Source organism: Sitophilus oryzae, unplaced genomic scaffold (assembly GCF_002938485.1).
Source record: "Sitophilus oryzae breed Bouriz unplaced genomic scaffold, Soryzae_2.0 scaffold_1436_pilon_pilon, whole genome shotgun sequence".
NCBI classification, from domain to species: domain Eukaryota; kingdom Metazoa; phylum Arthropoda; class Insecta; order Coleoptera; family Curculionidae; genus Sitophilus; species Sitophilus oryzae.
In genome coordinates this window covers 2,099,342-2,236,681 of record NW_022146100.1, presented here as the reverse complement: position 1 = coordinate 2,236,681, position 137,340 = coordinate 2,099,342, and the positions used below count along the sequence as shown (strand labels likewise).

Sequence of the window (137,340 nt, the reverse complement as noted above, 5' to 3'; positions counted from 1 at the left end):
CGATTTTAAGGTTCGCGTTTGCGCAGAATGGTGTTGTGATCGGTTATCGATTATTTTGAAGACGCTGACAAAGTACAAAGTAACTGAAAGGATTTCTCCAGGTAAAATGGGTTGTTTATGATATGTTTTTGATATATATTGTGACAATTTTTCAACCAAGTTATCAAACTCCTGTACAGACAATCTGTGAAAATTCCTAAATTTTTTCTCATCTTTTGTCCTCATTTCTTGAATTAAATTGCGATAAGCACCCTTGTTGCTTACGAAATTTAAATATTTCACATGTCCCAAATGACCGTTCTCTTCTACGTTTTAACAATAAGTAAATGGCAATTTTACGCCTTCTGTTCCAATCCCACAATCGTAATCAATATTCATAATCATTAAACAAATTTGAACTCATATTAGATTTGTTCGGGTTCTTGTTATTACCGATTCTGAACCGTCCTAGAACTCTGCAGTGCATGCGCAAATGAAATAATGTCTTCATATTTCCTTCTGCGCATACGCCTTACAATTCTAGGACGGTTCAGAATCGGTAATAAGAGAAACTCGAAGTAAGCTATTGTATGCTGTCAACTATAAAATAAAGGTCGTAAACACGAATAAAAACAAATTAAGTTATCTCAGGTTATGATTTTTTTTGGTAACTTTCAGTGGAGCAAAATTGAAATGTCCTTAAAAATTCGCGACTGTATGAAATAGCTCCAAATTTTGCGAATATTTTTTGGCGAATCGTTTTCCGCAATTCGCAATTCGCGTCTACATGAAACAAGCTTTAGGTTTACAGCAGATGGCGACTTAGCCCTTCTAAGAGAATTATTTGTTGTTTGTTGCTCTAAACCCACTGGCAGACGTTGAACAATAAAGCACTGGAAAGAAGCACTTTAGCCCTTTAGTTTTAAAATACCTAGTAAACAAAACAATTTCAAAGTTTTAAATTCAAAGTTAGGTTAAATTTAAATAGCGGGCGGGACGCGAACAGAATTCTTTCCGATCCGATAACTCTGCCGATAACTATAAATGAAGAGAGTTAATACCACCGCACGTAAAGGAAATACCATCTGGCCTTATTAACGTCCATGCACGCTATTCGGTTTAGCGATATCTCTCTATTATGCTGTTTATTGTTATTTTACGGGAGTTTATTTTTGCGCACAGGAAATTTGACTCGTTTGCACATCGTCATAAAAAACAATTTTTGTACCACGAATTAGGGATAAGATTTTTATCTGTATACATATAGTGTAACGTTTTTAGTTCGTTACATGTCTTTTTTATATATAATATATGATGTCTGGTCTATCATCACCGGATTCCCTCTCGTTCAGGCCGGATAGTTTATTTGACGCGTAATTTTTACGTTCCCTAGTCGCCAACCCTGTTATCGTTCGACACAACCCTGTTATCGCTCTGAGGAGGCGCTGTCAACATCGCTTCTGTCAACTCTCTCCGTGCTTAACCTCACTTTGTTTTGACGCTCTGTTGTATCCCGGCTTTTAGAAATGGTGATTATTTAAATCTTGCTGTATAATTTGAATCAGCTGCTATTTCGAGGCTACAGGTAAAGATGAGTTATTACCTTTTATAGATTCGATATTATTATTGAATATTTTTAGGGTAGAGTTACGGATGTCCCAACTTGTATTTGTATTTTGCTGGCACGTTGGCGTCCCTTTTCTTTTGTCCTCCAGAATGTCACATGGAAGAAAGGACATGTTGTTTATTATTTATTGAGCCCTCGGAAGTATTTCGAGGTAGGTTTATTTTGTTTATTAGACCTTGTTTGGTTTTAAACAAGAGTTTCGTATTTTTAGTGTCCAAGGTACGGACTGTGTCCAAGGTACGGGTAGTGTCTTATGTACAGACATTATCTTATGTACGGATGTCCTGTGGACGAGTGTCCCCAGTAAGAACGATTTTTTCTTACATATAAGTGACACAGCGTGGATGTAGCTTGAGTCCCATGCTGCTTCGTTCCCAGCTGTAAGCTAGTTAGTTACGGCTGTACCAATTCATGGTGCCCTCATTCTGGCCCCTTTGGTTGTGTTGGATGGCTGAGTACAGAGATGCGAGACCACATCACGCTGTTACTGTTTAAAGCAGGATTGCATAAAGAACAGCTAAGTGTAGATTTAAGTTATAGTTTTGCATTTAACATTCAAAACATTTACAGTCTTAAACAATAACGTACATCTTAAATAATATCGTATAGACTATGTTGAGTGGTTAGATTGTTAAGAACATTCCTGTCGATTTAGTAGTTAAAATATAATTTAGATCTTAGGTTTCATTGCATTATGTCTTGTAATAGTATTACTTTTTTATAGATATTATTATTGCACTAACATCATATAAAATATATCAAATTAATTAAAGTAATGCTACATTTCATATATTCTCTTAAACTTTACATGTCTTATATTTTATCATAGTTGTTTTCATAGATATTTAGTACAACTCTTACCACCACTTTCTTTGACATATAACCACTACATATTCGCTAGAACTCTACAATGTCATGTATCAGCAACGAACATCATGAATAAATATAGTCATTAGTTTTAGGTAACATACAACTGTGTTTTCTTTCTCTGTACATGCCTGGCGCCCAATATCTATTTTTTTTGTTTATTGTTCTTAATTAGTTTTCTTTCCAGTGAAATATCTTATCCACGACTGCTCTCCGATGAAAAGTTGCCGTTCGCAGTGGTAGTTGTTTAAAAAACGCTACAATAGTATACTTAATATGTGGTTGTATTCGCCATGAATCATTTTGTAGGTAAGTTTTTATTCGATTTTGTTTTGATATGTAAGTTTAATATTTTAGGTAAGTTTTAATCGTTCGTTTTTGTTTTGATATTGAAAAACATGTGCTTCTCCTATAGTGCCTGAAAAAGTTAAAATAAAATCGCGAAACATCGCAAAACACATAAATAAATGTTTCCTTTTGAAACTTCTCAAATACCCACGATTTTTTTCTACATAATATTTTTTCAATTAGAATATGTTGTACATTTACTCTATGAAAGACCCCATACTTTAATTAACGTCATAGAAAATATATACAGTGCCAACAAAATCCAGGCTAAGATCGATGGGGAACTCACTGAACCAATACCTGTGAAAAAGGGCATACTTCTTTTTAATAATGAAATGAAATTTAAATAACTCGGTATAGAGCTATCAGGTTATGGCGATATCATCACATATGTGTCGAGGTCAAGCCAAGAATATAAAAGACTGTTGTCAGACCCGTAAAGAACAAAATGCATGTATTAATTACTAGGTATGGTGCTTTAATTTTCATTATAATATCATTGAATTAAAGAATTTTATGAAGGTATTTCGTGTTTTTTTAAAACAATTTTCCTTTAATTAGTTCCATCTTTCGACTAGACGTCCCTTCTTTAGGTAATATAACAAAAAAATTATACGGAATATTAAATTATAAAAGAAATGTTCTTTTCTTATTATATCCGAAACGTTTAAAACGAAAATTTTTTATCGCCAGATATAAAAATCAATCGTAGAAAAGAGAGCGCGGGACGTGAATGATATTAAGAGGTATAAATTTTATGAAGTCACTAACACGAAAATAATCACAATCTGGAGCAAAATTTATATTGGAGAGGTACCAGAAAACCGTAAATTTAGTTCGGTGCACCCCTGTTCGTTCCAGCTCAAAAGAAAATTAAGTCAATTTGTTGCAAGCCGTCGTCGCAAAGGCATTTGTCGGCTCTAACCTTAGACCATGGACGTCGCAGATACGGATATAATCTTCCAACTCTGTTCTCAACAATGACTAAAGAATACAAGGGCACGTATTGCCCATACACAGGCTGGAGCAAGATTTGTGCTGTTAGATGCCATTTTTTTGGAGACAAAGAATCAGGCAAACATTTTAACAATTTCTAATAGTCTGTTTTGTGTAGTTAACTTTGATTAAACTTTATTACAATGGTGATTTGTTCGGCTTTTAGAATAATTAGAATAAGTGGGAGGGGGGTTAATCTCTGCGACCTTAGAGATCTATTGTGTCCCCCTTTCTTGAGTTATAACTCATCATACAGTCCCAGGACTTTCTACGGAGACCCTGTGTCCTTCACAGTCGAAGAGCTACGACCCAGGGCGGGTAGACGAAACGGTAGCTTGTGTCGCCTGTTGGGTTTAGAGGTAGGAGGTAGGCTCCCGACCCTTGGAGGAGGTGGTAACTTGTATGCCACTTGCGGAGGATGGTCTCACGCAAGTGTCAGCCACCTCTCCTGTAGTTCTCTTTGGGTTTGGCCCCTTGGTACTTTCATTGTTACTGTTCCCAGTGTTGCTAGGGGGTTTCCCCACAGCTTCACCGGTGATGTTTTTATTACTATTATTACCAGATCTCATAGTGTTTCCATGAGTCGCTAGGGACAGTCGGTCCACTTCTACAGAGCCCCGCATGTAGAAGTAAGGGGTAAAATACAATGGGGTGCCCCACGATGCCCCAAGGTTGAGGCTGTCCGTAGCCCCGCCCGGTATCGTTATATGTCTTGGTGAATTCCCTGGCCACGACACTACAGTCAGGGACAAGACGATGAGTGAGATGCTTCTTAGACCAAGCCAAGTGCTAGGGGGGATTCCCCCAGCACCTGACCAGGAGCTTCCCCACCAACGACAAGGTCTTGCATCTCCTAGGGGAAGGCTTTGTAGAATGTAGAATTTAGAACATTTAGGAGGGAACCACCGCGACCATACAGATCCATTGTGTTCCCCTTTCTTGAGTTATAATGAGTAACTTAACTTATAGCTTTAACAAAAGCCAGTATCTGAGACGACTCCACAGACGCCAGCTCTCCATCCTTGATATCAGTCGTATCAAAGCTCATGGCACGAACGGTCGTCGTCTCGGCGCACTCAGTGATAAGGTGTTCTGGTGTTTCCCCCATTTTCCCCACAGAATCTGAATTCGCCGTTGTTTCTCAGCTTCAGGCCTAATGAGGTGTTCGTTGAGGAGACAGTGTCCTGTGAGAAACTCCGTGAAAATCTGGAGATTGTTTTTACTTAAATCAAGAAAAGCCTTTGATCTTTCTCGGTTGTAAGTACTGAGGAACTTTTTCGAGTCTTCCAGATTCTTCAGTTTAGCTTTCAGTTAGTTCCCGCTTGGAAAATTGAATGGTTCTGGTCCAGTTAGTGGAGTGTTCGCTCCTTTTCTAGCTAGATAATTTGCTTTTTCATGGCCTTCTATTCCTTGGTGAGCAGGCACCCAGAGACCCAGAGTAATAGGACTTTATTTTCTTTGTTTAATTTGTTGAGCTTCTCTATGCATTCTTTGGCCAACTTCCAATTGATGATTACTGAGTTGACCACGTTTAGTGCTGCTTAACTTTTTTAGTGCTACGTGATCAACTCAGTTTGAGCCATCTGGCTATTTCCTATCTAAGATAAATTGTGCGGATCTTTCGATAGCGTAAATTTCTGCCTGAAGGATTCTGGTAGGTGCCCATTGGTTGGGAGTATTTAGTTTTCGGCCCAAACATGATGATATATAATGATTCCCTATCCCTGTCCCTACTTTGGTTTTGGAAGCATCAGTATACCACGTTATGGTATGGTCTTTTACATGCTGAGCAAACGTTTCTTCCTTCCAATCCTTTTTATTACTCAATACTACAGTGAGGTGTTTTTCAAAGTTTTAAATTCTTGGTTATCCACTGGGAGTTGGAGAAGTGGAATTTTCTTTTTGAGGGTGTTCCAAGCCCCTGACCTGAAAATTCTTCCAGTACTGTTTCCGTCATGACCATTCTAATCGTTGTCGCATTGGCATAACTACCGACGACAATGTGCAGTGGTGTTAGGTCTAGAATGACCTCCACTGCTGCTGCTGCTGGACATGTTCTAATGGTACCTGTGATGCAGATACATGCTAATCTTTGTACGGCGCAGAGGTTTTGCCTTGCTGTACGTTGCTCTAGTTTTGTGTGCCAAGCAACTGCTCCATAGGTAATCATAGCTTTTTATTACCATATACGTAATCCTGGCTCTATACTTGTTCGGCTTTTAAATGTAAAAGCCGCAAGGATAAGGAAAAGCTAGAAGTTAAGTTTCACAGGTAAATAAACAGTCCACCGTGCATACGTCCTGCCATGGTCCTGCTAATTGGTTTCAAAATTGTTATTCTGAGTTGCGCTACGGGAACGCGGTCCCACTCTTTACCATGAGATTTGTCAGTCTCTTTTTATTTGTTTGTCTACTTTGAATAAGAAGACTAAGGAAGGAGCATAATGCTATCCATGTATTCATGCATGGTGGGCAGAAAAGGCACCATAAAAGCTCTCTAGGGTGGGGATCCTTGACAGTTCTGTTTGACGATTCATTTGACACATTTGAATTTGATTTGAAATTTTGTGGATTTGTCAGTCTTTATGGAGCTTATTTTATGTTATTTATTATTTATTCTACTACTGATAGTTGTATAAAGGTAGTAAATCTAGATGGAAATTGTGGCAGAACTTAAATTAACAGTGACACTATCGCGATTTATCGAAGAAGACTCTAAAATAGTTGGTTGTGTAGGGTGCGGTAGATCTCGGCAAAAATTGAGTGAAATAATGGAACAACTTTTCGCTAGTAAGTGACTATATAATATGCATACGTGTAGTAAACCGATCATTTATGAAATTTACTTAAATTAACTAAATTATATATTTTTCTTGCATTTTACCTTTTATTTATTACTTGTCAAAGATTAGATGTCAAAGAATTTAGATACGTTAATTTGACTTACCTGCTTCAGTAGCGTATCGGATGTTTGTGTTAATAAATACTTATTATAACTTATCTATTTTTATTAGAATTATATATTTTATAACAATTTTAATAACTACCAACATTTATTCACAACGTAAAATAAAACAACAAATTATTGAGTCTACCCCACGTCTACCCTACATCATAGTTTTACATTTTTTAAATAAAATTAGAACGACACTGATAAACCGGAATTTAAGTCGGCCATATTTGAGGCCCATCGCGGTGTACCTAAGATTTTTGATATGCTCCTTCCTTAGTCTTCTTATTCAAAGTTTGTCTATGAGTTTTATACAGTTTTTTTCACAATATTTTGAAGTAATTACTTGTCACTCAAAATTTAAATATATTAATTATGCGTTCCAATTGTACCAACTTATTTCTTTGTAAAATAAAATAAACTACTTTGAAATTAAAATGACACATCTATCACTGTCAAGGATTTTGTCGTTGGACAGACTTTATAACTATAATTTAATTTAGATAACAGGATTATTACACTGTCAGTATCCACTAAATATAGACGATCTAGGGTTCTCCCATCTTTTCCACCGATGAGGAATTTGTCCTAGAAATTCGTTATAAATTGTTCTTTGAGTTCGCGCGTCTGAACTTATCCAATATCCAAATGTTTTCTGGTATGGAGGCGCGACCGATGCCAGAAGTTTCCCTACTTTACGTATGTTATTTGGCCAGCTTTAGCTTTGACGTTTCATTTCCATTAAGGAAAAAGAGGATTAAAATAAGAAAAAAAATATTTGGGCCTGAAATTATCTGTTAATAATGAATTAGGTTAATTGTTTTTACATCTAATGTTTTTTGTCAAATTTTCTCATATGATACAGGTGAAAAAAAAAACAACGTGGATGGTACGTGAAAACTAGAATAGATATAATAGATAATCCTTTAATTTAAGAGGGATTTTTTTGAGGAACGCTAGAATGTTACTTTCGCGTTTATCGGCAAAATTGGTAAATATCACCATTCTTCATCTTTCGATTTCTGCCATACTACTGGACCGAATTGGCACTCATTATTCGCAGAATTTCTTCTTCTTAAGGTGCCGTGCAGATTTCTGCATAGGCGTTCATCTTTTTCTTCCTCATCAGATGGTTCTGTTAACTGCCGCGACTTGGAGTGCTTGGAAGTCCTGTATGCCTGTCCAATGACGACTATTTCTCAGCCAGGATAGCTTCCTTCGTCCTATCCCCCTTTTGCCCCCCTCTATTTTACCCTGGAGAATCAGACGCTGAAAGTGATAGCGTTCTCCACGTAGTATGTGTCCCAAATAGGCTATTTACCTCTTCTTTATGATTTCGAAGAGTTCACGTTGTTCCAGACCAGCTCTTCTGAGAATGTCTTCATTCCTAACACGGTCGACCCAGGGCACTCTTAGCATTCGTCGTAGGGTCCACATTTCGAAGGCTTCAATTCGGTTTATTGTTGCTACCTTCAGCGTCCATGCTTCCACACCATATAACAAAACGGACCAGACATAGCACTTCACCATTCTGTATCTAAGGCCGAAGTTCAAATTCCTATCTGTGAGAAATCTTCGCAGTCTCAGAAAAGTAGATCTTGCTTGTTCGATCCTGCATTTGATCTCCTGATCCGGATCCCACGTTTCGTTAACCATGCATCCCAAATATTTAAATTGTGTGACCTGCTTGATGACCTCTCCATTTAAGTAAATTCTGGTGTTCGGAATATTTAGTTTTTGTCGTATTTATGTTTAAACCCAGTCTTTGACTTTCACTGTTAATCTTATTTAGAAGGATTTGGAGATCATTTGCATTGTCTGCCAATATCACTGTGTCATCCGCATATCGGATATTATTAATTGGAATACCATTTATTTTCAAACCAATTGGACTATCGGAGATTGACTCAGTGAATGCTCTTTCCACATATACATTGAACAACATTGGAGATAGAATACACCCTTGCCTTACCCCCTTTTTTATTTCAAAATCTTCTGTTACTCCCACGCTATGTATACGAATTTCAGCTTTTTGGTTCCAATACAAATTACTGATGAGCCTTATATCTTTTCCATCAAGTCCCAAGTCTCTGAGGTATGATATAAGGAGGTTATGTTTAACGTTATCGAACGCCTTTTTCATAGTCTATAAAGCACATGAAGACATCTTTTCTCTGATCTTGGCAATTCTGTACTAAAGTTTGAAGACTGAATATGGCTTCTCTAGTACCAAAGCCGTTCTTAAATCCAAATTGACTTTCTCCACTTACTTCCTCACATTTTTTGTGGAGTCTTGTATGCAGTACCCGTAAAAAGAGCTTAAGAAAGTGGCTCATTAGACTAATAAGACGATACTCTTTACCCGAAGTTGCGTTACTTAACGTGGGCAGCGTGATGAACGTAGAACGAAGCCAGTCTTCAGGGATGTGACCGGTGTCATAGATGTTATTCGCAGAATTTAATGGTCTTTAATTTTTGTAATAGTGAAATATTGGCTAGAACGCAACATTTCGGAATTATAGGTAAAAATCTGAAAAAAGTCCAAGAATTTTATCATCTTTTTGTCCTCCTGAGTCGAGCGGCGGTCGAGCAACCGTGCACAACCAGGATACTTATATTTCATGTCAACTGAACAAATCAAGACCATAATTAGCTTTCCAACACTTTTTTCCAAGTGACCCCTATAATAGATCTTATTTGACTGGCCTATAAATAGACATTTAATAAACAAAATATCGAAACCATTTTGAAAATAACTTATTCCATGATGAAAATTAAACTTGGTTATTTTTTGCTATCGAAAAGCTTTTTCAAGCCATATTCCCCCTTTGTGGAAATCAAAACACCATTCCGTATCTTGTTATTTACGTCTAAATAAATCGTCCTGACTTGTATTCTAAAATCGTAAATAATTGCCTACCCGAGGATCGATTGTATCAGCTTCTTTTGTGCTGACTGGCTCTTTTAGTTGATAAAGTCGGAATTAAAAAGTTACGCGTATATTTTCGTAAAGTTTACTTAAAAATATCGCTGGCTGGAAGCAGCTGAAACATTAATCTTTGTTATTTCATAATCATGATTTGACCAAACATTGTTTTATATCCCTGATTTTAAAAGCTCCATTTTTTTATCTTAGTATATCATTCACGGGCTTTAGTATATAATAATTAAAAAAAAATATCGAACAAATAAAAAGATGAGACACAAAAAAACAACTGGAAAGTTTTAGGTCAAGTTTAAAATGTGTTATGTTTTTTTATTTTTAGTCCTATTTTTAGTCCTTGATTTTTACAGCAAACGCTATACTAAGGGCTGGCAAAGGTTAGTCTTGGGTCGAGATTTCCGTATGTAAGAAGAGTACAATGCGTTTATAATGTACTGAACAAAGAGAGGACAGTAAACACGTTGCCAAACGTATGAAATAAACCGAGAAACTGTGCACATCGCTAAGAGACGTGGAAGGGGATATAGCAGATTTGTCGCAGTTGACCGGTCAACCCAATCAATACCTCTGTCAGTACTTAAAGTTCTAGGGAAAGGTGTACGTCATGCGTTCAGCTTCACGATTTATTACGTCTCGTGATACTTGATTTGTTTATTTATTAACGAGTCGTTGTAATTTTCCCTATAGCTTGAATTTTTTAAGTGCAAGCTAGAAACACTTGCATTTTTGGTAAAAATAAGTGGAATTGAGTGGGTGTTTGATAGTGGTCGCGCTATTAGAACTCTGAATTCAAAAATCGATATCTCGAAATCTATTAGAAATAATAGATTGTAGTTTTTTCAAGAACTTTGTTAATACTTCTGCTGTATTTTCTTTGTAGACAGTATGTAAAAATCTTTATCAATAAAAAATTACACGATTGCTGAAAATTGCTATGCTCTAAAAGTAAATGGATGGATAGTTTACAATTTTTGAATGGAAAAAACAACCTTATCGATTTTTTCTTATGTAAACATATTGTAAAATATCCGATCTTGAAAATAAAAAAAGTTTCAATATCTAAAGTGGTTTTTGAGTTATGGCCTGTTATGTGCTAAAAAGTTGAGTTTTCAAATTATCGCGATTACTGACGTTTTCTCGTTATAAAAAAATGACACCCTAACGATATCTTTTTTATCTAGTTATCTCTTGAAAAAAGTCTTTTGAAAATAAGCGGTTTACGATCGTGATTTTACTTTACTTGATAGGGAAAGGCGTATCGGCAACGCCGCAACAACACCCGTCGCGCGTCGCGTCGAGAAATCGCATTTCTCTCACTCCGACTTAATAAGATCCCTAAACAAAAGATTAGTCAAACAGTCGCATGACACAATAGACAAAAATCAACCTTTAAATAGCCTTGTCTTTCCTGTTATACTTTATGCTTCTGAGATTATTCCAATTACCACAAAGACTTTCCAGCACTCTCTATATTTTGCAGTGGTAGTGGCATCCTTTCCGTCTTCTGTCACGTCAACAGGAGCGTGCATATGGAGAGACTTGTAGTGCAGAGATGACCTGCAGGATCCCGTCGCCGAGGCAGATCACCAACCAGGTGGCTGGACATGGTTGAAAAACTTATGAATACCAACCTGGAGGGTGCCGTCCGAAGAACAGGGAACAAGGCAAATTAGAGCAGGGCGGTGCGTGTGGTCGTCAGGCCCTTAGAGGCAGAATCAGGGCCACTACACGTCGTACGCGACGCACAGTGGGCGGGAGACTGGGCGCTAGTAAGACGAAACTTCTAGGACAATCTGATTCAACGCAACTTAATAATTTCTATATAAAACTATCTAGTTATGTTTATTATTTTCAAAATATGCCAAAACTATTGATTTTGTGGAAAACAAAAGCTGACTAAATACATAAAATACTAGTGAAATGAACTCATGTTGTATTAACACGTTTAAAAAATTTGCAAAATAAACTAAAGCTGCTAATTAAGTACAAAGCTACAATCTACAGTCTAAGTAAGTATAAGGCTACAAAGTTAAATACAAATCTACAATCTACAATCAAGTACAGGGTGTTCATTTATAATGTGCCCCCCTTTAACTTCTTTGTTTTTCGCATTAGAAAATAATGTTATAGACAAAAATTGTAGGGTTAAATGTAAACTATTTGCAGCGTATATTTTTCATATACAGAGTCTTGCGTAAACGTGTGACAGGTCAAAATTATATATTTTTAAATAGAATATCCTGTATATTATTACATTTCTAAAACATCCACAAAATTTTAAGTACTTTTTATATAATATGACATATGCTTAAATTTAATAATTTCGGATATATCCGCCTGAGAATAATTATATAAAAAATAATTAAAATTTTGTGAAGGTTTTAAAATTGTAATAACATACAGGGTGTTCCATTTAAAAATATACAATTTTGACCTGTCACGCGTTTATACAAGACCCTGTATATGAAAAAATATATTGTGCAAATAGTTCACATTTAACCCTACAACTTTTGTCTAGAACATTTTTTCTAATTAGAAAAACAAAAAAGTTAAAGGGAGGCACATTATAAATGAACACCCTGTACTTGATTGTACTTAAGTTGTACTTTTTAGTGGAATTCTTTAACAAACTCGTTAACTTAAAAAAGTGTTTTTATTTATTTTATTTTTATGCTGTTAGTTGTAAGCCTCTTTTAATAAAGTAATATTTCATACCCCAAATTTGAAACAAATCGATTGATAAATAAAAAGTCTGCCATTTGGATCCGCCATTAATTTTTACCAACAAAAAAAGCATATTAAAAAGTAGAACATATTTTACTAATCATAAATCTGAAAACCGTATGTTCATATCTGCTTTGGTTCGAAAGTTATGAATTTATTCCTTTTACAAATGCACTAAAAGATTTGACTAGCTTCACTGCAGCAACAGTGCAATATCGTTAAAAAATGGCTAAACGGGCAAGAACGGGCAAGTGATCTTGACATTATGTCGAAGAGCGATTTATAAAGTTTTATTTAAAATGAGAATTAAATAGTACTTTGGATTACTTTGTATTTCCACCTCTGTCAATTGGCAAAATTATTAAAAAAATAAGTAATTATATATCAGTCCAAAAAGGCAAGAGTGTAAACGAAGCAACCACTATAATAATTAAAATCTATAAAGATCTGAAGCTAACTTACCTCTATTATATTCAACCATCACAATATGTTTTATTTTAAAAATAACTTCACTCAAAAATTAGTGTCAAGTGTGTTTCGCCTGTACATGCAAAATAAACGCTCGCTTGGGTACAAAATGTTGCTGACACTTTCAATTGTTTATGGTATGCTCAAAGCCTACTACGAAGATATTTCGAGATGTATCGAGCAGGATAAAGTTTTTTAACTTTAATTCAGTAATAAAGTCTTGAAAAGGGGCTAAAAGAATAGGAGGTTTTGTCTCGCCGTATCATCCGCCTTCGCCTACTGTGCGACGTAGGGACTTAGGGCTCGAACACACTGACGACCAGGTCGCATCGACCAGGCCGCAACTACCTCTAAAACCATTAAATCAAATGATATAGCGCACACTAACGTCCTGGCCGTCCGTTGGTCGTTGCGACCAGAAGACTGCACGGAAATATTATTATTTTCTGCCGCTTGTTGCCGGTTTTCTTCCAAATTAATAATTTTTCAGATGAAATCCCTCAAAATCAACTCACAATATTTTATTTTCTATAAGATATAGTGTTTTAGTGTAGTTTTTGCACACGTGTAGAAAATCCAAAGAAATAGTATACAGACTGGATCAAAGGGAATCTTAAATCTAGTCCCTTTTTTTATCAAGGGTCGATTCTAGTAAAAATTCAAAATATTTTTATATGACATACCTACTCATTTATGGTTGATATGATACCTGTTATTATACCTTCGAGTTTCGATGTTAAAAAATAAAAAAAATAATATTTAAAGTTTTTCTCCAACCACTTGTCGACACAAGTCGATAAGAGCCATCAGTAGAAGTCCATATCAGTAGAAAAAAGAAACAGAATATCTCCCTTTTTGTCGGTCGCGCGTACACAATGCTTTTTGTTTGGCCTATTTGTTCTGCTTGTTCGTGCGCGCTCGGTTCGTTCGGGCTAAAATGCTCGAGCCTGGACGCACCTTTAGGAACAATACTGTTTTTGTCCTTTATTGATATAATATAAGAATATTCTGTTATGAAACGACTGATGGAATAGCAGGCATCGCGGATTTGAAAAACATGGAAAAAACGGGGTTGGAGATTTTACTTTCTCCATTTACCACACCAGTATTTATTAACGAAAAATTTAAGAATATTTTAAATGCATTATTTAATATTAGAATATTTAATAAGCTCATGAATAGCAACTTCGATTTTTAGTTAACCCGGATATTTTAACATTTCTGAAACAATATTTTCTAATTGGTAAAACGTAAAAAATCGTTAGATCTCACAACTCTGTTGAAACTGGTCGTTCATCTGGCCGCAGCTATAAACGCAATGCATCCGGCCAGCCGACGGCCAGGTCGTTGCGACTGGCCGTCAGGTCGTCAGTGAGTTCGAGCCCTTAGACGACGACGAATGAGAAAATATGATTCTTTTATCGAGATCTACCAGTCATGAAAATATTGGCACTTACTTAAGACTCGCCCTGTATAATATTCCATGGACGCTATACCATCCCAGTTAAAAAGCTTCTTTAATAAACAAGTGGCAGCCTAGCATGTTGTCTTTGCAAACATGTGGTTTATATATCTCGGCAAAGAACTTTAGTTTTGTCGAATAAGGTAATTTCAACCAGTAAATTTCACTTGAAGTAAAAAAAAAATATCAAACTGTCTATTATACTCTAACCACAAAATATTTTAAAATATTTCTATTTTGACAAAACAACGATGATTGAGTAATCGGAGGCTTTGTAATTAGCTTTCATAAACATTCTCCGTCAGGCATACTCAAAGTGTGTAGTTTAATTAAAGGACAAGTCGGGCGATGGAAACGAACAAAAACATAACGTTGAAAATTCGAATGAAATTTCGTTTCTTTACTTTAATGTCGTAAAACAAAATAATTAAAGGAACGATATCGTATGTGTACGTGGTTGAGTGGCGTTATCTCATTATACGGCATATAGGACTGAATAACTGAGACTCTCATAAGAACTAAACACAAAAGGACTTGACGATTTGGTAATTAGTTTGTATTGATGTAGTTAATATAAGTCTGATTTTAATATACCTATAGGCTTAATGCATTTCAGTTCATCTAAAATATTTCGACCGCAGCGCTCGATACGGCAAAAGTTACAAGTTTTCCCTTTGTATTTCACGCCGTTTCGATGTTGGTCGCATTGAAATAGTATTAAAATCGGGGTTTTGTCATTGTACTAATTTATTTTAGTTTTAGATACGCGGTTTGAGTGATTTTTTTGAACAGTTTGACACTGTTTCTCGGTTAAGCCCCATACTCACACTTCGCTCCTTCGTCCCTTCCTCGCGTTACTTCCTCGCGTTACTTCGTCACTTCACTTCGTTCCTTCGTCCCTTCGCTTCCTTTCTTCCACCATTCGATGCTTGGAAATTAGTCGATTATGCAAAAACACACCACAAAATATTTTTAATATAGCAGCTACATGTTAATTACGAAATATCTAGTAACCTCTAAAATTTTTAAAAAATCCGAAAGGCGCATAATTTTTATTTTATAAAACTGCAATTCTTTGTCGTATCAAAAATAAAAATTGAATTTTAATAATAAATATTTTTTTAATGAATCCGAATATTTCAGTATCATGTACAAGGTATATCAGTATGAATGTACAAGGCGAGTCAAAAATAAAATAAAGTTTATTATGTAATTTATATCAAAACTATGAAATATGACATACTAATTAAACGTTGATGTCAATCCCCATTTCTTCAGATATTTTTGTAAAGGCATCATCCACACTATTTCTATTTTTTTTATTTTTGTCGCTACGATTACAGTGGGCACCGAGTGGGCGTGGCAAAATCTAGCCAACCGAGTCAGAACCCACCGAGCGTAACAGTTAGATTTCCGCCACTAGAGTAGTAGGAACAAAGAGCTTGAAATGAAAAAACTGTGATTGAATATATTGATCTTACATCGTTATGTATGAAACAAAATTGTTTTCAATTTAATAACAACTTTTTTGAACAGCGGGAAGTACAGCAATGGGTAATCCATTGTCTCCATTTTTGGCTAATTTATTCATGAGCAGGTTTGAAGTGGAGGCTAAGAATCAGTTTGAGTATTTTCCAAGAGTATGGTTTAGGTATGTGGATGATATTTTTGCTGTTTTTGACACACATTCAGACACCATAGATAATTTTATTTCTAAATTAAATAATCGTTTTCCTTCTATTAAATTTACACATGAAATTGAGAACAACGACAGATTACCATTTCTAGATGTATTAGTTATTAGAAATACTAATAATTGCCTGGAATTTGATATCTATAGAAAAAATACCACTACACGCAGATATATTCCTAATGAATCATATCATAGTATTGAACATAAAATGGCTATTTTAAATTATATCATAGTATTGAACATAAAATGGCTAGTTAAATTAATCTTAGTTCATAGTAATCTATGAACTAAGAAATTTAAACTAGCCATAGAATGATAGTTGATATGAAATATGAAAGATACGTCAACATATTTTTCAATACCATTTGATAGACAGTTATCCCGTGGTCTAAAAGGAATTTTTAAGAAGGTCAATTATAAACTTGTGTATAGTGCTAATAATAAATTACAACAATTATTAGGTAATCCAAAGGATAAAACACCTCTACTGGAAAGGTCGGGTATTTATGAAATTTCTTGTAAAGATTGTAATCAGAAATATGTTGGGCAAACTAGAAGATCAATATTAACTAGATTTAAAGAACATTTAGCGCAGATAAGATATGGTAGACCGGATAATTCTTGCGTTGCCGAACATATTGTTGATAAAGAACATTGTATAGATCTTAATAACTTGAAATTAATTAAACAAGTCTCAAATTACAGGCAATTAGATGCATATGAAAGCATCAGAATTAATAAATGTAAAGATAGTATGAACAGGGACAACGGTCCAATTCCTTCAAGCTCTTTGTTCCTACTACTCTAGTGGCGGAAGTCTAACTGTTACGCTCGGTGGGTTCGGACTCGGTTGGCTAGATATTGCCACGCCCACTCTGTGCCCACTGAGCGAGTATATAAACGCTCCAACTGTAGATTGTATTTTAGTTTATAATCATCTGCTGATGATGCTAACATGATTAGCGAAACGCGCGTCCAGTGTAAAAGTAAAGGTGTTTTGGTGTATTGTGGTGATTTAATGATTATTTTGATCTGTATATCTATCCTTTATCTCATTATTTATTTATTTGTTTATGTTGCTATGCCACATTAATCAAAGCATAATATACATTGAAGTCAAGTTCTTTAACTTTTAAGTAGCTGCAAATAGCTACTTCTGTTCTCATTAATTAAAGGGACTTCTCTGATCTGCCTTTGGTAAAATATTTATGAAAGCTAATAATTAATTACAAAGTCTCCGATTTTCTCGTTATTTGTTTTCCGATTCTTTGACGTGGAAAACAGCGTTTTCTGGTTAGACAAACTGGTATCTTTAGAAGATTCAGTTAGAGTTAACTATTATGTCTACACATTTAGGACTGTTCCTAAAGTTATTTGACTCATTCTAAATTTCCATACCTAGGTAGAAATGATATATGAATGTCTAAAGTACAAAATTGCCAATGCCCGTTTTCCAGAAAACCAATTAAATTTACGATTTCAGCCGTAAAATACACATCAATTTCTCGTTCGATATTCGAATACGTTTAACGTTGGCCAGAGACGCAACTGTATGGACGAATAATGAGTGCAAAATTCAAACTACTCGGAAACCGGAGTTTTCTATTTTGAATTAATCGATAGCTTCTGTTGTTTTTTGGTCTTTTTTGTCCACGCCATTTTATTGTCTTTCGTTATAAATTTTCCTTTTTTAGATATTAACAATAGTTCGTTCAAACACCTATAAAATCGTGGATTTCTATTCCGAATGAAACGGTAGCTTTTTATTTATTTCTATTTTCTTTATGCGGTTTTATTTTTTTACATAAAAGATATTATTTTTTGTTTATTAATTATTGTTATATTATTCTATTATTAGGAATTTCTTTTTAGAAATACCCGGGGAATGATAATCGATGACAATTTTGGCGAGATCAACGCCAGTCAACACCAACGTACTCTTCTTAATTTTTTATTGGCGCTTCCTGCCAATTTATTTTCATACTAAATGAAAATTATTTTTAAATAGTATAGAATTCGAGATTCGAGAAAATTCCACACCTGTAATTTTTAACCAATCAAAAGGTGTTTTTTTTTGACAAATTACCATGGCAACGGATAAATTTTAGTGAAAATTTTTTGCAAAAAAATTCTATCTGTGAGCATCAATTAAAACGAAAATAATATTTGCTATGAGAGATGCAGAATTTTATAACAATTTAAAATATATTTAACCAACATCAACACATTTAAACTATATCTAATAACAATAAAAATAAATAGCAAACCAAGACATGAGATTTTGCTACAGGTGTCCAACATATCGACCGTCTTCTGTTATGGACAGAAGGGGCAGTTTTTGAACATTTCTCGCGGAATTCATTAACTCAGTGGGGGTGAAAGATACCCTCTCATAACTGCTAATTCTTGTTATTATTCTGCTATTTCTAATTATTGTCTAGATTATACGGTAGAATAAGGGATCTTTATTCTTCCGCAAATATATCCATAGGATTAGATCCATGGGCACTAAGTCAGGCGGCCTCGACGGCCAACGGCTGGGATCTTGGTTAGCTATTCAATTATTCTTGAAATTGGCTGCAAAAATGTGCTGATAACTTCAGCATTCAGAGGCGGTGCGTCGTCTTGCTGTAAAAATATGTTTTCGAGTTCCTTTAAGGGCATATCATCAATAAGGGGTCCAAAGCCTACTAGTTAAAAGTGGCGAACTTTTAAAAATTCTGTATTTCGAAGGGGATTGTAACAAAATATCAAGTGTGCTATATTTTTGGAAAGGTAATTTTAAATTCTTTTCAGTTAATTAAAAATATAGAGGGTGTCCCGAATAAAAATCAATTTTTCTGTTGATAACTCTTAAATTATTAATTTTAAAAAAATTATACTTAAACCATTAAATTCTACGTAAAAAGATGCTTTGGGAATGTTTTCATAGAAATACAAAATTTTCCATAACAAAACAGTTACAGCGATTTGCATGTTTTTGAAAAACACCCTGGAACTCCGAAACGGTTAGAGATATTGATGTGCGGTTCAGCATCATGTTTTTGATGAAAATTGAGCTCCAGACACCGATATTATTTATATTAGTTTTCGTCTATCTCCTAAAGAAAAGGCTATTTCCATTTAAAAGCGTCGAATTTGACCCACCCTGTACGGTGGAGACACCAATCGTTCTGCGGTCAACGCATAAAACACTTATTTTCTCTAATTCGGTGGACGAAGGTATTTCGAAGACGGTGTTGATCTGAAAGTAACAGTATTGTCATATTAAAATACGTAATATCTTTAATAAAATCCCCGTTTACGTATTGAAAATTTATTCGTGTTAAACATAGAATAAACAACCAAAATAAAAATTCTTTTATAAGTACTGAATATGTCGTATGATCGAAAAAAGTTGTTTAGTTGGCTTGGAAAGACGATTATTGACATTTACCATAATATTTTAGATATAAAATAACAGCGATCTTCATTTCCAAGCCAACTCTGACGCTGTTCTTTGTTTAATCATATAATATTATATTAAATTTTGTTTAATTAAAAATTCGCATTATTAACGTACTGTACCCAAGATCCGTAGATCTACGGATTAATCAGCTGTAATTTCTTTATTAATAATCTGGTAAATGATGGAGATAAACAATTGTGATTGATTCAAATTTTATTTTCAGATGAAACTTGCGTTAACAACATTCTGAGAATTCGAATAATAAATTGAATAATGACAAGACAAGTGACATCTGTCAAAAAAAGACAACGATTAGAGTGACAATTTGGTTGTGTAAAGTTTAGACTGACAATTTTGATTATGCAAAAGAAATGAGTTTACAGGTTGCCTAGCGATTAACATTAATTTAAAAATAAATCCCCAACATGAATAATGAACGTCTGTCAAAATTTAACAAACATTGTTAAATTATTATAAAGCAAGAATAGTATACGATTTTATATTAACTGTAATTTTTTTGAAGTGTATGAAAAGCATTCATAAAAAATATATATCCTTCAATTTAATAGCTGTTACTAAGTAAGAAGTTTCACTTGGCTTCACTCTTAGTTTTTTTTGTATAATAAATGTAGCTTATTTTATAAAATATGACTGTTTATTAATGCTAAAAGAAGGGAAGAAAATAAAACTAAATAACATACAATTAATATAACAATTTTATATTACTAATAAATATCACAGATATACATTTACCCTAATATTTAGAGTATTCTTCCTGTACAATCTACGACAACCATGTTACTATTTTCTACAAAACTTGCAGCAATCATAATATATGCGTTTTATCCACTTGGAAAAACTGGTTTCAATAAATGACGTTTTTTAAATAAAAGTTACATTTACATATATACACACATCGAAAAACCGACTTTAACAAAAAATATTTTTAAAGCATTTTGCTCTTAAAATCTTGTTTGTTTTCCTACGGAATACTAATGCAACATTTACATGTTTCCCACGATTTAAATTTACGAATATGAATTTATAAATATAAGTAAATGTAACAAATATAACACAGAAAAATATTTCAGACAATATAAAAATAATTTAATTTAAGTCGTAAGTAATTAAGTTTCTAATAATTTGACGTAAGTTTAAGACATTGATTAGAATATATATTTTTTTATAGCAAATTGAGTATTACATTAATATTTTAATATTAAAATTATTTTTATCAATGTAAAACATACTTATCTTAGTATAACGTTTTTCTTCCTGTTTAATTTTATATTTTTTAATTATTAATAGCAGTTTATTAATTTTTGCTCCACAGTAAATTAGCGCTATAATTATTAGTTACGTAAAATCACAAGTAGTAATAATTATTAGGTATACAAGATGTGTCATAAAATATATAATGCATTCACCGGAAAAACGGGCATTTTATAATTTTGATGTATGTTAAAGTTTAATATATGTTGTTCTAGTGGGCCGATTTTAATGATTTTTAAGTAATTTGTAGCTAAATTGTTTGATTTTTATTGCCTCTTTCTAAATTAAAAATGAAAGTTCACGTCTGTCAATTATACGAGGGTTGTAAAACAAAACGTTGATATTTTACAATCAATATTATTTCAAAGATACATGTATGGATTTTTTAATGTTTGTGATAAGTATCTACATTATAAAATATACAATTACATAATGTCTAAAATATATTAAACCGGAATAATTTTAAGGCCAGTTTTATTTTATAAAACAACTAAATCTTTTAAATAAAACATAAGTTGCTATTCTTACACAAGAATATACATTTAATAGCGTATTTAGTTTTACAAGATCGAATCTAAAATCAAATTACTTATCAACAAACGAATGACAAAATATATATCATAAAAACTGTATTATATATAAGAACGTATACAAAAATAATAGCCCTTGCTCACGTCAACATTACAAGGTTTGTGTAATATAATCCGATTCTTTTTATACTTATTTCTTTTGTAATGGTGTTCTATTTTCGATTTTCTGTCTATTTATCTTTAATACATTTTTAAGCGTAGACATAAAGTGCGTGTAGGTGTATCAGTACTTTGAAAGGACAGCCGTATGATTCTGATTTCTATAGTGTATTAGAATTTCAATAAATATTTTTGCGAAATAAGAATATTCTTTGCCGGAAAATTTAAACCTCTTCAAAGAATTTGATCTAAAAAATAATACTACAATTAAACTAGCTAAAATTTAAGTATGTTGCTACAATAACTTTCTTAAACGTTATTAAAGTACACAAAAAGCTATTATTTCAAGGTTACTATTAAATGAATATTACTTACTTAATTTAATTAAAACGATGATGATTAAGTTTTGGATATACGAGGCTGAGTTGAAAAATAATCGGCCTAGGTAAGAAAACACAACTTTTTTCGCCAAAACTTAATTTATTTCTCAACGTAGTCGCCGTTAAGCTCTATACACTTTGTCCAACGATTCTCCAATTTTTCGATGCCCTTCGAATAATAAAATTTGTCGAAGTCCTTAAAATAGACCTCTGTCGCAGCGATGACCTCCCCATTCGACTCAAATCTCTTACCACCGAGCAATTTTGTCAAGCAAGTCTGGAAACGGATAATAGTCGCTGGGCGCCAAATCTGGGGAGTATGGCGGATGAGGAACCAATTCGTAACGCAATTCAGATAGTTTTGCCATTGCGACTGCACATTTATGCCCCGGTGCGTGGTCCTGGTGGAAGAGCACTTTCTTCTTCGCTAAATGCGGTCGTTTTTGCTTCAAATCGGCGTCGAATCGGTCCAACAGCTTTGAGTAATATTCGCCGGTGATCGTTTTGCCCTTTTCAAGGTAATCGATATGAATAATACCATGCGCATCCCAAAAAACTGTGGACATGACATTGTTGGCAGACAGACCCACCTTGGCTTTCTTTGGCTTTGACTCGCCCTGAGAAACCCACTGCTTTGACTGTTCCTTCGTCTCTGGCGTATTGTGATGGGTCCAAGTTTCATCCACGGTTACAAAACGGCGCAAAAAGTCCTTCATATTGTGGTTAAATATTGCCAAACATTCCTTTGAAGTTGTCACACGGTTTCACTTGTTGTCGGGATTGAGCAAATGGCAGCGAGCTTCCTCATTCCCAAATATTCATGCAATATATTCTCCACTCGTTCACGTGAGATGCCCACAGCCTCAGCAATCTCGCACACTCTTACCCGTCGATCGTCAATTACCATACCATGGATTTTATCGGCCACTTCTGGTGTGGTGACCTCTCTTGGACGACCTGGACGCTCATCATCAAAAATTATCGTACGACCGCGTTTAAATTCGGTCCCCATACACATCATCCAGTTCGATTTTGATCTCATCGTTCGTTTTCTTTTTTAAAAACAAGAATCTAATCACGGCGCGATATTCGATTTTATTCATTTTTGTAAAAATGCAAAATCGGTTCGCCTTCAATCACTGTCAAGTACAAACTAAGTGACGCAGCTCGCTGAAAATTTGACAGAAGTCACTTGAAAGATAGTTTTTACGAAAAACAATTGCATTCGTTCGTAGCGCCGCCAACTCTTGCCGAGGCCGATTATTTCTCAGCCCAGCCTCGTATGATTCGTATTATCCTTGTATATGGGTATTATTAAACAAAGTTTTTCCAAAAATATGTACTATTTCTCGCGGAGAGATAAAAATAAAAATAACATAAAAATAATATTAATGTTTTATATCAACATAGGTCCAATTCTGCTTTGTTTCATAGCTACAGGGGGTTAAAGTCATAATTTTTTTCGATTTATTATAATTTTCTTGTGTGATCTCGTTATGAAACAATGATGTGCAAAAAATCTCCAACCTAGATATTGTAGTTCATTGAAACTTCTAATGCACGCTCAGCTTGCTACACCCTGTATACTTTGATGTTTTAATAAAATAGAATAATAAATTTAAAATAAAAAAATTACGGAATTATTGCGTTTATCGACTGTGGAGCAAAATAAAACTGAAAATATTCTTAACAACTAAAACTTACAAATTAGCCAATGAAACTAACACAGGAATGACATCCTTAACAAAATATAACAAAGCAGGATGTACGGTAGCATTGTTGGAGTGGTAGGTTTCCTAACTCCGCTTAGTCCCCTAACTGAAAAAAAAAGAACAAGTTTAATGAATACAACAGCATACAACCTTTGGTCATACAACAGCAAAATGAAACACTAATTCACCACAATACAACTAACAATTGTGGTAATTTAAGTGTATAGTGCTAATAATAAATTACAACAGTTATTAAGTAATCCATATCATTATGTCTCACCCCTATAACATTTTTATTTTTTCAGACCCTTTACTTTTTTTCAGACACATCAACTTTATTCAAAATATAGGTCAACTAAGTTTTAAAACAGTGGAAAAGCAGGTGTAGAGGCATGGGCATACTAATTAGTGAAATACAATACAATACACTTTGCAATTCGCTGACGACCAGGTTATTGGTGCAGGAGACAAAGATGACTTGGAATATATGACACGCAAACTTAAAGAGGAATACCAAGTTTGATTAGTTCCTCAATATAAATTGGAAATAAAATATCAAAACCATTTAAAATATCAAAAGGGTTAAGACAAGGGTGTTGCCTGTCCTGTCATCAACTTTATTCAAAATATAAGTCAACTAAGTTTTAAAACAGTGGAAAAGCAGGTATAGAGGCATGGGCAGTGCCGTATCTGGGGGGATGTTTTGGGGGTTCACACCCCCCCCCCCCGAAATTATGGTCGAAAATTTTTAAAAAGTAATGATCATTGAGTCAGTAAGAACGAAACAAAAAAGAAGAAGAAGTTGGATGAATATCTATGACTAAAGAATACAGGGACATGTAACGCCCATATACGGGCTGCAGCAGAATTTGTGACCTTAGACGCCAACTTTTTAGACATAACGAATGAATCATCAGCTGGTCATCAGCGACAATTTTAGCGATTTTTAATAGTTGGTTGTGTGTAGTGAACTTTGTATAAACTTTATTACAATGGTAATTTGTTCAGCTGTCAAGTGTAAAAGGCGCAATGATAAGAAAGAGCCAGAAGTTACGTTTTATAGGGAAATAAACAGCCCCTACACCTTTTTAGCGTTTTTTTTTTATTGAATTCGATAATTATTTTTCTGATATTATATGTACTTGATATGTACTATACGTCGATACTAGTTATGTACCTTTTGTTAACATTTTAATACGTTTCTTTCGTAATTAATTAGTATGATACTACCCGATACACCATAGGCGTAGTGAAAACATATAATATAAAAAATATAAATATCCCTTCAAGCGGCAATGTTAAGTAAAATATGTGCCACGACACTGTTTGGAAGAATGGTCACAGTTTGGTTTCGGGTGCTATTTGTCCTTGTATTCTTTAGTCATTGATGAATATACATTATACATCCTAACCTCACTTTTCCACTTTGAAAGCAAATGTCATTTTCAATTTTCGACTTTCAACATTCAAGTGTTTAAAACAGCAAAAGTTTGACAAGGACAAGATTTTGAATGTTGTGTGTTTTGCTGGTCATTCCCGTAGACCAAGAATTCTTGGACTATGACACTTTAGGGGCAGAACTAGACTTGTGGCGGCAAAAATGGAAGCAGTTACCTGCAGTCGACCTAAAAACGCCATCGAAACGATAATCGGAGTGTAACCAGTGTATATTTCCAAATATATACATTTTATTAATGATCCTAGCAACTCTACCAGCGTCAACAGCTACACCAGAAAGGTCTTTTTCAACCCTAATGCCGCAACCGCACATGCGATATTGCGATAAGTCCGGTCACGAGCGTTCGGTAGTTGACGAGCGCTCGGAGTTCGCTAAATGCCGCATGTGCGGTTGCGGCATAAGACGATTGAACTCTACAGGTCAGGAGCGATTGACAGGACTTCCTCTATTAAGCGTACATAGAGAAATAAATATCGATATCAAAGAGGTAGTCAATCGTTTTTCCAGGGAAAAGACCAGTTTATCCTTTAAGATTAATAATTTTTACCTGTTACTTTTTTAAAATTTTATTTCCAATTAAGATTTGAGTGTAGCCCAAATCGATTTTTTTATTATGCTTTTTTCCTAGCAGCTTTTGTAATAGCAACCCGATAAGGAGATCAGCATGAACATTAAGGTTGGATAGAGATATTTTGACAACCTTCGCTAGGTTTGACACGCCTACTCTATACCAACTGAACGCCTATATAAACGTTCAATTGGTAGATATTAGTTTAGTTTTAATTATCTACTGATAATGCTAACATGGTTAGCGAAGCGTGCGTCCAGTACAAAAGGAAAGTATTTTGGTATATTATGGTAAATTAGTATAATAAGTAGGTAAATTAGTGTATACTTGTATTCATTTAAAACTTCCCAATATGGCGGACTTCAGTATGGGAGGCTTAAAAAACGAAAATCTCTAAACTGGAATCGACTGTACTACAAATCGTTCAAATTGATAATCTGTGGTAAATCCAATTGAACTCTGACAATTGGCTGACATTGACGTTTACGGTTCCTTTTTCTAAATATCTTCATTATTTTTTGAGTTTTTATTCACAAATTCTACTTGATTTTGTTCTTTTATTTAACCTGCAACCTGCAGTACTAATTATATAGTTATAAATAATCTTTTCACCGATCAAGAATTGACGAATAGGCTGGAAGATATTCAAAATGTGTAAAACGCTTAAAAACGTATTAGAAAACATTGACTCGTTCACAAATTCGTGAAAATAAATTAGTCCAGATGTTTCTAAAAAGGTCTCTAATTATTTTGAGAAGTTTCCTCGTATATTCAGGTTTGTAATATGTACTATATGATAATAAATAGATTAAAACTTATATTTCAGGAAACAGCGCGGGCATTACAGATTGTTGTAAATCAGTTTTAAAATATAAAGAAGGTTTAAAACAGGTTTAAAAGTTGAGAAAACCTAAATAAGGTAATGTTGGTAATGGCGGACCAAACATCAAATAACACTTGAAATATATAATTATATGTACAATAATTGTAAGTAGTTTTTATGAATCTGTTTGATATTTATTGCATTGTTTTTATATTTCTTGAAATATGTATATATTTTTTTACTTTACAGGATACACAAAGAATAATAAAAAATACAGTTACTCACTAAAAGCACTTAAGGTTTGTAATATATGTAGTTAGAATATCAAACACCAAACCAAACCAAAAATTATGTTTTATTTTACTGGTATTCCTCACATTTGAAGGGAAAGTCATTTCATAAATAAGCAGGACATTGTATAGTACACTATTAATAATTGTTTTTTATCCTATACTTGTTAGTTAACGCATCACTTACTAGGTATAAAATTTAGTACTGATTAACCTATAGTTGTGGTTGTGATATATTCTGATGTGTTTCTGGCAATTTAAAATAAGTTAATATTTAAACAAACATTTCTAGCTTTCCTGACAGGAGTGTGGACACAAATTTAATAAAGATATAATGTGGATAATGTTCTGATTATTACAGTTTGCATGGATGTTTTTGTATGTTGTTATTTTTAATAAAGTATATTTAATGAGTTTTTGAGTATTTCTTTTTCCTTCAGAGGATTGTGTTCTAATCTTTATATATTATAAATTTTCATAAATTATATCTACAAAATTTATTACCTTATAATTTTTTGCTAAATACTTTGTAGTGGATACAGTTTAACAGTATATAAAAGAACTATTTAAATAAGGTGTTTGAAAATATATAGCTGTTTTTGCACACATCAATTCAATTTGTGATTAACTGTACTGAAATAAAGACAAATTAAGAGAAATGGGGTGATCTATTAACTATAACATAAAAAGCATCATCCATTTCCAAGTCTTCTATTAATTTCACTTATTAAACAACTATAATTATTCAATAATCCTGATAATTCTAGGAACTCTCAGATATCGTCAATAACATGTAAACAAAAATTTACTTCCTATAGTTCTTAAGTCCCTTTAACTGAAATATAAGAAACAGGGGAGTTAATATTCTCACTGAGAAAGTTTATAAAATACCTTTAAGTAAAATCTCTTCTGATCTGCGCTAAAATACCTTTATTCTTATTAAATAATTTCAATAATCTAAGTTTTTATTTATGACAACCACCTAATAACCTAACTTTAACGTCAACTTGACAATCCTGAAAAATATTATTGTTAACCAAAGAGTAAATCAATTTCTGAATTCGCTAACGCCAACTTATTTTTCATTAAAAAAAAATTACCAATTTTCGCAACTAGGTCGGCCATATTGAGGAACTTTTAAAAGAATAGTACTATAATAACATTGAAAATGTTCATGAAATATTATACACACTACAAGTGTTTGAAGTCAATGACTCATCTAAGGATGAATTAAAATATAGTATCTATATCATGTTCTTTATTTGTCAAGTATATTCAAAGAAAGACTACAATTAAGGGTGTAACAAAGCAAGATATACGATAGTTTCGTTGGGTTCGTAGCATTCGTGACCCCATTTAGTCCTCCAACTAAAAAATGAGAGCAAGATAAAGATATAGGGATTAATTATATTCGGAAACGAGAGATGGATAGAGAAAAGGAAACGGCGAAAAGAAAATAACAAACCAGAACCGACCGAGTCTAATTAGTTTTTCCGCCTTTTTGTCTGCGCGTTTTCATTTGTTTCGTACAATTTTTTCGAAGAAATTCGAGATATAATTTCACTTTAATTAATATTTATGTTGAAATTTTAATGGTATAACAACATAACGTGCTTAACGTAAGAGGCAATTTATATGGGAAAGTTGAGTAATAATTGTTTTTTCTCTATCTAGGTATATCTGCTTATTCTTTTTATATTTTCGGGTATCTGTAGCTCCAATAAAAAACTTTGGAATTTTGTATAAGTGCAGACCTAAAGTATGTACGAGGATGTATTTCAAGAAAATATTTTATATACAGGGTGAGTTTCCTACGATGTTCGCTATGGGTATCTCGGAAACTACTGGAGATAGAGAGTCGGTTAAATGGGGAAAGAATTGCAATTTTGTGGGGTCATAAATATGCGCCTTTCAGATTTTTGATAAAAATCATGGCTTACTAAATATTTCGAAAAAACAAATTTCGGCTAGTTTAAAAACTGTCCCTAATTCCATTATAAGCTATTTTAGACAAAAAGTTTTCAGATAAAAGTTGTAGATAATCACATCCTTAATGAGTCTGTGTTCTCCGTTTTTTTCTAAAGCCTGCAATTTTTGACATATGACACAAACATATGTTTTTTTTTAAATGGAAACCATAGTTGACCATGACGTCATAAAAAGCGCCATTTTTTAAGCTTTTTAGTGATAACGAAAAGACTTTCTCGAAAAAACGAAAGATTTTCTCAACGTAGATGTTATACAGAATGGGTGATAGTTGAAAAAAACTCTCTCCAAACTCCCTTCAATACGCTGAAGGTTTCCGGTGTTCGATCATCATCAATTCGGATCTCCGCCGACTGTTGCCAATACAGTCCTTTAATTATTCTTATGTCCTTTCCATCTATGCCTATATTCTGTAGTCTCTCCATCAACGGTTCGTGTTTTACGTTATCAAAAGCTCTCTGATAGTCAATAAAGCAGATGAAAACATCTTGCCTCTGATAATAACATTTTTGCACAAGTAATTTCACAGAGAAGAGAGCTTCTCTAGTGCCAAGACTCTTGATAAAACCGAACTGTGTGTCGCCACTCATCTGTTCACACTTATATATTCTAGAATGGATGACTCGAAGAAACGCTTTAAGTGCGTGACTCATTAAGCTCATGAGTCTATGGTCTCCGCAATTTTTGGAATTTGTTTTCTTTGGGATGGCGATAAACGTGGACTTTAGCCAATCCTGTGGGATTTGTCCAGAATCGTATATCACGTTAAAGAGATATGTGAGCTGTTTAATGTGAATCATGACCTGGACTTTTTCCGCTCTTTAAACAATCTATTGAGTTCAGACTCAAGAATTTTTGGACCTTCCATATTTCCAAAGTTGTTTTGTGATTTATTGATTTATTGATTCATTGATTCATTGATTTATCGATTTATGGATATCGATTTATCGATTATTGATTTATTGATTTATCGATTTATGGATTTACTGATTTATTGATTTATGGATTTATCGATTTATTGATTTATCGATTTATCGATTTATGGATTCATTGATTCATTGATTTATCGATTTATGGATTTAGTGATTTATGGATTTATTGATTTATGGATTTATTGATTTATTGATTTATCGATTTATTGATTTATCGATTTATTGATTTATCTATTTATGGATTCATTGATTCATTGATTCATTGATTCATTGATTTATTGATTTATCGATTTATTGATTTATGGATTTATTGATTTTTATGATTTATCGATTCATTGATTCATTGATTTATTGATTCATGGATTTATGGATTTATTGATTTATCGATTTATGGATTTATTGATTTATTGATTTATCGATTTATCGATTTATCGATTTATCGATTTATGGATTCATTGATTTATCGATTTATCGATTTATCGATTTACTGATTTACTGATTTATCGATATATTGATTTATTGATTCATTGATTTATCGATTTATTGATTCATTGATTTATCGATTTATCGATTTATCGATTTATCGATTTATCGATTTATGGATTTATTGATTTTTATGATTTATCGATTCATTGATTCATTGATTTATTGAATCATTGATTCATTGATTCATCGATTTACTGTTTTATTGATTCATTGATTTATTGATTTATCGATTTATTGATTTATCGATTTATGGATTTATCGATTTATCGATTTAACGATTTATGGATTTATTGATTTATCGATTTATGGATTTATTGATTTATCGATTTATGAATTCATTGATTCATTGATTTATTGTTTTATCGGTTTATTGATTTATCGATTTATTGATTTTTATGATTTATCGATTTATCGATTTATCGATTCATTGATTTATTGATTCATTGATTCATGGATTCATCGATTTACTGATTTATTGATTCATTGATTTATCGATTTATGGATTTATTGATTTATCGATTTATTGATTTATCGATTTATGGATTTATTGATTTTTATGATTTATCGATTTATCGATTCATTGATTCATTGATTTATTGATTCATGGATTTATGGATTTATTGATTTATCGATTTATGGATTTATTGATTTATCGATTTATCGATTTATGGATTCATTGATTCATTGATTTATCGATTTATCGATTTATCGATTTATCGATTTACTGATTTACTGATTTATCGATATATTGATTTATTGATTCATTGATTTATCGATTTATTGATTCATTGATTTATTGATTTATCGATTTATCGATTTATGGATTTATTTATTTTTATGATTTATCGATTTATCGTTTCATTGATTCATTGATTTATTGATTCATTGATTCATAGATTTACTGATTTATTGATTCATTGATTTATTGATTTATCGATTTATTGATTTATTGATTTATCGATTTATTGATTCATTGATTTATTGATTTATCGATTTATCAACTTATCGATTTATCGATTTATGGATTTATTGATTTTTATGATTTATCGATTTATCGATTCATTGATTCATTGATTTATTGAATCATTGATTCATTGATTCATCGATTTACTGTTTTATTGATTCATTGATTTATTGATTTATCGATTTATTGATTTATCAATTTATGGATTTATCGATTTATCGATTTAACGATTTATGGATTTATGGATTTATTGATTTATCGATTTATGGATTTATTGATTTATCGATTTATGGATTCATTGATTCATTGATTTATCGGTTTATTGATTTATCGATTTATTGATTTTTATGATTTATCGATTTATCGATTCATTGATTCATTGATTTATTGATTTATTGATTCATTGATTCATGGATTCATCGATTTATTGATTCATTGATTTATCGATTTATTGATTTATCGATTTATGGATTTATTGATTTTTATGATTTATCGATTTATCGATTCATTGATTCATTGATTCATTGATTTATTGATTCATTGATTCATTAATTCATTGATTCATTGATTCATCGATTTACTGATTCATTGATTCATTGATTTATGAATTTATTGATTTATCGATTTATTGATTTATGGATTAGTTGATTTATCGATTTATGGATTTATTGATTTATCGATTTATGGATTCATTGATTCATTGATTTATTGATTTATCGATTTATTAATTTATTGATTTATTGATTTATCGATTTATGGATTTATCGATTTATTGATTCATTGATTTATCGATTTATTGATTCATTGGTTTATTGGTTTATTGATTTATCGATTTATTGATTTATCGATTTATCGATTTATTGACTTATTGATTTTTATGATTTATCGATTTATCGATTCATTGATTCATCGATTTACTGATTTATTGATTCATTGATTTATTGATTTATTGATTTACTGATTTACTGATTTATTGATTTATTGACGAGTTTGCAACGAGAGAATTATGATCTGAGCCGATATCTGCTCCTGGGTAGGCTGCAACGCGCGTAATGCTATTTCGGTATCTTTTTTTTGGATCAAAATATAGTCAATTTGGTTCCGTACAATGTTTCCCTGTTCATCCTGTGGAGACCTACAGGTATAGAGTTTTCTGGGGTGCAGTTTATAGAATGTGTTCTTAATAACCAAATCTTCCTCAAGATAGAACTGGATCAGCATTTCACCACGCCCAATCCAAAGGATTTCCCGAATTTGTTCGTAAAATTAGAGTGCTTCTGCCTCTGCCTTATCTGCTGTAGGTGCGTATATTTGCAGTATATTGATGTTCATCGGTCTAGCACTCAATTGTAAAAGTATAATTCGGTCTGAGTAAGCTACAACATTCCTTACGTATTTACCCATCTCCTTCGATACAATAAAGTCCACTCCATTTCTGTGATCTGGGTTGTTATTTCCAGAGTAGTAGAATGTTGTTTCGCTTTTTCTACATGTTCCACTATTAAGCCATCTTGTTTTCGCCATGCCAAGAATGTCAATGTTCATTCTTTTCATCTCTTGAATTGCATTATCCAGTTTTCCTGACGCAAAGAGACTTGGAGAGTTCCAAATCCCAATTCGTTTTTGGGTTTTCATCACGTCAATCCGGGGGATTTTTAGCACCCTCTGGTGACTTAACACCTGCCCGGGACTGACGGCCATCGTTTTAAGGTTCCTTGCCATGATAAAAAATGTATGTGGACAGAATGATGTCCTGGGGAAAAATGGTTTGCTTGCTTGTGGTCGTCGTAGGTTCCCGTTACTTTCGACGCCGTCAGGAGGTTGATATTCCCTTCATCCTTGGGTCTAAGTGTGCGAACACAGTGCAAGCAGGTTTGGCGCTTACTGGTAGTCGGCGCCAATCTGGGTACCTATTCTTGACATCGTTCGCAACTTTGCGTATACGCATCACGTGTATTGTTATAAACAGGGTATCCCAGAAATAAGTGCAAGTATTTTAAAGGGTGGTAGATCTCGATAAAAGAAACATATTTTCTCTTTATCGTAGGACACCCTGTATATGGGTACATAGTAGCGCCGCGCCGCCTCGCGCTTATAACCTTGAAAAATTAAAGCGTGTTATCAAATCGGCTAGTTCACAGTGAAAGCAGGTAGGCGCCGCCAACCAGCGTTCATCGGCGTTCTCGCTTTTACCGGAACGAAAATTTATTTATTTCTGCTTTTGCACGCGCCGACGGCGCACGGAGGATATTAAGAACTAAAAGTTGGCCAAAATTATGTTTTATGATTTTTTTGCTTTTTTGCTAGTAATATTAATTATTAGAGGAAAGGGTGCTAATATGGAACCCCATTTTGTTTTTCCTACACAATATTTTTTCCTCTACTCTGAAACCCTTTCCACCGATCAAATAGGGCCATTCTGTGCAAAGCCAAGCAATTGGATAAGGATGCTACAACAAGAAAGTAATTTGTAAATTATAGACGATTCATAATTTTACATATAAAATGACAGCTATCTTCATTTCATAGCCATCGCTGACGTTTTTTTTTCGATCATATTGTATAATAACGAAGGAACCGTACCTTCACAATTAAAAATAAAAACAGATAAATATTCCCATGAATATACTCGTAGCTTAAAATACTTTAAAAATCAATTAAAATTCCAGAAATACTTGTTTTGTTAACAAAATGGATTCTTTTGTTTAATAACGGATTCTACAAAACAATACAGCAAAACGCAGAATTCTAAATGGAACGTGTAGCAGGCGGGTTAAGTGTAGTGTAAACAGAGAGGGAATCAGATTAAATATATGGACAACTGATCTGTTTGCTGTGTAAACGGCTGGGTGTTAACCGCATGCACTGGAATGATAATGCCGTTGTTACGTTAAATTTTTGGCTAACAATGTAAATGGCAAATCGAAAAATATTTAAAAAAATAATGACTTCCCTGTACAAATACACACACCGGAAAAGTCTAGGGATATTACAATTTTATCCAGCCATCGTCAGTAATTTTATTATTTGCATTGCTAATATAATAAAATTAAAATAAACAAATAGTTTACAGGACGTATTGGAAATAAAAATGCGAAATTTACCGAATTTTTCAAATTTACCTTGATTTTTATTGAACTCAAAAAAATACACACATTTTTTTTATTCTAAACTGTGAATTAAAAGAAAAAAAGATAAAACCATTTTTACTTAATAAAGGGTATGGCCTCCTCTACTGTTCCCTACATCGTCTCTCCATGTTCCTGATCAGGTTGTCAATCTCTTCTTGAGGTACAGCCTGCCACGCTGCATTCACGGCCCGAACCAGATCCCTACGAGTTTCACGAGGCATACCCATTCTCAAAATTCTTCTTTGGACCGCGTCCCATACGTGCTCGATGGGGTTGAGGTCAGGAGATTGTGCCGGCCAGGATAAGATATTTAATTGATGAGCATTGATAAACTCACTTACCACTCTGGCTGTATGAGGCCGTGCATTGTCATGCATGAGAATGAAGTTTCTCCCAAAATCATTGGCATATGGTAACACGACAATCTCAAGAATTAAATCACTATATGTGATTCCTGTTAGAAACCTTTCAAGAAAAACGACATCGGTTTTTCGGCCTAACTGGACTCCTCCCCAGACCATAACTGTTCCACCTTGATAAGAGAAGGAATAAGCACTTCCTGAAAATGATCCAACCGAATAAAATTTCCCGGTTCTCTCCATACCCTAAGCCTTCTCGAATCCGGATGAATTTCAAAGCGTGACTCATCCGTGAAGAGAACATTGGCCCATTGTTCATTCGACCACTGAACATGATCTTGAGCCCACAAATATCGTACCACTCGATTTCCTCTCGTTAAGGGTTGAGCTCTCCAGGGGCGTCTGCTTCTTAAGTTGCCCTCTCTTAATCTATTGCGAACAGTATCAGGACTAACGGTTCATTATGTGTTTCCTGGAGAATTAAAATAAGCTCTCCTGCTGTAAGAGTCGGTCGGCGTCGAGCATTTAATTGTAAAAAATGATCTTGCTGAGGGGTAGTAATGCGATGTCACCATATGTGCCTTTCAGCAACATCACCACTTTCACGGTAGCGTGCACTTAATCGCGATATTACACTTTGCGTTGTATTTAATGCTCTAGCTACGTCGATTTGGCGCATTCCAGCTTCGAGCATACCCATGGCCCTTAGCATTTCGTCTCTGTTAAGATGTCTACGCTCCATAATGTCGTTTAATACTAAACAGAGTTATTTGAATGAATTCTGGCCAGTTATCATAAAAACATAGCCAGTACAGGTTAAATTCGAACAATTGATGCTAGGCGCTTGTTATACATTTGACAAAAAATGCACAAACACTTCTGCAAATATCCCAAATTTAGAAATAACTAGTGTGACTACTTCGTTTCAATCGAAGTAGAAAGAATCGGCCTACAAATATGTGGTTGTTTATTCAAAACATTTATTTTTAACTTTAATAAAATGATATCCCTAGATTTTTCCGGTGTGTGTAGTTTATTACCAGAATATTATTTTTTTTTGTTTTTTATTCACTATCTTCAGTCTCACGTTCGCAGAAGTCAATATTTTTTTACAAATATAAAAATCTCGATGTGAAGAAGAAACTGAAAAAAAACAACTAGAAACAAATTCCTCCACAAATCTTTTAATATACTAGACAAATAGTATCTACAGAAAATACCCTTCGTTTATTTATGCTTCAAAATAAAATATCAAGTATAGTCGTATAAGAAAGAGACACATAATCCTCTGTCCTACTTTGTTTATCACAAAAGGTTTAATGAAGAACATAACTTGTACTTTCATGCCCCAATTTCAGACTTTTGTATAAAATGTGGACCTCGTTAAAGAAAGGCCAACACTACTATCCAAAAATATGGAGAAATAGAAGAAAAAAGGAGAATTTCGTTATTCGTTTTGATCTACTAAAAATTCCTCTTGATCCCGTAGAGACTACTGAAGTCAGATAGTTTATAGTCTATAAAATGAATAACTTTTAATTTTGACCGTTATTTTTTACGAACATGGTAAATATAAAATCCCTCCGTCAAAAAAGTTACTGATATTCTTTTAATTGAGTGCCTGACGAATCAGATAGGTAACTCTTTTTACTTTCGTGAAATAGAAAAGGAAAATAATAAAACAAGTGACAGTTCTTCCTCTTCTTGCAAAAATCAACACGAAATGTCATAATTGTCAAAAGTAAAATGTCATCAGCTTTTGACATTTCTAAATATCAGACCAATGCCGTCTCTAATAGAACAGCCTCGGAGCGAAATTTATGACGTCACGCTAGTTAGATATCTCGTACTTTTGGTTTGTATTTTAAAAATAATAATAATAATAATATTTATATGTAATAATTTACATATAAAATTACAGCGATCTTTATTTCATAGCCATCGCTGACGCCTTTTTTCTGTGATATTGTATTATCTGCAAATATAATTTTTCGAACATTGATACTTGCAAAATATACATATAAATTTTGTGAATGCAAATAATAACACATCATTATTAGTAGATATTGAATGTTTTTTGTTAAATTTGATCGATTTTCAAACCCCAAAATTTAAAATATATTTTACATTTTACCCATTATCTTATATACATATTCATGATTTGTATATTGTAAAACATTTCCTGCATTTGTATGGTTCATAGTTAATTTGCCAAAGTATTTATTACTACTTACTTATTACTACTTAGTACTTATTACTATTACTCTTACTATAAATAGGTATATATATATATATATATATATATATATATATATATATATATATATATATATATATATATATATATATATAGTATTCATTGGAATTCAGTGTTGTAAAATCCATTAAATGTGTAAAATTGTGACGACTTTATTGATATGTTTGTGTTATGTGTGTGGAAACCAATTTGGATATATTTTCTTCGCTAAGATTTCAGAAAGAAAATGATAAGTTGTAATAAGTAAACAATCTACGTTCAAGTAATAAATTTTGATAAAGACCCTACCAGGTCGAAACGTCATGAAATATTTAATATAAAAAAAACCGTTTTTCTCATTTTTACCTGACCTAAAGCCAAGAAAAAATTAAATAAAATATATATTGAGAGGTCAAAGAAAAGAATAAAAAAAAACATATTGTATTTATTAACTGTATATTATGTATATTTCATGTAGACTATAGCATTTTTAAAATACAAACCAAAAATACGAAGAAGAATTGTGTTTTCCATGTTTTCTACAACATATTTATTAATCCGTAGTATCTAACTAGCGTGACGTCGTAAATCTCGCTCCGAGGCTGTTCTATTTGAGACGGCATTGCGTCAGCATGGCCCTTTGAATAAGAAGACTAAGGAAGGAGCATATCAAAAATCTTAGGTACACCGCGATGGGCCTCAAATATGGCCGACTTAAATTCCGGTTTATCAGTGCCGTTCTAATTTTATTTAAAAAATGTAAAACTATGATGTAGTGTAGACGTGGGGTAGACTCAATAACTTGTTATTTTATTTTACGTTGTGCATAAATGTTGGTAGTTATTAAAATTGTTATAAAAATATATAATTCTAATAAAAATAGATAAGTTATAATAAGTATTTATTAACACAAATATTCGATACGCTACTGAAGCAGGTAAGTCAAATTAACGTATCAAAATTCTTTGACATCTGATCTTTGACAAGTAGTAAATAAAAGCTAAAATGCAAGAAAATATATAATTTAGTTAATTTATATATTATAACGATTACCGAGACATGGGGGTGACGATTTCTAGTATTATCAGTAAGAAAACTTAAATATTCCGCAGATAACACGCTTAAAACGTAACCAGAGGAAAACATCTTAATTCATAATATATGGAAACTAATATTTAACTAAAAAAGAAATTGCCAAGCAATATAAAATTTCGATAGCACAACAAACTGTAATAATCAGAAAACAAACCTTCAAGAATGTTCTCAAGAGGACATGATCCAGTGCACGAAAAATGTACTGGAGCAAAAAAGTCTTGTCGTTGTCTTATGATAGAAAAATATAGAAGAGATTATGCAAGTTACCTCTTTGTGGTACGGGATTTCGGGCACTTTCTAGTTCTAGTTCAACTTCATCGTAATAGATATCAGGTAGTACCGCTATACACCTCAGTACCAATCTTCCATTATCAAAATGAATGTCACTCAGGAGTAGGTCCAGGGATAGGTCACTCCATGATTTTTCTTGTGTTTTTCTGAATGGAAAGGGATCATTCTGGGCAACCTGGAAAAAGTAAAAAAATAATTGCTTTATTTTAATATATTTCAGCTTGGAGTAAAACCCAGTTGTAACTGTAGTAGTTTTTAATGTGAATTGCATGTTTAATTACTCATCTTATTGATTACAACGTATTAAGTAAATACCTAAAAAGTGGGCAGTGACTTATTGATTGATATGATGATTTAGAGGGACCATGCATCATCAGAGGACTTCCCCAGGTAAAGTTTTTCGAATACGAATCATTTCTAGATAAATTGTGTACTCGTATAGTCAAAAAGTAAAGCAACCTGTTACAGAGATTTCATTTTGTTTTATTTTTATAGGATTGGTAGAAAAACAAAATTTTACCATACAGAGTAAAATATATAAGACAAAATATCCTGAGGTCGTTTTGATAAAAATTTACTGTTGCAATAGCCCTATGTAATAGGTACCGTATGATCGAAAAAAACGGCGTCCAGTTGGCTTGAAAATGACGATCGATGATATTTCCCATATAATTTTACATATAAAATGACAGCGATCTTCATTTCATAGCCATCGCTGACGCCGTTTTTATTCGATCATACGGTATAATACTGCGAATTATATTACATAAGGCTTAAGGCAACTGCTAAAAATTTAGAAATATCTTAAATACAAAAATCTGCGCTTTTTAAGTCTGTAGGTATCTAAAATACTAAACACACTTTGAAACTTGGACTAACGTTTTGCTAACCATGCTACCATAATTAGCAAATTATTTTATCTACCAAGAGAAGATATACCGGGTTCCGAAAGAAAACGCAAGGTGCAAGACATATCTAATATATTTCCTGAAAGGGACGTGAAACGAGCACCTCCGTATCGGACGCGAGCAAATACACAAATGAATTGATTATTGATAAGGTCACAAAAAAGAAATTTCTAAAATGTTTATCGTAATTCAGAATTCAATATATCGAAAACAGCCCGACGAATAATCAATTCATTTTTGTTTTGTTTGTTTCCTTTCATGTTTCTCTGTTTTATTTTTAAAATTTAATACGAATTTGATTGCTTCGAATTTGAAATTGTTGAAACTACGGCAACGTTGCTTAACACTGTATGACGCAAGCCCGCCACGACGGCGCGGCGCCTCAAAGGAGCAGTTGACTGCGGCACTCTTGGCAGAAGACGGTTCGACTGTCGATGAAATTTTCGAAATACATCGAAAAAATAGCGAAAAAACAAAATACGTATTTAAAATTGTTGAGTAAAACATGTATTTTCTTAGATTGAAAATAGTTCGTAATGTGGCGATAAGAGACAATAATTCTCAACATTTATTCATTCAGAAAGGTATTCAAAGTAATGTGCGCTTTTCAAGGTGTTTTGTAAATCAGTGGTTCAAATAAAACAAAGAAACATGAAAAAAAAAATTAATCGATTATTCGTTGGGCTGTTTTCGATATATTGAATTCTAAATTACGATAAACATTTTAGGAATTTCTTTTTTGTGACCTGATTGTCAATAATATGAAGAATTATTTTATTAAATGGAGCATAACAAAGATTTTCGTAAACGTCATAAACGTAATGTTTTAGACAGATCTTCCACCCTTTAAAATATTTGCGCTTATTTCTGGGACACCCTGTATATGTACTCGATTGGTATTGTTACTAAGCGTAACTAAAGCATACCGCGCACTTATGCGCAGCGCGGCGCGGCGAAGCGCGGCGAAAAACCGTGCAACGGATTAAATTTGTGTTATATAATGCACGTCCGCTGACTCAAGCGAAGCAACCGCTTGCACCGCGCGCCGAAGCGCCGTTCGTTGCAGACCTGGAATCCAAAGCGAGGAAATTCTCTTCGGCGCGCTTCGCGTGCCCTAGTGCGCGGTGGTCTGGGAAACTATCTCTGTTTTCGGTCATTTTCGAAATCTATTTCGGGTGTCTTCGGATGAAGGATTCTACGATTAATGTATTACTAATTGGCATTTAGGTTACGTTTAATCAAGAGCCGTTTTGTTTCGTTTGAGTTTGTTTAGTACTTGTAATTTAATTATTGTTTTATCATGGATGATGAAACGTTCATTTTAATTATACAAAGTTATAAAGAGATATATGATATTGGAGATCCCAATTATCATAATCAATTGAGAAGGGACAATATTTGGGAAGAAATTGAAGAAAAATGCGGAAGAAATTGAAGAAAAATTATAACAGCTTTTCTCTCAATGAACCACCTCGAAGTTATAACAGCTTTTCGCCCGATGAACCCGGACAAAAGTAATTTTTATTTATGTATTGCTATTTGTACATCACATATAAAATAAAGTATTTTCTACCAATGTACAGACTACTTAATTTAGAATAATGAAAAAAATCTATCCATTTAAAAAGCATGCATTACATAAAATAATATAAATTATTCTCTATTAATTTTATTTAGACAATATTAAAAACTTGCCTGAGACAAACTGAAAGTCTTTCGATAACGTCAATTGAGCAGCGAAATCTAGAATTTTGACGCTCTATACTTGGTCTTAACAAAGAAAGAAGTTCACTAAATTTTTTCGTGGGTCATTCTATAATACTTGAAAAATTTTCTTTCGTCTTCAGAAGATCTGAGTGAAGGTGATGGAATTCTCCGTACGTATTTCTTTTTATATTTATATTATGAATCCAAGATTTTCTTTTTTTTGTTCTCACGCATTTCTTCTTCCTCAGCTATTGTACATAAAGTAAGAAAATCTCCCTCTGAACTGCTGCTAGAACTTGAGCACATAATGAAATTTTAACACACCTTTATCAAACCGTCATAGAGATAACACTAAAATTAAAACGGTCAGCTCAAAACAACTTTAAATACCAACCGCGTACGCAAAACCGTGCATAAGTTAGCGGACCCATCAAAAATTCGCCGCGCTGCGCCGCGCCGCGCTTCGCATAAGTGCGCGATATGCTTAATTCAGTTAACCGAAACAAAACTAATGAAGAGTACATTAAAATACCGTAAGTAGAGCAATAGGAATAGTAAACTAGACAGAATAAAACCATTATCCCCCTTCATGATGTCTCTATATTTTTTATTTACTTTGATATTTTCATAAATATTTATTTTATTTTATTAGATCCATATGCTTTTTGCATTTAGTTACTATTGATCTTCTAGTTTGCCCAACGTATTTCTGATTATAATATTTAGATTATATTTCATAAACTCCCAGTTTTTAAGAGTTTTATCGTATCTTTAGAATTACCTAATACCTTATTGTATATGTCTCTTGGTCGCTCTTGAAAGATCAAGTGGATAACAATTTGTCGAACTTTAAACCTATAAGTAGTTTCCTATTTTTTTATTTCCTTTGTAACTTTTTTTTTCCTATGTATTTCTTTTTCTATTTTTTATTTCTTTGTCTATTTCTTTTTGCTTAATAACTAGTACAAGAGAAAATCAGATTATTTACCATTAAATCGTTTAATTTAAACTGAAGAGTAACTGGCGGTCTAGATGGTGGACTTGAGCAATTGGCACGGAGAACATCTCCGCTATCCAATACATTCCTTCCAACGCTGATTTGTGGAGAAAATTCGGGAAGTTCTGAAACAAAAAAGATTAAGAATTAAATTAAATAACAAAGTGTTTAATAGATTATTGGAAATAATCTAATAGATATTTAGTTTTTTAACTTGGAAGAAAGTCAGACATACGGCAGATTAAAAATTACCTTTTTTAATTTCCTCGAGGTGATTTCCGTTTAAAATAGTTTTTTTTTTAGATTATTACGTTATAGCACATTACCTTGTTCCCACTGGTGGGGAACGACAAAATATTCAATGCGTTTCTTTTTTATTACCGACACAATCTTAAATAAGGGCGCAGTTAAAGTGGATTTAACTGCGCCCCTAGGGCTGTGGAACGTGACTTATAAAATTTTGTATAACAATTCTTGTGATATCTGACACCTGCACAAAAAAATTGTGAATTGCATATTTTGGAAATTGCATATTATTTGCAAAAAACTGATTTTTCAGCAATTTGGGACAATTTTTTTGACCAAAGCTGGCCGAGCAAGGAATTTCTTTTACAATTTTTCCCTAAAACTACTCTTCAAAAGGTACACAAAAGAACACCGCTTAAAAAGTCCCGGTCGACTAAATAGGCCGTGGTTTCAAGCTTTATTTACTGGACTAAGTGATGCATCTTGTCGAAACTACAACGACAAGCATGCTTAGCGGTGACTAGTGCCTTCCATTCCACGCCGTCAAAAGCTATGGAAACCCTACTCGACCTACCTCCTCTTCAAATTCTTTTGGAAAGAGAGGCGAGATGGGCTACATATAGGTTTCTAAATATAGCACAGGAAGCCAAGGAACAATCATGTTCATACAAAACCGGCTAGCAGAAGAACTACAGTCGGATGAATTCTGGCAATGGTCTGGTTTGGTTTGGTGCGCACCTACAACGTCCTGTTTCCGAATAGGGACGAGTGGGATAAGCCGGGAAACGGTTTATTACATGCGGAAATGTGTTGGTACACGGACGGATCCAAAAACGAAAAAGGATCTAGCGCAGGAATTTACTGCAGCAGTCCAAAGACTGAGGTCTAACACAGTCTTGGAAAACACACCACGATTTTCCAAGCTGAGCTATATGCTATTGAGACCTGTGTGCAACTGCTGGTAGAACAGCAATACACCGGGAAAACAATATGCATATTTTCGGATAGTCAAGCCGCGCTGAAAGCACTTGAGGCAACGAAAAGCACGTCTATGACTATTCTTCATTGTAAGAAACTACTCAATATACTGGGAGATAGGAACAAAGTGTCGCTAATATGGATACCGGGACATGTCGGCCTAGAGGGAAATGAACGTACTGATTCCCTCGCCAAAATTGGTGCAGGCTCGCCATTCGTGGGCCCAGAACCGACACTTAGCGTTCCTAAAAATCTCGCAAGAGACAGGCTCTGTGAATAGGTTAGGGGTGCGACTTTCCGGGACTGGAATGACAGTCTCGGAATGGAACATGCCAAGAAAATCCTAGCAGGGGCATCCAAACATAGAACAGGAGAACTCCTAAAGGCCGGTAGGAATGGAGCGCGTACGCTCACTGCAGTGTACACGGGCCACTGCCGGCTGAGATCTCACCTACAGAGGATGGGACTGGTGGAAGACGCCGAATGCCGACTCTGTATGGAAGATGACGAAACAGTGAAGCACGTTATGTGTACCTGCCCCGCTGGGGGCAGGACCAGGTTTGAGATGTTTGGCAAACCCATGCTAGACCTATCAAACCTAGGAGACATATCGCCCTCAGACATAACGGCCTATGTTAAAAGGCTGGGTCTTGAGGGTGAACTATGACGCTCTTGTATATTAGAGCTTGTAGAAACTGAGCCACAATAGGCCCTCGCGGCCGCTGTGGAGGGTCCCATGGGGCCCACTCTTGGTCAATACAATATAATACAATACAAGTGATGCATCTGACCGAAACGATTTGCGAATTTTGAAAATTAAAGACAATGACAGTGCAAGAGAATATTTTACTTATTTATTTATTTTATTGTATCACAACAAGAAGCGAGCCTAACTAATAAATCCTTAATGAATTATTAAGGGACATATGCAAATCTGAGACGTAGATGTTTACATCTTGTTCACATCGAAGCGCATTTACGTATTTCCATGTAACATCTTCCCAATATTTCGACATCTATTGAAGGCTATTGGTAATTATATAGCCAATAATCGTATGCAAATAAATATCTGGCGTAACCGAAATACAATGTGCGGACATGAATATTCATGACGGAACTGGCTGTTTGTGATTAATATCCCGTTAAGATTATTAATTCGTCGACAATCCGAACAAATATTGACACGGATGAGAAATAATCGAATGAACGGACTGGCTTGTCTAATCTCGTAATTGAAATAATAAATCTTATGTTTAAATGGAGGATATTGGATTTTGTTTCTAACAGATTATCAGAAGATTGTCATCATTAAATATCCATACCAAAAATACCATATTGTCAGAATCTGATTTTGTATGTCCTAAAACGCTTCGTTTTGGAGATACATGGTGTAGAAGTTTCATTTTTATTTCGATTTTTTCAAAATAGTTTTTGAACTAATGTCGATATTTGGTTGAAAATTGGTGTCTTGGAGTTTTTTGACATGGTAAACTTGATTTTGATGTCAATATGACCCCTACTTATAGAGAGCGCCAACTACATATTTATTAACTGGTTCGAAGAGTAATAATTATAAAAAAAACCTTTTCATCCGTACCTGTATAAAACTACTAAGTAAGATAATATACATTTCGGCCATTTTTTACGTAAAAAGGGACTCTTTGCTAAAAATGGCTGCTTATAATGGTTTTCCAGATATTTGAAATCGAAATAATCAATACATGTCATCATTGACGTTAACTAAACATGTTAATTAGATGGTTATTAGACTTTGAAAGGTTTTGTGCTAAAGGAACAGAAACTGTTTTAGTATATTTTTTCCCAAAAATTTATGATTAATTTAAAAAAATAAAAAAATTTTTGTTACAACCTAAACGAAGCTGATTAGGATATACATTTATACCAACTTTTTATTATTTTTATCTTTAGAATATGCTGCCGAAGTTTCCAAAATACAATTTGGACCACTCTGTATTTACCAAGTAGCTTATGAGATGATTATAAAATATTTGTACTAAATTTTCTCCACCTAAAAACCTTTCCTAAACTTCTGAAATTGCAAATTCTTTGTATCTTTTTAACTGGATATAATTTAAAATTGTGTCCTTTTTGAAAAATATATTGTTTTAAGTATTTGAAATGGAAGATCCTGCTTTTTATAATACAAAAAACCGGAATTCTTATCAATTTTGTCACGTGTTGTAGAATAAAATTGTCTAAGAATTTTTATTAATTTGCAATAATTAAATTTACGATTATTAAGATATTTTCTATATATGATATAGAAACAATACTATGCAGGCGAACTAGCACTGTTGAATGCTACTGTTCAAAATACTGTTATGGTTAACAAATTAAGATTTATGTAGATGTTGATATTATTTAGTAATAATTATTTTGTATTGTTTATACAGAGAAGACCAGGCTATTAGTAACATAGCAAGTTGCCGGACGAATTTACGTTTATCCGTTTTGCGTTCGTACTCGAGAGTCACTGCCGGCTAGTCGGCTGGTCAGGCAGTACGCAGTTGCAGTTGCGCTTGGACGGGTCGGTCGTGACAGACTAGGAATACGACGCGAGTATTGCCGAGTATTTATTATTTTCATTTTAAGTGTTTACCTTCACTTAAGGTAACATTTAAAATGAAAATACTTAAATATTTATTATTTGAGTGTGTTTACAAGCCAAAACTAAAAATAAATAAATTCTCTAAACCCAAAAAAAACTAAAATATTACTCTAAATAAAAAAAGTTATAACAAGTGTTCAAAAAGGCCATCTTCTTGTGCTAGATAGAAGCCTAGGCGGTCGTAAAATCCCCGTCTGACATTGGCTAATATTTTGGAAAGCCTCTCGTATTTTTACTTGAAGCTCATCCAGATTATTAGCCTAATATGACCATACACTTTGGATTTTACATAACCTCACAAAAATAAGTCATTGGGAGAAAGATTTGGTGATCTAGCGATGGTAGAAGGACCATACTAAACACATACTAAAAACTGGAGTAGCTGGAAAATATCTACATCACACGATAGGTAAATAATGGCTTTTAGTACTGCAGCTGCAGAAAAATAATGTCAAAAGGTACTAGTTTAAAAAGATTAAGATTAAAGTTAATTAATCAACCTTTAAGGTATAAAATTTGGTAAGTGTTATTATTAATAAAATAGTTCGTTTTATTTATGTTGTTTTATTTATTCCCGCGGAATATTACAAATTTGTATTTGTACATAAGTTATATTGATAAATATAATCATAAATGCGGGAAGTTTCATAAAGCTTGAAAGTAAGAAATAGATCATTTTTATATTTTTTTGGTATAATCAGGTCTTGTTCTTGTTTGTTTTGTACTAACACATAGGTACCGTTTGTTATTAAATAAAATAACTCGATTACATTTTTTCAGTTTTATACAGTTTTTTTCACAATATTTTGAAGTAATCACTTGTCAGTAGTTGTCAGTCAAATTTTAAATATATTAATTTCCTGCTATGCGTTCCAGTTGTACCAACTTATTTCTTTGTAAAATAAAATAAACTACTTTGTAATTAAAATGACAGACACATCTATCACTGTCAAGGACCTTCTCGTTGGACAGACTAGTTTATTTTAGTATCAAAAAATTGAACAGCGAACTATTATAAAATAATTCTAATCAAAAAACATAATTTGGATTTTTATTATTTTGGATGAACTTTGAATGTGCATGTTATAAATTTCATTTAGTCAGAATCATATTTATCAGTGTTGAGAATCATAACATGTCGTGTTACGATTGTCAATTTACTAATAATACAATAGAAATAGTTTAATCAGTCAAAGGTCGGGCAGCTGTTTCAATCCAGCGCCCACTACACAATCGTTTAGGAAGCGACGACAACCGTGTCCTGCTGATGCTCCAATTTTATGGGCTTATCTGGAATGGCAAGAGGAGGAAAGGATTCGTCCTAGATAAACATCCGCTCGAGTTTGTTTTATTTCGATGTCTCCTAAAATCGTTGCTGTGTTTTGAATAGTAATTCCGGATAACGTAAGGCCTTCAGGAAAAATCTTTTTTCGTTCGTTGGTTCTGAATGTAAAAAATAAGAATAAAATCAAAATGGTAACGTTAGTTTATATAAAATGTGTCTTAAGTAAATCGAAGAAATTTCTCAAGACTTGCGATTTAATAAGAACAACCTTTGGACTTTGGGTTTTTAACAGGAGGTCTCCTCAACGAACACCTCAGTAGGATGAAGCTAAAAAAATGCCGATTCTGTTTGGAAAATGCGGAAACGTTAGAACATCTCATCACTGAGTGCACCGGGACGACAACTAGTCGTGCCATAATATTTAGTAGTAGTGGGAACTATCGAATGAATACTATCGAAACATTCGATAGTTGCAATTCATTCGAATAATTCGATGGCTAGTAAAAAAACATTCGTTGAAAACTATTCGAATAAAAATAATCGAATAGATGCGTCATCTGCCTTGAAATATTGTATTCTAGTAATTCGGCAGCAAAAACCATTCATTTATAAAATTCATTCATTTATGAAATTCATTTATTCGTCAGGATCGATTATAATAAAATATTAACTGGATTTTAGTTGTCGCCCGGCGACGTAGGTTTCTTTCCGAGAAACCCGACAGCGGTCGGTGGCAATGCTATGAAAGAAGCCGGCATCTTTGATTTTTGCGGAGTCATATAAAGATAAGGACACATTATTTTTTTTTTATTGAGGTGCTAGTATTTACACAGAAAATACATTATGAAGGGCGCTGTTGCCATATATTGGTATTAGTTGGTATTAGCAAAGAATATTATTGTTTGGCTTTAGTTAGTTAGGGATAGTATGTCTATATATTTTGCATTTTTTTATTAATATTCTGTTGTTACACTGCAATAATACTTGTTATTTTGGATGTAGGAAAATTATTTTTAATGTTTTTAAGCAAAGACTGGTTTAATAAAAATTATAATAACAGTAATAATTTGTTATACCTATTAACAACAAAATTTAAAATAATTTAATATAAACATTTTTTTTACGTAGTAGCAAAATATAAACAACAAATTAGATGTCAAAATTATTTATATTAGATCCTATTTAAAAATAATATATCTAGTCTTTAAATTTTTTGTGGCAACGTTGGTTTATTAAATAATAATAATTACAGAACTAATTTGTTATATTAACAACAAACTTTAAAATCATGAAATATAAACATTTATTAATTTTCTAAGCATGCAGTGTAATGGAAGAAAAATATAAATAAAAAATTAGAAATCAACATTATTTATATTAGGTACTTTATATTTACTATTTAAAAATAATATATACTCTTACTGGCATTTACTTTAAAAAATAAATGAAATATTTCTTCGCAAAAAACTACATATAAGAGAATTAGCAAAAACAAAATACAAACATCGTTAACTTTTTTTTTTAATTGGCACGTGTAAAACTTTCAATTTAATTTTCTCACCCCATAGTTTGAGTTCGATAACCCCATTTACTTAACTACATTACTTAAATATGATTATAAAGTTCAACTAATTCATATTATTAAAACATCTAAAATACAAATATGTATTTTTAAAATTAATTCTAAGTTCATCTCATCTCTCTTAAAAATTGCTACTTCTCAAAATTTCCCATTAAAAAATAGACCAGATATACCATATAAAATAAAATAATTGAAAGATCGGGCTACGGAAAATCACACAAATTTTCGGAAAAATTTTGACACCTGCACACACACAATCCTCAATTAAAAAAACTACTATTTTAGTATTTTAAATATTTTAATAAAGCAAAAATAGCACAGTATTTATAAGGTGAAGTTATAAAAATTTGGAAGAACTAATAATGCACTGACGCACACAAAAATCAAACGAATACTAAATTTCATTTATCAAAAGCATTCGATAGTCGTGGCTCAACGATAACCATTTAGTCGCACGGCGAGGTTGTCACATATGCTTTAGTATACAAATGAATGAATGGTTTTATTCGAATAAAATCATTCGATAGTTGAAATCATTCATTCAATAACCATTCGATAGTCTAATTCATTCGATAGTTCCCATCGCTAATATTTAGTACGATTGGTATCGTACATGAGCTTCTGTGAAGCAGTCTCAGTCACTGACTTTTGTCAAAGCCCTGAAATTGTACAGGGTCCGCCAATAGCGCGTCGGGCATCTGTAGCTCCCATAATAAAAAACTTGGGAATTTTGTTTAAGTACAGTGTGAGTCAACGATAGAGTAAAGTCCATTATCTCATTTGTTTCAAGGTTTACAAAAAAATGTTTAATATAAAAGTTATAGGGATGGTTAAGATACACATTTTAAAATTATTATAGAGTATACGAGGTGCTTCAAAAAAGTGTGGCGGCTATAACATTTGTTTTTTTTTTAAATGAAACACCCTATTTTTTATTTTACTTTTAGATTCTGCGCAAAATTTCATAACTTTTTTATATATAATGTTATATACCTAAAATTAATAGTTTTTGTAATATTTCAATTTATTTAAACAAATGTTAAATTGCAGTGTGGTGAAAAATTGTCAGTGGTGCATTTGTTTCTGAAGTTGGACTACCAAAATTTGGTATGAGAGTTTTATAAAGATGAAAAAAAAGATATATGTAAAGATATCTTAATTAAATGATAGAGGGTGTTCAAAATATATTTATGAATTTCAACTACTTAAAATTAAAAAATCTCAAATTTTTTAAAGGGGATAACCTATATATTTTCATTTTTTCTGGTAGATTTTACAAAACTCTTCAACTTTTATTAAGTATGTCATAATTACTTATAATTAAATTTTTAATAGTTTGCGATTTCTTCCAATTTTTTCTATTTTTACCCATATTTTTATTACAATTACCCTATAAAATCATAGTTACTATGACAAAACAAAACTATTTATTACTTGCTTTTAACAAGTAGCTTCATAATTAGTTACAATTGCTGGTATTAGTTAAAATTAATTAACTTTACTCAAATAAACTAAATCACAGTAGTGAATTTCTTGGTGTATTTCTATATTATGAACGATGATACTTATGATTACTAGGATTAGCCACAGATTAGGGTAATACTAGATTACCTAATTGCTGAAGACTACTGATATAGGAATTTTCTTCGACATACAGTAAAGTGTGTTCTTTTTTTATAAATTGGATTAGGATCGAAAGAAATCAACAGAAGTCCTTTGTTTTAAATTTGTCGACGTTTCGCAAATTTTATTTGCATCTTCAGGACACTACAAAGTTAAGAGAGCAAAAATTACAATCAAATAAAAGTTTTTTCAAAATTTAACAAACAACTTAAAATACATATCAGTGGAATTCCACACATATACAATTGGTAAAACTACCCTAATGTTAACAATTAAATAAAATATATGTATATGTTACTCACATTTAAATCTGGACTTTCTTAGTCATATCCATTAATACACGGATGGTATAGAGGGGAGTGGTATATATCCCTTTTTTCCTTTTAAAACACATAACACACTTACATAAAAAAAAACATATAACACAATTATGTATAGAGAAATATCACGAAAATCTTTTCCTTTCACAGACAAGCAGTGCAGATGTACCTACGTTGACCGTATACAGAGAGCAACTAATTCTAGTTGATAAAATACTAATATAATTTTTACCTGGAGATAAAGAACAGTTGAAAAAAGAAACATATAAAAATATTATTTGGATTTAAACCATTATTTTGAAGTTATATTATTTAATTTTTGAAAGAATATTAAAATATGCTGTACTCAGGTTTTCTACGTCTGTTCTTTTATTAACGCAATTTTTGTTTTTTTGGATTTCTATCATCTCTGCAAATAATCTTTTCTTATAATTAGATTGTGTTTGTAAAATAGTGGTATTGTCAAAATCGAAGTTATGGCCTGTCTCTATTTTGTGTTCTACTAATGCGGTAGGATTAGATTTCAAAAGAAAGTTCCTTTGATCATTTTTATGTTCATTCAATCTTTGTTTTAAATATCTACCGGTCTGCCCAACATAGCTTTTAGGACATTGAGTACAAGGAATGTTATATATTATGCCGGATTTCAGTTCTTTTTTATTCTTTGATTTTGTTTTTGAAAAGAACCGTCTCTTTATGGTGTTATGACTCCTTGTTGTAATTTTTATTTTTTCCTGTTTTTTTGTAGTATGACCCTTAAATGTGTTTTTAATTTGTTCTGACAGACAGTCGATATAAGGTATTTTACAATAAACTTCTCTATCATTTTGGTTAGTAGATTTTACAACGGTTTTCTTGTTAAGAATTTTTTTAATCATAGATATTGGATAATTATTTTTAATCAACATGCTTTCGATATATTTTAAATTTTTATTATGAAAATTAATTGATGATAGTGATGTAGCTCTGATTTTCAGGTTATTAATAACATTAATTTTTTGTTTCAAAGAATGTTCGGAGGAATAATTGAGAAATCTCTCAGAGAATGTCGGCTTGTGATACCAATCTGTCTCTATTAATTGATTGTGTCTAATTAGTCTCACGTCAAGGAATGCTATGCTGTTGTTTATTTCTTTCTCCAATGTAAATTGTAGTTTAGGGTGATAACAATTAAATATGTCTAATATACTTTGTTCTTGATTAATAGGAATTGAAGTTATAATATCATCAACATAACGTTTAAAAAACGGCAATTGAAAAGGAAGTTTTTTAATACATTGATCCTGTAAATCCTGCATAACTAAATCAGAACAAATCGGTGATAAACAATTACCCATTCCCAGTCCATATATCTGTTGATAAAACTCATCTTGGTATTGAAAGTAGTTGTTATCAAAAATAAATGTTAACAGTTCAACAAATCTATGTAAGGGAATTTTTATTTCATTTTCTATAAGATGCCATTTCTTATTAACTATATTAATTACTATATCTGTAGGAATGTTAGTAAAAAGTGATATAACGTCCAAAGATATGAGTTGATAATCTTTAGGTAATTTAATGCTTTTTATATCATTAACAAATTCAAATGAATTTCGGACATAACTGTCGTTCCTGACAAACATACCATTTAAAAGAGATGCTAAAAAACCTGTCAGAGAGTACAGAGGTGATCCCACAAACGATACTATGGGTCTGAAAGGTCGATTATTTTTATGTATTTTTGGCTGAAAATAAATCTTCGGTGGATTAGCAGCACCAGTTTTTAATTTCTTACCTTACAGTAGATACAGTAAAGACAGTAAAGTTTTTTCTCGTAGTAATTCTGGTTTATAATTCATTTGGTAAAGCCAGTATCACCTACAACTGCTCCGAACTGCTCCGACCGTCGCCTGCCGAGATCTCGTTGGACAAATTTAGTTATAAAAAAAATAATTTTGGGTGTAATAATTGCATTTCATGTACAATTAATAAAAGCTCATCTTTTGATTCTAGAAAGAGTCTAAAGAGAGTTTCAAAGAGTTTCCGTATACTCTCTAGAAAACGAATATAAATAAAATAATGAGCCGAGATATACCGAGAAGTAACAGGATTTTTGAAGGGAAGAAAAATATTGTCTTATATTTATCTTTTTATTTATATTCTAAATACGAATGTTCCTTTCCCTAGACACCTGAAAGTTGAGAAGTTTTTTCCTCCCCTGCTATATTGCTTTTATTATTATTTCTTTCTGGCAGTGATATTTGGTCCTAAGAGGTTAAAGCTACATATCTTTTATTCTAAATTATAAAGAACTGTATTAAATTTTTTGCTGAAAGTAACGAGACATATAGAAATGTTAAATTCATCATAAAATGGATAATGCTAATCGAAAAGGACCCAAGCACCAAACTGTGATTTTGAGATATTGTCTTCTAACGTATGAGCGAGCTCTATCTCTCTTTGTTGAGCTATCAAGAAAAATGTATCCACAATTTATGACAAAATTGATTTAAGATGAGTACAAGAAGAAATTGACAAAACAAAGCTTCACACTTTACACATTTTAATAAACATTTGGCGCATAATTCTTTTTTAAGAAATACCGGAGTACTGTTATTAATTTTAAAAAAGAACCAAGTTCTTGGTTACTTGTAACCAAAAAGAAAATCTACAACATGGTTTACGGTGTTTTCTATTCCAGATTTGTTTCTCTGTTTATATTTTCCCAAGCAGCCAACACAATACTTTTAGCTCTTTCACTAATTCCTATGTTTACCCTTGTTTTAGGCTAATACCTTTCTTTTTTATAATAGTTTTGTAGTTTTAATATGAAAAGCACGCGGCTAAGCAAACATTTAAAGAGAATCAACAGAAAACGGACATACATATAAAAGGAATTGTCGCTTGGATCCACAGAACAGATTAAAACAGAACGAAATCTTCCGTACAAAAAATTAGGACAACATTTTGGTACGCCATCTATGACACGGATTTAGAACTACAAATTAAATTAAAAAAAAGAAATCTGCAATTAAATTTTAAAAAGAAATCTGCATTGCATTCAAAGCAATTTTGGCAGCGCCATCTATAGTATTATATTACACCTAATTAATTTAATATACCGTATGTTCGAAAAATAACGATTCCAAGTTAACTTAAAAATGACGATTGATAACATTTTCTTTGTAAAGTTATATGGTTAATGTCATCAATAGTCATTTCTAAGTTAACTTGAAGCCGTATTCTTCGATCATACAATATTTAAACTAGGATGATTTTATACCAGATAATTTGTTTCAAGTAAAGTTAAATAAACATCTTATACAATATATTTTTTAAAAAATATGTTGTAAAAGATGTTTGATTTAATATACTTGCCAAACAAATATCTAGCCTATAATCGTTAAACAATACACATGCGGTAAAAATCACATTACAATATTTTCTATACCAAAATCAAAAAGTACTATCAGATTTAACTTAATAATAGGTGTATGATTAATAACACATGTGAATTGATTATATACCAGATATGACAAGGAAGTTTATAATAAAAATCATTTATTTTTTGTTATAAATTTTTATTTATTTTTTTCTTTTTTTGTAGATTTCGAAATTTTACAATACAAATGCGGCTCATTAAATTTATAGGCAACTAAAAATTAAACATTACAATTATTGCTCGGATAAAATATATACAACTATTTTTGTATTTTTTTTGTTTTCTAAATTTCTATACCTAGGTACATGGTAATACTAAAGTAATACCGTATGATCGAAAAAACGGAGTCAAGTTGGCTTGGAAATGACGCGGTCGATGACATTCCTCATCAAATTTTACATATAGAGAGAGAATGACAGCGATATTCATTTCATAGCCAACGGTGACGCTGTTTTTTCGATCATATTGTACCATACGATTACGAAAAGTTGCATCAAGCTACCTTAGGAATGACAATTGATGGCATTCAAAATGTAAATATTAGTAAATCTAACCAATTAATGAATATCAATCTTCCATCGATAGCCATTTCCAAGGTACAATTAACCTAACCTAACCTAGCTGTTATCGAGCAGGTTATATTATTATAAACTAATTTCTAGGTACTTACATATAAAGAATAATCCACTCTAAATGGATACACAAAATAAAAAGTTCTTAATTTAAAATAATACACTATAAAAGGCCGGGCACACAACATAAAAACGTCTTTACTTTGAGAATGAACACTACGACACTCACAACCACAAAACACATACCTCTCAGCTCCAGAAAAGTTAGGCACTGATGGCTGCCGGGAAAAATGACGAAATATTACGATGAGACGGGTGGCGGGAAGAAACTTTTCCTTCCCTCTTACTCCGCCCATGTATTTTTAAATCGACAGTGGCGCCATCTGACAGCAGGATTTGGCAATTCTTGTTCCAAATCCTGCCATTTAAGTTTTTGCACCGTGCTTGGATCCTTTTAGACAAATTCAAAAGATTCCTACACAGTGGTGGTGCTTAGGACCCTGTTCAATAGATGTCACTGAAACACCTAATTGTAGCTACAGTTGTAGCGTGGATCTTTTTCCACATATACATTGAACACTACTCTGTCGGATGATGCCTTTTACTCACTTTTCGTAATTTGGCGCTTTGTTCCTTTTCCTTTAACATCATCCAAATATTGTTGTCTTTATTTTTAACAAATTGGCTAAAATACCGCCGACGGCATAGACAATTGACAAAAGAAAGACCGCAGTTTCACGGTTCATTTTTGTATATTTATTAACATGAATTACGCCGAAAAACGAGGTAATTTTTTCAAGTGCGGTTTTTTTACAAACTATGCAAAGAATGCCGCCGTTTGGCGGTACACATTCTTAAGAAATAGAAGTACCGTCCTTATTTTGCCGAATTTTAGGTGTTATTGTTTTTACCAACGTAAGTTCCGCAATTAGGTACGGTTGTAAAAATAAAACTTTTATATATTCATTTTTGACATGTTATCTGCAGAATAAGCAAGTATCCTACACTAAACTTTTTTATCACCCAATCGAAATGCAGAAATAAAAATTATGTTATCATTTCCAAATTTCCAAAAAGTTCGGCAAGATTTGTCTTACTTACTCAAAACAGTAATGATTTAGTGGTCGGTAGACCTTTTAGTTATTAACCGGTATTAACCTAAGTAAGATTTTATTCATAGAGTCTAACCAAGCAGCATTTGGACGTCGGGACAACGTTGTGTCACGCGACCAAACGTCGAGGCGCAACGTCGGCACAACATCATGCCAACCCTAGTCTGCACTAGTTTGGACAATAATTTTTGGGTCGAAACGACGTTGGATATCTACGTTGGCTAGCAGCCTAATTTAGTACAAACTGCAACGTTGTTTAAAATCCTAATTCACAGAAATACAAAACTATAATAATATGGCGTATAAGTCGCGTTTTATCCTAAATTGGGATAATTATAGTAAAAATATTATTTTTATGATTTAGTTAGAGACATATGCCAAATGGCAGTAAAGGAAAACAAAACAAAAGTATTTAAGTGTGGAGGATGTTTGAAGATCATAATCATTAAAACGCTTTAACCAACTCTGTAACTCGTTACCCAAGGCAAAAAAGTTAAACGCAAAGAACTTTATTGATAAATGTATTGTTTCTACTTTGAAAAATACTAATGGGCCTTAAAATTAAAGAAGTTTTAAAAAATTTCATTCTTTCAAAATACCAGAGTGCATCTCTGTTCACAGAGTCGAAGGCTTTTGTTAGATCGATGAATGCAACGGACAGTTTAGACTGCTGCTCTTTTACTTTTTCCTGTAGTTACCCGATGGAGAATATGGAATCGACGGTACCGCGGTTGGTGCGAAAACCCGTTTGCGATTCTGGGATGATTTTTTCTATATGTGGGTGCAGGCGGTTTGACATAGTTTTTGTAAGAATTTTTCCTCCGAAGCCAGTAGTGAAATTCCTCGGTAGTTTCCGCAGTCTGATGCACTTCCTTTGTTCTTAAATATATTCACTATATTCGCGTTGCAAAAGTCTTGAGGTATATTTACATGCTTGCCAAGTATCGGCAAGCATCGAATTCGATATAACTTTCAGTATTTTAATTAACAACAATGAATTAAATCGAGTGCCATTATGAAACAGATTATAATATCATAGAGCGTCAAAGTTTATAAGAGACGATACAAATAAATCCCCATAATCAATACTGTCAACTCTCTAGTTAACAATATAGTCGAATCATTTTGTTATTATTTACGTTATGCTAATTAATTTATTGAGTTAATTTCTGTAAATATTATGAGAATATAATATGTAAACATTTGAATTTTGAACAGCCTGATTTACAGCTTTTTATTTGAAATTGTAATAATTTTTTGTAATATAACAACAAACATTTATTTCATTAATTATATAATTTAAAATCTATTCAGAAGAGTAAACATATATAAATTGAATTTTAGTGAACTTATTAATTTACCATGTTTAAGAAATATGGAGAAATATACGAGTATACTATAAAAATTCGGTTTTAACGGAAAAAAGGATTGTAACAGGATGTTACTACCACTAAATTACTGTTTATTTGAAAAAAAAGGGAGAGAAAACATCTCCGGATTAAATTGCAGTTCATACAAACTCGTAGGTATTTGTGATTCTAGAACAATTAAATATCGATTTTTATATTGCTTTTAGTGCTATCAGTGCTTTTATTTTAAATGTGAACATTGGCGTCAATCATTGTAATTTGTAAATCACTCTCCTGTTGTCAGTCCATAACCAACCTTTGATCATCCATTGATGAAATACCGACAGGCAATATATTTTTTCATAAAAAATTATACCGGGTTGTTCACCACATACGACACGGAGTATTGTAGCTAAACGATGAGATTTTTACAAATTGTAAGTTTTGGGTTCGATGAAGGACTATTAGAGGTACAATTTAAAAATAATTTTACAAGATACAGAGTGTCCCAAATAAGTAAAAAATATCAAAGTTGTATTTTTTTAAATGGAACACCCTGTATATTATTACATTTTTAGTTTCTACGATTAAAATAAAGGTAAATTTGATTAAGGTTTATTATACTTAAACCTTACAGTTTTTGAAATATTTTCAATTTTGTGAAATTGCAGTAAAAATTTTAAGGCTTCATTTCTCCAAGGGCATCAAAGTTTTTAATACTAAATATTTACTGAAGTTTATTTACTGATCAGTTATTGTGTTGCAATAATAAAAATAATACTACCTTATACAGAGTGTCTAAAAATTTATTTTAAATAATTATTAGCTTCAAACGGCAACAACTTGTTTAATTTAAATGGAACACCCTCTATATTTTACGAGAATCAGATGCACAATTTAATTGTCTATCAAATTATATTATACCATTTTTTACCTATCTCTTTAAGTTTCCGTTGAAAATGCATTTTCTTGTAATTTAGAACTTATTTATCAATATACCCATGGACTATTGACATTTTAGATTATTTTTAAAGATGTACCAAATTTTTAAAGAGGAAATACAGATACTAATATTGTCGATATAATTCGTTTATTTCATTAAAAAATAAAAAAAAACTGTTTAAATATTTGTTAAAGAGGATCAATTAATATGATTCCAGTATTCAAACTACATTAACTGACTGTTTGCGTTGATTAATAATAATTGCTCCAAATACTAAAAAACTGAATTTTGTATGAGCATTAGACAGTGTGATAAAAAGTAACACCTTAAAAATGATATTTCATTTTTTAATAAATGCTTATTTATAACAACAGAGACTTTAATTTGATAACTTATTATTATATTGATTTCTGACTCAAATCCACATTTATTTATAATAATTTAATAACGAACACAATTAAGTATGTAATTAATTAGTATATGGGCGCAAATAATGGTGTTATATTTAATTAATGGTATACTCTTTTATAAAGATTTAAATAGTTTTCTTTTTGCATACAAATGGGCTAGTAATATTATCGTTTTGCTAAAAACGATAATATTACTAGTCTGTACATTTTGTACATTTGTTGCTTTAAAAACAATCTAAAATGTCAATATTCCATTGATATATTGATAAATGAGGTCTAAATTATAAGAAAATGCATTTTATACGAAAACTTGAAGGGATAGGTAAAAAATGGTATAATACAATTTGATAGACAATTTAATTGTGCATCTGATTCTCCTAAAATATACAGGGCATTCCATTTAAATTAAAGAAGTTATTGCCGTTTGAAGCTAATAATTATTTAAAATAAATTTTAGACACTGTGTATAAGGTAGTATTATTTTATTATTGCAACACAATACCTGATCAATAAATAAACTTCATTAAATATTTAGTATTAAAAAACATTGATACCCTTGGAGAAATGAAGCTTTAAAATTTTTACTGCAATTTCACAAAATTGAAAATATTTCAAAAACGGTAAGGTTTAAGTATAATAAACCTTAATCAAATTTACCTTTATTTTAATCGTAGAAACTAAAAATGTAATAATATACAGGGTGTTCCATTTAAAAAAATACAACTTTGATATTTTTTATTTATTTGGGACACACTGTATCTTGTAAAATTATTTCTAAATTGTACCTCTAATAGTCCTTCATCGAACGGAAAACTTACAATTTGTAAAAATCTCATCGTTTAGCTACAATACTCCGTGTCGTATGTGGTGAAGAACCCTGTATAGTGTAAAGATATTAACGAGTAAGATTCTTTATCGTATCTTATATTGATGTATGGTTGTCTCTTCTTTGATGACAGTAGTTGGGGTTGCAAACTTGGTATTACAACAGCAAAATATACACTAAATCACCACAATACACAAAAACACTTTTTTTACACAAAAAGTAAAGGTCTTTTAGCGTGTTGTGGTGATTTAGTGTTTTTTTGCTTCTTTTATGATTAAAAAAGCAACTGATAATACAAATTTTAGTAAGAAACAAAATATCGTGTATATCTAGGATGCTACATTTACATGCTTGCCAAGTCTCGGCAGGCGTCCTCAAGCCTCAGTACGTATCGTAAGATCGGGAGATTTGATACGAAATCGTGAGATCACACGATAAATCGTGAGATCTGGCACCCCTGGCTTGGGGTGAAAGGAAACATGTTTTCTTTTACCCTAAACGTGTGTTTCCATTTTCTCCAACACGGTGTATGCACGGGGTAAATAAAAACAAGTCTAAGTTTTCATCAGATCAATATTATCAACTCAATCTCAAAATCGCTTTGTGTGGACAAAAATAACAGAGTGTGAACAAGTGTCAACAGATCCTTTGGTTCATATATTATCTAGCGTAAGAAACAATCAATGTTCCCTTCGGCAAAAATGCTAGATACATTTTATTGTAGTAAATTATTTAAATGGACTTATATTCACTTTAACCCACAGAATAACTAACTGAAAGAAATGAAAACTCCTATGTTAAAGCCTGGAAACACGCGCTCGACGCGATCCAAGCGGGCTACTGGCAGAACTAAAAGTTCGCGCCATATTTTTAAATGGACCTTTACTGCCAGTTCATAAGTTTTTTACTTATATTTGGTAATTTCAATCTAGATTTTGAACTTATTTGTAACAAAACATTTTACAAAATAAAAATAATGTATTTTGATACAAATAAATTAATAATCTAGGTTGAAATTATCCCTGAAATTAGAATAAAACACGAAAAATTTGTAACTTATATATATAACACATTCAACAATAATAACACAATAACAATTCATGTTATATATATAACACATTCAACACTATACAAGTATATATAAAAGTTATCAGAATTTATACAATCAGTTATAAGTAATTATAAAAAAGGTTATAAATTATAAATAAATTATTCATTATATACAAGACATATAGTTACCGTGAATATAATTTGGTATAACTTTAATCTCAACTTTAATGACCTATTCAAATAGAAACATCTTACAATTCACATAATATAATACACAAAGCCAAGGGACAAAATTGTTATTAAATCTATTCTCGATGACTCGAAGCATTTTTTTTTTTCAAATAAAACAGGACATATAGGGCTTATAAACAATACAAGGGTATAGAAAATATATAAATAAGTAAATACAAATATATTTTCAACCTAATGATTAATGATTATACTCGTTTAAATAAATAAATGATCTTTTTAAAATTACTTGTTTGTCTTTGCAAATTTGTATATTTAATATTTATCTAAAAGCGTACACTTACATAAATTACTGCACAACCTTTAAAATTAAGCGTTTAATATGTTATACGAATTCTTGATTCGATATAAATACACTTAAATAAAACTTTAAAATTAATGATCTTCCAAATTTCTGAGACAGCCATTTTGTTGAAAGAATTTGTTTTGATTATGAGAAATTTCATAAAAATTATCACAGGGATTAATTAATATTATATATTAAACTACTTGGCTTTTAAATTTCACAATCCTATCGTCCAAAATACTCTAAATTCGCAAAAATCCGTAAAATATTCCCATAAAAACAAATCACAATTCACTTCCACTTCACAGAAACTGACAGACATTGCCAAATATGGAATGACGTTTATTTTTCAATTTATTTTACTGATCTAACTGATCCGGGTCACTTAGAAATTAAATTTTTATTAAATTATTTAATTGTAATTGTTTCTGGCGAAAGCAACTTCATATCAATGTTTATTCATAGGGTAACAAAGCACATCACTGTTAAATTATCAACATTTTATATAAATATTTATATTTTTCAACTACTCCAATTACTCCACAGAGAATCAAACGAATTGTTAATTAAACTATACTCTGTGGATGACTTGATAAAATCATGATGGAATTAAAGTCCCTAGATGAATATCTAGGGACTTTAGATGAAATTTCTACGCAGCGCCATCTATCCCTCTACTGGCAGAAACTCCGCCGTGTTTCCAAAATTCAAATGGCAGTTTCATCCGCCTGAACTTTAACCATTCACCGCTGGGATACAATATAAATTTTAGCAACAGTGTTTCCACTGCTACCAACATACATATTTAATTTAATAGCGGGATATTTGAATAGACAATTCGAGGTGTTTTCATTTACCCCTAGTTTCCCTTTACTCCGAACGACCCTAATGATCTAGTGTTCTATCGATACAATTAAAATTACCTATTATAAATATTGCCTAATTTATTTTTTGCTTCTGGCGATGGAAAGAAACCATCTAAAAGCTCATATTTTATGATCAGCCATATTATTAGTTTACAATTCTGTTGTATTCTAAATCCAAGGGTATTTCGCAAAATAAGTAATCTTATTTTTAGTTTCGTTGACAAAATATTCAGTTGTTTTACAATAACCATACGATCTCAGATAAAGTGCAACATTTGTGAGGGCGTTGTTGGTAAGTTGACCAAAAAGAATATCTGTAAGATATTTAGAAGCATATAATGCATTAATTTAAATTAGGGGTAAACAATTCTGGTTTTACTCTATCCGCAAAAGTTATCTCAAAGTTATTTCCTCGGCTCAAGCCGAATTAATTTAACAAGATTTAAAAATTGCCTGTCGAAAACATTCATTTTAAAATATCCTTTTAGCGTAATACCTGAAGCGTTTATAATTATTTAATTTCCTTTGTTAGCAAAATCAGGAAAAACGCAAGAGAAACAGGATTTCCGAAACAAAAAAAGTACCTTTTTATATTTTTATCTTATATTATAAATACGGATATTTTTTCTCCAGGGATATCTGAAAGCTGAAAAGTTTGTCTTCCGGTATTTCTTTCTCGGTTCTTATTTATTATTTTTTGTCAGTCACGTCTGCTCCTGAGAGAATGAGGCTAGGAATCTACATTTTTATTTTATTCAACAAACTAATATATAAAGTTACCGAAAATATCAAGGGATAAAAAAAATTCGGAGAACTTGTATTAAGTCATTTTTTGCCAATTTTATATACAGTACGGATTGTCTTTACAAGAGGAAAAACTTTTTTATTATTGATATTTTGGAAAAAATGGGGATGCATAAAAATTTTTGTTGTTCTAAAATGGTTAATCCAGTTTATATTTTTCCAAATTTCTATACCGTTTTAGAGAAAATTGAAAAAAAAAACATGAAATTATGGTTGTCCTAAAAATCCTTTGAATAAGAAGACTAAGGAAGGAGCATAATGCTATCCATGTATTCATGCATGGTGGGCGGAAAAGCCACCATAAAAGCTCTCTAGGGTGGGGATCTTTGACAGTTCTGTTTGACGATTCATTTGACACATTTGAATTTGATTTGAAATTTTGTGGATTTGTCAGTCTTTACGGAGCTTATTTTATGTTATTTATTATTTATTCTACTACTGATAGTTGTATAAAGGTAGTAAATCTAGATGGAAATTGTGGCAGAACTTAAATTAACAGTGACCCTATCGCGATTTATCGAAAAAGACTCTAAAATAGTTGCTTGTGTAGCGTGCGGTAGATCTCGGCAAAAATTGAGTGAAATAATGGAACAATTTTTCGCTAGTAAGTGACAATATAATATACATACGTGTAGTAAACCGATCATTTATGAAATTCACTTAAATTAACTAAATTATATATTTTTCTTGCATTTTAGCTTTTATTTATTACTTGTCAAAGATTAGATGTCAAAGAATTTAGATACGTTAATTTGACTTACCTGCTTCAGTAGCGTATCGGATGTTTGTATTAATAAATACTTATTATAACTTATCTATTTTTATTAGAATTATATATTTTTTATAACAATTTTAATAACTACCAACATTTATTCACAACGTAAAATAAAACAACAAATTATTGAGTCTACCCCACGTCTACCCTACATCATAGTTTTACATTTTTTAAATAAAATTAGAACGACACTGATAAACCGGAATTTAAGTCGGCCATATTTGAGGCCCATCGCGGTGTACCTAAGATTTTTGATATGCTCCTTCCTTAGTCTTCTTATTCAAAGAATTTTTCAAATAAACAAAATGAAAGAAGCAAAAAATTAAGGCCTTGAAAACCCTACATATATGCTTGGAAACAGCCATTCGACGACCGGTTTCGGAGATTTATCTCCATCTCCATCGTCAGGCCGACTTTGCTGTAACCCTCGATCTGACAAACGAAAAGCAGAGAATAGCATTTGAGTACAAAACGTACTACTACGGCAAGTGCCAGACGCTCTACGCCATCTAGCGGCAGCTGTGACAACCACAGATCGTACCGCCAAAAATAAAACCAGCGGCCTACTGGACAAACAAATTTACTTCATCTGCGTTACCACAGATGGAGCTGAGGCTTGGTAGGGTTTATATAAATAAACAAAATGAAAGAAGCAAAAAATTAATTTAAAAAATTTTCTAATTTCTCATATCAAAAAACTCCCAGACACCAATTTTCATCCAAATATTGACGTTGCTTCAGAAATTATTTGGAAAAAAAACGAAATAAAAATTATATACTGGTTTTCTTCTTCCAAATATGTTTATAAAAATAACATTTCTATACCCTCTATCTCCGAAACTAGGTATTTTAAAATATACATTTTTACGATGTTTTTTACTTGCACAAGACGCCGAATTGCGACTCGGTATGAAAGGTGATGAAACCATAAAGCCCGTTATGTGTACGTAAGGGTAAGCAAAGATGCTAGATGGTAACCTTTTGACATATTAGCTTATGTTAAAATGTTGAGTCTTGAGGATGAATTTTTTTTTATCTTTTAAAATATGTGTAGGAGTGAGCACAATAGGACCGGGTGGCTACAGTGAAGGGTCCCACCTAAACCTACTTATAGTAAATAAGATGAAATACGTGCTTTAAATAAGGATTTTTATATATCAAAGATAGACTAAAACGTTGAAGCCATTTAAAACTCTTATTATTTTAAAAATTATTTTTATTAAAAAAAAATTATTTATTATATATTATATTAAATTAAAATTATTTTATTTTTTTTATATTAGCCTTATTTTTAAAATAGACAGGTAGACGTAAAGTCGAATTCTAAACAACTTTTTTCTTGATACTACATCAACATTACCTCAGGGGTGTTTCACTTGGGTAAAAAATGTAAGTCCGTACGTCGCGTACGACGAATAGTGGCTCTGGTTCTGGCTCTAAGAACCTGACGGCCGCACGCACCGCCCGTCTCCAGTTTTCTCTGTTTTTTCTTCTTCGAACGGCACCCTCCAGGTTGGTATTCATAATTTTTCAACCATGTCCACCCACCTGGTTGGCGATCTTCCTCGGCGACGGGATCCTGCAGGTCTTCCCTGCATTATAAGTCTCTCCATATGCCTGCTCCTGTTAACGTGACCGAAGAAGGAAATGTTACGTTTATAGACAGTGCTGGAAAGTCTTTGTGGTAATTGAATTGCATTAAGGACCGACACATTGGTGCGATGTGCTGTCCATGGTATTCGCAACATCCTCCTCCAGCACCACATCTCGAAGGCGTCAATGCGTCGTCTCTCAGCTGCCAACAATGTCCATGTCTCAGAAGCATAAAGCATAACAAAAAAAATGTACAGGGTGGGTCAAATTCGACGCTTTTAAATGGAAACACCCTTTTCTATAGGAGATAGACAAAAACTAATATCGGTGTCTGGAGCTCAATTTTTGTCAAAAACATGATGGTGAAAACCGCATATCGATATCTGTTACTGTTTCAGAGTTACGGGGTGTTTTTCAAAAATATGCATTTTTAACAAATCGCTGTAACTTTTTTGCTATGGAAAATTTTGTATTTTTATGAAAACATTTTCAAAGCACCTTTTTACGCTGAATTTAATGGTTTAAGTATACTTTTTTTAAAATTAATAATTTAAGAATTATCAACAGAAAATTTGATTTTTTATATGGGACACAATGTATATTTTTAATTTATTGAAAATTTCACACCTCTACTTTTCAACCAATAACATGCTTTAATGTTGACTAGTTACCATGGCAACTGAAAAAATTTCCGCAAATTTTTTCGAGGCGCCACGAAACTTTAGTGGAAATTTTTTGACAGTTGAAAAGGTAAACATAAGATCTACAATTATAATGTGAATGAACTACAATGTCTATATATTGAAATATTACCCATTTGAGTTTTAGCATTTGATGCAACTAAGGTTGGTAATATTTTTTATTTAAGGAAATATGTTAGATATACCTACATATGAATTTCTTCGAAATTGCCATGGTCTAAAAAATATAGTTCTGCCGCCTTTATTTAACTAAAGCTGGTATTTTTCTATTTAACGAAATATGATGGATATATCTATATGATTTTTTTAGAATTTATTTCATGTTGAATTATCTTCAATGCCAAATCTTTAAGGATATCGACTAATATAGCAAAATAATAACGAAACACATTTAGTAATTATAGGTTTTATTAATATTAAAAACACAATTATTAATACCTTGGCCAACTTAACAAATTGAAATTATTTTAAAATGTCATGTTGGATTAATATTTTTTTTTCAAATTTAGGTGTGAAATTTTCTTACCGAATACCACGCAAGCTTAAATTATTCCTGGAAATTTTCTTTCGGGCACGAATATTTTAGGAAAATTATCGTGCCCTCAAAAAAATTTCCGAAAATAATTTAAGCTCTTGTGATATTATAAGTGAAAAGAATTTAAAATTATCTTTCCAAAAATATAACACACTTGATATTTTGCTCGATTCCTCTTCGAGATATAGAGTATATAAAAATTCGCCCTCTTTGAATAAGTAGGCTTTGAACGTCACCGGCTGTAATGCAAAAAAATCTAGCTGTGAGCATTTATTAAAACGAAAATAATATTTGCTATGAGAGATGCAGAATTTTATAACAATTTAAAATATATTTAACCAACATGAACACATTTAAACTATATCTAATAGCAATAAAAATAAATAGCAAACCAAGGCATGAGATTTTGCTACAGGTGTTCGACATATCGACCGTCTTCTGTTATGGATAGACGGGGCACTTTTTGAACATTTCTCGCGGAATTCATTAACTCAGGGGGGGTGAAAGATACCCTCTCATAACTGCTAAGTATTTTAATTCTTGTCTAAATTATACGGAAGAATAAGGAACCTTTATTCTTCCGCAAATATATCCATAGGATTAGATCCATGGGCACTAAGTCAGGCGGCCTCGATGGCCAACGGCTGGGATCTTGGTTAGTTATCCATTTATTCTTGATAACTTCAGCGTTCAGAGGCGGTGCGTCGTCTTGCTGGAAAAATATGTTTTCGAGTTCCATTAAGGGCATATCATCAATAAGGGGTTCAAAGCCTACTAGTTAAAAGTGTCGAACTTTTAAAAATCCTGTATTTCGAAGGGGATTATAAGAAAATATCAAGTGTGCTACATTTTTGGAAAGGTAATTTTAAATTCTTTTCAGTTAGTTAAAAATATAGAGGGTGTCCCAAATAAAAAATAAATTTTCCTTCACTAGTTGATAAATTAATTAGAAAACGTAGGTATAGGTTAATGATTTCTGAAAATTCGACTTTTCAAGTGGAGAAAGATACGTCTAAATATTTTTCAATACCGTTTGATAGAGAGTTATCCCGTGGTCTAAAAGGAATTTTTAAGAATGTCAATTATAAACTTGTGTATAGTGCTAATAATAAATTACAACAATTATTAGGTAATCCAAAGGACCTCCACTGGAAAGGTCGGGTATTTATGAAATTTATTGTAAAGATTGTAATCAGAAATATGTTGGGCAAACTAGAAGATCAATATTAACTAGATTTAAAGAACATTTAGCTCAGATAAGATATGGTAGACCGGATAAATCTTGCGTTGCCGAACATATTGTTGATAAAGAACATTGTATAGATCTTAATAATTTAAAATTAATTAAACAAGTCTCAAATTACAGGCAATTAGATGCATATGAAAGCATCAGAATTAATAAATGTAAAGATAGTATGAACAGAGTCAACGGTCCAATTCCTTCAATTTCTTTGTTCCTACTACTCTAGTGGCGGAAATTAACTGTTACGCTCAGTTGGCTCTGACTCGGTTGGCTAGATTTTGCCACGCCCACTCGGTACCTACTGGGCGAGTATATAAACGCTCAACTTGTAGATTGTACTTTAGTTTATAATCATCTGCTGATGATGCTAACATGGTTAGTGAAACGCGCGTCCAGTGTAAAAGTAAAAGTGTTTTGGTGTATTGTATTGATTTAGTGTAATTTTATTTTGCTGTGTAACACCAAAGGTTCCAACCCTCAACTGTAATGATAACAGATATTGATGTTCGGTTTTCACCATCATGTTTTTGATGAAAATTGAGCTCCAGACACCGATATTAGTTTTCGTCTATCTCCTATAGAAAAGGGTGTTTCCATTTAAAAGCGTCGAATTTGACCCACCCTGTACATGTACTGCCAAAACATCATGTTTTTTTCTTCCATAATATGTTTATAAACTTTTCTAGAATTTAGATAAACTTTTAGGTTTTTATACTTTTTCCCCTACCTACCCTTTCAATGATCCACTTCACAAACCATTAAAGAAACTCTTTTTTCACGAGTTAAATAAAAAGAAAATGTAACAGCTGGCAGTTCTGCTAAATGGGCCTAAAGCAGGTGAGCAAAATACGATATTCCCGTGTTTTCCCGTGTTTTTCTTGCGTTCGCGCTTGAACGTCCAAGAAATTAACGGACGAAATGACGTCCCTCGTGATATATGAACAGGAGATTTAACATTTCGCTGGTTTTTATTCCGTTTTACCTGCCAACTCATTTTCTTCGTACTTAACTTAAAACGAGCGAGCATTTGTCATGTGGACGTTTATTAAAAATCCCATCAAAAATATTAAAGATTTAATATAAATTAATCATTCTGTAACTGTGATATTTTCTCCTTTTAAATTTATTAGAACAAAATAACATTTAGTATAAAGTATACAGGATGGGCCACTGAAAACTTACAATGGCTATAATTCTTAAACCAAAAAAGATATCAAATAAATAAAAAATACCGTTTTTATAATATCAAGGGGGAATATATATGACGCATTTTTTTAACCACACCGGCCTACCCTACTCACTTGAAAATCTTAAATGGCAACACCCCATTTGTGGCGCCTTTTTGAAAACCCATAAAAAATGCTAAACGATGATCATAAAGTTTTTAGGGTGAAATTGAAAAACTACCCCTTACACGAAAAATTAGGTGGACATTAATGAAAAAAGTTATTTTGGGACCCAGCTAAATGAGTCAAATGAGGTATTTTTCAAACCACCCCGACCCACCCCTAGGTGCCACCCCCTCACTTCTAATCTCGTCAATGCCATTTTGAAACCATTGCCATTTTGAAGCTAAAAATAAAAAATGTAGGTAATAAAAAAGGCAACACAAAGATGTTTTACTAATCGTTCAGCCTAATTTTGCGATAACGCAAATTCTTCCTCATCATCTATTTTTTTACTTTCAACAAACAGGAATCTTAAAACGTTTTCTTAAAAAATCTTTGCGTTTTTGCACTGTCTTCTATTGATTATCAATCGTTTGTAAATTTGGTGTTATTTTAAATCTTTATTTGATTCGCTTATTTGAAAGAAAAATGGTTTATACTGTGGAAGAAAGAATTCAAATAGTTTTTCTTTATGGTGCTGAAGGTATGTGCTATTTGAAAACGGTTATGTTACGTTTATGTTAGAGATTTGATTCTAAAGTTTCAAGAAACTGGATCGGTCAAAAATAAAAAAAAGGATAGGGCCCAGGGTAGGTACTGAATGAAGAAATGCAGATGGAAGTTATTGATCAGGTATCGGTCAATCCAGAAGCATCAACACGCCAGTTGGCATCAATCACAGATATACCTCGAACATCTGTCAGAAGAGTATTGAAAATGCACTCCTATTTGTTGAAAGTAAAAAAATAGATGATAAGGAAGAATTTGCGCTATCGCAAAATTAGGCTGAACGATTAGTAAAACATCTTTGTATTGCCTTTTTTATTATCTACATTTTTTATTTTTAGCTTCAAAATGGCATTGATGAGATTAGAAGTGAGGGGGTGATACCTAGGGGTGGGTCGGGGTGGTTTGAAAAATACCTCATTTGCCTCATTTAGCTTCCCAATTTGTAACTTATACTGAAACATCACTTTTTTCATGTCCACCTAATTTTTCATGTAAGGGGTAGTTTTTATCAAACCAAACCAAACCGCATATCGATATCTGTTACCATTTCGGGGTTACGGGGTGTTTTTCAAAAATATGCATTATTAACAAATCGCTGTAACTTTTTTGCTATGGAAAATTTTGTATTTTTATGAAAACATTTTCAAAGCACTTTTTTATGCAGAATTTAATGGTTTAAGTATAATTTTTTTAAAATTAACAATTTAAGATTTATCAACAGGAAATTTGATTTTTTATATGGGACACCCTGTATATTTTTAATTTATTGAAAAGAATTTAAAATTACCTTTCCAAAAATATAACACACTTGATATTTTGCTCGATTCGTCTTCGAGATATAGAGTATATAAAAATTCGCCCGCTTTAAATAAGTAGGCTTTGAACGGCATTGGCTGTAACGCAAAAAAATTCTAGCTGTGAGCATCAATTAAAAGGAAAATAATATTTGCTATGAGAGATACAGAGTTTTATAACAATTTAAAATATATTTAACCAACATCAACACATTTAAAATATATCTAATAGGTAATAAAAATAAATAGCAAACCAAGACATGAGATTTTGCTATTCGACATATCGACCGTCTTCTGTTATGGACAGACGGGGCAGTTTTAAAACATTTCTCGCGGAATTCTTTAACTCAGTGGGGGTGAAAGATGCCCTCTCATAACTGCTAAGTATTTCTAATTCTTGTGTAGATTATAAGGAAGAATAAGGAACCTTTATTCTTCCGCAAATATATCCATAGGATCCATGGGCACTAAGTCAGGTGGCCTCGATGGCCAACGGCTGGGATCTCGGTTAGCTATTCAATTATTCTTGAAATTGGCTGCAAAAATTTGCTGATAACTTCAACGTTCTTAGGCGGTGCGTCGTCTTGCTGGAAAAATATGTTTTCCAGTTCCATTAAGGGCATATCATCAATAAGGGGTCCAAAGCCTACTAGTTAAAAGTGGCGAACTTTTAAAAATTCTGTACTTCGAAGGGGATTATAACAAAATATCAAGTGTGCTATATTTTTGGAAAGGTAATTTTAAATTATTTTCAGTTAATTAAAAATATAGAGGGTGTCCCAAATAAAAAATCAATTTTTCTGTCGATAACTCATAAATTATTAATTTTAAAAAAATTATACTTAAACCATTAAATTTTACGTAAAAAAGTGCTTTGGAAACGTTTTCATAGAAATACAAAATTTTTCATAGCAAAAAAGTTACAGCGATTTGTTAAAAATGCACCTTTTTGTATAACACCCCGTAATTCCGAAACGGTAACAGATATTGATGTGCGGTTTACACCATCATGTTTTTGATGAAAATTGAGCTCCAGACACCGATATTAGTTTTTGTCTATCTCCTATAGAAAAGGGTGTTTCCATTTAAAAGCGTCGAATTTGACCCACCCTGTACTTTAACTATGTTTAGTTCAGGAAATCTAAACTATGGATCGAACCAATATCAATAAATTTTGTTAAATTAAATAGGCTAATTAATGTTAAAAAGGACTAAATAATGCATGTTGTATAATAAAATTTCTGTATTTTTACTTTATGTCATAATATTAACTGAACTCTATAATTTATAACAAAATAGTAATTCTTGCCATAAGAAGCTGTGTATTTATTTATATTATATTATCTGTCGGATCACATGCGCCCCTAACGGCGATTTTCGAACTTCATTTAGTTCTCAAAAACTGGGCCCATAATTTTTGCGTTCGATTCGCCTCCTCCTTCTAGCCTCCATAGTTTCTATGTAATTTGAAAAATAAATAAATCTGTCTTTTAGTTGTCCTATCCTTTAACCCACGGGGGTGTCACTTTTATGGGAAAACAGGCAACAGTCAAATTTAAACGTGCCAGGACCAACGACAAAGAAAGCAACATTTGCCAGGCATTGGGCTTTCTTTGTCACTCACATTGCTTAAATCATGATACCGCGGCCATTTTGCCAACAAAGAAGCTGGCCGGGCTGTCCTGGCAAGTGATTTAAAACAATTTTGCTTTTTTACAATATCAAATTACCATTTGGATGTATTTTATGCGATTATTCAGTTAACTGGTAAGTCGGAAATTACACACAAATACTTTATTCGTAAATACAACTAAGATGTAAACGTATTTTTGTATTTTTAGATTTCAACTTTTGCAAAGACCCGCCGATAGAACTTGCCTGGCAGCGTACCTGTTTAACTAAACGTATTATTTCCTGATAATAATATCAAAACACGTAAGTACCTCTATAATTTATGATGAAAAATGATTTTGATTATGTTTTATATTATTTAAATACTTTCTAACCTCAAATAATAGTAAGATCCTTGTTTATATCGCACAGCCCATTTAAAACTGTATTGTCTTCAAAAAATGTTTACAAAACAAACAATTATTAAAAAAACAATGTCCTTTTAATCTGATTTATACCTCAGAAGGATGCCAGTAAAATTTTATTAAATCAACATTATATTATTTGGCCGTTAATATGCAAAAAGGAGCATATTGCCTTAACTTAAATTTTCTTTTACTTCTCCTGACAATGTTCTCTATATTCTCTATTTTGAGTTAGTAAACTTTTGAACGGGATGTGCGATATATAAAATACATAATATATCCAAGGGTATGATCTGATAATAGCTATTTATGTAACTAGTACCTAAAATGATGTTTTTTAGGACGAATCATTACTGTTTGCCGAAATAGTAGATGAGTCCTAAAAAACATAATTTAGGTACGTGTTACATACACTATTTTTTGTCATACGCTTTTTACAGTTTTTTAGAACGCATATTTGCAAATTTTCCATATTTGAAATTATAATGTTTGAAAAAGTTGGCTTATAAATTCATATCTTAGTAACGAGTTTGTTTATTTCATCGCATTTTGACATGTCATTCGAAATTTGTCACAAAATCACACAAATTCATCAACAATTTTAAAATGTTCCAAAAATCCCGAACATATTGCTAATAAGGCCAAAGAAATCGTGTTGGATTTACTTCCTGTGAAGTCTCGTGCCATTTACCAGAAAGAATATGATGTTTTTAATGAATGGAAAGACAAAATGGCGTATTCGTTGTAAATGAAGATGTATTGCTAAATTATTTCCACGAAAAGTAAGTACCTAGGTACCTATTTAAAAGAGGCTTTTAAATTAAAATATTCTTAAATTACAGTCACAAACATTCAAACCATCGTCAATTTGGTCGAAATATTCCATGCTGAGAGCAGTGTTAAGTGTTAAAGAAGATATTTATATTGACAAATTTCCAAAACTTATTGCTTTTTTGAAGAGGAATTCGGTTGGTTACGAGCCTAAAAAGTCTAAGGTTTTGTCCATAAAAGAGATCGGTGATTTTTTGGCCACGGCTAGTGATGAAACTTATTTACTTACTAAGGTAAGTTTGCGATAATGATTTTTAAAATATATAGATGGTTTCTTATTCCATTGTATTTGATTTTAGGTAGCTCTTGTCATTGGCCTTTGTGGAGCATGTAGAAGAGAAGAATTGTACTCTACGAGTGCAAGACATCATAGAAAAAGACAACAGCTGCCTTTAGTTACCCTTGCGGATACAAAACTAATATCAAAAGAGTGTTTCCGGTGGTGAACGAAGGGAACGTTGTCAATCCAGTTGAGTTGTTTAGAAAATATGCTTGTCTTAGGCCAAAAAAATGTACCACATGATTATGTCTTGTTTGTGACTGTAATTTAAGAATATTTTAATTTAAAAGCCTCTTTTAAATAGGTACCTAGGTACTTACTTTAAACAAATAACTTAGCTTTTGATATTGTTAGTATTTAATAATTTAATTATAAATATATGTATAATTTTATGTGATTTTGTGACAAATTTCGAATGACAAAATAAAACAACCAAATAACGAATTTAGACATTTTAGTCCATAAAGGTTGCCATGACGACCTTTACGGCCTAGGCCGAAAGAAACATTTTACGGACTGAAATGAGTCCGTAAAATAGCTGTTTTGGGAGCGTATGACAAAAAAGTAGTATTTTTGATGCATTTTTGGTTGTTTATGCACGTTGGCTTGGTTTATGTTTTATTCAGCTTATATTTATTTGGTATAACAGTTTTTTTTGCCTTTGGAATGGCATGCATTGAGGCTAGATAGTGTTTCATTAGATCATTAAAGGAATTTAAATTAGCATATATTTTTTGTGATATTAGTGTGTTATCATGATACAGGTAGTTGTATCATAGTGCCTTATGCATGTTATTTACCTATTATATACTTATGTATTATCAGCAAATAGATGATAACATACTTCTAAAATGTCTTTTTAATAGTATGTTTATCTTTCCAATTCACTAGTTATTTGCAAAATGTATTTTGAACTAATTTAAGTCATTAATTGATCATCTTTCTTTTTCAGGTTCCGTGATATTCTTTTTCATTGTTAAAAAAATATATATATTTCAATATTATTGTAATATAAATCGCAGCTCTAACAAATAAATGATATTGTTTAGTATAATAATGTGTAATTTATTTACTATGAATTTTCTCTGAAAATAATAAGTCTTTAATAATGTCATTGATTTGCTGTATAAAGTTAATAGACATATTTTTTAATACATTAATTTATATAAAAGTAATAAAAAATATGTTTATTAACTTTAAACAGTAAGTCAGTGATACTTATAAAATTTTTTTTTTAAATTTCCCCTCTTTTAAGCCCCGCCTCTCCAATTCCCCTCAATTTAGCTAGTACTGCCAGGCGAAACCAGGTGGCGTCTGTTTCCATTTTTTAACATGAAGTTAGCATTTCTTTAATGTACCTATTCTCTGCTTTAACCTATCCTCGCTGCTATCATTTTTTACTATTGTATCTACTATTTTTGATAAATATAAGGCGATTTTAACAGTTGCTATGGAAAAAAATAATAATTAATCAAAATTTGGATTCGGTACTTTATTTAACTAAAACTGGAATAAATCAACGACCAATAAATTTCTGCAAACCTTTCTTTTGAGTCCAACTTAGTTAAATGAAGATCGTAAGACAAAGGCCATTTTAAAGCCATCATCAGTTTTGAACTCGTGTATTTCGTTCCCTTTACTTTTCATCTTCTCTCCTGGCGGAGAGTTTTACGACATACAAAATTAATTTTCACCAAAAACAAATCAACTTCCGCCTTAGTTCTTTCGTTTTATTAATGAATTTCCGGATGTAGAATGGAACTGAAGGAAAGCAGCAAAAACAGCGACGAGATTTTTGTCACCCGGGAGAAAAACAATGCTTCTACTTACAATGCATTTGTTTCTACAGTGAAGTATAGTACTATTCTTTTAAAAGTTCCTCAATATGGCCGACCTAGTTACGAAAATTGGTAATTTTTTTTTAATGAAAAATAAGTTGGCGTTAGTGAATTCAGAAATTGATTTACTCTTTGGTTAACAATAATATTTTTCAGGATTGTCAAGTTGACGTTAAAGTTAGGTTATTAGATGGTTGTCATAAATAAAAACATAGATTATTGAAATTATTTAATAAGAATAAAGGCATTTTACCGCAGATCCGAAGAGATTTTACTTAAAGGTATTTTATAAACTTTCTCAGTGAGAATATTAACACCCCTATTTCTTATATTTCAGTTAAAGGGACGTAAGAACTATAGGAAGTAAATTTTTGTTTTCATGTTTTGACGATATCTGAGAGTTCTAGAATTATCAAGATTATTGAATAATTATAGTTGTTTAATAAGTGAAATTAATAGAAGACTTGGAAATAGGATCATGCTTTTCATGTTATAGTTGATAGATCACCCCATTTCACTTAATTTGTTTTTATTTCAGTACAGTTAATCACAAATTGAATTGATGTGTGCAAAAACAGCGATATATTTTCAAACATCTTATTTAAATAGTTATAAGGTAATAAATTTTGTAGATATAATTTATGAAAATTTATAATATATAAAGATTAGAACACAATCCTCTGAAGGAAAAAGAAATACTCAAAAACTCATTAAATATACTTTATTAAAAATAACAACATACAAAAAAACATCCATGCAAACTGTAATAATCAGAACATTATCCACATTATACCTTTATTAAATTTGTGTCCACACTCCTGTCAGGAAAGCCAGAAATGTTTGTTTAAATATTGACTTATTTTAAATTGCCAGAAACACATCAGAATATATCACAACCACAACTATAGGTTAATCAGTACTAAATTTTATACCTAGTAAGTGATGCATTAACTAACAAGTATAGGATAAAAAACAATTATTAATATAGAGTGTACTATACAATGTCCTGCTTATTTATGAAATGACTTTCCTTCAAAATGTGAGGAATACCAGTAAAATAAAACATAATTTTTGGTTTGGTTTGGTGTTTGATATTCTAACTACCTCTATTACAAACCTTAAGTGCTTTTAGTGACTAACTATATTTTTTATTATTCTTTGTTTATCCTGTAAAGTAAAAAAAATATATATATATTTCAAGAAATATAAAAACAATGCAATAGATATCAAACAGATTCATAAAAACTACTTACAATTATTGTACATAATTATATATTTCAAGTGTTATTTGATGTTTGGTCCCATTACCAACATTACCTTATTTAGGTCTTCTACTAACTCAACTTTTAAACCTGTTTTAAACCTTCTTTATATTTTAAAACTGATTTACAACAATCTGTAATGCCCGCGCTGTTTCCTGAAATATAAGAGTTTTAATGTATTTATTATCATATAGTACATATATTACAAACCTGAAAATTACGAGGAAACTTCTCAAATTAATTAGAGACCTTTTTACAAACATCTGGACTAATTTATTTTCACGAATTTGTGAACGAGTCAATGTTTTCTAATACGTTTTTAAGCGTTTACACATTTGAATATCTTCCAGCCTATTCGTCAATTCTTGATCGGTGAAAAGATTATTTATAACTATATAATTAGTACTGCAGGTTAAATAAAAGAACAAAATCAAGTAGAATTTGTGAATAAAAACTCAAAAAATAATGAAAATAATAACAGTAAACGTCAATGTCAGCCAAGTGTCAGAGTTCAATTGGATTTACCACAGATTATATCAATATGAACGATTTGAAGTACAGTCGATTCCAGTTTAGAGATTTTCGTTTTTTAAGCCTCCCATACTGAAGTCCGCCATATTGGGAAGTTTTAAATGAATACAAGTATAGTTGGTGTTTAGATTGGACTAGAGCTTTCTTATTTCAGATTTGCATTTTCTTATTAATGCCTCAAAATGAATAAAATTAGAAGTAAATTTTACCAAATAGTGCCAAATCTATTTAAATATAGACTACTTTTTTTTTGAAAATTAGAAGACTTCTGCCTTCTCTGAATGAATATTTAACTAGAGCGTCAAAGAGAGGATCCACTACAACCAATAACTAGTAGAGAATAGAAAGAGCAGTATTTATGACACTTGTGATTTTCAAATTATTTCGTATTATGTAGTATTTGGTTGTTACAATGGTATATGTAATATTGGATTGTTACAATTTGAATAAAACAAGGCAAGTAACATTTGAAGGACACATGGGAAAAACGATGAGTGTCCAAAAACGGGGGGATGAATATTTTTCAGCGATATAAGCTATAATATGTTTCTTTCACAAAATTACTGAGTTATAGCCAATTCTTATATTTCTTGACTAATTTCACTTAGTTAGCCATGGAAACAAGTTCAATCGTCGTTGTTCTCAGAAATTTGAAATTTTCACGTCCAGTCTTTGTAAATTAAAATAAACAAAAATTGTAAATACGAGTTTTTCAAATGAATAAAAGCGTGTTGGTTCAACTTTTCTTGGCCATACAGTTTCGAGAATACGTTGACCGGTGAACGTTACTTATGTTTTTTGGAGAACGGTTTTCAAGACATGTTAGAAAAGTTAAATTTAGATACTCGCGCATTAATAGAGTGGTTGCAACATGACTTTCATTATGACACACCAACCCCCCCCCCACCCCACAATGTAAGAAATGTTACAAATTATGTTATTATAATAATTATGTCGACTCAGGGATAGAAAGAGATGGACCAATTGCTTGGATCTCCTCGGTCACCTGACCTATCCATTTTAGATTTTTTTTATGCGGTATGGTTAACAACAAGGTTTACAAAAGAACTTATGAACTTATGAAAGGCACTCGAAGAGGCGGAACAGGAGAAGTTTAATTAAGTCGACCGGTCGTTCTGTGACAATAGCTAGAAATTCAGTTTTAAAAAGATGCATTTATGTACTCAAATCAATTGCGGATTTTTTGGACATTTTCTAAAATAACTTAAAGTGTATGTATTGATTATTTTTTTAAGTTTTAGTTTGTGTAATGTAAATTGTAAAGAGCCGTTTAATAATGTATTTTGTCTTTTTATAAGTTATAAATCATAACAAAATTGGAACACCATTGGAAACCGTTCCCTAAAAAACGTAAGTAACTTTCACTGGTCAACGTATCTTGTATGGTCAAGAAAAGTTGAACCAATAATCCTACACGCTTTTCTTCATTTAAAAAAATATTTACAATTTTTCTTTATTTTAATTTACAAAGATTGGATGTGACAATTTCACATTTCTGAGAGCAACGACGATTGAACTTGTTTCCATGGCTAACTAAGTGAAATTAGTCAAGAAAGATAAGAATTGGCTATAACTCAGTAATTTTGTAAAAGAAACATATTATGGCTTATATCGGTGAAAAGCTTAAAAAATGGCGCTTTTTATGAAGTCATGGCCAACTATGGTTTCCATTTAAAAAAACATATGTTTGTGTCATATGTCAAAAATAACAGGATTTAGAAAAAATCGGAGAACACAATCTCATTAGAAATGTGATTATCTACAACTTTTATCTGAACGCTTTTTGTCTAAATAGATTATAATGGAATTAGGGACAATTTTTAAAATAGACAAGTTTTGTTTTTTTCGAAATATCTAGTAATCCATGAACATTTTCAAAAATCTGAAAGGCGCATATTTATGACCTCACAAAACTGCAATTCTTTCCCCATTTAACCGACTCTCTATCTCCAGTAGTTTCCGAGTTGCCCATAGAGAACATCGTAGGAAACTCACCCTGTATATCCTAAATTGTTGCCAAGACATATTTCAACTATGGCTTTAAACACAATTTTTGTATATTTATAATTCTGCCATTTTTTCAAATTTTATAGATATTATATTCAATTTTTAAGAAATTAACTTTGGATATTCCAAATAAATTAGTTTTATATAAAAAAAAATCTCTCTGTGAATAAATTCAAACTTATTACTTGAAGATTTAATGTCGTCATATGGCATTTTTATACAGGGGCTACAAAAGCGTTTTCTTAATTTTCCGAGTAATAAAATACTTTGGATGGAATTTGAGAAAAATTCGTTCTCAGTAAGCGACTATATCGAATATGTAAATCAAAATTGATCTCATTCTGACATTTCTTTTGTACTTTTCAAGATATCGTGATGTCAATGAGTCGATTGCTTTTATATACAGGGTAAGTCTTAAATAAGTGAAAATATTTTTAGAAGTGGCATACTTTGATCCCAGAAACACGTCTATGAAGATTAATTCTTGAAAAAAAAAGAATATTTTTGGAAATATTGTATTTTTCGAAAAAAAAATGTTTGGTTAAAAACATAATATCTTCATAACATAGCAACATAGGTAGTAGATTTACAAGAAGGAAAACCAAAAAATCAATATTTCTCATAATTTAAACAATTTTTTTTTAGGTTTTTAAGTAAAATGACTAGATTATTTTGAACTTTTTTGAAAAGGGATAAAGAGAAAATGTGTTCATTTTATCGAGGTTTGCAAGCCCTGAAAATGTTTGCAATTCTTTAAGATTCACCTTGTATAAATATATATCAGTCATTTTGACTTAATCGTAATTATACTTATTGTATGTTACTTCTAATCACCGTTAACTGCTATAAATATACATTTTCTAAGTAATTTTCTATTTTTAATTACTTACGTATTACTATCATCCATTGTGTATCAATTCCCGTAACCATATGAGGCAAATCAGTTGTAATCTCACAGCTGAAGTTTCCTGATAAGTTGAATTCTATACTTCTAAGTACTACCTGGGTAGAATTTGAGTTACTTTCCTGTAAAAAAAATAAAAACATATTAACTAAAATCAAAATTTAATACACCGGGTGTTTTTCTCCTATATTTTTTTCATATTTGAAGCAGAACTCCTTTACGGCGCGCTCGCCTAACCGTGACATGCGTAAAGACAGCATACGACCATTGATTGAAGAAATAAGAAGATGCGCAACCTTATAGGCGCTTTAGTGGCACAAAACGTAGATGGCGTTACCGTCAGCCTGTCCAAGAATTCTGGGATTTAGTTTAGCTCTGTGCCACTGCGCACTGATAGTCGTTTACAGCGCAGAACATAAAGAATACTATACCGTAGTACTGCTTTTAGTCGACAGAGTAAGTGCATGGTTGCCGGAGACAGTGTTGCCAGAACTACTGATTAATCTGTAGATTTACGGATTTTGGGTACAGTACGTTAATAATACGGATTTTCTACCATTAAACAATTTAATATAATATTATATTGTTTAACAAAGAACGGCGTCAGAGTTGGCTTGGAAATAAAGATCGTTGTTACTTTATATGTAAAATATTATGGAAAATAATTATCGTCATTTCTAAGCCAATTAAAAGAATTTTTATTTTTTTTAAAAATACCCGGCATTGCATCCCCAAGAAGCATTTTCACGACTTGCGACCAAATGTTTACTAAACACAACGTTGCATTAGTTACAAAAAATAGTTATCTCCGTACCTTGGGTATTAAAATAAATGAAAACGTTGTTGTAACGTTGTGCCGACGTTGAATTAGTACTACAACAAAGGAAAAGCTTCTGCGACGTCGAATAAACGTTGTCTTCTAACCTTTTTTGCTTAAGTGATCTTTAGGTGATTCGGACAACGTAGTTACAATGTTGGGCAATAACGAGTTTTCCGACGCACTTTCAGGACCTATTCCAATGTTATGCAAACGTCGTCTGTTTTATTAATTCCAACGTTGTTTAGATTTCCTTATTCTTACGTTAGTAGGGCGTCGAGCCACTACCTTTTTGCAACTGTACAATACATCGACATATTACCGATACTTTATCCACTCCCTCGTTTATTTAGAATATAGAGGGCGGCACAAGCTAGACTCTAAGATGACTAAATTAGGCAAACTTGCGACTAGTATACTACCTGTTAAGGCTGAACTGCGACTTTATTAGTCCAGTATGCGACTACTCGAACTACTCCATCTTAATCTCCAAAACAACAAAGTGAAAGCCGCCATGTTGTTGAATAAGGAAATGTTTCGTTCCTAAAATAGCAATTCCTGCTTTTTGAATACATTAACTTGAAACATTTGACCCTAAACAACACGTGGAAACAATTTTTTCGACTGCAAATAAATTATTCTCATTTTACTAAAAAAAAAATTCAAGAAATTTTTTAAAACTTCTTTAATTTTAAGGCCCATTAGTATTTTTCAAAGTAGAAACAATACATTTATCAATAAAGTTGTTGGCGTTTAACTTTTTTGCCTTGGGTAACGAGTTACAGAGTCGGTTAGAGTGTTTCAATAATTATGATCTTCAAACATCCTCCATACTTAAATACTTTTGTTTTGTTTTCCTTTACTGCCATCTGGCATATATTTCTAACTAAATCATAAAAATAATATTTTTACTATAATTATCCCAATTTAGGATAAAACGCGACTTAGACGCCATATTATTATAGTTTTGTATTTCTGTGAATTAGGATTTTAAACAACGTTGCAGTTTGTACTAAATTAGGCTGCTAGCCAACGTCGGTATCCAACATCGTTTCGACCCAAAAATTATTCTCCAAACTAGTGCAGACAGGTGGATGACACTTCTTATGGGAGAACTGGAAATGGTTGAAAACTTGACTACAAGCGATTTTCTAGGAATCTTCTTTACCGATAAATTATTGACAAGAGTGACAGATAAAACCTTGACATTCTTTCAGTATAACTGTTCAGCTCTTTTTCTTTCTAAAGTGTGCGTTGAAAGGAGACAAAAACAATTTTTGCAACCCATAAATTGTTATTCGAACACCACTTTTCTCCTTGTCGGGTCGTTGACGTGACTTGTCGCCATTTTATTTCTTTTGTTTACACGCTGCAGTTTGCTTTGTAAATTGAATACATAAATTATTTAGGCAAATATAGGTTTTTGATAAAACTCCTTGGACTAACGTGTAGGTAAGTGTTGATAAATAAGTTTTTTTTCATCTTAACATGCTCATTGTCATTCTCCTGATTTAGGTGACAGAAAAGGATCATCAAATGAAATTGAATTTTATATTTTTTCATCCCAGGACCGATAATAAAATATATATTTTATGGATACCTTCCTAAATATCAACGAGATGAGCCATCGGAAGAAAGGGACCATAGTACAAAACAGAAAGGTGATCTTTTTTCTTTCCACTTAGGATATTGAAATTATTATATACTGTAGTCGTGTTTGGCATTATGCTCTTAGAAATATAGGTAAACAAAGAAGAACAGATATAAAGCATCCCAGAGGAAAAGAGAGGCAATACCTGTACTCTCTCTCTGATATTTGTGAAAGTTACGGCAAAGTATTGTTGTAAATGTCATCTTTTTAATCGACCTGAAAACTTCGAGCAAAAAGATGACACTTTCAACAAAACCCTGACAGATATCAGAGACGATACAGGTTTTTCCTCTCTTTTTCCCTGGAATACTTTTAATTTATTATTCTTTGTTTATCTAGATTTCTCAGAGCACTATGAACGAACTCAGCTTGTATGTTTGAAATAATCGTCCAGTTGGCTTCAAAATGATGATCGATGACATTTCCTATATAATTTTACTTTCAAAATTATGATATATATCGTCATTTCTAAGCCATCTATGACGCCATTTTTTTCAGTTTTGTTATAATTAATTTTGTCTCTTGATCTACTTGTAACATTATTTTTTAATTTTATTAATTTATTGTGGTGAAATTAATTTCTGTTGTATATTTGATATTGATATTAAACATATTTTTAAAAAATGGTGTATTTTTTGTGTTTTTATCTATGTCATAATTAAAAATAAATGAAGAATTAAAATTTTTTATTTTTTTAAACTTCCCGCCATGCGTGACAATCTAGTCCGTAGTTCCTACAAGCGATATTGGGGGCGCTAGTAGCAGTAGACTTGTCAACAGTGTCAAATTTAAACGTCAATTTCACTTTCCAATATTTAGCAAGGCGCTCGCACTTCTCCTTGTGTATGTGTTTTGTGAGTGCAGACTAGGGTTGGCACGAGGTTGTGCCGACGTTGCGCCCCGACGTTTGGTCGCGTGACACAACGTTCTCCCGACGACCAAATGCTGATTGGGTCTCCCAAGGCGTTAAACTCTATACACGGGAGTTATTATTATATGTCATCGACCACCATTTCCAAGTCAACTAGACACCGGTTTTATTCAATAATACGGTACTATTCATCGTAGTTAATTATTTGTGAATATCGCTCGCAGAGAAAGAAAAGAAGCATCGGGTGTTGCAAATAAAAACAACTATTTATCTTAACACATTTTAGAATTTTTAGAATTTAGAATGAGTGGGAGGCGGGTTAATCACTTCGACCTTACAGGTCCATTGTGTCCCCCTTTCTTGAATCATAACTCATCATACAGTCCCAGGGCTTTGACAAAAGCCAGTATCTGGGACGGTTTTACAGAGGGTAGTTCTCTATCTCCAATATCAGTCGTACCAAAATTCATGGCACGAATGGTTGTCGTCTCGGCGCACTCAGTGATGAGGTGTACTGGTGTTTCACCATCTTCCCCACAGAATCTGCATTCGCCGTTTCTCTTAGTTTCAATCTACTGAGGTGTTCGTTGAGGAGACAGTGTCCTGTTAAAAACCCCGTGACAATCCGAAGATTGTTCTTACTCAGACCCAGGAAGATCTGTGATTTTTCTTCATCATAAGCCCTCAGAAACTTCTTCGAGTGTCTTAGACCATTGGAAAATTTCCATTCCAGGTTGCGGATGGAATCTTCCAAGTTCTTGAGTTCCGCCTTGAGTTGGTTACCACTTGGAAAGCAGAACGGTTCTGGTTCAGTTAGTGGAGTGTTCGCTGCTTTCCTAGCTAGATTATTTGCTTTTTCATTGCCTTCTATCCCTTGGTGAGCAGGCACCCAGTGTAGGAGGACTTTGTTTTCTTTGCCTAATTTATTCAGCTTCTCTATGCATTCTTTGACCAATTTCGAATTGATTGATACTGAGTTGATCGCCTTTAACGCTGCTTGACTATCAGATAAGATGGCTATTTCTTGTTTCCGATAGTTCCTATCTAAGATAAGTTGTACGCATCTTTTGATAGCGTAGATTTCTGCCTGTAGGATACTAGGGTAAGTGCCCATTGGTTCGGAATATTTAGTTCTCGACCCAAATACTCCGATCCCTGTTCCCGTATTGGTTTTGGAAGCATCAGTATATCAAGTTATGGTATGGTCGGTATGGTCTTTTAACTGCTGGGCAAGCGTTTCGCTCTTCCAATCCTTCTTATTGCTCAATACTACATTGACATGTTTGTCAAAGTTGTACGTTCTTGGCATATCGTCCACTGGGAGTTGCAGGAGTAGTATTTCCTTTTTGAGGGTGTTCCAAGCCCCTGATCTGACAATTCTCCCAGTACTAATTCCGTTAGTGACCATTCTAATCATTGTCGCATTGGCATATCTACCAATGACAATGTGCAGTGGTGTTAGATCTAGAATGACTTCCATTGCTGCTGTTGGACAGGTTCTCATGGCTCCTATGATGCAAACGCATGCTAGTCTCTGGACTTTGCATAGGTTTAGCCTTGCCGTCCGTTGCTCTAGTTTTGTGTACCAGGCAACTGCTCCATAAGTAATCATGGGTCTTACTACCATGGTATACATCCAGCGCAAAATGTTAGGGGAGCAGCCCCATCTATTTCCGGCCAGTCTTCTGCATATCATGAGAGCCTTTATGGCTATCTTAACACATACAACCGTGTATTTGCTTCGAAGCTTAAAGCAGATAAAAATAACAAAAGTGCTTTCTAGCGTTACTTTTTATTGGTAAACTCTTTCCGATTTATACACCACACATACAAAAAAAGTGTGTATCAATACCGCATTAAAATGACTTTCCAAATAGCAATAACAAAAGTTTCTCGGACTAGAAACAAGAATTTTATTTTTCGAGAAGAGAAATTCAGATCGGTAAATATCCAGAATATACCACTTTATTGGACATAAAAATAACACACACCGCTCACTTGGCAACACTGGAACATACATAGACTGTTATTTTCGAGAATTGAAAAAGTTTTTGTGTTACAGAAAGTTCTTGTTGAATTATTCATGTCAATAGTTTTAGAATATCTGGAAATACATACCGCTAATTACGATAAACGAGGCTTAAAGTTGAACCAAACATAATAAAGATTATATAGCATCACATATAGAGGGTGTTCCAATATTACTTAGCCCAACCCAGGCCCGTTCCTGGGGTATCTGGCGCCTACGTGCAGCATTCTTTGGTGCGCCCTTTTTGTATTTAAATCAATTATATATTTTAATCTTAATCTCAAAAATTTAAAGAATTTATATTCTGCGACAAACGAGCAATATGTAATTGGAAATGTAAAAAAAATTCTAATTAAAGTATAAAAACATTTATTAAATAAAGAAAACAAACAAAACCACAAAAATATTTAGTAACAAAAATATTATAGTACCCTAAAGAAAAAAACTGACCCATTTTATATGAAATACGTAAAAACAATAAACTAAAAATCGGAAATAATATGCATGTAGTGATTTCTTTCGAAAATCGACAACTATGAAATTATGATCCCTTCCCCGACACAAACGGTATATTGTGAGACAGGAAATTGTAGAGCGAAACAAGCCCTATAACATAGGATAGAACATTTTAGTAAACAGCGCTTTCCATAAAATCAATAAAATGAAAAATATACGAAATAATATACATGCACTGATTTCTGTCGAAAATCGACAACTATGAAACTATGATCCCTTCCCCGACACAAACGGTATATTGTGAGAGAGGAAATTGTAGAGAGAAACATGCCCTATAACATAGGATACAACATTTTAATGAACAGAGCTTTCCATAAAATCAATAAAATGAAAAATATACGAAATAATATACATGCACTGATTTCTGTCGAAAATCGACAACTATGAAACTATCATCCCTTCCCCGACCCAAACGGTATATTGTGAGACAGAAAATTGTAGAGAGAAACAAGCCCTATAACATAGGATACAACATTTTAATGAACAGTGCTTTCCATAAAATCAATAAAATGAAAAATATACGAAATAATATACATGCACTGATTTCTGTCGAAAATCGACAACTATGAAACTATGATCCCTTCCCCGACACAAACGGTATATTGTGAGAGAGGAAATTGTAGAGAGAAACATGCCCTATAACATAGGATACAACATTTTAATGAACAGAGCTTTCCATAAAATCAATAAAATGAAAAATATACGAAATAATATACATGTACTGATTTCTTTCGAAAATCGACAACTATGAAACTATGATCCCTTCCCCGACACAAACGGTATATTGTGAGACAGAAAATTGTAGAAAGAAACAAGCCCTATAACATAGGATACAACATTTTAATGAACAGTGCTTTCCATAAAATCAATAAAATGAAAAATATACGAAATAATATACATGCACTGATTTCTGTCGAAAATCGACAACTATGAAACTATGATCCTTCCCGACACAAACGGTATATTGTGAGAGAGGAAATTGTAGAGAGAAACATGCCCTATAACATAGGATACAACATTTTAATGAACAGAGCTTTCCATAAAATCAATAAAATGAAAAATATACGAAATAATATACATGCACTGATTTCTGTCGAAAATCGACAACTATGAAACTATCATCCCTTCCCCGACCCAAACGGTATATTGTGAGACAGAAAATTGTAGAGAGAAACAAGCCCTATAACATAGGATACAACATTTTAATGAACAGTGCTTTCCATAAAATCAATAAAATGAAAAATATACGAAATAATATACATGCACTGATTTCTGTCGAAAATCGACAACTATGAAACTATGATCCCTTCCCCGACACAAACGGTATATTGTGAGAGAGGAAATTGTAGAGAGAAACATGCCCTATAACATAGGATACAACATTTTAATGAACAGAGCTTCCATAAAAATCAATAAAATGAAAAATATACGAAATAATATACATGCACTGATTTCTGTCGAAAATCGACAACTATGAAACTATGATCCCTTCCACGACACAAACGGTATATTGTGAGAGAGGAAATTGTAGAGAGAAACATGCCCTATAACATAGGATACAACATTTTAATGAACAGAGCTTTCCATAAAATCAATAAAATGAAAAATATACGAAATAATATACATGCACTGATTTCTGTCGAAAATCGACAACTATGAAACTATGATCCCTTCCACGACACAAACGGTATATTGTGAGAGGAAAATTGTAGAGAGAAACATGCCCTATAACATAGATACAACATTTTAATGAACAGAGCTTTCCATAAAATCAATAAATGAAAAATATACGAAATAATATACATGCACTGATTTCTGTCGAAAATCGACAACTATGAAACTATCATCCCTTCCCCGACCCAAACGGTATATTGTGAGACAGAAAATTGTAGAGAGAAACAAGCCCTATAACATAGGATACAACATTTTAATGAACAGTGCTTTCCATAAAAATCAATAAAATGAAAAATATACGAAATAATATACATGCACTGATTTCTGTCGAAAATCGACAACTATGAAACTATGATCCCTTCCCCGACACAAACGGTATATTGAGAGAGGAAATTGTAGAGAGAAACATGCCCTATAACATAGGATACAACATTTTAATGAACAGAGCTTTCCATAAAATCAATAAAATGAAAAAATATACGAAATAATATACATGCACTGATTTCTGTCGAAAATCGACAACTATGAAACTATGATCCTTCCACGACACAAACGGTATATTGTGAGAGAGGAAATTGTAGAGAGAAACATGCCCTATAACATAGGATACAACATTTTAATGAACAGAGCTTTCCATAAAATCAATAAAATGAAAAATATACGAAATAATATACATGCACTGATTTCTGTCGAAAATCGACAACTATGAAACTATGATCCCTTCCCCGACACAAACGGTATATTGTGAGACAGAAAATTGTAGAGAGAAACAAGCCCTATAACATAGGATACAACATTTTAATGAACAGAGCTTTCCATAAAATCAATAAAATGAAAAATATACGAAATAATATACATGCACTGATTTCTGTCGAAAATCGACAACTATGAAACTATGATCCCTTCCACGACACAAACGGTATATTGTGAGACAGAAAATTGTAGAGAGAAACAAGCCCTATAACATAGGATACAACATTTTAATGAACAGAGCTTTCCATAAAATCAATAAAATGAAAAAATATACGAAATAATATACATGCACTGATTTCTGTCGAAAATCGACAACTATGAAACTATGATCCCTTCCACGACACAAACGGTATATTGTGAGAGAGAAATTGTAGAGAGAAACATGCCCTATAACATAGGATACAACATTTTAATGAACAGAGCTTTCCATAAAATCAATAAAATGAAAAATATACGAAATAATATACATGCACTGATTTCTGTCGAAAATCGACAACTATGAAACTATGATCCCTTCCACGACACAAACGGTATATTGTGAGAGAGGAAATTGTAGAGAGAAACATGCCCTATAACATAGGATACAACATTTTTAATGAACAGAGCTTTCCATAAAATCAATAAATGAAAAATATACGAAATAATATACATGCACTGATTTCTGTCGAAAATCGACAACTATGAAACTATGATCCCTTCCACGACACAAACGGTATATTGTGAGAGAGGAAATTGTAGAGAGAAACATGCCCTATAACATAGGATACAACATTTTAATGAACAGAGCTTTCCATAAAATCAATAAAATGAAAAATATACGAAATAATATACATGCATTCGATTTCTGTCGAAAATCGACAACTATGAAACTATGATCCCTTCCACGACACAAAACGGTATATTGTGAGAGAGGAAATTGTAGAGAGAAACATGCCCTATAACATAGGATACAACATTTTAATGAACAGAGCTTTCCATAAAATCAATAAAATGAAAAATATACGAAATAATATACATGCACTGATTTCTGTCGAAAATCGACAACTATGAAACTATGATCCCTTCCCCGACACAAACGGTATATTGTGAGACAGAAAATTGTAGAGAGAAACAAGCCCTATAACATAGGATACAACATTTTAATGAACAGAGCTTTCCATAAAATCAATAAAATGAAAAATATACGAAATAATATACATGCACTGATTTCTGTCGAAAATCGACAACTATGAAACTATGATCCCTTCCACGACACAAACGGTATATTGTGAGACAGAAAATTGTAGAGAGAAACAAGCCCTATAACATAGGATACAACATTTTAATGAACAGAGCTTTCCATAAAATCAATAAAATGAAAAATATACGAAATAATATACATGCACTGATTTCTGTCGAAAATCGACAACTATGAAACTATGATCCCTTCCACGACACAAACGGTATATTGTGAGAGAGGAAATTGTAGAGAGAAACATGCCCTATAACATAGGATACAACATTTTAATGAACAGAGCTTTCCATAAAATCAATAAAATGAAAAATATACGAAATAATATACATGCACTGATTTCTGTCGAAAATCGACAACTATGAAACTATGATCCCTTCCACGACACAAACGGTATATTGTGAGAGAGGAAATTGTAGAGAGAAACATGCCCTATAACATAGGATACAACATTTTAATGAACAGAGCTTTCCATAAAATCAATAAATGAAAAATATACGAAATAATATACATGCACTGATTTCTGTCGAAAATCGACAACTATGAAACTATGATCCCTTCCACGACACAAACGGTATATTGTGAGAGAGGAAATTGTAGAGAGAAACATGCCCTATAACATAGGATACAACATTTTAATGAACAGAGCTTTCCATAAAATCAATAAAATGAAAATATATACGAAATAATATACATGCATTCTGATTTCTGTCGAAAATCGACAACTATGAAACTATCATCCCTTCCCCGACCCAAACGGTATATTGTGAGACAGAAAATTGTAGAGAGAAACAAGCCCTATAACATAGGATACAACATTTTAATGAACAGTGCTTTCCATAAAATCAATAAAATGAAAAATATACGAAATAATATACATGCATTTGATTTCTGTCGAAAATCGACAACTATGAAACTATGATCCCTTCCCCGACACAAACGGTATATTGTGAGAGAGGAAATTGTAGAGAGAAACATGCCCTATAACATAGGATACAACATTTTAATGAACAGAGCTTCCATAAAATCAATAAATGAAAAATATACGAAATAATATACATGCACTGATTTCTGTCGAAAATCGACAACTATGAAACTATGATCCTTCCACGACACAAACGGTATATTGTGAGAGAGGAAATTGTAGAGAGAAACATGCCCTATAACATAGGATACAACATTTTAATGAACAGAGTTTTCCATAAAATCAATAAAATGAAAAATATACGAAATAATATACATGCACTGGATTTCTGTCGAAAATCGACAACTATGAAACTATGATCCCTTCCCCGACACAAACGGTATATTGTGAGACAGAAAATTGTAGAGAGAAACAAGCCCTATAACATAGGATACAACATTTTAATGAACAGAGCTTTCCATAAAATCAATAAAATCAAAAATATACGAAATAATATACATGCACTGATTTCTGTCGAAAATCGACAACTATGAAACTATGATCCCTTCCACGACACAAACGGTATATTGTGAGAGAGGAAATTGTAGAGAGAAACATGCCCTATAACATAGGATACAACATTTTAATGAACAGAGCTTTCCATAAAATCAATAAATGAAAAATATACGAAATAATATACATGCACTGATTTCTGTCGAAAATCGACAACTATGAAACTATGATCCCTTCCCCGACACAAACGGTATATTGTGAGACAGAAAATTGTAGAGAGAAACAAGCCCTATAACATAGGATACAACATTTTAATGAACAGAGCTTTCCATAAAATCAATAAAATGAAAAAATATACGAAATAATATACATGCATTCTGATTTCTGTCGAAAATCGACAACTATGAAACTATGATCCCTTCCACGACACAAACGGTATATTGTGAGAGAGGAAATTGTAGAGAGAAACATGCCCTATAACATAGGATACAACATTTTAATGAACAGAGCTTTCCATAAAATCAATAAAATGAAAATATACGAAATAATATACATGCACTGATTTCTGTCGAAAATCGACAACTATGAAACTATCATCCCTTCCCGACCCAAACGGTATATTGTGAGACAGAAAATTGTAGAGAGAAACAAGCCCTATAACATAGGATACAACATTTTAATGAACAGTGCTTTCCATAAAATCAATAAAATGAAAAATATACGAAATAATATACATGCACTGATTTCTGTCGAAAATCGACAACTATGAAACTATGATCCCTTCCCCGACACAAACGGTATATTGTGAGAGAGGAAATTGTAGAGAGAAACATGCCCTATAACATAGGATACAACATTTTAATGAACAGAGCTTTCCATAAAATCAATAAAATGAAAAATATACGAAATAATATACATGCACTGATTTCTGTCGAAAATCGACAACTATGAAACTATGATCCCTTCCACGACACAAACGGTATATTGTGAGAGAGGAAATTGTAGAGAGAAACATGCCCTATAACATAGGATACAACATTTTAATGAACAGAGCTTTCCATAAAATCAATAAAATGAAAAATATACGAAATAATATACATGCACTGATTTCTGTCGAAAATCGACAACTATGAAACTATGATCCCTTCCCCGACACAAACGGTATATTGTGAGAGAGGAAATTGTAGAGAGAAACATGCCCTATAACATAGGATACAACATTTTAATGAACAGAGCTTTCCATAAAATCAATAAAATGAAAAATATACGAAATAATATACATGCACTGATTTCTGTCGAAAATCGACAACTATGAAACTATCATCCCTTCCTGGTCACAAACGGTACATTGTGAGACAGAAAATTGTAGAGAGAAACAAGCCGTATAACATAGGATACAACATTTTAATGAACAGTGCTTTCCATAAAATCAATAAAATGGAGAATATACGAAATAATATACATGTTCTGATTTCTTTCGAAAATCGACATCTATGAAACTATAAACCATTCCTGGTCACAAACGGTACATTGTGAGACAGAAAATTGTAGAGAGAAACAAGCCGTATAACATAGGATACAACATTTTAATGAACAGTGCTTTCCATAAAATCAATAAAATGGAGAATATACGAAATAATATACATGTACTGATTTCTGTCGAAAATCGACAACTATGAAACTATGATCCCTTCCCAGACACAAACGGTATATTGTGAGACAGAAAATTGTAGAGAGAAACAAGCCCTATAACGTAGGATACAACATTTTAATGAACAGTGCTTTCCATAAAATCAATAAAATGAAAAATATACGAAATAATATACATGTACTGATTTCTGTCGAAAATCGACAACTATGAAACTATGATCCCTTCCCCGACACAAACGGTATATTGTGAGACAGAAAATTGTAGAGAGAAACAAGCCCTATAACATAGGCATTTTAATGAACAGTGCTTTCCATAAAATCAGTAAAATGAAAAATATACGAAATAATATACATGTACTGATTTCTTTCGAAAATCGACAACTATGAAACTATGATCCCTTCCCAGACACAAACGGTATATTGTGAGACAGAAAATTGTAGAGAGAAACAAGCCCTATAACGTAGGATACAACATTTTAATGAACAGTGCTTTCCATAAAATCAGTAAAATGAAAAATATACGAAATAATATACATATACTGATTTCTTTCGAAAATCGACAACTATGAAACTATGATCCGTTCCCAGACACAAACGGTATATTGTGAGACAGAAAATTGTAGAGAGAAACAAGCCCTATAACATAGGATACAACATTTTAATGAACAGTGCTTTCCATAAAATCAATAAAATGAAAAATATACGAAATAATATATATACATACATACTGTAATAATATATATATACATGTACTGATTTCTGTCGAAAATCGACAACTATGAAACTATGATCCCTTCGCCGACACAAACGGTACATTGTGAGACAGGAAATTGTAGAGAGAAACAAGTCCTATAGCATAGGATACAACATTTTAATGAACAGTGCTTTCCATAAAATGAATAAAATGAAAAATAAATAGATGAGATCAATGTGTTGCCGTCAGATTGCCCTAGACTTGTTTATTCGGTGCGACCAACGCAAAAAAGACGCTAAGCAAACTTTATCCTATGATGTATGTTTAAGTATTTGTTTATTAACAAGAAAGCGTATCAGTTTTTTGTTACAAAGTACTGATTGACACTTCGATTTTGCGCCCCCACAATCTTGGGATAAATCTTATTTTTACGTGAGGAATCTCCCCACGAAAGCTGGCACATGTTTTTTGAAACACCCTGTATATTTATACAAAAGTAAATAATTACAGTTGAGGGATGAAACCTTTGGTGTTACACAGCAAAATAAAACACTAAATCACCACAATACTTTTACTTTTACACTGGACGCGCGTTTCGCTAACCATGTTAGCATCATCAGCAGATGATTATAAACTCACAGTTCAGTTTATAATCATCTGCTGATGATGCTAACATGGTTTGGTTTGGCGCGAAACGCGCGTCCAGTGTAAAAGTAAAAGTGTTTTGGTGTATTGTGGTGATTTAGTGTTTTATTTTGCAAAGTAAATAATATTTTTATCCGATAGGTTTACTTGAAAAAATTAAACAATAAATTTATTCTCCGAGAAGAAAATTGAGAAAACGTAAATTTTCCGAATAGCTACTTTATCCCAATGCAAAAATAACAGAAATACCTACAAACTGGCTATTCAGTCAGCTACATCGATACTTACATCGACCGTTATGCCTTCGAATGGGAAAACTTTCGTGCTGGGATGTTCCCTCGGAGTGTATCTGTAAAATTCATGCAGCCCTCTGTACCATTTGACCGAATACAAAATATCGTCTTCCAAGTCGTAGAAACATCGAAGTGTCGAATGGCTGAGATATTGCACGATTTGCGGTTCGATAGTTAGTTTTACATTTTTCAAACTTAACACATCTGAAAATAAAATAGAAAATATTGAAGGATGGTTTGAAAATTTCAATATTTAGACAAAAACACTATGATATAATTTGTTTGGAACGAAAAATAACCCTTTTTTGCATTATTATATAAATTATTTTATATTGATTTTATTTTTTGTTGATTTTAACTCTTTATTTTTGTTTATTACTCATTCATCATTGATTTTCATGGTATAAACATAAGTTTTTTGCTTCTATACAATCTGAAACTGCCTCTACACTATCCCCGAAATGTTTTACGAAATATTTCGTGAAACATTTCGCAAAACATTTCTGGAAATAGCAGGATAAATAGGTATAAGCTCGTGTTATAAAAATTAGTTCCCACGTTTCCTGAAATAGGGCCGAGAGCTAATTACTCCGAACCAATGGGCACTTACCCTAGTATCCTACAGGCAGAAATCTACGCTATCGAGAGATGCGTACAACTTATCTTAGATAGGAACTATCGGAAACAAGAAATAGCCATCTTATCTGATAGTCAAGCAGCGTTAAAGGCGATCAACTCAGTATCAATCAATTCGAAATTGGTCAAAGAATGCATAGAGAAGCTGAATAAATTAGGCAAAGAAAACAAAGTCCTCCTACACTGGGTGCCTGCTCACCAAGGGATAGAAGGCAATGAAAAAGCAAATAATCTAGCTAGGAAAGGAGCGAACACTCCACTAACTGGACCAGAACCGTTCTGCTTTCCAAGTGGTAACCAACTCAAGGCGGAACTCAAGAACTTGGAAGATTCCATCCGCAACCTGGAATGGAAATCTTGCAATGGTCTAAGACACTCGGAGAAGTTTCTGAGGGCTTATGATCAAGAAAAATCACAGATCTTCCTGGGTCTGAGTAAGAACAATCTTCGGATTGTCACGGGGTTTTTAACAGGACACTGTCTCCTCAATGAACACCTCAGTAGATTGAAACTAAGAAGAAACGGCGAATGCAGATTCTGTGGGGAAGATGGTGAAACACCAGTACACCTCATCACTGAGTGCCGAGACGACAACCATTCGTGCCATGAATTTTGGTACGACTGATATTGGAGATGGAGAACTACCCTCTATAAAACCGTCCCAGATACTGGCTTTTGTCAAAGCCCTGGGACTGTATGATGAGTTATGATTCAAGAAAGGGGGACACAATGGATCTGTAAGGTCGAAGTGATTAACCCCCCTCCCACTCATTCTAAATTCTAAAATTCCTGAAATAGATCGAGACGCGCCGTGATTGGTTGTTTGTTCATTTTTGCCGCGTCCTTTTCTAAGTTGAAGTTCAATAAAACACAGTTTACTTAATCGGTAATGAGTTGCGTAGAGGCCACTAGCTTTTAATTTTAACAGCCGGGTGGTCGGGGTTCGAAGATCTTAATAAAAGGGCGCCACGAGATTATACTCTATGAACTCGGCATAAAAGATGTTGCTATTAAGTAGACTTCAACACTAACCTCGAACTGTTGAGTGTAACTACCATGAACTCCAAATATTACTATAATTACTTGAACTTAAGTGACTCTAACTTAACTATGAGACCAGACTGCAAATAATACTACTAAAAATATTTAAGCAATTTATTGAAATATCAAGAAGGTTAAATGTATAAAGAGAATGATGAAATGTACAGTACATCTGCTGGATCTGTGTCTATGAAAGGAATGCGGACAAAAAACAATTAAATAAACAGCAATACATTTTATACGTCGACTTGACGAGTACGTCACCGCAAATCGCTCCGCCCACTCATTTTATTGGCTACTTGCAAATTTGTCGAATTTTTATTGATGGGACGCGTCGTCTAATTTTTTACGAAAAACATCGAGAGAATATCGTTTCCCCTCTCACGGATACTCCGTAGCTACAGAACGGACAGACGTACTGTATGTGAAATGAAGTAAAGTTTAAATTGATAAGAATCAATGAAAAATGAAAATGGTCTAAGCTATACCAAATCTAAGACGTCATCCCCCTTAACTTAAACTAAGTATATTCTACGGGCGGAATACAAATAGCAAACTAAATCTAACTAATATCTAAACAGTCTTACTCCACTCGATGTGATATACTTGAAAACTTCTCAGGCTCTGGATCGGTCTTCTTGCTCTACAATTACGAACAACCAAATAAGACTTAAGAAAGATAACACTCAACTAATCTTTCTACACCACGTGGGCGTGAAAAAGTCGAAAACCAGTCAATAATACGAACCAAAATCAGTTGAGCATTGACTTAGAATAGGCAGAAGAATTATAGCATACCTTGGAACTCTCGGGGACTTCTTGGGGACGTGCAATCGGAACAACGGGTGAAAATTCGGCTATTTAATCCCTTGATGGAAATTTGGTCGGTGGTCCATACAAATTCAACAAAATCCAACCACGTCTCTGACCAAATGTGTTTCGGAAGACTTAGTCTTTCTCTAAGAAAAGACCTGCTAATTACCAACAGGGAATGCTTCACAAAACAGGGAGCCAGTTCTTCACACGATGTTCTTCGGTCGGGAAATACACAAGTGATGCAAAGATTCGATTTCCTTCACAAAATCAGATTTCAACCGGAAATCTCCCTCCAGGATATAGATAGAGAACTATATATCTTGACTAGTCCAACTCACAAAAAGGCATAAATAAAAAACGATGTTCCTAGAATATTTTCCACAGCCATATTCCATATCCGGTCAATGAACGAACTTAACTCAGAAATTCCCACAATTAAATGAACGAATTGCGATCCATATCAAAAATAAACAATTTAACTACGAAATTTTATCTGGTAATTATAAAATTTCAATAACCAAAACAAAGGATAAATCAATCCAAAAACATCTGATTTGATCTGACAGTGACAAGTGACGGATAGGTGATATCAAAGATAAAGAGAGGTCGACAAAAAGTCTACTGCTGGGCGGCCGTATCCAGTGACAATGTTCTGTGGCTGTATAATATCGCGGTGTATATCGGGTTGCATAATCGTAAAATTTTAAATAAAATAATATTTAACAATAAAATTATAGTAAACATGATGCAAAAATAATAGTTATTTGCGATAATTTATGAGCTAGCACAAAGATGTCGTAGCGAGGAAATTTGACTGTTACATTTTTTTTACTTTAACAGTTATTCCGCGAAGGTTACACAAGAATATTTAATTTTACTCACTTCTGTTATAAAATAAAACAGTTACTAACTAGCGGACTACCATTTATCGGCATATAATCCACGGTGTTGTGCATCATGAACAAAATATGCACAAAATTATTTAGAAAATCGTGTAATTATTTATTATTTCTGGTTATGGTAAAGTATCATTTATACTGTAGTCTGTAGAAAAGTTTCGTTTTGAATTTGGTTTTGTTTTCCTAGTTTTAATTGTCTAAATCCCGGCATAATAAATACTAGTTGAATGGGTTTATATCAAACCATGTTGAGTGCTAATAAAAGTATCGTTTACAGATTTCTCTTAAGAGCAATAAAGGAATATGGCTTTTAAAAAATATCCGAGGACTATAGTTTTCTTGACATCGGGTCAATCAATAATTTTCCCGATCAACTCGATATATTGGTAATGTTACTCATCAAGCAATACTACTCTTATATTAATAAATTATATATATATATATATATATATATATATATATATATATATATATATATATATATATATATATATATATATATATATATATATATATATATATATATATATCAATATAATGAAATATCATCGTAACAGGTATTTTAGAAACGTCTTGGTTTACTTATTTCACTGAGATTAATGAAAAAAAATCCTTTGCCTCGGATACAGATACCGCCACGTTTTGGAAATAGTTCAAAACAAAACAAAATTAAACGAGACAACAAAAACGCCAAAAAAAAATCCCCCACGCCCTCCTCACGGGTAGTTTTTAGGCGCTTTTGAGAAACGAAAGTAGGTAGAGGCAAACCGAAGTGGGTCAAGACAACTGGAAATAAATAGAAATGCGTCAAAATTGGGCGACGAAAGGCGAACTTGACATGTTTCCAAGAGTTTTCCGCATAGTGTGGAGGCTGTTTTAGGAACATTATTTTATATTAATTTTTTATTTTTTGTTAATTTTTAACACGTTATTTTATTTTTCTCTTTATTCTTGTGATATTTAAATATAACAATAAATATAAGTTAAATATGCAAAGGCAACATTGCATCGATGGTGATTTAACAAACTAAAGGTGGGTTCATACTTCGAGTATTAGCCCTAACTTTAACCTTAACATTAACCCTAAGAAATTAACCTTGAGAACTTAAGGAAAGGCCGTTCATACTTCTCCTACTTGTCTTAAGAAAATAATCAATATTCTCGTAAGCGCTTGCGCTCATATAGAACATATGTTTTGAACTAACCTAAATTTACAATTATTTTTATTATTTCTAATACTAGAGAAACGAATTTTTACATTAATACTTTCTAGACCAAAAAATATATGATTTATTAACATTTATAAACCGTCAAATTCAACATGTCAGATATTATTTCGAGAATTCTTAAAACCCCTAGCTTTGAGCATGCGCGATTCAGTTTTGAATTAACATTAGCCCTAAGAATATAAAATATCCCAACCTGTTAGGACTAAGGCTAATGTTAGGACCGATTGATTCATATTCTTGGGGTTAGGACTAATGTTAGTGTTAGGGCTAAGATCGGAAGCATGAACCCACCATAACAGAGAAGATAATTACAATTAATTACATTACTAATATGATATACAGCGAGGACTACTTCTGTAATTATTTTTCTCTAACTCAAGGATTAATTTTTAGTTAGATTTAATATTGATATTTAACACCTTCTCCTTGTCGTTATAGGAGAGAAAACAATAAAAAGAAGGCCATTTCGTATTGTAATAAATGGTTAACAAGGAATAAAAAGGAAATTGTCTATTTATCACGTTCCACTCTAATTGGAGTTTATAGCTCGTAAGAAGCCATATAGGGTAGAAGTAATAGATGTCAGTTTTATATGATAGCATGACGTTATTATTCTTGATGGTTACTATTTCTTTCTATTATATACCTTAAAATTTATACTTATCTTCATTATTAAATTTAATAAAACGTTTGTTTATATTATAAGGATAAAGCATAATCTTCTATAAACACCTGTGTATCTTAATATATTTTTTTAAAAGTTCGTTTTCGCCCGATTTCAATTAAATATATTTAGTAGGATTCGATATTCAAGCTTGAACTATTTTTGATTTTTTTTTGTATAATCAATATATCCGCTACCACACAAAAGATAAATACCCAAGTAGCATTTTCACGACTTGCGACCACATGTTTACTAAACACAACGTTGGATTAGTTACAAAAAATAGTTAGCTCCCTACCTTGGGTATTAAAATAAATTTAAACGTTTTTATAACGTTGTGCCGACGTTGGACTAGTACTACAGCAAAGTAGAAGCTTCTGCGACGTCGAATAAACGTTGTCTTGTAACCTTTTTTTGCTTAAGTGATCTTTAGGTGATTCGGACAACGTAGTTACAACGTTGGACAATATAGAGTTTTCCGACGTCAGTTTCAGGACCTATTCCAACGTTATGCAAACGTCGTCTGTTTTACTAATTCCAACGTTGTTTAGATTTCCTTATTCTTACGTTGGTAGGACGTCGAGTCACTACCTTTTTGCAACTGTATTGAATTCTGTTCAGTCAGACAGTTCAGTGCTGTTTTTGTTTTTATTAATGGGACATAAGAAAGGTACATATAAAACTAAATTTAAATATACATCGACATATATTACCGATAGTTTATCCACTCCCTCGTTTATTTAGATTATAGAGGGCGGCACAAGCTAGACTCTAGGATGACTAAATTAGGCAATCTTGCGACTAGTATACTACCTGTTAACTTCTTTAATTTTAAGGCCCATTAATATTTTTCAAAGTAGAAACAATACATTTATCAATAAAGTTGTTTGCGTTTAACTTTTTTGCCTTGGGTAACGAGTTACAGAGTCGGTTAAAATGTTTCAATAATTATGATCTTCAAACATCCTCCACACTTAAATACTTTTGTTTTGTTTTCCTTCACTGCCATCTGACATATGTCTCTAACTAAATCATAAAAATAATATTTTTACTATAATTATCCCAACTTAGGATAAAACACGACTTAGACGCCATATTAGTTTTGTATTTCTGTGAATTAGATTTTAAACAACGTTGCAGTTTGTACTAAATTACGCTTCTTGCCAACGTCGGTATCCAACGTCGTTTCGACCCAAAAATTATTCTCCAAACTAGTGCAGACTAGGGTTGGCACGAGGTTGTGCCGACGTTGCGCCCCGACGTTTGGTCGCGTGACACAACGTTGTCCCGACGTCCAAATGCTGCTTGGGTAGTACCTATTAAAGGCTATTATTTATATTGTGTCCACGATACACTACGCATTTTGTGTGGTGGCGGTAGCATTGATTAATTTGCTTCTTCTTATTGTAATAAGACGAAGTCATGTCAATGAGGAAGATGCATATATTTTATTTTTCGCCAGAAACTGTTCAATTTATTAGAATAAATATGTATAAATGCAAAAAAAAACTTTTTTCTTGGAAGCAATACCACAATTTTATAAAACGGGCCATTAAAATACTATGGATAACGCAAACGACGCCTGGCGAATTGAAACGATATTCTATTGGTCTGACGTCACCCGCCGTTCTCGTCGACACGCGATGGCCAGCAGCAGCCAGACGTGTTCCGTTTATGTACGTATTTAGGTGGCGTTAAGACATTTTTGTTGCTTGTAACGTTGATTGAAAGAGCTTTTTATGATTTTTTGTGCAGTTATTATTTGTATGTGTTGTGTGTTCTGAGAATTTTTTTAGTAATGGCAGATTCCGGGTTTGTAAAAGCACAATCAGATAACTTGTCAAAAGTCGATGCTTTTATGTTGGCTGCTTTTATAAATACAAATTCCCAATTTATTGGTGCTGAATTACGCGGAAAAAAACAGAGAGGTATGTAACATTTATTCTTTGTAGTACTGAGGCATATTTAAGTATAAGTAGGTACCTACTGTTAGGAACTTTTATATAGTTATAAATTAATGTTATAAACTTATTTTTCAGATCAGGTAGGGAGACGTATGGAGATAATGCTGTAGGTTATGTAGAAGTGAAAAAAGACAAAAATATTTGTTTAGTATGTGGAAAAATAACTCCAGAGCATAGCGTGAAAAAGAAAGTTTTTTTTATATATATTGACACCCCCTTACCCTTGTTATTTTTAAAGATTGTTTTTTACGAAATTATAGGAAATAAATTGTTTATCAGTAATGAAAATATTATACAAGGTGTCCCATAAGCAAACGCCAAAATTAAGTTACTTTTTTAAGTGAAACACCCTATATATTTTTGGATTCTTCGCAAATTTCTAGATATTCTAGATATATTTCATGTATAATATCCTATACCTATCTTCAAATGTTTACGAAATATTGACAGTTGAAAAGCGAAAATACCTACGATTTTCTGGACCACCTTTTTTGAAACACCCTGTATAACTAGAATTAATTTTAAAAGAGAGTATATGAAAAACCATTCAACTTTTTTATTTAATGTTTTCTTATAAAACTTGCAGTTAAGGCTGTATGTGGGTGTCAAAATAGAATGAATGGCCCTGTACATTCAAATTTCATATACCTATGTAAGACAATATACATAAATATATGACTTTTTGGCCCCTTTTTTCCGCTACTCGTATTTTTGTTTACAAATCTATGAACTTCACAACGATAAATCATAAAAATAGAGGATAATTTAACGTTTTTCTTTTCATCTCTTCTCATGGCCTTGGACCATTTTTTTCTGTTTTCGCTCATCCATTACTATTTATAAATATCACTAATTACTAATTATGCATTAATTAACACAAATAACTAAAATTTTGACTTGGATTCACAGCGTTTAAAAGCAAACTGTGTAAAAGAAACACGCGTCTGGCTCCACTCAACCAGAAGAACGGCGGGTGACGTCACAGCGGCAAGGCGCGGTAGAGAGCGTTTGCCCGGCCATTTAAATTAACAATATTTAATTATTTTATATCAGAAGTATTTCTTAACCGATATCAATGATTTTTTTTTGTTCAATTTGTAATTATATGAACTATTTTTTAAAACCATTATTTAAAAACATGCATTTTCCTCATTAGTAAACAGCCTTCTTGATGACGTTGGTGGCCAGCTGTCATACCAGCGGTTTCGGGGCCTACCAACTGGACCCTTCTTTCTGCTCCTGTTTTGTCTTCCAAAATTTGCATATTAAAAATCTATGTGGCAAAGTTAAATTTATAGATGCTGTAGGTTGTCTTCATTTTTAGCATCAGGTCTTCATCAGGATAGGAACATCTGCATAACAAATACCAGAAAAAATTTCGAGTTTTCTTGTACCTTATACAGGGTGTCCCATTTTGGTTGAAATCATAGGATATCTCCGTTATTCTTGAAGATAGAAGGATGCGGTTTGCACAAACCTGTCCCACTTTTTTATCAAACGGAAGATGCCGTAAACAAAATTTTTATAGCCCTCTTCGTTTCTGAGCTACAGGGTCTTTTTGAAAATTTTGCAATTTGGGACACAACCTGTATCTCTGTTGTTAAAGTTATCGAGAAGGCAAAAGCTGTTTAAGGTAGAACTTTTTACGTAGAATACAGTGGCGTAGTCTGTTATTCTATGAAAAGAATATTTTTAAAGATATGAACTAAAGTTATGTTTTCTTAAATAGAATGCACCCTGTATATGGCTTGCATATCACTCTATATTTATTTTCACTTTTTACTGCAATATTCACTAATAAATTACCAATAATCACTAATAAATTCTTTATATATTAGGGAAACTTAACTCTTACAAATATATTTGTAAATCTTGGAAGCTATCGTACAGGAACTTTCAGATATTCGTTTAGCTAATGTACGTGAAATATAATTTCAGCAAGATGAGCTCCCCCTCACAACTGTTACGGGTTCATTTTATCCTTAGATTATTTTCTTCATTTTGACATTAACTTAGTCCTAAAATAAATAGTAATAATATAATTTCTTTCTAGTTACTTATGTACAATTAACTTACTAACAATAATTATCTAGTTCTCAATAAAATTGTAATTGCTAATTTAAGTTGTCATATAGTCTCTTCGAGTTGATATTTTGAATTGTACGAGTAAAATTTCTTCGGTGTAGCCTTACAGTTTTTGGATATATTAAGCTGTTGGATATATCATTAGATCTTTTTAAAATTACCATTTTCTGATATTTTCACAAGCAGATTGGATTTATTTCTTCTTGTTTATAACTTGTAGATGTTAGCAAACCTCTCAACCTAAAATGTTTTGATGATAAATTTTCATAAACATTAGTCGTTATGTAATTTTAGCTTCGGTATATATTACTCACCTTTTTAATAGGTCCAGTTTTATTGATATATTGGATATTTTAGAAATATGATTTCGATTTTCCAAGGTTTTGTTTATCTGTCAATTTTGATGCACTTTGAAGGTCACAGATAGTAGGTTATTTAGAGTTTTTCTTCTTTTAATAATATTGGGATTTTGTAAATTTGGTCGAAATAAGTCGCCTCAGATTAGTGATACACAAAATTATATATGATTATTTGTTAGATACTTTCAACTTTAGTAAATATTGTTGGTGGTACTTTTAAGTTTTCAAATAACTGATTGAATTTTTGAGGGTGCAGCCACACTATCCTAAAAACGGCGTATCGGCGTAACGGCGTAATGACCTTGAATAGATTTCCAGTAATTCTATTGGCTGAAACATTCATCTGTCAGAAATTTTATCTGTCAAATTCATCTGTCAAGAATTTCAGCCAATAGAATTACTGGAAATCGATTCAAGGTCGTTACGCCGTTACGCCGATACGCCGTTTTTAGGATAGTGTGGCTGCACTGGGCTGCACCCATGATACAAAGAAAACAAGGTATGATCGATAGCGGCTCCAATTTCGTTAAGTTTGCGCATACCACCTGTGACGTCATACGCCATACAAAAAAATATCTATATTGTTGAATTGCCACTAATAAAAAAAAGACCTAAAATAGGGAAGAATTAGGACATAACCCCAAAAGTTATGTCAAATCATCTTGCTTGACATTTGAAAAATTATTTTCACATTTAATGTGTCATCTGTTTGACAATTTGAAATTGGCGCGCGGAGCTTGCCGACCAATGGTGCCGTTTATCACCTGTGACATAATGACCAACCTGCGCAATATCATACCTTGTATTCTTTGTATCATGGGCTGCACCCTGACGGTTGTCAATTTTTCGGTTAAAAATGGTAAAATGGACGTCTAAAAGTTTGATTCGATTAAAATCGTTAATCATCTATTATATAGGATTATAAATTAGGGTCCATTAGTGGTAATTATTTTGGGTGCTTTGTGTGGAAACGAATTTTACCTCCACTTGTTGGGATTAATACCAGAGTATAACCGAATAAAAAGAAACCCTTCAAGACAGAAGGTAAGTTTCTATTTTACTTTTTTTTCAAACGAATTTCATAATTTGAGGTGCAAATATTTAATTCATACTTACTAAATATTAAACATTACATTACATAGAACTAAATCTATATATAATACAAAAAAAATATGGATAAAAAAAATAAAACTTAAATCTAATCCTAAAGCGACCGAAACCAAAATAAAATATTAATTCTAAACATAAAAGAAAAACGAACAAAACCTAAAAATCTTATTTCTAAAAAAAAACAATTAAAACTAATAATAAAAACTCTTAAAAATAGCCTTATAATCTGAAATAAAACTATTCTATTTGCAAAAAAAAACAATTATTTACATATGTACAGTTTACGTAGATACCTAATTAATTTTAGCTTTTAGTGCAGCTTTGAGGGCTGGGTATAAATCAATTTCTAGGATAGGGAATAGTATTCTGTAATAAATTACGTAATACTCATTTACTTTTTGTTAAGATAAAGTACGCTAATAATTCAAGTTATTTGCTTTAGTTGGCTTTTTTTTTTCTTATTTTATTGCTGCTATTTATTTTTCTAGAGCAAAGTAATAAGATATTTCTTTCTTTGTTCTAGGTTTTTTTTGGGGGCTTTTTTGTCCATTGTATTTTCTCCTTTGTACTTCGAAGTACTACTTCGTACTACATTCCAAGAAGTGGATGGGTTTTTGTTTTGATGCTGCATAGGAATCCTATAGGCACATGCACCTAGCTTAGCGATTTAAAACTAAACTTTTTTGAATATTATGATCATTTATGTAAAGTCATTAAAGATAGGTATAGGTTAATTATTTCTGAAAATTCGACTTTTCAAGTGGAGAAAGATACGTCAAAATATTTTTCAATACCGTTTGATAGACAGTTATCCCGTGGTCTAAAAGGAATTTTTAAGAATGTCAATTATAAACTTGTGTATAGTGCTAATAATAAATTACAACAATTATTAGGTAATCCAAAGGATAAAACACCTCTACTGGAAAGGTCGGGTATTTATGAAATTTCTTGTAAAGATTGTAATCAGAAATATGTTGAGCAAACTAGAAGATCAATATTAACTAGATTTAAAGAACATTTAGCTCAGATAAGATATGGTAGACCTGATAAATCTTGCGTTGCCGAACATATTGTTGATAAAGAACATTGTATAGATCTTAATAACATAAAATTACTTAAACAAGTCTCAAATTACAGGCAATTAGATGCATATGAAAACATCAGAATTAATAAATGTAAAGATAGTATGAACAGAGACAACGGTCCAATTCCTTCAAGTTCTTTGTTCCTACTACTCTAGCTCTAGTGGCGGAAATCTAACTGTTACGCTTGATGGGTTCTGACTCGGTTGGCTAGATCTTGCCACGCCCACTCTGTGCCCACTGAGCGAGTATATAAACGCTCCAATTGTAGATTGCATTTTAGTTTATAATCATCTGCTGATGATGCTAACATGGTGAGCGAAACGCGCGTTCAGAGTAAAAGTGTTTTGGTGTATTGTGGTGATTTAGTGTTTTATTTTGCTGTGTAACACCAAAGGTTCCAACCCTCAACTGTAATCTACTAATAAGAAAATTACATATTTTAAATATTGCAGTAAAAAGGAAAAATAAATATAGAGTAATATATATTTTTGAGAAGCTCATAGCAAGATGGATCATATGATTTATAAATATATAGGGTGTTCCATTTGAAAAAAATTATATATTTATAATTTTCTCCCTGATTATCCGAACAGAAAAATTGTCTGTTTTTTCTTTTGTTTTAATAATATATATAATAATATAATTGGAACAATCCTAACAGGGTATTTAGAAAAAAGGCATTTTACTCTAAATCTACAATATTGTTGCGGACCCGTGTGAACTCGACCTAACCTAACTATATGTCCCGCCCTCAGATGACCTTAACATCGCATTAAAGAATAGACACGGTAATGATTCATTCGTTCGAGAAGAATCGAGTCCCACTGGAATGAACTAGTACATACGAGAACATTCGAAAACCTTCTCTACGCACCTAACGATCTATGGACTATTCTAGAGTTCTTTACCTGTTGGTATAAAAGCCGGCGGCTGTGGCCTACAGGGAGCAGTTATAAATATACCAGTGCAGTTGACGCGCTAAAATTCAAAATAAATTCTTAGTTATAAATCGTTTGTAAATATTCTATAAGTCTTTTAATACGAGTCAAGTTGGCTTGGAAATGACGCGGTCGATGACATTCCTCATAAAATTTTACATATAGAGAGAGAATGACAGCGATATTCATTTCATTAACGGTGACGCCGTTTTTTAAATAGTGTACCATACGATTACAACTTCTATCAAGCTACCTTAGGAACCGACAATTGATAACAATATAATCATAAAATTATGTTACCGAAATCTAACTCAATTAATGAATATCAATCTTCCATCGATAGCCATTTAAGAAAAGGTACAATTAACCTAACCTAACCTAGCTGTCAATACAAGCAGGTTATATTATTATAAACGAATTTCTAGGTACTTACTTTATTAAAGAATAATCCACTCTAGATGGATACACAAAATAAAAAAGTTCTTAATTTAAAATAATACTCTAGTAAAAAGGCCGGGCACAATCAGAAAACGATATTACTTTGAGAATGAACACTATTGTAAAAAGTTTTTAAACTCCTCGTAGCGGTGTTCTCGCTAGAAAAGTTAGGCACTGATGGCTGCCGGGAAAAATGACGAAATATTACGATGAGACGGGTGGCGGGAAGAAACTTTTCCTTCCCTCTTACTCCGCCAATGTATTTTTAAATCGATAGTGGCGCCCTCTGACAGCGGGATTTGGCAATTCTTGTTCCAAATCCTGCCATTTAAGTTTTTGCACCGTGTAGTTTAGAGAGTGGTGAATCGCGTGGTAAAATGTTGGGAGATTGCGCTTTTAGCGCCCTCTACTTGGCTACAGGTACGAACTATGAAAGAGCGGGAGATTTAAATTATTATTATACTTATTTTTTAAGGCAATTAAAAATTGCTTAAATGGGCATGTGCGGTGATATGACATGGAGGGCCGGCCGGCGAAATTTTATATTATTATGTTATAAAGGATATGAATACAGCATTTATAATTATTACTTTAGTTTTATTCAAAGTCTTACACGCTATTTATATAAGCTGGGATTATCTCCATTTATTTCAATATTTTTGGTTAACACTCTTAATTTTAATTTTCCTTTTTTATGGAGAAAACGATTAAATTAAAATTGAAAAGAATGGAAAGAATGACCAATTATTTATCTGTGTATTAAGTATAATACTATTCTACTAAATATCTAGCTACATTGTACTTACAGTTAAATAGCTACATTATAACTAGTTATATACATATTTACAGTTTTATGATACGGAAATATAAATTTTCATCGTGCTATCAATTGATTCGCTTTTTCGACTTGAGTACTGATAACCTCAGAGATGGCTCCAGGAATTTTACCTTTACAGGCCTAGAATACAGAAGATTCATAGTAGAATTTTTGGTATTTACTGCCTATTAAAAACAAACCTACCCCCGACATCAAAGGGACATACAATTATGCCTTGTTCTCAGCCATGATATTCCTTCCATTCTATATCCAACATCCAACTTAGCAGACCTTCTGGTTCACAACAGGGCCTAGACTGGTCGGATGATATTTTAACAGAATAGCCCTTGATATCTCTTTCACACTTTCATTTTAATAATTAAATAGGAGGGCTGGATTTATAAATTCTGTTAAGAATAGCCACTGAAATAAAAACTTAGGCATGGACATTACGAGATTACCTTTGTCTGCTATTTTTAAAATAAAAAACAACTGTTTAGTTTGCACAAAAATAAAATTAACAATCAAAAATTTCTTAAAAATGATCCAAGCCTTGTACTACGCCGCGTGCCGCTTTTGGAACAAACAACAAACAAAAACAAAAGAATGAGGTTAACGGCGTTATTAATGTCAATTTTCTAAACTGGTTGGAAGCTTGTAATTAAATTCGCCAATTTGGGAGAAAAATGTATTTTTGATTGTACAAAAATTCCACATTGATTATTTTAACAAAAAAATAATATTTAATAAAATACAATATTTATTATATATGTTAGAGAGATTAAACTGGTAAATTACCTCTTGTTTTTTAATCCCTTCCCTAGTAGTAATTAAATAATTTGAGGTCAAAATTTTCTTTCAACTGAAGCATTTGCAAAGGGAAGCCCGACAAATAGCAGTTTCTAATTTTTAAGTTATTTTATAAGATATATTAGAAAACTCTGTTTTTAAAGCTAAAAATTTTACGCCATTTCTTCAATCATACAATAAAATTTTGAAACTATACCTTATTTTTCGCCCCCTATTGCTAAAAATCCGCACAAAACTCCCACGAAAATTTAAAGGGACAAATGTGGGGGTCACTCTCCCACAAATCAAACATGCAAGGCTGGAGGTTAGCGTGTTCTTGTCTGAATATGCTAAGACTAACGGACTAGTGTCTAAACACAGATAGCTAGATGGACGTATTTCGGCACTTGCGTCGATGCGCTACAGGTACATTTGCCTGCGCGTCGTATGTCTTCTGGTAGTCTTTTAATTTTTCTGTTTGTCTATGGACGCGAATCGCGATTTTGCGAAACTGCTCTCATTGGTCCAATTTTAATAATCATGGCGGCGCTGTCTGAAATTTTAAGATTTTGGCGATTCGCAAGATTTAAAATTTGGGGGGCGGGAAAGTTAAAGTGTTTTCAATTTTTTGCGAATATTCGCGCGATTGCGTTCGCGTTTGCGCAGAATAGTGTTGTCATCCGGTTATCGATTATTTTGACGACGCTGACAAAGTACAAAGTAACTGAGAGGGTTTCTCCAGGTAAAATGGGTTCTCGTGCATATGTTTATGATATGTTTTTGATATATATGGTGACAATTTTTCAACCAAGTTATCAAACTCCTGTACAGACAATCTGTGAAAATTCCTAAATTTTTTGTCATCTTTTGTCCTCATTTCTTGAATTAAATTGCAATAAGCACCTTTGTTGCTTACGAAATTTAAATATTTCGCATGTCCCAAATAAAGTAAATGGCAATTTTACGCCTTCTGTTCCAATCCCACAATCGTAATCAATATTCATAATCATTAAACAAATTTAAACTCATATTAGATTTGTTCGGGTTCTTGTTATTACCGATTCTGAACCGTCCTAGAACTCTGCAGCGCATGCGCAAATGAAATAATGTCTTTATATTTCCTTCTGCGCATACTCATCACCGTTCTAGGACGGTTCAGAATCGGTAATAAGAGAAACCCGAAGTAAGCTATTGTATGCTATAAAATATAAAATAAAGGTCGTAAACACGAATAAAAAACAAATTAAGTTATCTCAGGTTATGATTTTTTTTGGTAACTTTCAGTGGAGCAAAAATGAAATGTCCCTAAAAATTCGCGACTGTATGAAATATGTCCAAATTTTGCGAATATTTTTTGGCGAATCGCTTTCCGCAATTCGCGTCTACATGAAACAAGCTTTATGTTTACAGCAGATGACGACTTAGCCCTTCTAAGAATTATTTGTTGCTTGTTGCTCTAAACCCACTGGCAGACATTGAACAATAAAGCACTGGAAATAAGCACTTTAGCCCTTTAGTTTTAAAATACCTAGTAAACAAAACAATTTCAAAGTTTTAAATTCAAAGTCAGGTTAAGTTTAAATAGCGGCCGCGCCGCGAACAGAATTCTTTCCGACCCGATAACTATAAATGAAGAGAGTTAATACCACCTCACATAAAGGAAATAACACCTGGCCTTATTAACGTCCATGCACGCTATTCGGTTTAGCGATATCTCTCTATTACGCTGTTTATTGTTATTTTACGCGAGTTTATTTTTGCGCACAGGAAATTTGACTCGTTTGCACATCGTCATAAAAAACAATTTTCGTACCACGAATTAGGAACAAGATCTGTATACTTATAGGATACCTAATCTGTGCTGCCATGTTCTTCTAACAAATAAATTACTTCTTCCGTAGTAAGTTTACTACTAATTTATAATTTTCGTATACATTCCTTTTTTTGGTGTTAAAAACGGCCAGTTTTTTTTACTCCAAATAAAATTATATTTTCAAATAAAGCAAAAAGTATAAAAGTCGAGTTAAAAAGTTACAATTGACTTAATTTCGCCTCTAGGGCCGAGTGTCAAGATTAAAAGATCGTTTAAGTATTTCGATAAAACGTTAAATTAAGATTTCAATTTCAGATATCCTTCCCCGGCTTAATTTTTGTTTAAATTAATTCTTTTTTTATATACAAACGCCAGTATGGAAAATGGGAGATTTCAGAATGTTACGTACAATCTCATTTCCTATACTTTTTCCGTTTCTTTTAAATCTGTTTGGGGCTAATCTTTTAAATCAAATTTATTTGGAAAATATCGTTTAAAAGCTATTTTTAAGGATGGTTTATTTTTTTATGGAATTATACCTTTTATATTTTTTGTGTTTTATGTAATATTTAACAATTTAATATTGTAACATACATATAAATCTGAAGCAGGGGCCATATTATACAGACCGGACCACCGTAGTAGTAACATAGGCAGAACCGGACGAATTAGCGTATACCCGTCCGCCGGATAAAAAGCAGGCGAAAAAATGCGATAAAATAAAAATAGGTAGATATGTCATAAGAATGTTTCAGAATTTTTATTTATTCGTGTTTTAATAGTCAAAATGAATACAAGATTCTCGCGACAGTTCTCGTGTAAAATTTAATTTTTAAGTAAAATAATAAATGTTTACGAAGTAAATTCAAATTGTAAAATGGTATTTCCAAAATAGGTCTTATCGGGATATACAAATAATTTTTCCACAAACTTTTGTAAACAGACCAATTCCATCTTTACCTACTATCTCAAGAGTTATTAATAATTTTGAAACACATGGGTGCGTGTCCAAACAAAAACAGAAAAAGCCTGATGTGTTGATTAATGAAGAACAGGAGTTAAAGCAAGTGTTCATTTGTGCTACCGCAGATTAAAATCCCACGTTATCAAGTAATCAAATTGCTGGGATAACAGATTCTTTACCTACCACGGTTAAAAGAGTCCTTAATAAGAATGGATACCGATCGTATAAGGCGCGCAAAACTCAAGAAATTTTCCATGAAGACCAATTTCGGCGTATGGCGTTTTCTAAAACTGTAATGGAAAAGGCCAATTTAGATGAAAACTTTATTCGGCGTATCGTTTTTTCACCGACGAATCAAGTTTTCCTTTATTGAGTCGTCATAACCCTACACAAGTACGATATTGGTGTCGGGAAAATTTACACAGATATTTTGAGGTACGCACGCAATATCCTCCAAAGCTAAATGTTTGGGTTGGTTTTGTAGGGGAGCATATGATTGGTCCTAATATGTTAGCCAATGTCAGACTGGGATTTTACGACCGCCTAGGCTTCTGTCGAGCACAAGAAGGTGGTCTTTTTGAACACTTGTTATAAGTTTTTTTTATTTAGAATAATATTTTAGTTTTTTAGGGTTTAGAGAATTTATTTATTTTTAGTTTTGGCTTGTAAACACACTCAAATAATAAATATTTAAGTATTTTTATTTTAAATGTTACCTTATGTGAAGGTAAACACTTAAAATGAAAATATTAAATACTCGGCACTCCTCGCGTCGTATTCCTAGTGTCAGGATCGACCCGTCCAAGCACAACTGCAACTGCGTACTGTCTGACCAGCCGACTAGCCGGCAGTGAATCTCGAGTACGAACGCAAAACGGGTAAACGTAAATTCGTCCGGCAACTTGCTATGTTACTAGTAGCCTGGTCTTCTCTGTATAACATTTTAATGTTCTTAGCCTCGTTGGTGTACATAAAATAAACTGACATGGTTTGACATGAGATCTCTCAACTTTTTATGTGTGAAAGAATGTGTTACGAATTGTGTTACGAGACTTAAGGACGATTCACGATACACCGGACCGTACCCGAGCCGGGCACGTTCCGTAAAGTAGACACCGAGCCACGTCCGGGCCTTCAATATATGCAACACCGAGTGGACAACGGGGATCATGTCCGTGCCGATTGTATTCTAGAAAACAGTGTTGCCGCAGTGGTACATTTGTACCAAATTTGATACTTTTAATTCTATTTGGTACAGTGGTACTACATTTTCAAATCCAGGATGATTCGGTACAATAATTATTTCCCACACGCACCGAAAATGAATAGATATTTAATAATTATCGTCGTTGATATTGCATTAAACGCGCTTACCGATACCATTCGGAGACAATCCGCATAAATTAACGACGTATTATAAACGTTGTAATGTCTATAGGGTTGCCTATATTAAATAACCCGAAGAAAAAACTTAAAAATTTGCTGTTTCTAACATGCTTCTATATTTGCGTTTTTTTTTAATAAAATTTAAGTTTTCCAAGTATCATGTGTAGTATTAGAATTACTTACATTTCTTCAACCTATACATACTTATAATTGGGTTTTCTGAATTTCTATTTCATGTTTTTCGTCTCGATTTGTGTCTTTCTCCAGGAAATTTATGAAGAAATTCACAACGACCAAACCGGTTAAAGTCATTTGCAGATGTATTTTGTTGTGCTTTAAAAAATTGTATCAAAGTGGTACATTTTTAGTTTATAATGTGGTACGCGCTAAAAGTTGGGTGCGGCAACACTGCTAGAAAACAGTCGCTATAGGCCCGTAGACGAACGAAGTATTTAGCCGCGGCGGCTCATTTATGTTTGCCGCAACGGGGCCGGAACGTAGCGGATGCGAGGAAAAATGTACACCGACATTTCTTGGACGGGGCACGGACGCGTTCCGGCGAAGCTCGGACCGTGCTCGGCTTAGCATGAATGTATAAGTATAAATAACATTTGACAATGTTTGGCCGTGCCTTCACCGTCGCACGGCTCCGGCTCGTCACGGTGTACCGTGAATCATCCTTTAAGGCATTTTTTACATTCTATGTTTTGATGGGATTTTTATTTCTATATTATATTTAATTTAATTATGAAATAAATTTACCTTTAATATATATTTTTTTTACAATTTCCATTGTTTTTATTAAATACTTTAAATTGAAAAGGCTTTTTTCGAAATTGCTCGCCATGGAGTTAACGCAACATCGACCACACGCTTTATCTGTTCTGTGTTTCACAGAAATTCGCTAACTGGCGTCATCCGAAAATTTACCAACGGATTTGAGTCGCAATTGATTTTTTTTCGCAACTTGTTTTCCACGCTTTTATTCAAAGCATTTAGTCGGGCCACCACTGAATAGAGCTAAAATTTATTGTATTTCGGGAGTCGCCGCCATTTTTTCCTCTTCTCTCGCCATTTCTTTTTTCCCCGTTGCGATGTTTTAAATTAAAATAGAGAATGAAATAGTTAGGTAGCGTTTTGGAGCAATTTGGAAATTTAATTACTTTAAAATAAATTAACTTGGTGAAGCTATTAGAGTTGCAGACGATTTTTTTAAAATATACGAGTTTGCAATTAGCCGGGTGAATAGTGCAGGATTTTAAATTATAACTTCAGTAATTAGAAATTTTCTGAAAGGAAATATTCTGTAGGATTAACGATATAATTTGTTATATTCAGAATTTTTTTATATATCATCAATTTTTAAAGAAAATCACTTGCTTTATTTGGCCAATAAATGTAAAGTCTTTAATTTCTTAATAGTGTTTTTGTATCAACACTTAAACAGAGACCTTGAGGAACGGTTCTGAAGATAAATTAAGCGTAAATGTTAATAAATAATTTATTTTTAGTTGTCTAATAGAGATAGGTAGGCCTTTTTGTTATAACAATAATAAATTTATTTCCGAACGAATAGTATACATACGCCTATGTAAAATAAATTTAAAAATGATGGTAAAGTGTTCTTAATAAGGAAAAATAAATAATAATAAATACAATATTCACATTATGGAATACATACAAGAAAATACAATACAAGAAAAAATCTGGAAATCACCAAAAAATCAGAAAAAAATATTTTTAAATACTTTTATTCGCGTTGGATTAGATCAACTGAAAACACAGATATCGACAGTCGCCCATCAAAAAACACGCCTAATAACGACATTTCACCTAATACACTAGTACACGTACAAACGTTACGTTGAGACATTCTCTCCCTCCTGATCTTCATTCTATCTACTATCTGTGTAGAACTCCTTTTAAACACTACTCCAATATCCTCTAAAACAGCATTTGCGATTATAGCAGCAGCGTGATCTGAAACTCCAGCTTTATCACAGGCAAATGCCACGGATTTTATCATGCAGGTGGACAACTTTCAAATATATTTGAGGAACCAGAAAACAATAATTTAAGTGATTTAGTTTGGATAACATTATTGGGTTATATTTTATAGTCATGTTAAGCCGTGTGTTAAAGGTAATAGATCAATAATTATCAAATATGTTGACGGGCAAAAAAACAATTATTTTTCAAGATGTCTCAGCTTTTAAGACCCGTGAGGAACCTGAAGATACAAAGGCAGGACGCTCAGCTTTTGAGAAAAAAAAATACTTATCTAAACATTTTGAGGCTTGTGTGAAAATATTTTGGAAAAAAAAATTTTTTCGTTCCACCCTAATGGGCACGTATAACCTAGTTTTTAATATTTATAATCATAAACTTACTTGAAAATCAAATTACATTTGTACAAAAATCTCCATTTTTATGAAACTCAACCATTTGAAATTAAACAATATTTCGCCTAAAAAATTGGTGCTATATTCTTTTATTTAATATATTCTATTTCTCTAAACATAAAACTTCTCGTCTTTTACGAGATAAAAACTCGTTTTATAAAATATTTTTTATAGCTGCGCACCTGCCTGAATTGCCTAATTTCTATTGGGCGGTAGAAAAGAAAAAGAATTGAAAAAAAAAATAGGGAAGTCGAAATATAAATCAACCCGATCTTTTTTGCAACGATTTATTTCGAGGGTGAATAATTCCATTCGATTTAAAAGTAAAATTAGTATTTTCTCTACAGGTCTATTGAACCGAATGCTTTTCTAAACAATATCGGTCAACAATTCCAGAGGGAGAGCTACTATATACCACCCTGTATATGCATATCACAGGCAACCAAATAAACTAGTAACCTCTAAAAATTATTTTTCCTACCACTAGCGACATACCGTGTTTTTAGTGAGTACTAAATTATTTTATCAAAATTTCACCATATAAATTTCCAGGCAATGAATGGCTGTTCCCTTCGGTCTGATGAACTCATAGACTTAAAATAAAATATAGACTGCACTATTTACATCTCAACGCGGACAGACAATATTTTTTGTACACATGTTTACTTCTGGGTACAGTCGACCGAGCCTTCCTCATCCAGCCTATGTTGTCACGTCTTTAATATTATCAATATTTTTTTTCTTGTTATACACATATATTGAGATATTAATACTACAGTTTAATAAAGTAGGTTTTAATATTCCAAAGATGTATTAAATAGTCCTTATACTACTAAATTATAAGTCGGATACTGTTTAAAGAGGATAAGTTCTTTACAATATGACAACACCGATTAGAGGCGAGGGAGTCTATTCATTCATTTATTACCTTGTAGTACGCATGTAGTACGTGTCGCACGTGTGCGGTAAAGCTTTGTTGCCGCTATCTCCCCGGCTGTATTAACGCATTTTCTTAGCTTGTAGTGCTTAAGTGTTTATTTTATTGACTTTTTCTGCTCAAAAACTACAAAATATGGTTCGCCAGTGCCAAATTTGCAAGAAATTTGACTTAAATAATCCATTTAAGTCTTGAAACGACTTTTGACCGGTAGGCAACTCTCAATTTACCCAATGGGAGTCAGTGGCGTTGTTGTAGAAAGGCGCTTATTTAGATAATATTTTAGTAAAATGTAAAATCTGAATTTTTTCTCTTACATTACATTATTTACTTACTTACATTGTATCAAAATCATAATTATAACCCTGTTAATTATTAATAATGTTTTTATTAAAAATATATTCTGGTTTATACTAAAATTATCTTCAGAATCTAAAATAACATACAAGAATTTTAAAATGATATTACATTATGAAACAATATTTTTTAATATACCGGGTCGTCTCAAAAGTGGCTCACCCCTATAACTTTTTTATTTTTTCAGATAAAAAAAAACAGATTTGTATGTTAGTAGGTATATGACATAAATTAGGATTTATTGACGTATTCAATTGTTTTTGGTCTCTTCCTGTTTCACCGAAATGATTACATCTTTTGATTTTTAAAGGCACCCTTGGTAGATTGCTACTTTATTCGATAAAAAATGATACTCTGAATAGAATGACATATCATATGTCAACGTTTGACACTGTCGCTTAAAAAAAATCCTATTTTAAATTTCAATCCAGGGTGCCATGGTGTTGTTAAAAACACTAAGTTTTAATCAAGAAGCCTTGGAAAAATAGTTTTGATCGTCTAATGGGTTTCGTGTCTTGTCTAGGCCGGTTAAAAGATGTACAAATCGTATTTTTAATCATACATATGTCAATTTTTTCAAATGGAACAAGGGTGACTCATTAGCATATTTGGAAAAAGCATTTTTTATGAATATATTGATATCACACATTTGGTATTTCGAGTCAAATTGTCGTTATGAACCGCGTGTTACAATTACAATTAAACCATATGCGAAAATGTCAAAAGTTGACATATGATATGTTCACATTCTATTCAGAGTATCATTTTCTATCGAATAAAGTAGAAATATACCGAGGGTGCTGTTTAAAAATGAAAAGTTATAGTCATTTCCGGAGAAACAGGAAGTGACCAAAAACAATTGAATGCGTCAATCAATCCTAATTTATGTCATGTACTAACATACTAAATCTTGTTTTTTTAGCAAAATAAAAACACTAAATCACCACAATACACCAAAACACTTTTACTTTTACACTGGACGCGCGTTTCGCTAACCATGTTAGCATCATCAGCAGATGATTATAAACTCTGATTAAAAACTGGAGTTTATAATCATCTGCTGATGATGCTAACATGGTTAGCGAAACGCGCGTCCAGTGTAAAAGTAAAAGTGTTTTGGTGTATTGTGGTGATTTAGTGTTTTTATTTTGCTGTGTAACACCAAAGGTTCCAACCCTCAACTGTAATCATGTTTTTTCATTTGAAAATATAAAAAAATTATGGGGATGAGCCACTTTTGGGACGCACCCGGTATAATAAAGACAGTACCGAGTTAAATCAATGTAGTTTTCATTTTATCCACTTCCTATCACCTTCCTTGCTTTAATGGAACAGATTTATGTTTTGTCTAATTTACATAAGACATTACTTAACCAGAAAAAAAATTACAACAATCATATTTTTTTTCTCTCCCTGTCGCCGATTCTATTATATCTGTGGAATAGATCCTGTTTTGATTAATATTAGGGGTTGTAAATGTTTGACTAAAATTAATAATTTATTATTAATTTCAAAAATTACGTAATTTCGATTATAGAATTTCTTCTATAACGTGTATTTTATTAAAAATTAACGTGTATTTTTATCCTTTTTGGACTCTAAGACGTTTTTTCTAAACTTTTATTTAAAAAACCTGTCCTAAATCTTAATAAAATATAAAAAAGTTTAAATACGATATATTTTTAATTTAATTATAGCTTCATTAAAATAAAAAAATTACCCGGCTATGATACGGAGAGTTCAGGTGTACTTGAGAAACGAAACACAGTGTTGTGTTTCTCGGCAGAGTCGTCAGGGAACGACCGTTACGACAGAGACAACCTACAGATCAACCTAAAACAATAACACAACAATAACAAGACAGTGTCTGACCGCATGTTCCAGCTACTTATGAATGAGATGCTCAGTCTATATTTTATTTTAAGTCTATGGATGAACTTAATGCAGAGAATAAGCATATATGTAGGGTATTTTGGCCCCTTTTTCCGCTTCTCGTATTTTGTTTATTTTCTTATCTGTTTACTAAAACTTCAAACAATATAGTCAAATGACGACAAATTAATAAACACAAGATTTAATGTATAACTTATTTAATATTTTATTTGAAATATAAATTGTAATTGTAATAAAACTGAAAACAGAAAAAAAATATAACTTGAAAAATACGTTCAATATTTTTAAAAAATAAATAATAAATATGAATATTATACTTTTCGATGTGATATTACCATTTTTATTGAAAACCATTGTTTACCATCGTACGGAATTTATATGGAAAAAGTTTTTGATAGAAAACAAATATTCTTTATTCTTTTGTATACTCGGTGGTTGTGGTTGTTTAGAGCTGGAGTAGAATTTTAAATTTAGATCTGGCGGATTTACTGCTAGGTTAACCCAGTTTACAGTACAAATACATTTTACCGAGGATCCAGGATGCTTTATGTCGGTGTTATTTACGCTAGATTTACTTTTACACACACTTAAATCTAATGTATTTCTTTTCCTTATCGCACTGTTACAGTCTGGTATAATTAATATATCTTATTTATGAAACTAACGTCGTAAAGCGACATTTATTTTTTTTAATTCTAGAGAAAAATCGCTTTAAAATGTTTTATTTGCAAACAAATATGTAATGTTTACGTTACAACCTTTTGATATTTTGAAAGTATCATGTTATCTACCTTTATGTGCCTCTTCCCATTTCCGTAGCCCATTTTTCTCACTCTCAACTTCTGCTTTTTATGTAGCTTGTTTATTTTCTCGTAAGGTACTAAGTAATGGTACAATGAAAAGGTCAGAAGCAAAAGTTTCTATGTGAAAATGACCCATGATACAAAGAAAACAAGGTATGATCGACAGCGGCTCCAAATTCGTTTAGTTTGCGCATATCACATGTGATCTCACTACACCATGCAAAAAAATCCGTATAAACGTGACTTCACAACAGTATGGAAACAAAAGAAGTTAAGTATAACATCAGTATTCATATCTGTGCTACTTCAAAACAAGCACAATAAAAAATAGAGAAAAGCAATATATCTGCGATTGTTGAACTGAAAACAGGAGGGGAATCCCAAAAATAGCGGAAAAATTGTGCCATTTAATAGAAATATTCTCTTGAGGAATAACGTTGGGGTTTTCCCTGGAGTTTCTCCCTCTCAAAAATGTGATGAAAAATAATAAAAATGCCAACTTATCTGAGTGTTACAAAGTCGTCTAACTTGATTTGCGTAAAACAGTTCATACTATCCAGTACTAACATAAAAATAGTACAGTGTCAAGAGTACTTTACAATTGTCCCAGTAGTACCTTTAATAAAATATCTTCGTTGTAATGACACCAACGAAAAATAACAAAAACCTATACGTGTATGTACGTAATTTGGTGTCTGTAATTATTGAAATTGTTACCCGTGTTACGGAGCTGCACCCGTCTCTTACGGAAAGTCAGTTTTGGTACTCTTTATTTTTGGTACTCTCTGCTTTATACATACTTTTTTTATAAAGTCAACCAAATAAAATAATATAGACGATTATAAAAACATACACGTGACTACAAAACAGTATGGAAACAAAAGAAATTCATTATAACATTAGTATTCATATCTGTGCTACTTCCAAATAAGCCCAATATAAAATACATAAAGGCAATATATCTGCAATGTGATGAGTAATAAACTGAAAACAAGAAGGGACTCAAAAAGAAATGGAAGAATTGTGCTATTAAATCGAAATATTATCTTGACGAATAACGTTGGGGTTTCCCTGGAAGTCTCTCCCTCTCAAAAATTACATTGCAAATAATAAAAATAAGGCGGAACGTGTAATAAGATAAAAATTTTGAAATACTTCTCGAGCGTGGTTTCATTTTGGTATTTTATTGTATCTCGAAAACATTTCTGCTAAAAAATACCCTCCTTGCTTCTTTTGAACTTTTTTTTAAGTTAAAACTTTACCACGGCAAAGAAATGTAATAGATAACATTAATAAAAATACTTTTCAGTTTTAGTTTAGTTTTTTATCGTGTCAAGAATATGGAGTATTAAATTGTTGCGCATCATGTATTATTAAATTATGAATTTGTGAATGGATATAAAAAATATCAATACTGTAGGTATTTTGTACTCTCATAAAATTTTATTGTTATTTCTCTTATTTGTAATTAATCGAAACTTTGGTTATATTTCTAGTTCAGTCATTGGGGATTTTTGCTTGGAAAAAAGTCCGGAAGTTTTGCAACTTTGCAGGTTTATAGGTTTTGGGGTCTCTAACTAAAATCGGTATTTTGTAAATATCTCGAAAACTATGCGTTTTTCGCAAAAATTTGAGGAAAGCAAAATTAAAGAGAATAAAATTTCTTATAAAATAGGTTGGTTCTATGAAAATTTACGCTAGAGTCAAAAATTTAGGTACAAAATTCCTGAAAATTTTACAATTTTGCGTAAAATATGATATATAATGTATAGTCGATTTTCCGAAATCAAATGTCGATTAGGGTTCACTAAAACTAGTTTTAGTTTACTTGCTACAATTTTGTAATAAAACAGTGGCGTATCATTAATTCGCTCATTAATTTATGAATAATTAATTTTAATTATTGAAAATGTGTACTTGTTTCTACACCGTTGTCAGGGTTGTCTCTCAATTCGTCCAACTCTTCATCTTCAGCCGCCAGAGGGATAACTACAGGCAAGTCCAACTCCTCTTCATCGGATTCGTGACAGTTCAGTGACGTTGTCACAGGGTTTCCCATTGCAGTATGCAGAAATCATTGAACATTTTAATCCTGCTTTTCTGCATCCGCAGGCTTTACCACAGTTGTTGATTTTGCATTTATAGGATAAAAATGACAATAGGGATTTTGGAGCTGGATCTGTCAACGTCTGGAGTAATGCCTGTTTTTGTTTTCTTCCAACCCCATTCTTCGGAATCTTTGGTACAACCAGACCAATGCTGAACCTGGTGGTAAGTTCGCAATGAATGCTGTCCAGCACGACAATTAATTATTCATAAATTAATTATTATTATGTTAAACGAATTAATGATACGCCACTGTTTTATGACAAAATTGAAGAAACTAAACTAAAACTAGTTTAGAACCCTAATCGACATTTAAGTTCGGAACATCGACTATACATATTTATATATTTCTATATATAGACTATATATTTCCTGAAATATATCCTAGTACATACTTTAGGTTTGTATTTAAACAAAATTCCCAAGTTTTTTTTATTCTAGGAGCTACATATACCCGACGCACTATTGCCCGACCCTGTATCTAAGAATTCCCGACACAATTAAATTCCGGCATTTAAAGTTGTTTTTTTTATAATTAGAATAAAACAAGAATTCCAAAAATATAAAGTCATATTGATAAGTTATACAAATATATCATTATTGATATAAATTAATGTTTTTCTTTCTAACGAGGTCAATATTTATAATAACGAAATATTGTTAAACCCAAATAAAATAGTAACATATTTTTCATTCGAAATAAAATTAATATAATCCAATTATTTTACACCGTACTATATATTTTAATATAACGGCTTAACAAGTAAAATTTAAATTGTTTTTCGTACCTAATAAATAACAATGAAAAATTAAATATTAACTCATAGATTACACTCAAAATAAAATAATTAAAATACATATTGCTATAAGCCAATATAACGTAATCACTATAATATTTTATAATATTAAATTTCTATAAACTTGCATTATTATATAGGTATGTATGACAGCAGTGATGGTATTCTGATATTTTATTAAATGGCCGGTTTGTTATAAAATTGAATATACTTAATTAAAGTGTTAATAATATATGAAAATTCTAGTTCAACTGACTGTCAAAATTGCCCTATCGTTTTGTACTTTAAATAATTTCTAATATGACCTGTATAACGTAGAGGACAATTAATTAGTTGCTAAACCAACTAATAGGAAATATTGTTAATTAGCGGTACAGTGTTTTATTATTTCGCTTGCAGTAACATGGAGAAATTATAATATGCTTGACATACTTTATACTGCAAAACATAAATTATCTTTGAATGAAAATTACGTAATTAACTGTTATCGTTTTAAATTATTTTGGATCCACTTTTGCTAACCAAAATCATTATCAAGAAAAGCTTATTGGAACAAAGTTCTTTTAAAAGAATTAAAAACACAATCAGTTTATACAGGGTGAGTGTTAAATAAGTGCAAATATTTTACACAGGAACACGTCTGTGAGGTTTTTTTCACAAAAAAATGATGTTGAAAATCGTCTATTTTTCGAAAACTTTTTAGAACTGCCTGGTCACCGCAAATTTTCCCACAGTTGCCGCGTCCTTTTCTAATTTGAAGTTCAATAAACACAAGTTTACTTAATCGGTAATGAGTGCCACTAGCTTTTAATTTTAACAGCCGGGTGGTCGGGGTTCAAAGATATTAATAAAAGGGCGCCACGAGATTATGTCTCTATGAACTCGGCATAAAAGATGTTACTATTAAGTAGATTTCAACACTAACCTCGAACTCTTGAGTGCAACTACCATGAACTTCAAATATTACTATAATTCGTTAAACTTAAGTGACTCTAACTTAACTATAAAACTAGACTATAAATAATAATACTAAAAATATTCAAGCAATTTATTAAAATATGGAAAAGTTAATATATATAAAAAAATGAATGAGATATAAAATTTTAAGAAATTTAAATCGAAAGGTTGGAAAAGAAAATAAAATTTAAATCAAATGAAATAACTACACCTATGACGTCAAACCCCCTTATCTAGCTTAATACTAGATACAATCAGGGTGGTTTATACCCATAAATCAGATCTAAAATTATACTAATATCTAAACGATCTTACTCTACAGTCTTGAAATTACTCGGAAGTTCCTCGGGCTGAGCTACGGTGTATAGCTATGGAGTGGCTACAGCAGGGTACAGCAGCTCGGTGTACTGTCACTGGAGCCCACAATTGTCAGCAGAGGTACAGATGTAAGGCAGTTGTTGATATTTCAAATGGTGAACATAAAAACCCTAAATAATATTGGTTGTCTTGGAAAAGAGCCTCAATTATAGAACAAGGACTAGCACAACGTGTAGGAGTTAATAAAGGTAATAAAGAAGGACTAATCAAATCTGAACTTTACCTCAACGAGGGTTTATGATGTCCAACGGGTACCTCTACACGGACAACAGGAACGGCTGGAATTCTGGACTGTTCTGTGCTACGGTCTGGATCGGTCTTCTTGCTCTACAATTACGAACAACCAAATAAGATTTAAGAAAGATAACACTCAACTAATCTTTCTACACCACGTGGGCGTGGAAAAGTCGAAAACCAGTCAACAATACGAATAAAAATCAGTTGAGCATTGACTTAGAATAGGCAGAAGAAATATAGCATACCTTGGAACTCTCGGGGACTTCTTGGGCACGTGCAATCGGAACAATGGGTGAAAATTCGGCTATTTAATCCCTTGACGGAAATTTGGTCGGTGGTCCATACAAATTCAACAAAATCCAACCACGTCTCTGACCAAATGTGTTTCGGAAGACTTAGTCCTTCTCTAGGAAGACCTGCTAATTACCAACAGGGATTGCTTCAAAAGCCAGTTCTTCACACGATGTTCTTCGGTCGGGAAATACACAAGAAGTGATACAAGCATTCGATTTCCTTCACAAAATCAGATTTCAACCGGAAATCTCCCTCCAGGATATAGATAGAGAACTATATATCTTGACCATGAGTCCAACTCACAAAAAGGCATAAATAAAAAACGATGTTCTAGAATATTTTCGCAGCCATATTTCCATATCCGGTCAATGAACGAACTTAACTCAGAAATTCCACAATTAAACGAACGAATTGCACACTGCGATCCAGATGAAAAATAACCAATTTAACTACGAAATTTTACCTGATAATTATAAAATTTCAATAACAAAAACAAAGGATAAATAAATCAAAGAACATCTGATTTGATCTGACAGTGCCAAGTGACGGACAGGTGGTGATCAAAGATAAAGAGAGATGGACAAAAAGCCTACTACTGCTGGTGTGCCCGGTCCAGTGACAATATTGTGGAGCTGTAGCTGTATAATATCGCGGTGTATATCGAGTTGCATAATCGTAAAACACCAAATAAAATAATATTTAACAATAAAATTATAGTAAACATGATGCAAAAATAATAGTTATTATTAGTTACGCAGAGGTCGTTGCGAGGAAATTTGACTGTTACACGGTATAATTTCTTAATATCTAATATTACCAGGGTTATAGTGCTAAAAGGGATGCAATATTGCCACTTCCTAATTGACCTATATTTATAATTATTCATATGAGAAAATAAAATTAAGAAGTAAAAATTGCTGGAAAAAGGGTCAAAATTTCAGAAAAGGTGTAAACAAAATATCCTGTATTATAAAGTGCCGAAATACCGTATGATCGAGAAAAAACGGCGTCCAGTTGGCTGGGAAATGACGATCGATGACATTTCCCATATAAATTTACATTTAAAATGACAGCAATCTTCATTTCCCAGCCAACTGGACGCCATTTTTTTTCGATCATACGGTACTAGCTGTGGTATTATGATTAATTTACCTATTTCAGTATTCATATAATAAATAACTCTAGAGTCTAATCAGAAATAGTGAGAACAATATTCTACAATTACACCTTATGGGCTTTGGTACTTGCATACATTATTACATCTCTACTCAAACCTCCAATAATGAACACATAAAATGTCTGTTTTGAGTGTAATAAATTGTTTTTATACGATTTTAAGGGGCTGCTCTTGTCAGTACAAGCCAATCTCTATCCAAAGTTTATTTTTCCGAGGGTTTGCGTCTATTGAAATAATGTGGTTAGAATTCAAAATTTCCTATACATACATCTCCTTGTGACATTGCATTTTTGAAATAAGAAAATAATGAGCTTAACAAAATTAAAAACTATTTTTTACTTTATTTTAAAATTAAAATAGAGTTTTGACGTAATATGTAATATCTTATTAGAGAACGACATTCTTATTAGAGATCGATAGTTATGAATATTGCGTACAGTATTATAAAAACTACATTTCAACAGCATGTAACAATATAAAAAAAATATAAGTATAAACAAACTGTATCAAGCCACGTTATATTTTTGTGTTGGAATTATTTTAAAACATTTATTTAACTTTTTAACATACATTTTTGTAAATAATGAATGAATGTTATACTTTGTTGTGTGTAAAAATATAACACTGATGAAGGCTGTTTAGTTGGTCAAACGTTTGTCCATAGACTAAATGAAGATTTTTAAACAAAATAAAAACATAATTCAGCGTTTTCGCAACCTAATATCCCAAGAAAATTAATTTAACAGTAATAAAAACGAAACTAATAAAGCATGTACAATTATAATAAAAATAAAAGCTTAATAGGCTCAACAATTTTTTATAATAAAATTTTATAAAACATAAATTGTTATTTAACCTGAAAAGGAATTACAACATACTTTAATTATAACTTTGTAATACTCTGAATAAGATAAAACAACGTTAATACTAATTATTAAAATAGGTACTGTTAAAATGTTTAATAATCTTTATTAATTGTGTATTAAATTAGTAGCTAATAACATTTGAACCAATCTGATTTAGTTGTAGCCATAGCAATTTAATATTAATGCGATTTCAGCGTTATAATCAAATACAACTAGAAAATTCGCAATTTCTCTCTAGCCGTTAAAGTAGGGCATTATAATACGGTGTATCATAAAATATTAAATTATGAGTTAATTATGGAAGTTCATAATGTTGGCTCTTTATTTCTTTTCCTACAGTCGTTTGCCACTAACAAAACAAAGCTATAAAATTAATTGTCTAATTCTGGAGTAAATATTTCCACAATTGTATTTTATTTAGAGTTTTTATCAGATACCTAGTACATCATTATATTTTGATTAAATTATTAAGCTTTTATGGCAGTAAGTATACAGGGTGGCATATTGAAAACAGTCCAGCAAGGTTTACGGCTTTGTGTGTAAAAATTCATCGCTTTATCGTTATTACATAATATCAATTAGTATACAGGATTGTCCGAACTGTGTTCCGAAAACTTCGGCAGCATATTCTGCAGATAAAAATTATTAAAAAAGTTCATATAAATGTATGTCCTAAAATACTTAGTTTTGGAGATACAGGGTGTAGAAGTTTCATTTTCATTTCGATTTTTTCCAAATAATTTATGAAGTAACATATTAGTATTTAACGAAAGAGATTAAAAAATCTCTGTCATTTGCAATTAGGCGTATTTGTTTCCGTGAAATGGCGGCATTCCATATTAGGGATACAGGGTGTTTCATAAAATATGACCATTGAGTAATCACGATTCTGCTTAAACTGCTTGACGTTTAAAGCTGATTTTTGGCAAACGGATTGACTGTGGGGTGTGGAGGTTCGATAAGGAGGGGTTTCTCGAATCTCAAATTCCAAGAGGGTGAAAACGCCCCTCAAATATTACAATATTTGTTATTTAAAACGGTTAGTCTTTCGGGAAAACGCTTGGACAAGCATAATTTATTTGGTTTTTTTACATATTTTGAATTTTTTTAAAAAATCAACAGGGTGTTCCAAAAAGTTGGGTAATTTCTTAACCACGATTCTGCTTAAACTGCTTTTCGTAAAAAGCTTATTTTTGGCAAATGGATTTTTCGAAAGTCAAATTCCAACGAGATGAAACTACCCCTCAAATATTACCAAGTTATATAATAATATCGCCATATTGTTTTTTCTCATGCTGACATAAATGTGAGAAAATTTTATCCAGTTTGTATATTAATGGAAATTCTTGCTTTACTTTATCATCACCATTACAAATGATTAATTCGACGAGAACGAAGTCGCGGGTACACGCTAGTACTTTTATAATACCGCGACATTCCAGTTTAAAATTTAAATGAAAATTTCACACCTCTACTTTTCAACCAATAACATGCTTTAATGTTGACTAGTTACCATGGCAACTGAAAAAATTTCCGGAAATTTTTTCGAGGCGCCACGAAACTTTAGTGGAAATTTTTTGACAGTTGAAAAGGTAAACATAAGATCTACAATCATAATGTGAATGAACTACAATGTCTATATATTGAAATATTACCCATTTGAGTTTTAGCATTTGATGTAACTAAGGTTGGAAATATTTTTTATTTAAGGAAATATGTTAGATATACCTACATATGAATTTCTTCGAAATTGCCATGTTCTAAAAAATATAGTTCTGCCGCCTTTATTTAACTAAAGCTGGTATTTTTCTATTTAACGAAATATGATGGATATACACTTGATTTTGATTTTCGGGTGTTATCTGGTTTTATATTTTCAATTTCTTCTTTAATGACTTGTTGGTTTACTTTTCCAAATCGCGACATTTCGCTATACACTTCTTACTCTACGTACAGACGTTTTAAAACTAGTAATAGCTTAATGACAGAATAACAAACAAAAATGACAAAACACATAATATGTCAAAAACATCAATACCTTGGCCAACTTAACAAATTGAAATTATTTTAAAATGTCATGTTGGATTAATATTTTTTTTCAAATTTAGGTGTGAAATTTTCTTACCGAATACCACGCAAGCTTAAATTATTCCTGGAAATTTTCTTTCGGGCACGAATACTTTAGGAAAATTATCCCTCGTCTTCGACTCGGGATAATTTTCAAAATATTCGTGCCCTCAAAAAAATTTCCGAAAATAATTTAAGCTCTTGTGATATTATAAGTGAAAATTGTAAAAAAATGAAAAACTGTTTTTCTTATAAAGCGCTTTTATTCTAAACCACATACCCGATATACTAGATTCACCTTGAGATTCACCGTTTTAAATAAGATTTAAATTTGAGGTAAAAAATCGTTTGTTTCTCTTTATTATTTTTGTAAAAAAATGTTTGCATATTTTAAGTATTGTTTTCCTTCCTTTTGAATTTTTTACGCTCTTTTTTTGTAAGTTAGTTTTAGGTTTAGTGTATAATTGTTTAAAAAATGTTAGTACAGAACTATTACCTATGTAGAATGTAGAATGTTTAGAAGGGGAGTTAATCACCGCGACCTTATAGATCTATTGTGTGTTCCCCTTTCTTGAGTTATAACGAGTTATAACTCATCATACAGTCTCAGGGCTTTAAGAAAAGCCAGTATCTGAAACGGCTCCACAGAGGCCAGCTCTCCATCCTCGACATCAGACGTGCCAAGGTTCATGGCACGAATGGTCGTCGTCTTGGCGCACTCAGTGATAAGGTGTTCTGGTGTTTCCCCATTTTCCCCACAAAATCTGCATTCGCCGTTGTTTCTCAGTTTCAGCCTACTGAGGTGTTCGTTGAGGAGACAGTGTCCTGTTAGAAACCCCGTGACAATCCGAAGATTGTTTTTACTTAAATCAAGGAAAACCTTTGATTTTTCTCGGTCATAAGTTCTAAGGAACTTTTTCGAGTGTCTTAGACCGTTGGAGGACACCCATTCCAAGTTACGGACGGAGTCTTCCAGATTCTTCAGTTCCGCTTTCAGTTGGTTCCCGTTTGGAAAACAGAACGGTTCTGGTCCAGTCAGTGGAGTGTTCGCTCCTTTCCTAGCTAGATCATTTGCTTTTTCATTGCCTTCTATCCCTTGGTGAGCAGGCACCCAGAGTAGGAGGACTTTATTTTCTTTGCCTAATTTGTTGAGCTTCTCTAGGCATTCTTTGACCAACTTCGAATTGATGGTTACTGAGTTGATCGCGTTAAGTGCTGCTTGACTATCGGATAGGATGGCAATTTCCTGTTTTCGATAGTTCCTATCCAAGATAAACTATTTACCTAAAAACTATTACCTATAACTTTTATTTCATGGTGGAGCGAGAATGCGTCAAAATCCCCTACCAATTGTATAATATTGTAATATTACTTTTTACAATAAATAAATCATTATTTATTTATTATTAATTTGTAGTATTGTGTTACAATTTTTAGGACATTGAAAGTCAACACCAAAACTACTAAACTATTAAAGTTCATTTTCATTTTATTAAATCATTATAACCCTGACGATGAATACAATAATCAGTCCAATAAAATACTAATTTAATTTTATAAGCATTAAGTGAATTTATTCATGCGAAATTAATATCTTAAGCTAAAACTAAAAGGTTTCTAAAGCATAAAAGATAATATAGAATTATAATTCATAATGCTTGACTAACCTGCAATCATTATCAACAAACCCGCAACGTAAAACTTCGCGTAATTTACAACCATAATAATTATCTCATATCACTCTCAAACCGTCGGGCAAACACTCGAACACGTGCCAATTTCCCACCGAATCTGCTTGATTAGCGAGGGGCGCACCGAATTACTCGAAACGTTTTTCGGACTGACGATGACGCGGCAACAGTGGCGCACACGTGCGCATCTGTGCAGACACCGAGCGAAAATAATAATTCGAAGAATGTTCTGATGGCCGAGGACCCTTTGCGAAGCTGGGGCTGGTTCAGTGCGCAAGCCTTTCGCTTCTTGCAAAATCCGAATGAGAATTGAAATAATTTTCTTCGGGTCGCTGTTTCTTTTGATAAAAAATACTTGATTTCAATTGACCCGTCGTAAAACTGTATAATGCACAATTTTTATTTTATGTTAATGTTTTAATTTTGTATATTTAATACAGCGATAGTGGAGCCGGCTGAATACACTGATATACCGGGTGCGTCTCAAAAGTAGCTCACCCCTATTTTTTTTTTATTTTTTCGGATAAAAAACGAGTTTTGGTATGAAAGTATATGACATAATTTCGGATTGATTGACGCATTCAATTGTTTTTGGTCCTTGGAAAGATAGCTTTGACTGTCTATTGTCTAGCCGGGTAAAAGATGTCAATTTTTCCAAATGCAACAAGGGTGACTTACTAATATATTTGGAAAAGGCATTTTTTTACCAATAATTTACAATAACCACATGCTTGGTATTTCGAGTCAAATTGTAGTACAATTTCAAATAAACCATATGCGAAAATGTCAAAAGTTGACATATGATATTTCGTTCTATTCAGAGTATCATTTTCTATCGAAAAAAAAAATAAAAATATACCGAGGGTGTCATTTAAAAATCAAAAGTTGTAGTCATTTCCGGTGAAACCGGAAGTATATTTTAGATATACCTACCCAAGTAGCTCAATAAATTATTATGAGAGTGAAGTGTTTTATATACGATTTATTAAAGCGATCTCATACACTGAACTGATATATAATAAACGCAAAGAACACAAATTTATCATAGAGACAAATGTGTTTTATTATTTTGTTATATAGATGTTTTGGCGACTAATTTATAAAACATTTTTATAAATATATCCGTTAATATGCTCAGGAACGTTTATATAACAAATCTTATACAACTATTTATGCTTGAGCTAGATATATTTTATAATTGATTTATAATATAATTTAAAACAATTATAAAATATTTACAAAACAGCTATAAAAATATGCATTTTAGTTTATTAAAACATTATCGACATGTTTTATAGCTGTTTTTACGACTGCTTTATAAAACAATTTGGTCTTCGCAATAATTTAGTCGCGACCGCTACTCTAAGAAAACAATTTAATAATTGCTGATAACGAATTAAAATTCTTATAAACCAATTAAAAAACAAAAGTGTTTCCCCAAATACAAAAATGTTATTTAAGAAACCTTATAAACATACTATAGCACTCTACCTCAAACTTTGGTTTTGGTCAGAGTTTAAAATATATTTTAAAATTGTGATATTATCTCTAAAACTTAAAATGTCAAATATTTCTAACTGGAAGATTTTATTTTTGATATTAAACATATTTGTGTCTAAGGTAGCTAACAAAAAATAAAGAACATAAGCAAAATGAATAAAAAATAATCAGGTTTTGAAATAGAAGAAATAGACACGTGAAGTGCAACAATATTGCTATATAAACCCGGTTCGACTACATAGTAGTGAGGCCCATTTCTACGTTATTATTCTGTGGCGTTCGTATCTAAAAGGTGAAGGAAAGAAAGTCATCCAATGTTGCCAGAATAAAAATAAAGTCTGCAAGTATAATTAAAAGTCAAATTTGTGTTTAGTTATGTATTTTTTTCTAATTATTTGCCGTAGAAAAAATCGATGAAAATTTTAATTTTTTTAAATGTTTTTTTATGTTTTAAGTATTAATGAACCTACTAGCGAATTTAACACACGTCTCTATTATTTTATTGTTGTAAATGTGACAGCACCGGAATATGTAGACGAATTTAATTGTATTTTGCCGACATTATTTTAAGTAATAAAACAAATATGTTCCGTATAGCATCATTGTAAAACAAGTTAATTGTATAACTGCTCCCTGAGCAACAAAAATGTTTTGTTAGTCGACGCCATGATTTCATGTTGAATTTGGACGACTGTATGTCGGCCATTTTATCGAGTCGGGATTTGCAAAACAAAATAATCGAAATTTAATTAAAAATAGACGTATTTATAAGAAACGAATTAGTTTCCAATAATATCGGATATTGGACAATGTCGATTTTCCAGTTTACAGGTAATTTTGCAGTAATTTCCTAAAAATTAAATAGTTATTATAACTGCAAAATCTTATTAAAATGAAAGCGCCTTAAAATATTTCCAAAAATATGAATATATAATATCAGTAAAATTTTTTCGATCGTGAAGTAGCAGTTTGGAATTCACACAAAGTATACGTCTTGCAGATTAATCATGCCTATAAAAGAATAACAATTAATTTGAAATAATATTTAAAAAAAGCGTTACCTATTTTTAAAAATAAAGGATTCAAAGTAAAGAGTTTTGTAACCTACCTCTCTGTAGACATAGACAAAAAATGTTTTGAAAAGCGCAGGGTAATACTAGCCACACAATTTTAAAAATTTCTACTGTGTGCCTAGTTTGTGTATGCAACTGAACCGGACTGCTGTGAGATCAAAAAGGCTGTCAAGTCATGAATAATTAATGACACACCCGCACTAGCAGTACATCGCCATCTTTATTTAATACCGGCCTTACCTTGCAAATCGTTACAGTATGGAATTTATCCCTTTGCTACACTTTCTTCAAATATAAATTGGGTTTTTACTTTAAATGTATATTGGAGTTATTCAAATGGCCTCATTTTTATCCTGCTGCAGTTGAATCTGTTATAAAATCTTATCTAAACTTTTAGAATAATACTGTATCTGTAATAAGCTTTTAGAAGGTAAATTGTAGTTATTGAATAAATATTTATGACAAAAAAACAGTTATTTCCAAATTATACTTTCTTTATTTTCTAACACAATTATGACGCTATGAATAATGATATCGGTCTTAAACCACCAAGATTTTTTCTTAATTTTATGGTTCAATTCTAATTTAGTTTTGTTTTATATATTTTTATTACTATAAAAAATAATTAAATTTTGAATCCTTGCTAAAGAGACAGTAATGAAATTTAGAAAAAAGTAGCTTTTATCAATTATGTTATATCAATTTACTAGAAGTAATATTGCGAATATATGTATAGGGTGTCCCGTTTTTTTAGTTGAAGTCAGTGGCGGACTAAGAGGGGGGGGGGGCACTCCTGCAACTCCCAGTGGACGATATGCCAAGAACGTACAACTTTGACAAACATGTCAATGTAGTATTGAGCAATAAGAAGGATTGGAAGAGCGAAACGCTTGCCCAGCAGTTAAAAGACCATACCATAACTTGGTATACTGATGCTTCCAAAACCATTACGGGAACAGGGATCGGAGTGTTTGGGCCGAGAGCTAATTACTCCGAACCAATGGGCACTTACCCTAGTATCCTACAGGCAGAAATCTACGCTATCGAGAGATGCGTACAACTTATCTTAGATAGGAACTATCGGAAACAAGAAATAGCCATCTTATCTGATAGTCAAGCAGCGTTAAAGGCGATCAACTCAGTCTCAATCAATTCGAAATTGGTCAAAGAATACATAGAGAAGCTGAATAAATTAGGCAAAGAAAACAAAGTCCTCCTACACTGGGTGCCTGCTCACCAAGGGATAAAAGGCAATGAAAAAGCAAATAATCTAGGTAGAAAAGGAGCGAACACTCCACTAACTGGACCAGAACCGTTCTGCTTTCCAAGTGGTAACCAACTCAAGGAGGAACTCAAGAACTTGGAAGATTCCATCCGCAACCTGGAATGGAAATCTTGCAATGGTCTAGGACACTCGAAGAAGTTTCTGAGGGCTTATGATCAATAAAAATCACAGATCTTCCTAGGTCTGAGTAAGAACAATCTTCGGATTGTCACGGGGTTTTAACAGGACACTGTCTCATCAATGAACACCTCAGTAGATTGAAACTAAGAAGAAACGGCGAATGCAGATTCTGTGGGGAAGATGGTGAAACACCAGTACACCTCATCACTGAGTGCGCCGAGACGACAACCATTCGTGCCATGAATTTTGGTACGACTGATATTGGAGATGGAGAACTACCCTCTATAAAACCGTCCCAGATACTGGCTTTTGTCAAAGCCCTGGGACTGTATGATGAGTTATGATTCAAGAAAGGGGGACACAATGGATCTGTAAGGTCGAAGTGATTAACCCCCCTCCCACTCATTCTAAATTCTAAAATTCCAAAGGGGGGGCGGAAGGGGCGGTCCGCCCTGGGCCTCTGCTTTTAGGGGGCCTCCAGATCTTAAAAAGCATTTTTTTATTCAACTGTCATTGGCAGTTTTCTCTTTTGGTAATTAAATTAAGGTTTTTTTTTGTTTAGATTATCGAATAATTATTTTTTTATAATTTATTTATTAATTTTTAAGAATATAAACTTGAAACTGAATTTATTTATTTTAGCTATTAAATTATATTTCAATGGTTTGATTATTTATTTTTACTGAATAAACATTTTAAATTACAACCAATGCACGGCATAACTTGTATTCTAGCTGTGTAATCGATGAGCAGTGCCGTCTTTAGTATAAAGGGGGCCACTCGAACAGCGAAGGGGCCCCTCGGATCTTGGACGGGACCCTCACAAAATTGGGATATTTCTCTGGAACGGTCGAGAAAGTGACGCGGCCTTTGGATTGGAACCTTTGGTGTTACAACTGCAAAATAAAACACTAAGTAATTCCACAATACACCAAAACACTTTACTTTTACACTGGACGCGCGTTTCGCTAACCATGTTGGCATCATCAGCAGATGATTAAAAGTGAGAGTTTTATGTATTGTGGTGAATTACTGTTTTATTTTGCCACCTCTAATTTAGTTGACTATTTATTATTTATTGTTTCATTTTTTTTAAGAATTGTTCGAAAATTTTGTTGAAAATTTTCAAAATAAAATAACCCGGTTATTTTGGACTTATTTGAAGAACGGTAAAGAGAAAATATGTTCTATATGTTATCAAGATCTACCAGCCCCGGAAAAATTTAAGACTCACATGTATACTTGAATTTTGTCAACCATTATACATACCTACTATAAATATGCATTTGAAGTATATCATTATCTGAACAGACCGGGGGCCACATTTAGCTTTGCAGCCCCGGGCCCCCAACAGGCTTAGTCCGCCACTGGTTGAATTCATATTTATCTTCGTTATTAGTGAAGATAGAAGGATGCGGTTTGCACAAACCTCTCCCACTTTCTTGTCAACCTATGATGATGAAACAAAATTTTCACAGCCCTCTTCGTTTCTGGGCTGCAGGGTCTTTTTGAAAATTTTGCAATTTGGGACACCCCCCGTATCTCTGTTATTGTTAAAGATATCGAGAATGTGAAAACTGTCTATTGTTGAAATTTTTACCTACAATACAGTGAAGTAGTGTGTTATTCTATGAAAATAATATTTTTGAAGATATGAACTAAAGTCATGTTTTCTGAAACAAAAAACTATATTATTATATGATCTGGCTTGCTTACAGTATATTCGATTTGACAAAAATATGGGACGGGTTTGTGCAAACCGCATCTTCCTACTTTTATTAACAACGGAAATACCGTAAGATTTCAACCAATATAGGACATCCTGTACAGGACATAAAAATCGAATGTTTAATAACCGACAAAGGGACATCGCAAAAGATAAAATCCCTTGAAATATCAAAAAATAAACTACTTCGTTAATAAACAATGAGAATGAAAGAGTAGCGTATTCTTTCAGCAGCAAATAAAATAAAGCAAAACAACAGAATCACATCCACAACGCAAGTAAACTGTTAAAAGCTTTTATTGAATTTTAATGGATCGAAAACGTACCTTTAAAATATATTTTAAAATTTAATATATTCTGTCGTTTACAGGAAATGTATTGAAGATAAAACATAAAAATAAAGATAATCTAAAAGGGCTTTACATATATGTCCTAAAATGCTTAGTTTTGGAGATACAGGGTGTAGAAGTTTCATTTTTACTTTACTTTTTCCAAATATTTTCTGACGTAACGTCAATATTTGGTTGAAAATTGGTATCTGGGAGTTTTTTGACATTATAAATTTGATGTTGATGTCAATATGACTGCTACTTGTAGAAGGCGCCACCTACATATTTTTAACTGGTTTGAAGAGCAATAACTTTTCGTCCGTACCTGTATAAAACTACTGAGTAAAAAAATATACATTTCCGTGATTTCTTACGTAAAAAATGTCTTACGTAAAAAATATGTAGGTGGCGCCCCCTACAGATAGGAATCATATTGACATAAAAATAAAATTTCTCATATCAAAAAACTTCCAGACACCAATTTTCATCCAAATATTGACTTTACTTCAGAAATTATTTGGAAAAAATGAAACTTCTGCATCCTGTATCTCCAAAACTAAGGTATTTAGGACATACATTTATACGAACTTTTTTACTTATTTTTAGTTGTTTTGAAACACCCTGTATATGTTTATTTGTAACTATCTAAGGTACCTAACATGTATTTGTTACCAATCAAAAATGCTTAGTTCCTAAAGCTATCAAAAATCGCAAAAGTAACGTAACGACTGTAACGGGAGCATCAACACCAACAGCGACCGACTAAAGCGCGATAGACGAAAACTAGGCTCTAGGTGCGCTCCAGCAGTCGCACAACCACTGAAACGAAACACGTCGTGGTATAGGTCGTTACCAGTTACGTCTGTTCGCGACAGACGAACCCGCGACTCTAGGAGGGCGACTGTTCGAATGACACACGTCGCGGTCTAGGTCGCGCGTCGCTCCGTAGTTCAGTTACTACTGTTCGCGACCGACAAAATCCCGACCCTAGGAGAGCGATAGCTGGAGCGAAATACGTCCTTATGCGTTTACTGCGGTTCGAGGTAACTCCAAGAGCGATTATAAATAATGTATTTGCAAATTATAAATAATTTATAGTTTCGTCATTATTATGATCGTCGGCGTCGTTCTTCAGTAACAGGTTCCTGATCCATTGTGGACCGCGAAGCGATATTACCAAAACACGTCGCGGACGCTCCGCTCCATCTGAAAGCGCTGTTAGAGTTACAATCTTATACGCCCTTTCTAATTTGTAGTTCAATAAAACACAAGTTTACTTAATCGGTAATGAGTTGCATAGAGGCCACTAGCTTTTTAATTTTAACAGCCGGGTGGTCGGGGTTCAAAGATATTAATAAAAGAGCGCCACGAGATTATACTCTATGAACTCGGTATATAAGATGTTACTATTAAGTAGACTTCAACACTAACCTCGAACTGTTGAGTGCAACTGTCATGAACTTCAAATATTCTGTAAC

The 137,340-nt window shown here is 32.4% G+C and overlaps 1 protein-coding gene and 1 long non-coding RNA gene across 2 annotated transcripts; both read right to left on the bottom strand.

The window, feature by feature from the left end:
- Window positions 1-23,295: 23,295 nt before the first annotated feature.
- LOC115876433 lies at window positions 23,296-130,027 on the bottom strand. The gene is made up of 6 exons (XM_030892205.1): window positions 129,806-130,027; window positions 93,830-94,038; window positions 79,580-79,715; window positions 41,782-41,915; window positions 38,155-38,353; window positions 23,296-23,664 (listed from the first exon to the last, which is right to left on the bottom strand). The coding sequence occupies exons 1-6, from the start codon at window positions 129,858-129,860 to the stop codon at window positions 23,567-23,569; spliced, it is 831 nt and encodes a 276-aa protein (XP_030748065.1). The 5' UTR covers window positions 129,861-130,027; the 3' UTR covers window positions 23,296-23,566.
- Window positions 102,792-103,570, bottom strand: LOC115876434. The gene is made up of 3 exons (XR_004049146.1): window positions 103,483-103,570; window positions 103,160-103,408; window positions 102,792-103,101 (listed from the first exon to the last, which is right to left on the bottom strand). It is a non-coding gene; the product is annotated as an uncharacterized LOC115876434 (long non-coding RNA).
- Window positions 130,028-137,340: the final 7,313 nt, after the last annotated feature.

Coding starts and splice junctions, on each gene's coding strand:
- LOC115876433 (XM_030892205.1), bottom strand. CDS start 129,860: ATGGTTGTAAATTACGCGAAGTTTTACGTTGCGGGTTTGTTGATAATG. Junction 41,916..79,579: donor ACAATGGATGATAGTAATAC/GTAAGTAATTAA, acceptor TTTTTGTTTCAG/AACTTCCCGAATTTTCTCCA. Junction 38,354..41,781: donor TTAAATTAAACGATTTAATG/GTAAATAATCTG, acceptor TACTTTTTCCAG/GTTGCCCAGAATGATCCCTT.